This window comes from Rutidosis leptorrhynchoides, chromosome 5 (genome assembly GCF_046630445.1).
Source record: "Rutidosis leptorrhynchoides isolate AG116_Rl617_1_P2 chromosome 5, CSIRO_AGI_Rlap_v1, whole genome shotgun sequence".
Lineage (NCBI taxonomy): Eukaryota > Viridiplantae > Streptophyta > Magnoliopsida > Asterales > Asteraceae > Rutidosis > Rutidosis leptorrhynchoides.
Window position 1 is genome coordinate 365542174 of NC_092337.1, and position 105613 is coordinate 365647786.

General features: G+C 34.7%; 2 protein-coding genes and 1 non-coding gene across 3 annotated transcripts; 2 read left to right on the forward strand and 1 right to left on the reverse strand.

Moving 5' to 3' along the window:
- Window positions 1-11019: 11019 nt before the first annotated feature.
- LOC139850983 (small nucleolar RNA R71) lies at window positions 11020-11126 on the forward strand. Its single transcript, XR_011760351.1, has one exon. It is a non-coding gene; the product is annotated as a small nucleolar RNA R71 (small nucleolar RNA).
- A 15013-nt stretch (window positions 11127-26139) lies between these two features.
- Window positions 26140-26748, reverse strand: LOC139849710 (uncharacterized). The gene has a single exon (XM_071839341.1). It carries the CDS (start codon window positions 26746-26748, stop codon window positions 26140-26142), a length of 609 nt encoding a protein of 202 aa, XP_071695442.1.
- Window positions 26749-48830: 22082 nt separating this feature from the next.
- On the forward strand, window positions 48831-97569 carry LOC139849711 (rust resistance kinase Lr10-like). Its single transcript, XM_071839343.1, is given in 3 exon segments — window positions 48831-48865; window positions 96462-97213; window positions 97216-97569. Coding segments are annotated over 2 exon segments (1074 nt in total). The 5' UTR covers window positions 48831-48865; window positions 96462-96493.
- Window positions 97570-105613: the final 8044 nt, after the last annotated feature.

Here is a 105613-nt window from a genome sequence, read left to right on the forward strand (position 1 = left end):
GGTTTCCACATGTGTTAGGTGACTCACATGGGCTGCTAAGAGCTGATCATTGGAGTGTATATACCAATAGTACATACATCTAAAAGCTGTGTATTGTACGAGTACGAATACGGGTGCATACGAGTAGAATTGTTGATGAAACTGAACGAGGATGTAATTGTAAGCATTTTTGTTACGTAGAAGTATTTTGATAAGTGTCTTGAAGTCTTTCAAAAGTGTATGAATACATATTAAAACACTACATGTATATATACATTTTAACTGAGTCGTTAAGTCATCGTTAGTCGTTACATGTAAATGTTGTTTTGAAACCTTTAGGTTAACGATCTTGTTGAATGTCGTTAACCCATTATTTATTATAACAAATGAGATGTTAAATTGTTATATTATCATGATATTATGATATATATAATATATCTTAGTATGATGTATATACAGTTAAATGACGTTACAACGATAATCGTTACATATATGTCTCGTTTCGAAATCATTAAGTTAGTAGTCTTATTTTTACATATGTGTTTCATTGTTAATACACTTAATAATATATTTACTTATCATTTAACATAATTAACCAAGTGTAACAATATCTTAATATGATTCATATGTACCTAGTAAGACGTAGTTATAACGATAATCGTTATATATATCGTTTTCGAGTTTCTTAAATTAATAGTCTAATTTTTATGTATATAACTCATTGTTAAAATACCTAATGAGATACATACTTATAATAAAATCATGTTAACTATATATATAACCATATATATGTTGTCGTATAGTTTTTACAAGTTTTAACGTTCGTGAATCACCGGTCAACTTGGGTGGTCAATTGTCTATATGAAACCTATTTCAATTAATCAAGTCTTAACAAGTTTGATTGCTTAACATGTTGGAAACACTTAATCATGTAAATAATAATTTTATTTAATATATATATAAACATGGAAAAGTTCGGGTCACTACAGTACCTACCCGTTAAATAAATTTCGTCCCGAAATTTTATGCAGTTGGAGGTGTTGACGTATCTTCTGGAAATAAATGCGGGTATTTCTTCTTCATCTGATCTTCACGCTCCCAGGTGAACTCAGGTCCTCTACGAGCATTCCATCGAACCTTAACAATCGGTATCTTGTTTTGTTTAAGTCTCTTAACCTCACGATCCATTATTTCGACGGGTTCTTCAATGAATTGAAGTTTTTCATTGATTTGGATTTCATCCAACGGAATAGTGAGATCTTCTTTAGCAAAACATTTCTTCAAATTCGAGACGTGGAAAGTGTTATGTACATTCGCAAGTTGTTGAGGTAACTCAATTCGGTAAGCTACTGGTCCGACACGATCAATAATCTTGAATGGTCCAATATACCTTGGATTTAATTTCCCCCGTTTACCAAATCGAACAACACCTTTCCAAGGTGCAACCTTAAGCATGACCATTTCTCCAATTTCAAATTCTATGTCTTTTCTTTTAATGTCGGCGTAGCTCTTTTGTCGACTTTGGGCGGTTTTCAACCGTTGTTGAATTTGGATGATCTTCTCGGTAGTTTCTTGTATTATCTCCCGACCTGTAATCTGTCTATCCCCCACTTCACTCCAACAAATCGGAGACCTGCACTTTCTACCATAAAGTGCTTCAAACGGCGCCATCTCAATGCTTGAATGATAGCTGTTGTTGTAGGAAAATTTTGCTAACGGTAGATGTCGATCCCAACAGTTTCCGAAATCAATAACACAAGCTCGTAGCATGTCTTCAAGCGTTTGTATCGTCCTTTCGCTCTGCCCATTAGTTTATGGATGATAGGAAGTACTCATGTCTAGACGAGTTCCCAATGCTTGCTGTAATGTCTGCCAGAATCTTGAAATAAATCTGCCATCCCTATCAGAGATAATAGAGATTGGTATTCCATGTCTGGAGATGACTTCCTTCAAATACAGTCGTGCTAACTTCTCCATCTTATCATCTTCTCTTATTGGCAGGAAGTGTGCTGACTTGGTGAGACGATCAACTATTACCCAAATAGTATCATAACCACTTGCAGTCCTTGGAAATTTAGTAATGAAATCCATGGTAATGTTTTCCCATTTCCATTCCGGGATTTCGGATTGTTGAAGTAGACCTGATGGTTTCTGATGCACAGCTTTGACTTTAGAACACGTCAAACATTCTCCTACGTATTTAGCAACATCGGCTATCATACCCGGCCACCAAAAATGTTTCTTGAGATCCTTGTACATCTTCCGCGTTCCAGGATGTATTGGTATATGGTTTTATGAACTTCTCTAAGTACCATTTCTCTCATATTTCCAAATTTTGGTACCCAAATTCTTTCAGCCCTATACCGAGTTCCGTCTTCTCGAATATTAAGATGCTTCTCTGATCCTTTGGGTATTTCATCCTTTAAATTTCCCTCTTTTAACACTCCTTGTTGCGCCTCCTTTATTTGAGTAGTAAGGTTAGTGTGAATCATTATATTCATAGATTTTACTCGAATGGGTTCTCTGTCCTTTCTGCTCAAGGCGTCGGCTACCACATTTGCCTTCCCCGGGTGGTAACGAATCTCAAAGTCGTAATCATTCAACAATTCAATCCACCTAAGCTGCCTCATATTCAGTTGTTTCTGATTAAATATGTGTTGAAGACTTTTGTGTTCGGTATATATAATACTTTTGACCCCATATAAGTAGTTCCTCCAAGTCTTTAATGCAAAAACAACCGCGCCTAATTCCAAATCATGCGTCGTATAATTTTGCTCGTGAATCTTCAATTGTCTAGACGCATAAGCAATCACCTTCATCCGTTGCATTAATACACAACCGAGACCTTGCTTTGATGCGTCACAATAAATTACAAAATCATCATTCCCTTCAGGCAATGACAATATAGGTGCCGTAGTTAGCTTTTTCTTCAATAATTGAAACGCCTTTTATTGTTCATCCTTCCATTTAAATTTCTTCCCTTTATGCGTTAATGCAGTCAAGGGTTTTGCTATTTTGGAGAAATCTTGGATGAATCTTCTGTAGTAACCAGCCAATCCTAAAAATTGACGAATATGCTTCGGAGTTTTTGGGGTTTCCCACTTTTCAACGGTTTTGATCTTTACCGGGTCCACCTGGATACCTTCTTTGTTCACTATGTGACCGAGGAATTGAACTTCTTCCAACCAAAATGCACACTTTGAAAACTTAGCGTACAGTTTTTCTTTCCTCAATACTTCTAGCACTTTTCTCAAATGTTCTTCGTGCTCTTGATCATTCTTTGAGTAAATAAGTATGTCATCGATGAAAACAATGACAAACTTGTCAAGATATGGCCCACACACTCGGTTCATAAGGTCCATGAACACAGCTGGTGCGTTAGTCAATCCAAATGGCATAACCATAAACTCGTAATGACCATAACGCGTCCTAAAATCAGTTTTTGGAATATCATCCTCCTTTACTCGCATTTGATGATATCCAGAATGTAAATCGATCTTCGAATAAAACAACGAGCCTTGTAGTTGATCAAATAAGTCGTCAATTCTCGGCAGTGGATAACGGCTTTTGATGGTAAGTTTGTTCAACTCTCTGTAGTCAATACACAACCTAAATGTACCATCCTTCTTCTTGACAAACAAAACAGGAGCTCCCCATGGTGATGTGCTTGGTCGAATGAAACCACATTCTAATAGTTCTTGTAGTTGGCTTTGCAGTTCTTTCATCTTGCTGGGTACGAGTCTATAAGGAGCACAAGCTATTGGTGCAGCTCCTGGTACAAGATCTAGTTGAAATTCAACAGATCGATGTGTAGGTAGTCCCGGTAATTCTTTCGGAAATACATCGGGAAATTCTTTTGTGACGGGAACATCATTGATGCTCTTTTCTTCAGTTTGTACTTTCTCGACGTGTGCTAGAACAGCATAGCAACCTTTTCTTATTAGTTTTTGTGCCTTCAAATTACTAATAAGATGTAGCTTCATGTTGCCCTTTTCTCCGTACACCATTAAGGGTTCTCCTTCTTCTCGTACAATGCGAATTGCATTTTTATAACATACGATCTCTGCTTTCACCATCTTCAGCCAGTCCATGCCAACTATTACATCAAAACTCCCTAACTCTACTGGTATCAAATCAATCTTAAATATTTCGCTACCCAGTTTAATTTCTCGATTCCGGCATATATTATCTGCTGAAATTAATTTACCGTTTGCTAATTCGAGTAAAAATTTACTATCCAATGGTGTCAATGGACAACTTAATTTAGCACAAAAATCTCTACTCATATAGCTTCTATCCGCACCCGAATCAAATAAAACGTAAGCAGATTTATTGTCAATAAGAAACGTACCCGTAACAAGCTCCGGGTCTTCCTGTGCCTCTGCCGCATTAATATTGAAAACTCTTCCGCGTCCTTGTCCATTCGTGTTCTCCTGGTTCGGGCAATTTCTAATAATGTGACCCGATTTTCTACATTTATAACAAACTACATTGGCATAACTTACTCCGACACTACTTGCTCCGCCATTACTCGTTCCGACACCATTTGTTCCTTTCGTTCTGTTAACCCCTGGTCCGTAGACCTCACACTTCGCCGCGCTATCACCATTTCTTTTACACTTGTTTCAAAATTTGGTGCAGAACCCCGAGTGATACTTTTCACACCTTTGGCATAGCTGCTTCTGATTGTTGTTGTTGTTGTGGTTGTTATTGTTGTTGGGATGATTGTTGTAGTTGCTGTTGTTGTTGTTGTTGTTGTTGTTGTTGTTGTTGTTGTTGTTGTTGTTGTTGTTGTTGGGCCGTTTGTTGTAGTTGCAATTGATGTTGCGATTGTTGGGATAATTGTTGCGATTATTATTGTAATTGCTGTTGTTGTTGTATTGGTGATTCTTATCACCATTTTCCTCCCACTTTCTTTTGACTTGCTTCACATTGGCCTCTTCAGCCGTCTGTTCTTTAATTCTTTCCTCAATCTGGTTCACTAGTTTGTGAGCCATTCTACATGCATGTTGTATGGAGGCGGGCTCGTGTGAACTTATATCTTCTTGGATTCTTTCCGGTAATCCTTTCACAAACACGTCGATCTTCTCTTCCTCATCTTCGAACGCTCCCGGACACAATAGGCACAATTCTGTGAATCGTCTTTCGTACGTGGTAATATCAAATCCTTGGGTTCGTAACCCTCTAAGTTCTGTCTTGAGCTCATTGACCTCGGTTCTGGGACGGTACTTCTCGTTCATCAAGTGCTTGAATGCTGACCACGGTAGTGCGTACGCATCATCTTGTCCCACTTGCTCTAGATAGGTATTCGACCATGTTAACGCAGAACCTGTGAAGGTATGCGTAGCGTACTTCACTTTGTCCTCTTCAGTACACTTACTTATGGCAAACACCGATTTGACCTTCTCGATCCACCGTTTCAATCCGATCGGTCCTTCGGTTCCATCAAATTCCAAAGGTTTGCAGGCAGTGAATTCTTTGTAGGTGCATCCTACACGATTTCCTGTACTGCTAGATCCAAGATTATTGTTGGTATGTAGCGCAGCCTGTACCGCGACTATGTTTGAAGCTAGAAAAGTACAGAATTCCTCTTCATTCATATTCACGGTGTGTCGAGTAGTCGGTGCCATTTCCTTCAAAATAGTCAAATGGAACAAGTTAATCATACAGAATATTAAGAGTAGTTAATAGTATTTCGTAGCATAATATGAACTCATTTATAAAAGCTTTTTCTTCATATTAGCGTTTTATAAGTTTAAATTCAGGTAGTACCTACCCGTTAAGTTCATACTTAGTAGCTAATATACAATTCAACTACTACAATTCTATATGAAAAACTGATTATAATAATATTTCGCGTTCCAACTTTTATACAATATTTTACAAACTTACAATACCGCTTATTTTACATAAAGCATGAAATATAGCACACAATAACTTTGATACAAGATAGTTGTGAAGATAATTCTAGCTAGTACACAAGTCGTTCAGCAAAGGCAATAAAGACACGTAATTCATACGTCCAGAAAAAAGTCATGCATTCTGGTTTTACTAGGACTACTTCCCATCCTTGGTCTTGTGGAACATAACCGTTATGGCCGTTGATAAGACAGCGTGTTGTAACGTCGTTAAAGGGACGAGGGTTACGTAATGACTAACAGTCTCGTAATAACCTAAAAACCTCATTTCTTACCCCAATTACCAACTCCGTTACTTGTGGGAATGTTTTGTTTACTAGTTGTAGCCCGATGTTCTTTTTCTCACTTTGGTGAGAAGCGAACATTACTAACCCGTAAGCATATCATGCTTCTTTATGTTGCATGTTAGCCGCTTTTTCTAAATCATGAAGTCATATATTCGGATACATTGAGTCAAAATAATTTCTTAACCCGTTGCGTAAAATTGCATTTGGGTTCCCCGCAATATATGCGTCAAAGTAAACACATCGTAACTTATGGGTTTCCCAATGTGATATCCCTCATCTTTCAAACGAAAGTCTCTTATAAACCAAGACATTCTTGGAACGTTCTTCGAATGTCTTACAAACTGATTTCGCCGTAAATAGTTGTGCCGAAGAATTCTGACCGACTCTAGACAAGATTTCATCAATCATGTCTCCGGGTAGGTCTCTTAAAATATTGGGTTGTCTATCCATTTTGTGTTTTTATACTGTAAAATAGACAAGAGTTAAATTCATAAAAAAAAATACTTATTAATACAAGCAATTTTTACATATATCATAAAGCATAAGCACACTATATTACATATATTACACCACACGAATACAACTATCTTATTCCGACTGGCTCGTTTCTTCTTCTTTGGTTTTGGTTCGTTTTGCCAAGTTTCTAAGGATATATGATGTTCCCCTAATACGAGCTGTCGTTTTCCACTACGGTTTAGAAAAACCTGGTGGTTTAGAGGTTCCCGGGTCATTGTTACAACTTAAGGGCTTCGGGGGTTGACGATAAATATAAAGGTCATCGGGGTTGGAATTAGATTTCTCTATTTTTATGCCCTTTCCCTTATTATTTTCTTTTGCCTTTTTAAATTCAGTTGGGGTAATTTCTATAACATCATCGGAATTCTCATCGGAATTCGATTCATCGGAGAATTGGTAATCCTCCCAATATTTTGCTTCCTTGGCGGAAACACCATTGACCATAATTAACCTTGGTCGGTTGGTTGAGGATTTTCTTTTACTTAACCGTTTTATTATTTCCCCCACCGGTTCTATTTCCTCCTCCGGTTCCTCCTCTTCCGGTTCTGATTCTTCTTCCGGTTCTTCTTCGGGAACTTGTGAATCAGTCCAATATATATTCGACTCTTCGTTATTATTAGGTGAGTCAATGGGATTTGTGCTAGAGGTAGACATCTATCACACAATATCAAACATGTTAAGAGATTAATATATCACATAATATATACATGTTAATAATATATAGTTTCCAACAAAAATATTAAGCAATCATTTTTAAAGAAAACACGGTCGAAGTCCAGACTCACTAATGCATCCTAACAAACTCAATAAGACACACTAATGCAAATTTTCTGGTTCTCTAAGACCAACGCTCGAATACCAACTGAAATGTCCCGTTCATATTGATTATAAACGTTCCATATTAATTGATTTCGTTGCGAGGTTTTGACCTCTATATGAGACATTTTTCAAAGACTGCATTCATTTTTAAAACAACCATAACCTTTATTTTATCAATAAAGGTTTCAAAAGCATTACGTAGATTATCAAATAATGATAATCTAAAATATATTGTTTACACACGACCATTACATAATGGTTTACAATAGAAATATATTACATCTACATATGTTTCTTGAATGCAGTTTTTACATAATATCATACAAACATGGACTCCAAATCTTGTCCTTATTTTAGTATGCAACAGCGGAAGCTCTTAATATTCACCTGAGAATAAACATGCTTTAAACGTCAACAAAAAATGTTGGTGAGTTATAGGTTTAACCTATATATATCAAATCGTAACAATAGACCACAAGATTTCATATTTCAATATACATCCCATACATAGAGAGAAAAAAATCATTCATATGGTGAACACCTGGTAACCGACATTAACAAGATGCATATATAAGAATATCCCCATCATTCCGGGACACCCTTCGGATATGATATAAATTTCGAAGTACTAAAGCATCCGGTACTTTGGATGGGGTTTGTTAGGCCCAATAGATCTATCTTTAGGATTCGCGTCAATTAGGGTGTATGTTCCCTAATTCTTAGATTACCAGACTTAATAAAAAGGGGCATATTCGATTTCGATAATTCAACCATAGAATGTAGTTTCACGTACTTGTGTCTATTTTGTAAATCATTTATAAAACCTGCATGTATTCTCATCCCAAAAATATTAGATTTTAAAAGTGGGACTATAACTCACTTTCACAGATTTTTACTTCATCGGGAATTAAGACTTGGCCACTGGTTGATTCACGAACCTATAACAATATATACATATATATCAAAGTATGTTCAAAATATATTTACAATACTTTTAATATATTTTGATGTTTTAAGTTTATTAAGTCAGCTGTCCTCGTTAGGAACCTACAACTAGTTGTCCACAGTTAGATGTACAGAAATAAATCGATAAAAATTATCTTGAATCAATCCACGACCCAGTGTATACGTATCTCAGTATTGATCACATCTCAAACTATATATATTTTGGAATCAACCTCAACCCTGTATAGCTAACTCCAACATTCACATATAGAGTGTCTATGGTTGTTCCGAAATATATATAGATGTGTCGACATGATAGGTCGAAACATTGTATACGTGTCTATGGTATCTCAAGATTACATAATATACAATACTAGTTGATTAATTTATGGTTGAAATAGATTTGTTACCAATTTTCACGTAGCTAAAATGAGAAAAATTATCCAATCTTGTTTTACCCATAACTTCTTCATTTAAAATTCGTTTTGAGTGAATAAAATTGCTATGGTTTCATATTAAACTCTATTTTATGAATCTAAACAGAAAAAGTATAGGTTTATAGTCGGAAAAATAAGTTACAAGTCGTTTTTGTAAAGGTAGTCATTTCAGTCGAAAGAACGACGTCTAGATGACCATTTTAGAAAACATACTTCCACTTTGAGTTTAACCATAATTTTTGCATATAGTTTCATGTTCATAATAAAAATCATTTTCCCAGAATAACAACTTTTAAATCAAAGTTTATCATAGTTTTTAATTAACTAACCCAAAACAGCCCGCGGTGTTACTACGACGGCGTAAATCTGATTTTACGGTGTTTTTCGTGTTTCCAAGTTTTAAATCATTAAGTTAGCATATGATATAGATATAGAACATGTGTTTAGTTGATTTTAAAAGTCAAGTTAGAAGGATTAACTTTTATTTGCGAACAAGTTTAGAATTAACTAAACTATGTTCTAGTGATTACAAGTTTAAACCTTCGAATAAGATAGCTTTATATATATGAATTGAATGATGTTATGAACATCATTACTACCTCAAGTTCCTTGGATAAACCTACTGGAAATGATAAAAATAGATCTAGCTTCAAAGGATCCTTGGATGGCTTGAAAGTTCTTGAACCAGAATCATGACACGAAAACAATTTCAAGTAAGATTTCCACTCGAAATAAGATTGTTATAGTTATAGAAATTGAATTAAAGTTTGAATATGATTATTACCTTGTATTAGAAAGATAACCTACTGTAAGTAACAAAGGTTTCTTGATCTTGGATGATTACTTGGAATGGATTTAGAAAACTTGGAAGTAAACTTGCAATCTTGGAAGTATTCTTGATTTTATGAAACTAGAACTTTTGGAATTTATGAAGAACACTTAGAACTTGAAGATAGACTTGAGAGAGATCAATTAGATGAAGAAAATTGAAGAATGAAAGTGTTTATAGGTGTTTTTGGTCGTTGGTGTATGAATTAGATATAAAGGATATGTAATTTTGTTTTCATGTAAATAAGTCATGAATGATTACTCATATTTTTGTAATTTTATGAGATATTTCATGCTAGTTGCCAAATGATGGTTCCCACATGTGTTAGGTGACTCACATGGGCTGCTAAGATCTGATCATTGGAGTGTATATACCAATAGTACATACATCTAAAAGCTGTGTATTGTACGAGTACGAATACGGGTGCATACGAGTAGAATTGTTGATGAAACTGAACGAGGATGTAATTGTAAGCATTTTTGTTATGTAGAAGTATTTTGATAAGTGTCTTGAAGTCTTTCAAAAGTGTATGAATACATATTAAAACACTACATGTATATACATTTTAACTGAGTCGTTAAGTCATCGTTAGTCGTTACATGTAAATGTTGTTTTGAAACCTTTAGGTTAACGATCTTGTTGAATGTTGTTAACCCATTGTTTATTATAACAAATGAGATGTTAAATTGTTATATTATCATGATATTATGATATATAATATATCTTAGTATGATATATATACAGTTAAATGTCGTTACAACGATAATCGTTACATATATGTCTCGTTTCGAAATCATTAAGTTAGTAGTCTTATTTTTACATATGTATTTCATTGTTAATACACTTAATAATATATTTACTTATCATTTAACATAATTAACTAAGTGTATCAATATCTTAATATGATTCATATGTACCTAGTAAGACGTTGTTATAACGATAATCGTTATATATATCATTTTCGAGTTTCTTAAATTAATAGTCTCATTTTTATGTATATAACTCATTGTTAAAATACCTAATGAGATACATACTTATAATAAAATCATGTTAACTATATATATAACCATATATATGTCATCGTATAGTTTTTACAAGTTTTAACGTTCGTGAATCACCAGTCAACTTGGGTGGTCAATTGTCTATATGAAACCTATTTCAATTAATCAAGTCGTAACAAGTTTGATTGCTTAACATGTTGGAAACACTTAATCATGTAAATAACAATTTCATTTAATATATATATAAACATGGAAAAGTTCGGGTCACTACATATTTGCCCTTTTTGCAATCCGTGTTGCGGACAATTTCGTAACATTCTTTTTAATCTTTCCCATGCATCATAAAGAGTTTCATCTGACTTTTGTTTAAAAGTGGTGATTTCAGTTCTAAGTCTTTCGGCTTTTGCCGGTGGGAAAAATCGGGTAATGAATTTATCTCTTAATTCGTTGAAAGTTGTGATAGAATCAGGTTTTGATGCTTTCAACCATGCTTTTGCGTCTTCGATTAACGAGTATGGAAAAGTTCTTAATTTAAATGCATCTGAAGAAACATCTTTGGTTTTGTACTGTTCACATAAATCTTCAAAAGCTTCTAGATGTTCTATCGGATTATTATTAAGTCTTCCGTCGAATTGGTTCTCACGTACCTTGTGCATAAACTGTCCCTTGACTTCCCAGTTTTCAGCCTCAATTTCAGGTCTTCTTATAGGTGCAAGAGTGAGAGGGGGAGCAGTTTGTCTGGTATTCTAGATTGGTAGATCATTTGGATCAGGTGTTACTTCAGCTATTTCTTCTTTAATGACGATGGTTTCAGGTTCAGTTTTGATTTCTGGTAGACCACTAGTGTTTCCTACTTATTTTTTGATATTTTTCGGTGTTTTCGGTTTACTAGTACTACCTAATTTTTTTAGTTATTCCTATTTTAATCTTTTGATCAAGTCTCTTTCAGGTTCTGGATTAAGTGCAACGAGTTTAGGATTTCCTGAACGGGTCATACAATTACAAAATTGTATGTAGTTTTGAAGGATTTATTCACTAAGTGTATAAACATTGAACTTTCTTGAAAATGAATTTTCACGAAAGGATCGAATAACTAAAAACAATGATAAAAACCTTTAAACAAACAGATTTTTCTTCTGATTTTGGCCACGTTTCGAATAGTCAAAAGATGCAGTAGGGGGCAGGATTCGTTTGGTCCCAATATAATTGGGTACTGTTTGGCTCCAATAACCCAGTCCACGTACAAATCCAACTACTACTACAAATCAGAAAAAATTATCTATTTATTTAACTGCCAACTTCCTCGGCGGCGGCGCCAAAAAGTTGATGTTAGCGATCGTGTCCTTTTATTTTGAACAGATTTGAATTTATTTTATTACACGAATTGGTTGTGATTATATGGTGTTTTTATGATTTCGGATTGATTTCACACATATAGGTAACTAGTCCTATTCGTATAGTAATAGTTCATTGGTAAATCCGGTTCGTTCCACAGGGAGATTGCATTTTCAAGATTTTTAATTGCTAAAAGTTAAACTATTAAAACAGGGGGATTTTAGATTAGGCTTTAATTATTACTAAACGCAATTTAAATTTAACTAAAATTAAATAACTAAATTAAAGAAAATAAAAATAAAATTTATACTAATTTGACAAAATAGAAGAAATAAAGTTTTTCATGGCAATATAGTAAAATAGTAAAAAGTAATACGGTAAAAAGTAACTAAAATTTATCTACGTAGCAAAAAGTGAAATTGGTGAGATTTAAAATAAAGTAAAGTAGTGGCTACTAAAATATGTCCCCTCTAAATTATGGATTGTTTTTAAGTCCGATTACGATGTTTTAATATATATCCTTATATTTTATCTTTTGATTTATAAAGATTTAACTAACTAAAATTAAATCTAACTTTCGCTAGATCTTGTTTTAGCGAATTAAATTATACCCTAACTATTCAAATTGAGATTTAATCTAGTTTTAACTTTCGCTAATACCAAAATTATAACGGTCTTCCCTTTTTATAATTACACGATTATATAAACTATAATATTACCCAAACCACCGAATCACACTTCTAAATTGTTGTCAATAATTTGTCCATATGTCCGTCTAGATCACTGAGGTGTTGAAGCGCAATTTATGTAAATTTAATTAACTTTCGCTTATTAATTTAATAAATTATGTGATATGGGTGAAAATATTAAATTATATAACAATGGGTCGGTGACTAAACTCAATGTTAAAAATAGTCAAAGTTACATCGTAGTATTATAAATGATTCAGTCCATTTGTACAGAGGTTCTACATTTTAGTCACAACTATGGGTATTTAGTTGGACATTATAACGGTATAAAAATATAAATTATATAAAGTGGACATGGGTACAATAATAATAATAATAATAATAAAAAACGGTAACAATAATAATAATAAATAACGATAATAACGACGATAATAATAAATATTATGATAACAATAAAAATAACAACAACAATAATAATAATAACAATAACAATAGTAATAATAGCGATAATAACGATACGTGAAAATAAAGTTGGGACATGGAGACTTACAGCGAGTTGGAACGGTAAAAAGCGATATTATTAGCGTAGTGTTACACGGACAGAGCTCCGACTTAAACCCGTAAATTAAACGTTACAATAACCAAACTAAACTTAATTTAAACTTAAAATAATAAATATAAATATAAATATATTATAGAGAGACAGAGATTGAGAATGGATATGTAAAAATGGTGTAATTTCCTTCTCTGTGCTCTCGCTATATATAGCCCAAAAATTGCACACAAATGTTCACTTTGTTACCATTGATTATTGAATGTTAGCTGGCTCCCATTCTCAATTTAACTTGCTACATGTCGACATATAATATATATAAATATAATTTATATAATTTATATTAATTATACATATATTATATTATCTTCTTGTGCATAGTTGACTTGTAATTTTAGCTCCATTGACTTGTACGTTGATGCTCGGTTTATGTCTCGATTCCAATTTTTAGAATGCCTTTTCATACGCTTTAAAATCTTGTACTTTGCGTTTCACGGCTTGTACTCTTGTCAAAATTTAGACGTTGTTTATCGATAAATAGTACCACTTGGAGTTTAACTTGTACGTTTGAGTGCTTTGGACGTTTTCGTCTTTCAAATCTTTGTTTTCGTCTTTAACTACTTCATTTTCGAGCGATCTTCGTCTTTCATCTTCGCACTTATTTATTTAACTATTACAACTAAAAATAAGGAAATTACAATTAAAAACTTTACATTTTAGAATGATATTGCGTCTAAATGTATGATCATTTTAGGCAATATCAATAAGCGACCACTTATCTTCACTTAAATTTTTCCACTTTCGATATTCTTCATTTTTCATAATACATGGAAATATTTTGCTTATCTTCTTTGATTATAATCTTTCTTTATCTTCTTCTTCATTCATCATGCCTCCTAGACCTGCCAATCCCCTTCATGATGTATTGCTTGCATCTAGTAACGTTGATCAAGCGTATCTCGATAGGGTGTTTCTATCTAAGCCCTCGATTATGAGATTTGGAGCTGGTAATACCCATGTCACAACAGCGTGCATGTGCGCCCCCCACCAAGTAATTGTGCTATTTATTTGAGACCTTTCGAGGTTTCAAATCTTAGGTACCCATTCACACGTTTCTTCATGAAGGTTCTCAATTTCTATGGTCTTAGCGTTGAATGCCTGCATACTAATGGCGTTCATTCATTTTTTACCGACAACCAAGACAGCTATCGGAACTGGGTATAGAGATGGTTGACCAGTTGAGGGGCCTGCAGATCCCTCAATGGTCTTATAATGAGCACGTGTTGGTGATGACCAATGTTAGCAACAAATGGAGTCACTCTGACAGGATTCATGTTGCTCAGAGAGGTGGAAGAGGTATTTATCTGTGTAGTTTTCCTTACTCTTTTATGTAATTGTGATTTTTAGAGTGACTTTTATGAGTTGTGCAGAGTTGACTGTGTCGGAGGTTCTGCGAGCGACGAGTCTAGACGACATGGTCTTCACCGACAAAGTGGTGGGGGGTGCAGCACCAGCATCTACCACACGTCGTCGGGCGCTGTCTCCTGATGACTTGGTGGCTTCAAATAGCGGTTCCTCAGATGGCAGATTGATTCGTCGCATTGGGCATCGGATTAGGTCGTCTACTGCAACTGAAGGTATGCCTTTGACATGTGTTCACTTTTGTTTGTCTAAAAAATATCGCGTGCTAATTACACTTTTGTCTTGTTTGTTGTGTGTAGGTCATGTCGGTGTGGCACCCGCAGGGATACAGGCGCCCGTTTCTGCGGTACCTTTGCTTGAAGGAGCTGCATCCCGAGAGAGGGTGGAACCGGCTGTTGGGGAGAGTCGGGTACTCGAGGAAGAACCAACTGAGAGAGAGACGGTTCAAGGGCACCGTCTCGGGAAGGAGCCTGCTATGGAGGTGTAGCGACCCAGACAAATCGTCAAGTGACGGCGTCGGCTACGTGGGTCCCATTACCTGATTATAAGTCTTTAAGATAACGTTGACCAAAATATGTCGCCTTCATTTCAAAATAAAGATTGTTTCAAAGTTTACAAGAATTGTTCAACCAAAAGTTAAGTTACAACGTTATAAGTACGATTGAAATCTAGGCGACACGGTTTAAAGTAAAGTCAAAAGACGCTCCATGAAATGCATGTATACTCGACATCGGATGCAAGTATCAAATAGTGAGCGGAAGCATGTATCACATATCGTGCAAGACCTGAGAAAAACATAGAAGAATCTGTCAACGAAAACGTTGGTGAAATCATAGGTTTAGTAAGTATTAAACGTTGTCTTTGAACCACAAGATTTTGTATATCCATAACGTAGATTATCCAAATCATTTGCATTCCAAAAGTGTTGTTATACGCGAGCACTCAATTATCAAAACTTAACCAACGTTACCCCATCACACAGTGCTAGAACCCGCACTAAAACACAAAAATATATTTCATCCGCATAACGGTAGCGAACCGTCCGAATGAGGGTTTGTTAAACCCGTATGGCCACACAATATAAGTTCTCGCTTACACCCTGCAAGTGTAACTAATGATAATCGAATTGAGGCATTTTTGTTCTAACTCGCACGTGGAATGTTTGTTTTCACACTTGTGTTCAAAACATAAAAGTAAGTAGTACAAGATGTAACAAAGTAGATGTTTTCTCAGCCCACGATTTAAAGTATGAAAGTTGTTGAAAAAGGTGGGACTATGATCTCACCTTGAGCGCGAGAGTTAAATAAGTACTTCAACAAGTAAACGCGTGCAAAGACAAAGCTAGTCTTGACCTAAACAATAGGTTTGTATCAATAACGGTAAACACGATAGGTCAAAGATGTTCAATTAGTCCTATGGCTCGTTACGACTCAATAATGTAGCATGTGAATCAAGTTGTCAGGTTTCATGCAAGATACAAGTATAAAAGCATGTTAGAACGATTGCACAACCATTTGGTTAAGTTTGATTAAAAGTCAAACTTGGTCAAAGTCAAAGTCAACGGGGTCGGGTCGGGTATCCGACAATTTTTCTAAGTTATATAATCTTATATGAGCATGTTGGCCAAGTTTCATGTTAATCGGAGGTCTAGAACATGCCAAACATTTTTCGTCAAAAGGTCAAGCAAACAGCCAGTTTTAGGCAAACGGGACGGCGTCCCTGAGAGCTAGACGGCGTCCCTCTTTTAATGTTGGGACGGCGTCCCCGAGAGCTAGACGGCGTCCCGCTTTAAATGTTGGGACGGCGTCCCCTAGAGCTAGACGGCGTCCCTCTTTTAATGTTGGGACGGCGTCCTGCTTTTCTGGACGGCGTCCTGGTTTGTTTCCAGACCCTGTTTGCTGCAACTCTAAGTGCACGAACCAACAATCAAACCAACCCAAATTACAAACCGCAAACAATTAGAACATGTATTTTATATCACCGGAAAGGTAATTTGACGAGGAAAACACCTAGACACATTTCATCAAGCAATTCAACACTTACACATCCCAAAACCGCATTTAAACGTCCATAATCAAAGTTCAAGTTCCAAATATGCATTTCATGATTCGGGAATCCAATTTATACATATGATATGCCGTTTTGAAGGTAATGAAATGTGTAATACAACTAAACACTTATCAATAACATTAACAAGCATTCAACGCATCAAAAGTTCGTTTTTAAGAGTTGTCAAACCCTAACCAAACCTCAAAATCACTAATCATGTTAATGTAAGGTTTTCATGTCAATCAACACACCAAAACGAAGCTATTGAAGTAACTAACACTTTGAACACACAAACATTAACATCTAAACACATTTCATCATCCAAAATCAAAGATTAAGCATACACTTTTCATTATCAAGCTAGTTACACCTAAACATCAAGATCGAGCATACAAATCATATATTCATGTTATACACGAGCCATAGACACTAACTAACAACATATCAAGTCAAAAACACGAATTTGAGAAATCTAGAGTTTTAGAAATGTTACCCAAAATCGAAGTGGTTAGCATCAAATCGGAGAGGATGATGAGAGGATCAAGAATATGTAGTCGGATTTGTTGTGAGCTTCCAAGATCAAAATTAGATGATGAATTTGTGTTTGTGTTCTTGAGAGAAAAGGAAGAAAGAAAAAGAGGAAGAAGATGGTGAAATGAAGTGTGTGGTGGTGAGGAGTCACTAGTTAGCCAAGTTTACCCGAGTGGCGAGATTAGTCCCTCAAGTTTGTTGTCGGGTGCGGGAAATAACCAAACGAATATTTTTAAAACGCAAGTTAACGAGAGATGTCATAATTAAATGACGGAATTATTATGAACGTTAGTCAACGGAAACTACGAATTTAAATAACGAAAGGTATTATTTAAAAGAAAAAGACGGTGTTAAAAATAAATTTAACGGAAAAAAACGCGGGATGTTACATTATCCACAACTCAAAAGAAATTTCGTCCCGAAATTTAGTTGGAAGTAGTAGTCGATATCTCTTACTCGAGACTTTACGTTGTCAATGCTATGAATAAGTGAAAGTACGTTCTTGAGGGTTCTCATGAATTTGGATAGTCAGGGTTTTACGTTGCATTAAGGTTCGGTTTTTACGATCCCCAGTTTCAACTGGTTTTCCTATGAAGAGAAGTTTGTCATCGATAGTTGATGTATCCAGCAGGATTGCACGTTCCTGTTCCGCAGGACACGTTTCTAAGTTTGTTACACGAAATGTAGGGTAAACGGAAACTTAATTGAGTCGGCCATTCTAAATGGTAGGAAGCGGCTCTAATACGCCCCAAGGTTTCAAAAAGGTTCAATATTGCGGATATAACCTTTCTCGATTTCCCAAAATGGATTACACCTTTCCAAGGTGCGGTTTCTCAATATTACGCGGTTACACACTGGGATTTGTGAGGTTTTCATCTAAGTTTAGTATAACTCTTCTGGCGACTACGGATCGTCTCGAGCCCTCCTCGGATTTGAACGATTTCAATTGTTGTTTCTTGATGGAGTTCAGATTTCGGTGGTTGATGCTTTGGTTAAATGAACAGGGGTATGACATTAGCGGTCATATAGGGTTTCGGAAAGTGCGCGTGAACACACGAGTGGTAACTACTGTCGTAAGAGTGATCTACTAAAAGTGACAATACGAGTTTGTGACATGTCTTTCCAAGACGTAAATCGTTCGTTTGTTCGGTTCGTCGGTTTGTGGGTGGTACGCGGTACTCATGTCTAAACGGGTCTCCAAGGTTTCTTGTAAAACTAGAAGTGAAACGAGTATTTCGATACGGAATAATTGACAAAGATACGCCGTGTTGGAATAGAATCTCTTAAGATACGTTTGAATAAGTTAGTTATGGTTCGAAAAATGTTCGTTAGAACTATTCACCCTCGTGGCGAATACTAATGTAATATGATGAATTTCTCCATCCATGGAGAAATGTTACAAGGAGTTTCTCTAAACGGAATGCGAACGGTAGAGATAGTAGTGAAATGAGGACTTAGAATAGTATGAGCTTGCATCTCGAGGTTGCCATAACGTGCCTCTAGTTGTCAAAAGTTGAAGTCCGAAAGAGAAACGAGGTAGTACACATAGTTGTATAGTTCGGGGTTGAATAATAGTTGACCGATTATCAGAAACACAAGGGCGTTAAGTCAAAGAAGAGTGAAGTATCGTTGGATTGTGTGTTATCTTAAATTCCAGTAATATCAGACGGTGACGGTGAAATAATAGAGGTATGTAGTGTGGTACGTGATGATGAGAAGTTTGATCGGATCCACAATTTAGTATTCGAATTCTTCGTGTAAAATAATGAATTTTAGTTATGTTGATTTTTGAGTCGAGAGAGTATGCCTTTCGGCGTTCAAGTAGAAATATTTCCATGTTTGAGTTCCATCTGTTGCTATACGATTTTAACTAGAAATGTTGGTGTGAAGAATCACGCTCAAGGTTCGAACACGGAGAGGTTTAGAGTTTTCCTTAGTGAGTTAACGAGTTTAAAAGTCGTGTAACACGAGAAAAGTCAGAAATGAATCTTCGGTAAAAATAGACGAGATCCAAGATTTTACGAATACAAGTCTGAGTCGAGAGAGTTTAATGATTACGTGTGGCTTGATTTCGAGATTGATTGTAATGCCTTGACCATTAACATCATGGTCTAGAAAAAATTTGACTTCGTTTAACAGAAATTCTCACTCGGAGAATTTGGTATAAAGTTGCTCTTTTCTCAAATGTTCGAGCTTAAGGTGGTGGTGTTGTTCGTTTTCCTTCTTTACTTGAATAAGTTAAGATGTCATCTATGAATACAGATTAGTCTATATGAATTTGCATACGCGGTTTAAGAGGTTTAAGGATACGGGCGAGCCCTAAATAAATCAAACGGTACTAAGAGAGATTTACAACTAACGTGGCGAGTTCGGAAAGTGGCTTAGGAGACATCGTCTCCCTTAACCCCCAATTGGTGATAACCGGAACGGAGGTCGATTTGGAACATACGGGATTCGTGCAAAAATCATGAGGTCATGGATGCGAGGGAGAGGGTATCGGTTTCCAACCGAAAATTTCTTAGTTCACAATAATCTATACATAAATGTAGGGCAACAATTTCTCCTTAATGAATAGGTTTTGAGTTCCTTAGTTCTATTGGTGTCGAGTTCAATTTCTTAACGTATATCCTCCGAAAATATTTATAGGCACACAAATTTTTTTTTTTTTTTTTTTTTTTTTTTTTTTTTTTCGTTGGTCGCTTAAATCGCCTAAATAGTATCTAGGGGAAAGAGGTGGAATATAAAGAGCACGAGTCAAATCCTTGGTTATAAAACGTCTAACGGTACTCGAATCGAATAAGTATGAAATATACGGTTTGTTGTGAAAAAAACGTACCCGTGACTAGTCCATCATCGTCTCGGGCATCCTAGGTGTCGATGTTGTAAGTTCAACGGCGCGCGTTGGTTTTTGCTTTATTCTTTGGCCATTTATTCCTAAAATGACCCGATTGGCCACATTTGTAGCAAATACTCGGCTTTGGTGCGTCGGGCCCCTTTTGAGTGACGGGAGCAGTACTTCCACAATACTTGGCAATATGACCACTACCTTGGCACCGATGGCAAATTAGCTTGCCACATTCACTAAAATGATGCTTGTGGCATTTGTTGCAAAAAGGTCGTGTCCCGGCATAACTTTTCTTGCCGACGGGGGTGAGAGGTTCCTTGGAAAAGTTGTTGTTGTAGTTACTCGATTGGGGGGCTTCCCATTTTCTTTTGTTGTCACCCGACTCATCCTCGGCTCTAGGTGCCTGCACTTCAATCTCGTCCACTGTTTCAATCAATTGGCGGGCCATATTCAAAGCCTCTTGGTGGTTAGCGGGTTTGGATGACATTACTCCTTGTTTGATGCTCTTGGGAAGACCATCCATGTAAAGTTCAACCCTTAGAGGTTCGGGGGTCACGAGGTTTGGGCACATCAAGGATAGCTCAGAAAATCGTTGATTATATGCCTTTAGGTCATTCCCGACCGTTTTTAAAGTTCTTAGTTCGTGTTCGAGCTTACGGGTCTCTTCGCGCGGGAAGTATTCGGTGATCATCTTTTTCTTTAAGTCGGCCCATGAGAGAGTGTGAGCTTCATCGATACCCACCGACAGCACATACGTATTCCACCATGTGAGGGCGATACCGGCGAAAGTGTGGGTGGAATATTTGACTTTGTCTTGGTCCCGACAACCGCTTATGCTAAAAACGGCTTCTGTTTGCTCAAACCATCGGGTGAGCACAACCGGTCCTCCGGTCCCATCGAAGGTGTGAGGTTTGCACCCCATGAAAGTTTTGTAGGAGCAACCCTCGTTTGAATTACCGGCTCCATGGTTGTTGTGGTTGTGGTTGTTATTGATGTCGGAGGAGATACTAGCCATAGCCGCACCTATGGCGGTGGCTATCATGCGTTGAAAAGTTTGTTCGGAAGTTTCATTACGTGGTCCGCGACGGGGAAGCATTGTTCCTTCAAGACACAAGAATATCGTTGATTAGTATTCTCAATAATACTAATCATGATAGGGAAGGATGATGTAGAGAAAATTTTCCTTGACTCGCCTTAAATTCTTTATGTCATAATGTCGGAACGTCCATGTGAATCACCGTAATATAATCCCGGAAATTATATTACCCTGATTCTCATGTGCATTTAACATTACTTCATAAAGTCAAAGTGGCGCATCAACAAAATTTATCAACTTAAGATTAAGATCGAATACGAGTTAGATATGATATAAGAGTTCGAGTATAAATGCACAATTAGTCAAGTAATCCCTACTTCAGTCTATATGCCGGTTGTAGTCTAGATTCACCTATGTACCCTATGACTCGGGGTGGACACAAATGAACTCTAAATCCCTACAACCAAGGCTCTGATACCAACTGTAGCGACCCAGACAAATCGTCAAGTGACGGCGTCGGCTACGTGGGTCCCATTACCTGATTATAAGTCTTTAAGATAACGTTGACCAAAATATGTCGCCTTCATTTCAAAATAAAGATTGTTTCAAAGTTTACAAGAATTGTTCAACCAAAAGTTAAGTTACAACGTTATAAGTACGATTGAAATCTAGGCGACACGGTTTAAAGTAAAGTCAAAAGACGCTCCATGAAATGCATGTATACTCGACATCGGATGCAAGTATCAAATAGTGAGCGGAAGCATGTATCACATATCGTGCAAGACCTGAGAAAAACATAGAAGAATCTGTCAACGAAAACGTTGGTGAAATCATAGGTTTAGTAAGTATTAAACGTTGTCTTTGAACCACAAGATTTTGTATATCCATAACGTAGATTATCCAAATCATTTGCATTCCAAAAGTGTTGTTATACGCGAGCACTCAATTATCAAAACTTAACCAACGTTACCCCATCACACAGTGCTAGAACCCGCACTAAAACACAAAAATATATTTCATCCGCATAACGGTAGCGAACCGTCCGAATGAGGGTTTGTTAAACCCGTATGGCCACACAATATAAGTTCTCGCTTACACCCTGCAAGTGTAACTAATGATAATCGAATTGAGGCATTTTTGTTCTAACTCGCACGTGGAATGTTTGTTTTCACACTTGTGTTCAAAACATAAAAGTAAGTAGTACAAGATGTAACAAAGTAGATGTTTTCTCAGCCCACGATTTAAAGTATGAAAGTTGTTGAAAAAGGTGGGACTATGATCTCACCTTGAGCGCGAGAGTTAAATAAGTACTTCAACAAGTAAACGCGTGCAAAGACAAAGCTAGTCTTGACCTAAACAATAGGTTTGTATCAATAACGGTAAACACGATAGGTCAAAGATGTTCAATTAGTCCTATGGCTCGTTACGACTCAATAATGTAGCATGTGAATCAAGTTGTCAGGTTTCATGCAAGATACAAGTATAAAAGCATGTTAGAACGATTGCACAACCATTTGGTTAAGTTTGATTAAAAGTCAAACTTGGTCAAAGTCAAAGTCAACGGGGTCGGGTCGGGTATCCGACAATTTTTCTAAGTTATATAATCTTATATGAGCATGTTGGCCAAGTTTCATGTTAATCGGAGGTCTAGAACATGCCAAACATTTTTCGTCAAAAGGTCAAGCAAACAGCCAGTTTTAGGCAAACGGGACGGCGTCCCTCTTTTAATGTTGGGACGGCGTCCCCGAGAGCTAGACGGCGTCCCGCTTTAAATGTTGGGACGGCGTCCCCTAGAGCTAGACGGCGTCCCTCTTTTAATGTTGGGACGGCGTCCTGCTTTTCTGGACGGCGTCCTGGTTTGTTTCCAGACCCTGTTTGCTGCAACTCTAAGTGCACGAACCAACAATCAAACCAACCCAAATTACAAACCGCAAACAATTAGAACATGTATTTTATATCACCGGAAAGGTAATTTGACGAGGAAAACACCTAGACACATTTCATCAAGCAATTCAACACTTACACATCCCAAAACCGCATTTAAACGTCCATAATCAAAGTTCAAGTTCCAAATATGCATTTCATGATTCGGGAATCCAATTTATACATATGATATGCCGTTTTGAAGGTAATGAAATGTGTAATACAACTAAACACTTATCAATAACATTAACAAGCATTCAACGCATCAAAAGTTCGTTTTTAAGAGTTGTCAAACCCTAACCAAACCTCAAAATCACTAATCATGTTAATGTAAGGTTTTCATGTCAATCAACACACCAAAACGAAGCTATTGAAGTAACTAACACTTTGAACACACAAACATTAACATCTAAACACATTTCATCATCCAAAATCAAAGATTAAGCATACACTTTTCATTATCAAGCTAGTTACACCTAAACATCAAGATCGAGCATACAAATCATATATTCATGTTATACACGAGCCATAGACACTAACTAACAACATATCAAGTCAAAAACACGAATTTGAGAAATCTAGAGTTTTAGAAATGTTACCCAAAATCGAAGTGGTTAGCATCAAATCGAAGAGGATGATGAGAGGATCAAGAATATGTAGTCGGATTTGTTGTGAGCTTCCAAGATCAAAATTAGATGATGAATTTGTGTTTGTGTTCTTGAGAGAAAAGGAAGAAAGAAAAAGAGGAAGAAGATGGTGAAATGAAGTGTGTGGTGGTGAGGAGTCACTAGTTAGCCAAGTTTACCCGAGTGGCGAGATTAGTCCCTCAAGTTTGTTGTCGGGTGCGGGAAATAACCAAACGAATATTTTTAAAACGCAAGTTAACGAGAGATGTCATAATTAAATGACGGAATTATTATGAACGTTAGTCAACGGAAACTACGAATTTAAATAACGAAAGGTATTATTTAAAAGAAAAAGACGGTGTTAAAAATAAATTTAACGGAAAAAAACGCGGGATGTTACAGGAGGCATCATATTCTCGCCCCAGGCTAACAACAAATGCCGGGCAGAATGTTTACGTCCTGCCCGACTATAATATTGGGCCATTCCGTGATCTTCTTCAATGTGACTCTTCAAACTACCCAGTTTATAGGGAGTATATGGAGTTTATTACTTTTCTAGCTCTGAAAGAGGCGTTAGCTGCTCTTTCCACCACACAGGCACGACAGTTGCGTTCTCAGTTTGCCGTATTCGCTCGGCCTCTTGCGGAGGATGAATTAGATCGGAGCGAGGCTGATGCTCGTCGTATTCAAGAACATTATGTGATATTTTAAAATGACAATCGACATGTGGCGGAGTTGTCGGGGACTAATACTCGTCTCGAGAGGGAGCTGGTGTCGGCAAAGGAAGCCTTGGACTCCTCCCGGGATGAGTTACGGGTTTCCTGGGAGGCCTTGGAAGCTTCGAAGGCAGCACTGGCCCAGGAGCAGGAAACGGTCGCCCTTCTCTTGGATGATAATAAGAAACTATCAGAGAAGGTATCGGCAACGTTGGGTGAACTTACCCGTCAGCAACATGGTATACCCATACTTTTGTCCCGCCTACTGAAGTCCTCCATTGTTCATCGACCGTTCAATGCCTTCATCGAGGAGATCAAAAAGTTAACCACTTTTGAGGTGCCTAGGCGAGTGCAGTGTTTCTTGCTGGCTGGTAGTGCTGCACAAAAGAAGAAGAATGACTTAAGCACTACTTTTGTTCAAGATTGCCAAAGGGCGCACGAGGATCTTGGCCAGATTAGCTTTGAAGAATTGGATAGGATTTGTAGGGATGAGAACACATCCGTGTAGGATATTGTAAACTACCAACTGTAAAGATATGCACTCGGCTGTGTTTTTCATTAGTTATTAATGTAACTCCTTTACATTTTGTTATGTCTTGTGTGTAAACTAGTTAATTTATGTGTGATTTGTTTGTTGTGTCATGACAATAACGTAGATATCTAGACTACGCGTGAGTATGGTCGAGATGTTTATACGGTAAAATCGGACCATCAATAATGTGGCCGGATACCCTCATTATTCGAGAAGGTTCTTCAAGGGGTATCCTCCTACCAACGAAAGCTAGAAGGTATTTCTTCTAGAGGTAGGTCTGAAATATGCTAAAATACTTTTGATTGTTTGTCTCAAATCTAGAGTTGCTACAGAATACAAGTATATAAAATGTAACTTTATTGATGACTCATACTTAGAAATAATTTTGATACATAAGTGTGTTATTCTTCTGCAGCCCGGGTGGGTGATCAGTCCTCCCGGTCATAGGTAGACTACACATGATATTTCTTTAAATGGAAAGCGTGCCAAGGTCGTTGTACTGGGATTCCGTCTGGTGTCTCCAGGTGGTATTCGCCATAGTCAGTTATGCCGACAACCCTGTAAGGTCCTTCCCATTGTGGGCCTAATTTTTCGACGTCCTGTTGTCGGCTGGCTTCATTACTTTGTAACACTAGGTTGTGTAGCTGAAAGTCTAATGGTTTGACTTTTTTGTCATAATGGTTTGCAATTTTTTACTTCTTTTCAGCCTGCCGAATGTGTGCTATTGTCCGACGCTCTTCTAGGGCGTCTAGATTTTCTCGCAATGTTTCGTCATTTTGTTGTTCATCGAACGTTGTTATTCGTTTGGTCGGGACATGGATTTCATCCGGGATGACTGCTTCAGTGCCGTATACCAGGCTGAATGGGGGTTCGTTTGTACTGTCTTTCGGTGTTGTCCGATGTGCCCAAAGTACATGTTAAAGTTCGTCCACCCATCCTTGTCTGTGTTTTCCTAGTTTGGCCTTTATTCCTGCTACTATATCCCTGTTAGTGACCTCTACCTATCCGTTGTCCTGTAGATATGCCACGGAAGTGAACGATTGTTTAATGTCCATGTCTGCGCACCAGTCTTTAAAAGGGTTGTGTACAAATTGTGTTCCGTTGTCGCTGACAATTTCACGTGGTAAGCCGAAACAACAAACGATATCCTCTCATACGAAGGTTAAGATTTTCCTTTCGGTAATCGTGCTTAATGGCCTTGCTTCGACCCATTTTGTAAAGTAATCAATTGCGACGACTAAGAACTTAACATTTCCGACACCTCTTGAGAATGGACCGACGATGTCGATACCCCACTTGCAAAATGGCCAAGCGGCGTGTATTGGGATCATAATACACCGAGGGGATCTGTTGACGGGGGCGTGTATTTGACACGCCTCGCAGTTTACGATCAGATCGTATGTGTCGCGGTACATGTGTTGCCAGAAATAACCCATTTTCTTGATCCTGCTGACTATCGTTCTGTAGCTGGAGTGTGTCAAGCAGGCTCTTTCGTGCATTTCTTGTATGATTTCTTTGGCCTGCGTCGGTCCAACACACCTCAAATATGGCTTGGTGAATGATTTTCTATACAGGATGCCATCTTTGAAGTGATACATTGGTGCACGCATCCGGATCCTACGAGCTTGTAGTTTGTCTTCCGGGAGGGTGACGTAGGTGAGGTAACTTATGAAGAGTGTCATCCAACAGTCTTCGTCTTCTGTGATTGTTGCCATGATGGTATCTTTGTCGGTTAACTTTCGTTCCAGTACTTCCACCATGACCTTTTTGCTGAAGTGATCGTATAGCAGGGAGGCAAGTTTGCTTAAAGCATCTGTTTTTTGTTACTGTAATTTCAAATGCCACAAAGTTTTGAACCAGCGATTTTGCAAGCTCTAGGTATTTTTACATCGATGCGTCTCTTGCTTCGAAACTACCATTCAACTGGCTTGCTACTAGTTGTGAGTCAATGTAAGCTATGAGCCATTGTACGTCGATACTTTTTGCTAGGCGTAGGCCTGCTAATAGTGCTTCTTACTCATCTTCATTTTTATGAGGCGGCAAATTTCAGACGGATGGCGTAAGTTATTTCTTCCCCGTTTGGAGATACTAGGAGTAAACTTGTGCCGGCTCCTTCTTCACTTGACGCCCCATCTGCATAAAGTTCCCAAACTTCGTCCTCGTCCCTTCTTGTAATTGTAGTTTCACCCTTTTTAATCATGTCAGAGGGGAGCTCTACCAGGAAGTTTGCTATAACTTGGCCTTTGACTGAATTTCTTGGGAGAAAATCGATTTCATGTTCGCCGAGCTCAATCGTCCACTTGGCCATTCTCCCGGATATCTCGGGTCGGTTCAAGACGTGCTTGATTGGTTGGTCTGTTAGGACCCGTATCGGGTGAGCTTGGAAGTATCTTCATAATCGCCTTGCCGTATGCACAAGGGCATAAATTAGCTTTTCCATTGCCAGGTAATTTACTTCTTCGTTTTTTAATACTTTGCTTACAAAGTGTACCGGCATTTGGACTCTACCCATGTTAGCGACTAATACTGAGCTAATTGCCTTGGAGGAAGTGGCAAGGTATACCGTGAGAGTTTCTCCCTGGATTGGTGCCGTTAGGGTAGGTAACTCTTTTAGAAATGCTTTCATGTCTTGGAAGGCCTTCTTGGCGTCGTTCGTCCAAACGAAATCTTTTTTGTTCAAACACCCCTTTAGTTTATGGAATCGGGCTAAAGATCTATCCGCAGCCCGTGATAAGAATCTCGTTAGTGCCGCTAACTTCCCGTTTAGACTCTACACGTCTTTTTTAGTTCTAGGCGATTGCATGTCTTCAATTGCTTGAATTTTCTTTGGGTTCACCGTGATTCCTCTCGGAGTGACTATAAACCCTAAGAATCGGCCTTCTTCCATCCCGAAGGAACATTTTGATGGGTTTAGCTTCGTATTGATTTTTCGTAGTGACTAGAACGTTTCGATTATGTCCAAAATTGTAGAGACCCGTCCTAATCCATCCGGACGAAGTCCATATCGATTATAAACGATTCACAATAGTTGATTACATTGCGAGGTACTTGACCTCTATATGATACATTTTACAAACATTACATTCGTTTTTGAAAAGACAATCTTTCATTACATCGAAAGTTGATAGGCATGCATACCATTTCATAATATATCCAACTATAATTGACTTAATAATAAGCTTGATGAACTCGACGACTCGAATGCAACGTCTTTTGAAATATGCCATGAATGACTCCAAGTAATATCTATAAAATGAGCAAATGCACAGCGGAGGATTTCTTTCGTACCTGAGAATAAACATGCTTTAAAGTATCAACCAAAAGGTTGGTGAGTTCATTAGTTTATCATAAACATTCATTTCCATTATTTTAATAGACCACAAGATTTTCGTTTCTCATAAATATACGTCCCATGCATAGAGACAAAAATATCATTCATATGGATTGAACACCTGGTAACCGACATTCACAATATGCATATAAGAATATCCCCATCATTCCGGGATCCTCCTTCGGACATGATATAAATTTCGAAGTACTAAATCATCTGGTACTTTGGATGGGGCTTGTTGGGCCCGATAGATCTATCTTTAGGATTCGCGTCAATTAGGGTGTCTGTTCCCTAATTTTTAGATTACCAGACTAAAAAGGGGCATATTCAGTTTAATAATCCAGCCATAGAATGTAGTTTGATTTACTCGTGTATATTTCGTAAAACAGTTAAAAAAGCAGCGCATGTATTCTCCGCCCAAAAATATAAAGGTAAAAAGGCAAATGAAACTTACCTAATGTATTTTGTAGTAAAATACATATGGTTATATTGAACAATGCAGGGTTGGCCTCGAATTCACGAACCTATATCATTTGTATATACATTAACACATATTCTTGTAATCGAATAAATATGTATATTATTATTAATGATATAATTATTTATATTAATAACTTATATTCAAAATGTTTAATATCTATATTTTTAGTTCTATTAATATATCTAAATATATATGGTTAATATTATATAAAAGATATCATTAGTTTGTTATATATAAGTATTTATATAAATAATGTCATTATGTAGGTATATAAGCTATTAATATAATTACAATTTATGTATTAAGTATATTTTAGGTATAAAATTTTTATTTGTAACAAAATGATAGTTTCGATAATAATGATTTACCAATAATAATAGCTTTCTTAATATCGATAATACTATTAATAATAACGATATTTGTTAAAATTTGATACTTATGTTAATAATAATAATAATAATAATAATAATAAAACTAATAATTAAAAAATGATATTAATACTAGTATTAGTGAAAATAATAATAACTTGTATTGATTTTATAATAACAATAATTTTACAATTTTTAGAAAGATAATAATATTCCTAATATCAATAACCTTAATCTTGATAATAATAATAATACTTGTTCTAATACTTGTTTTGATATTAATATAATAGTTGATATAGTATTACAATAACAATAATAATAACAATAAGTAATATTAATGTTAATGGTAGTAATAATTATAATAACTAATGATAATACTAATACTTAATAATAATAATAATAATAATTATAATTATGATACAAGTATTAATAACAATAATAATGACAATAATATTAATACTAGTAATAATAACATCAATTGATAATAACAATAATAACAATAATAATATTAATAGTATTAATAATAAAAATAATAAATGATAATTAAGCTACCTTATAAGCTCATCTTAAAAAAATTGCACCCAGCAGGGATTGAACCCGAGACCTCTCGAAACCCGACACCATCACTTAACCATCCATCCAGTACGTATTTTCTAATTATAAAGCTACCCGTATATATATATATATATATATATATATATATATATATATATATATATATATATATATATATATATATATATATATATATAACTGGTATCTGTTTATCTCTCTTTTACATCTTTGCAAAAACAGAACGACCAGATAATCTTATTCAAATCAAAACCATTGATTACTAGTATAATTTAGACTTGGTGATGAAATAGAGAAACAACCACGATGTGCTGAATTAAATTACGTAACAGAAAAATAAAAATAAAACGAAATAAAATATAAAAAAAATAAAACTGAAGCAGGAAGAACACGATAAGAACCCATTGTTTGATTTTGAGATTTACAATGTTTTAGACAAAGATTCCTAAATAACATAAGTTCTAAATCATTGTTTGAAACTATCTGGGTTATCCATTGAACTTAAAACATTAAAAACTAAGTCGAATTTTATCAAGAACACGTTTGGTTGACTTTTTGAAACAAGACTTTGACTCCAAAATTAATAATTAATAGAACGATTTAGGAGTTGAAACTCTACAGATAGTTTGAACAAAAGGTTCCTAACAAGACCTCATTAACACATTTTTAAATAAAATTCAAATTCGAACATTAACAAAATTAGTATACGTACAGAGCAATTTGACCGGGTATGCTTCTGTTTTTGTTTAAATTCAGCAAATTAAAGGTTGTAAAAGATAGTTGTAATTGGTAATAGCAGTGGACGATTAATAGCAATATGGGAATTGATTTACTTGTATTCAATTATGAATTATCAATCGTTAATTTAAAGAAGAAGTGGGTCGACAGAAGGTACTAATTATAAACAGAAGGAGAATTAAAATATAAAAAGCTGATAGGGAGTTTCAACTGAATTTGGAATTTTGTATCTGTTTTATCCCCTAGCTGGTACGATTTGATGACACAAAGAATCAATTCACAGCAACCTGATAATAATATGGAACAGAATATGTATTCCTGTGTTTGTTATACAATTTATATATGTAATTAACTGTATTTATCCATAAACAGATATATATACCTGCATAAATATCATTATATCTAAATATAACTGTATTATATATTTATATGTATATTTATATAATTGTGTATATATATATATATATATATATATATATATATATATATATATATATATATATATATATATATATATATATATATATATATATATATATATATATATATATATTAGTATTCTCATACCTGTTTTTATATTATATTTGTATTACTCTTATATTTATATATTTTTATTTATAGATTATAATTAATCTTTTAATAAATATAATTTCATTAATAATACTCTCAATATTATTAATAACAATATTACAAATAATTCTATAACAATTTATATATATCAGCTCTTATATCTATATATTATCTATTGATAATAATAATATTTCTAACACTGATTTTAGCAAAGATCCTAATAAAAAAAAGTATTAATTATTATTAGTACCACTAATATTATTAGTTATAAATTTATTAATGATAATAATAATAATATTAACTCTATTAATAATATAACAACTTATACTTATTGAATTTCATATATTATATTAAATATATGTACTTTATATAATAATATTAATGATACAAATATGGTAATAAGATAATGATGATAATATTGATATAGCAAATTATATAATATATTACTTTTTATTATATCCTATCTATCTATTATATAATTTATTGAATTTCTTGATATTTAAATAACACAGTATATATAGTACTACCTATATATGGGATTCACATATATTTACATTTTTATTTACACACAAATGTTCGTGAATCGTTGGGAATAGTCAAGGGTAAAATGATTTCATGAAAGTAGTTCAAAAATTCTTGAGACTCAACTTTATAAATTTTGCTTATCGTATCGAAATCATATAAAGATTAAGTTTAAATTTAGTCGAAATTTTCCGGGTCACTACAGTACCTACCCGTTAAAGAAATTTCGTCCCGAAATTTGAGTGTGGTCATCATGGCTAACACTACAAATGTTTTCATGACGAATATGAGTTGATAAATAGAGTTTTATCATCATTAAGTAAATGGATAAAACGATTCGATTACTTGAAGAGTATAGGTAAACTATCACAAAAGAGTGAAATGATTAAATGAAGATTCGACTTAACCGGTGACGTAGTCACGATTGAATTTAGAAAATAAATTGCATCCTAATTTTTGACGTTGTCTTGATTGAATTCCTGAATTCAAGGGATTTAAAGAAAATCTTCGAAATCCAAAAGATTCGATTCTTCGGCGAATACGGAAATTAGGATCTCTATAATTAAATACGGTGATCTACTTCGATAACTCTATCTGATATTCCCATTATAAATTAAGTTCTTCCTTTCCATTATCCTCACCATTCCTATACTCAATTTCCAAATTCAAAAGATTGTGAAAATGCTTAATCCAGTTCTAATCCTTGTCCTTATCATGACTATCGCCACAATCATTCTCTTTTCCAACTTCCACCGGGGGAATCTGTTTTCTTCTACTTCGCCCTTGGGGTTATAGTGTTTTTAATTCTCCCGTGTCTTTATGTTGCGATAAACATTGATATACACGGTTTGTAATTCCTATGTTTGTGATCGGCTTTAAATTTTCCTTTATTTTTCGGAGCTCCATGCTCTTGTTTTCTCTTCCCGACTCCAAGTCAAGCGAATAATGGTCCAGTATTCGTAGATATAGAGTTTCGAATGATTATAATGTTCTAAGCAGGGTGGAACGTGATAGCACGATTTGATTTTCAAATTTATCAAAAATATAGACGATAGAACTATCAAGAATATATTCTTCTTGATATGTTCAGAGGTTAACATGACACATGATAATGGTATAATCTACCGTGAACCATCATCACGTTCCATTAGAAACTCAGCATGACTTACTGTAATATAATTACGTTGATCAAGTGTCATTATATTATACTAACTCATGCATCAGTTCCCAACACTACTTCAAAACATTCGTATTTTAAACTCGAAAGTTTACAGAATATATAACTAACAGTTTCAATATGATGTAACACTGATAGCACGAAGAGATTAATGATTTCAGATAAGTATAGTTATGAAAATATCTTCAGGAATATGGAGGATATTTATAATGAAAGATACGATGATATCTTGGAATTTCAAACATCGAAGGTTGATGAAGAAAATTTGTCCGCAAGAGTTTGGAGTAAGGAGCAAGATATTCGCTAAAGACATCAGCAGGCATTGAATTATTTGGATTCTTTGAAGTCAAACTTATTCTTTGAGATTTGTCACGGCTTCCTTCATAGTTTCGCATAATCCGCTTTTCGGTACTAAATTTTCTATTGAGTGTTTCCAATACTCCATTCTTTGTCATCAAACTTTTGACGGTTAAGGTCGTTTATGGTTGTCTACAGTTTCTGCTGCTTCATTCAGCTTTTTCAACATTCAGAGTATTGATTTGTAGACTGAGTGCTGTTCAGAATTTCAGAATGATAGACCATAATTCTAAGAGATAAATGTTATAGATATAACTGTTGATGTATATATGCTGTGAGTTTTCATAGTACTAATTGCTGATTCCCGGTAATTGGTATGGCAGTTCTTGTTACAAGATGCGGATGAGTATATGATAGGGTTTCAATGAATAAATATAATGATTTATCGGAGAGATTTAAACCAAGAAACAACGAGGTTGCCGGTATGTATGCTGGTAATATGGTAGAATATGAAACGTTCCCTGGTAACAATAAAAGAGCACACATATATATCAAAGTGTTAATAAGGCTGTTTAGAACGAAAAGTCGAAGTTGACTTGCTGGAGTTGTGACAAAATTTGCTACTTTGAAAGGAATTACTAAGTTATTTTGGGTAATAATAACACTAAAGGAATTAGCACAGATACGTGTTAAACGTTTACTCAGGTTCTGAGTGTTTTCAGGTGCATATCTATATGCATCAATCTTTTCTCCTGTAGATGAAGTGCGATTGGTTCATCCTCTCGATTGAGGTGTTTTCAAGAATCATGAAAGTTTGAACACAGATTGTAATCGTCAAGATACAATTGAGGTTTAAGTTGAAATCAAGTGGCAACTTGAAGAATTGTTTAGTTTCATATGTTATAATCGATATTTTAATTCATTATAATTGTCCAATGTTATTAGTCCTCAGTCGCTAGTCCACAGTTGACAGTCCAATAATTCATTTATAGTTTAATATATAATATTCGAATTAATTAATACATATCATGACCCGTGTACATGTCTCAGACTCGATCACAACTCAAAGAATATATATTATTGTAGAATCAACCTCAACCCTGTATAGAGACCTCGATCATTACTGCATATAGAGTGTCTATGGTGATTCCAAATAATATATATAGATGCGTCGATATGATATGTCAAAACCTTGTATACGTGTCCCGGTATTTAAAGTGCGTAAAAATAAATAACAGAAATTAAATGACAATAAATAAAGTGCGTAAAGTAAATAACAGAAATTAAATGACGATAAATAAAATTGCGAGAATGTGAATTGCGATAATTAAATTGCGATAAATAAAATGTAATCAGTTAGCTAGGAACAATTAGCTAGGAAGAGTTAGCGTGGATTCTTAACAAAAATTTTCGTAGTTAAATTTGTTTGTTTCTGTCAAATTTTTATTTCGTCAAATGTTTTCTTCATTATGCCACTTGTTGGATTCTGATAAATCAAAATCTAAATATGAAATTGGATGAAAATGGTTATTCTGTGGTGAACGGATTTGTATAACGGTGGATGTAAGTAGAATAGTAAATTATCATTGAATCAGATTCAAAGAATGTACAGTGTAACTTATTAATGTGAAATATAAATATTTCCTCGGGTATCACCTACCCGTTAAAATATTTTCACCATTAACAGTTTGTACGCAAGAGTTTTTAATTACAATCTTTATGAAACAATATATATACATATATATTTTCTTCAGACGTAATCATGGATTTAATGAGTCAATGTGATATTAAACTCATCAGATTTGCGGCTAAAACTAGAGTACATAATCTCTAAAACATTAGAGATTACCTAATCGTCATGTAGAACGAAGATAGTTTATGTAGAACGATTCGTAGAACGATGATTATGCTTGAGGTATAGATTGCGAGGTTGAGACGTGTGATGATGTTGTTGTTGTTGGTACTGGTTATGCTGCTGGTGATATTGTTGTTGTTGCTGCTACAAGTGTTGTTGGTGTTGAGGTTGGTGATGATGTTGGTGTAGTAAGTATAGCTTGTAGATCACGCACCATTCTTGTCAGGTTTTCTATTCTACCCTCTATCATTTCTATCCATCCACTCATCTGATTCGATAGATCTTGATTATCAATTCGAAGTTCCCTAACTTCTTCTAATATTTCCCTTCTATTGGTATTCGGAAGTAGAGGTTGAATATTTTCTGAGATTGCAGTAATGCGACCTTCGAGGTGGAAAACTTTAGCAAGAAGGGTGAATACAGTGTTGTGCATAGGTTCACCGGTGAGTACATCATTTTCTCCGATGTTAGGAGGTAAGTTTGGTTCACGGTAGGGTTCTCCTTCTTCGTTTCTCCATCGAGTGAGTAAGTCTCGGACCCACCCCTATCTCCTCCAGAAAGAAAAATAACTAAATGGTTGAGGCACTTCTGGTTCATTGACTTCGGAGTCTGCTTCAATATACATCTCGAAATCGCTTCTGGAACTAATGGAATCCAAGCTAGGTGTAGGATCCATCTCTCACGATCAGTTAAAGGGTTTTGATATGAAATGATTTTCGAATATCGAATAATATTCTAATTATATATAGAATATCTATACATACTTCCAAAGATCCCATGAATTACGGAGAAAATTAAGGAAACGTGTCAGATAAAGTCTACAGTGACAGATATGCTAAGATATAGATTAATAGATATACTAAGATATGAATTTTTGTCTATACACTATCCATGCAATCATTGCAGTAAGATGTGTCTAGAATAAGAATGATAAGCAGATGATTTCCGACTAGAAATGATAAGCAAAACTTTTGACATGCAGACACGGTCAAAGTCCAGACTTACAAATGCATCCTAACGATTATCAGTTAGACACACTAATGCAAGACCTGGTTCACTAAGACCACCGCTCTGATACCAACTATAGAGACCCGTCCTAATCTATCCAGACGAAGTCCATATCGATTATAAACGATTCACAACAGTTGATTACATCGCGAGGTACTTGACCTCTATATGATACATTTTACAAACATTGCATTCGTTTTTAAAAAGACAATCTTTCATTACATCGAAAGTTGACAGGCATGCATACCATTTCATAATATATCCAACTATAATTGACTTAATAATAAGCTTGATGAACTCGACGACTCGAATGCCACGTCTTTTGAAATATGCCATGAATGACTCCAAGTAATATCTATAAAATGAGCAAATGCACAGCGGAGGATTTCTTTCGTACCTGAGAATAAACATGCTTTAAAGTGTCAACCAAAAGGTTGGTGAGTTCATTAGTTTATCATAAATATTCATTTCCATTATTTTAATAGACCACAAGATTTTCGTTTCTCATAAATATACGTCCCATGCATAGAGACAAAAATATCATTCATATGGATTGAACACCTGGTAACCGACATTCACAATATGCATATAAGAATATCCCCATCATTCCGGGATCCTCCTTCGGACATGATATAAATATCGAAGTACTAAAGCATCCGGTACTTTGGATGGGGCTTGTTGGGCCCGATAGATCTATCTTTAGGATTCGCGTCAATTAAGGTGTCTGTTCTCTAATTCTTAGATTACCAGACTAAAAAGGGGCATATTCGGTTTAATAATACAGCCATAGAATGTAGTTTCATTTACTCGTGTCTATTTCATAAAACAGTTATAAAAGCAGCGCATGTATTCTCAGCCCAAAAATATAAAGGGTAAAAAGGCAAATGAAACACACCTAATGTATTTTGTAGTAAAATACATATGGCTATATTGAACAATGCAGGGTTGGCCTCGAATTCACGAACCTATATCATTTGTATATACATTAACACATATTCTTGTAATCGAATAAATATGTATATTATTATTAATGATATAATTATTTATATTAATAACTTATATTCAAAATGTTTAATATCTATATTTTTAGTTCTATTAATATATCTAAATATATATGGTTAATATTATATAAAAGATATCATTAGTTTGTTATATATAAGTATTTATATAAATAATGTCATTATGTAGGTATATAAGCTATTAATATAATTACAATTTATGTATTAAGTATATTTTAGGTATAAAATTTTTATTTGTAACAAAATGATAGTTTCGATAATAATGATTTACCAATAATAATAGCTTTCTTAATATCGATAATACTATTAATAATAACAATATTTGTTAAAATTTGATACTTATGTTAATAATAATAATAATAATAATAATAATAATAAAACTAATAATTAAAAAATGATATTAATACTAGTATTAGTGAAAATAATAATAACTTGTATTGATTTTATAATAACAATAATTTTACAATTTTTAGAAAGATAATAATATTCCTAATATCAATAACCTTAATCTTGATAATAATAATAATAATACTTGTTCTAATACTTGTTTTGATATTAATATAATAGTTGATATAGTATTACAATAACAATATTAATAACAATAAGTAATATTAGTGTTAATGGTAGTAATAATTATATTAACTAATGATAATACTAATACTTAATAATAATAATAATAATTATAATTATGATACAAGTATTAATAACAATAATAATGACAATAATATTAATACTAGTAATAATAACATCAATTAATAATAACAATAATAATATTAATAGTATTAATAATAAAAATAATAAATGATAATTACGCTACCTTATAAGCTCATCTTAAAAAAATTGCACCCAGCAGGGATTGAACCCGAGACCTCTCGAAACCCGACACCATCACTTAACCATCCATCCAGTACGTATTTTCTAATTATAAAGCTATCCGTGTATATATATATATATATATATATATATATATATATATATATATATATACATATATATATATAACTGGTATCTGTTTATCTCTCTTTTACATCTTTGTAAAAACAGAACGACCAGATAATCTTATTCAAATCCAAACCATTGATTACTAGTATAATTTAGACTTGGTGATGAAACAGAGAAACAAACACGATGTGCTGAATTAAATTACATAACAGAAAAATAAAAATAAAACGAAATAAAATATAAAAAAATAAAACTGAAGCAGGAAGAACACGATAAGAACCCATCGTTTGATTTTGAGATTTACAATGTTTTAGACAAAGATTCCTAAATAACATAAGTTCTAAATCATTGTTTGAAACTATCTGGGTTATCCATTGAACTTAAAACATCAAAAACTAAGTCGAATTTTATCAAGAACACGTTTGGTTGACTTTTTGAAACAAGACTTTGACTCCAAAATTAATAATTAATAGAACGATTTAGGAGTTGAAACTCTACAGATAGTTTGAACAAAAGGTTCCTAACAAGAACTCATTAACACATTTTTAAATAAAATTCAAATTCGAACATTAACAAAATTAGTATACGTACAGAGCAGTTTGACCGGGTATGCTTCTGTTTTTGTTTAAATTCAGCAAATTAAAGGTTGTAAAAGATAGTTGTAATTGGTAATAGCAGTGGACGATTAATAGCAATATGGGAATTGATTTACTTGTATTCAATTATGAATTATCAATCGTTAATTTAAAGAAGAAGTGGGTCGACAGAAGGTACTAATTATAAACAGAAGGAGAATTAAAATATAAAAAGCTGATAGGGAGTTTCAACTGAATTTGGAATTTTGTATCTATTTTATCCCCTAGGTGGTACGATTTGATGACACAAAGAATCAATTCACAGCAACCTGACAATAATATGGAACAGAATATGTATTCCTGTGTTTGTTATACAATTTATATATGTAATTAACTGTATTTATCCATAAACAGATATATATACCTGCATAAATATCATTATATCTAAATATAACTGTATTATATATGTATATGTATATGTATATATATATATATATATATATATATATATATATATATATATATATATATATATATATATATATATATATATATATATATATATATATTATATTAGTATTCTCATACCTGTTTTTATATTATATTTGTATTACTCTTATATTTATATATTTTTATTTATATATTATAATTAATCTTTTAATAAATATAATTTCATTAATAATACTCTCAATATTATTAATAACAATATTACAAATAATTCTATAACAATTTATATATATCAGCTCTTATATCTATATATTATCTATTGATAATAATAATATTTCTAACACTGATTTTAGCAAAGATCCTAATAAAAAAAAGTATTAATATTATTATTAATACCACTAATATTATTAGTTATAAATTTATTAATGATAATAATAATAATAATATTAACTCTATTAATAATATAACAACTTATACTTATTGAATTTCATATATTATATTAAATATATGTACTTTATATAATAATATTAATGATACAAATATGGTAATAAGATAATGATGATAATATTGATATAGCAAATTATATAATATATTACTTTTTATTATATCCTATCTATCTATTATATAATTTATTGAATTTCTTGATATTTAAATAACACAGTATATATAGTACTACCTATATATGGGATTCACATATATTTACATTTTTATTTACACACAAATATTCGTGAATCGTTGGGAATAGTCAAGGGTAAAATGATTTCATGAAAGTAGTTCAAACTTGAGACTCAACTTTATAAATTTTGCTTATCGTATCGAAATCATATAAAGATTAAGTTTAAATTTAGTCGAAATTTTCCGGGTCACTACAAAATCATCTGTTCCTCCGAGTTACTTTTAATGACAATGTCGTCCACGTATGCTTCAATGTTTCTTCCGATCTGATTCTGGAATGCCTTGTCGATCACTTTTTGGTACGTTACACATGCATTTTTTAAACCAAATGGCATTTTGGTATAGCAAAAGATGCCCTTATTTGTGAAGAACGCGGTTTTTTCTTCGTCAATTTCTGCCATTGGTATTTGTTGGTAACCTCTGTACGCATCTAAGAAGCTTTTAAATTTGTGACCCGCGAGGGACACGACTTTCCAGTCGATCTCCGACAATGGATAGTTATCCTTTAAGAAAGCTTTGTTGATGTCCTTGTAGTTGATAATGCTAAAAACGAACATATATTACATAGCATTATCCTTCAAGAAAGACAAGCTTTTGGTTGCAATTGTTCTATTTACAAGTGATATTCGTTTAAATAATAAAAGGTGAAGACAAAAGACAGATTCGACGATTTGAAGATGTAAACGACCAAAACGCTAAAAAGTACAAAGTACAATCTAAGTGGTTCAATTTATTGATAAGAAACGTCTAAAAGTTACAAGAGTACGAGTCGCAAAACGCAAAGTACAAGATATTAAATTGTACGCGAGGATGTTCGAAAATCCGAAACCGGGACATTAACCAACTATCAACGCGCGACGCAACGGAGCTAAAATTACAAGTCAATGGAGTACAAGAATATAATATAATATATATAAAATTATATATATTATATTATATATTAAATAAATACGAGCAGCCCACGTTTAAAATTCAATGTGACCAGAAAATGACGGCCATGCGATCGCATGGCCTGGAGGAAGAAAATCCATGCGATCGCATGGCACCCAGCCACTTGCCATATCTATAAATTGAAGCGTTTTTCGGACGAATTTTACATCTTGTTCTATCTTTTCTCTATCTCTCAATATATATATATATATATATATATATATATATATATATATATTGATAAGAAACGTCTAAAAGTTACAAGAGTACGAGTCGCAAAACGCAAAGTACAAGATATTAAATTGTACGCGAGGATGTTCGAAAATCCGAAACCGGGACATTAACCAACTATCAACGCGCGACGCAACGGAGCTAAAATTACAAGTCAATGGAGTACAAGAATATAATATAATATATATAAAATTATATATATTATATTATATATTAAATAAATACGAGCAGCCCACGTTTAAAATTCAATGTGACCAGAAAATGACGGCCATGCGATCGCATGGCCTGGAGGAAGAAAATCCATGCGATCGCATGGCACCCAGCCACTTGCCATATCTATAAATTGAAGCGTTTTTCGGACGAATTTTACATCTTGTTCTATCTTTTCTCTATCTCTCAATATATATATATATATATATATATATATATATATATATATATATATATATATATATATATATATATATATATATATATATATATATATATATATATATATATATATATATATATATTTATAATTTTAATTTTAATTTTAATTTTAAGTTAATAATAAGGTTATAGTGGCGAATGCTGTAAGTGTGTAAGTCAAAATTCTGTCCGTGTAACGCTACGCTATTATTAATCATTGTAAGTTATGTTCAATCTTTTTAAATTAATGTCTCGTAGCTAAGTTATTATTATGCTTATTTAAATCGAAGTAATCATGATGTTAGACTAAATAGTAAAGACGGGGTAATTGGACTTTGTACCATAATTGGGGTTTGAACAAAAGACCGACACTTGTAGAAATTGGACTATGGACTATTAATGGGCTTTATATTTGTTTAACTGAATGATAGTTCGTTAATTTAATATAGAGATTTACAATTTGACGTATCTATAAATAACCATTTACACTCGATCGGACACGATTAGTGGGATATTTATAAATACTAATAATCGTTCATTTAACCGGACACGGGGATGGATTAATAGTCAATGGACTCATTAAAACAGGGGTGGATTATGTACAAGGACACTTGGTGTAATTGATAATAAAGTATTAAAACCTTGGATTGCACACAGTCGATAACTTGGTGTAATCATTAACAATGTATTAAAACCTTATTATAGTTTAAGTCCTCAATTAGTTGAAATATTTGACTTCGGGTATAAGGATAATTTGACGAGGACACTCGCACTTTATATTTATGACTGATTGACTATTATGGACAAAAACCAGATGGACATATCGAATAATCTAGGACAAAGGACAATTAACCCATGGTAATAAACTTAAATCAACACGTCGAACATCATGATTACGGAAGTTTAAATAAGCATAATTCCTTTATTTTATATCTCATCGCACTTTTATTTACTGTCATTTTATTTATCGCACTTTTAATTATCATACTTTATAATTATCGCAATTTTATTTATCGTCATTTTATTTATCGCACTTTTAATTATCGCAATTTTATTATAGTCATTTACTTTACACTTTAAATTAAGTTATATTTATTTTTAATATTTTTACATTAGGTTTTAATTGAGACTTAAGACATATATATATATAGTTTTAAAAAAAATATAGCGTTAAACTTGGCTAGCTCCCTGTGGAACGAACCGGACTTACTAAAAACTACACTACTGTACGATTAGGTACACTGCCATAGTGTTGTAGCAAGGTTTAGGTATATCCACTCTATAAATAAATAAATAACTTGTGTAAAATTGTATCGTATTTAATAGTATTTCGCAATAAAAATATAACTATTTCGTATACACCTCGCATAACATCAGTAGTCGACACACATGCGCTAAGAGTCCTCTGCCTTTTTTTACCATGATGGGGTTGGCTACCCATGTTTGGTATTTTACTTCCTTCATTATCCCGGCATCGACAAGCCGTTGCACCTCGTCATCCAGGAATTTGCTTTGTTCTAACGCCATAGCTCGTTTCTTTTGGACGACGGGCGTGATGTTTGGGTTCACATTTAGCCGGTGTTGTGCTATTTCTCGTGGGACACCATTCATGTCCGATGGCTCCCAGGCGAAAACATCGATATTTGCTACTAGGAGTTTACACAATGTGTCCTTTGCATTAGTGTTCAAAGTAGCTCCAACCTGGATCCGTTGTTCCGGATATTTAGGGTTCGGGGACACATAGTCATCATCGTAAATTATAATGTCATTGGTGCCTTTGAATATCTACAAACACTCAATCGGCTCCAACTCTTGTGTCCGGATTGTTGCTATTCCGGCTGGGGTTGGAAATTTCAACATGCCATGTACCGTTGACGTAATTGCACCAATTTTTTGCATAGCATTCCACCCTAGGATGATGTTGTATTGTGAGTCTGTTTTGACAATAGAGAATTCGATGTCTGCAGTGCTTTGGAAAGGTAATATTCCTAGAATGACTTCCAACGTGATGGAACCTACTGGCCAAGTTGCAGCACTGTTGAATCCTGCTAATGGTGAAGTTACGACTTTCTTTTGCCTTCAGATGCTTTCTGGTAGCTGCAAAAAGCAGTGTTCGAACATGACCTCTGCTCCTGGGCCAGTGTCAGTGTATATTAGTCCAATTTGGCAATTGGAAATGTGCGCCCGAATGATAACCGGTTCAGAAGAAGGGTTAATATTAGATAATGATGGGAAGATGATGGGTTCATGCTTCCAGTTATCTAATACTCCAGCTTTGCGTCGTTGCCCAGCATCCCATGAGTGGATCATGTATATGTCAGCCTTCATTGTGTTGCCTGGGCGTGTGTCTTCATTGACTAGCTCGTGAGGTTGAGGAGTGATTAATTTCGTACCTTTAGATAGCGCCATTTGATCAAACCAAAATCTTAATTAGGTTATAGATTTTGGGCTTGAGTGCTTGATTTGAGAAAAAAGAGTGAATCGGATGTTTTAACTCCAATAATTTTTTAACCCCAATTTGAAATTTGGATTTCAAGGGTGTAAAACAATCGATGGGATTAACCTCACTCGATTGGAATCGGGTAAGTTAATATCTTAGAGTGAAGATTAACTCCGATAGCGACTGGAATATTAATCGGAGTTGTATTATCAGCTGGAGAAATGTTACCGTAATTAATTTGGGCAGAGTAACATTAATGCATCCAGTGTTGTTAAATGAATGATCTTGTTCGTGTATTTATAGGTGTTATGAGGGAATGGGACGTGACACATGTCCCTTTCATGGTTGTAATAAACTTTGCTAATCCCAAGGACTGACGTGGCACCTGTCCCTTTCATGGGAATAACGAGCAGATCCTAACAAACTTTCCTAGATTCGTGGGCTGACGTGGCGTGCAGCTTGTTTGTATGTTTGTTCTGGGATCAAGTACTCGTTCTGGGACAGTGCACTTATTCCGGGATGAAGTGCCTGTTCCGGGACAATGCATTTATTTCCGGACAGCGTGCTTGTTCCGGGATGGTATCTTTGTGCCGGGCCTGGATACCTAAACCTTGAAGTCGTGGTAGTCCCGAGAGTGTGGTAGGTCCTTCCAGGTCATGACGGATGAATGTCTTATTCAGTTAAGAAGGTTTTGCCTGGTGTTTATTCCAAGTGTTTCTTCACGGTAGTGTTACAGTCGGGAAAGATCATAGTCGGCTTATAGGTTACCTTATAAAGGTTATCGGGTGCCCGGTGTTCACGGTCCAGCAGGCCTTTTTATCTGACGACATGGATCCCGGTTCCTTAATGCCTTTGTACCCGACTAGCTGGTGCCGGTAGCCTGCGCACTTGTCTAAGTAAGGTAAGTCTTAAGTAATCGCCTCGGCCAGCCTTCGTCCGGTACGATTCTTCCCGGATTCATACGTAAGTAACCTTCTGGTTGGGTTACTAAAGTAGAGCCGGGAAGATGTTGCTCGCCCGTGATGACTTATGCCGAAAACATTCTAGCCGTAATGCTGTTAATAGTGTTTCTTTATTGAGATGGATCATTATGTGTATCATCATACCACACATAATAAGACCATTCCCAACGGTATACGCCCTCAAGCTTCCTCAACTCCGCCCTCGAGGACTCCATTGGCATTCACTCCGCCCTCAAGCTTCCTCAAGCTTCCTCATTCACTCCGCCCTCACTCATTTCTTCCCCAGGAAATTTTCAGGACGTGATTTTTTTTCTCTCTCATATTTTTGTGCTTTATTTACTTACCAATACCACTAACAACTTGTACATTAATTAATTAATTAATTTTGTGGGTATGTGATGGGGAGGAAGTATATAGTGGTGTGTGATGGGAAGGAAGTGAAAAATAAATGGAGAAAGAAAGCTGATGTGGCGCTGATGTGGCGGTGTGTCATGGAGAGGAAGTGCGTCATGGTTGGGAGTGGTCTAAATGAGTTGGTGATACTTCAAATTGAGATCCAATTAGTATAATATCATGCAAAAAAATTAACAACTTTGTAATGAAATTAAAAGCTTTAATCTCTAAGTTATCACTGACTAGATAATCAATTTTATTGAATTTGAATCGACGAATTCGATTCTTTAAATACGTCTCTGTTTCGTATTTGAAGACCTCGAGCAAGCACCACTAATGAACGGATGGTGAAGTAGCTTCTACAGAATTACTTGATCTTTGTTATAAACTAACTAACAACCAACAACGACGCCAAACAAAAACAGTAAAATCAATGTATGCACAACACACAAATGAGAAGTAAGCGACCAAAAAATCAGACTAAAAATCCAACATATCCTAAAACCAAAGCCTAATTATCAAATAAAAAACATACTTATAATACAGATAATAAAGTGAACACGCAATGCACCATATATAACAAAAAAAAAAAATAAGTTCTGAAAACTACAGAAAAACAAAAGTAAAATACATGTCGTTGGAATAGAAACGGGGAATCTGCGAAAGTTCAAACCTTAATTTTTTGTGAAGGTATCGCAAACCGCAGAAACAATCCCACCAGATTATAGATTGAAACCCAAAAAGGTAGAAATCAGTGAGACAAAAGCCACGAACGCTGGAAACCCTAAACCCTAATTTTTGTTGCTGCGACATTAGGGAACAGACCCTAATTTTACCTTTTTTCGTTCGGCAGTGAATCAGGAAAAAGTTTAAGTTGACATAATAACAGCTTAGAGACCCTAATTTTCCCTTGTTTCATCCAGCTGTGAATCAGGAAGAAGCTTAAGTGAAGTTACTCGCAGCTCGTCGCCATGTTCGCCGGACAGTAACCCTAATTTTGTTATCTGCGTTGGAAGGAGTAGGGAGTGTATATAAGCAAAATCAGGTGGTGAAAAAGCAAGGTGCTGCTGTGTTGGCGGTGGTGGCGCTGCCGGCAGGAAGTGGCGATGGAGGTGTTACGGAGGTCATATCATGGAAGAAGGGTGTATGGGTGATGAGTTTGGGTGTAAAAAAGTGAGGAGCTGATTGTTGTTTTAGGGTTATTAACGACCAAAAACCGCATCATTATATTATTATCTATATATACTATTAGACAAACTTGGGATACTATTCACCAACCTATCCACCATTGGTGAACAGTACCCCGTTCAAAGCTTTAAACACTTATACATTAACCTTCGAAAGTTGTACTCACAAGAGGTACTACTTTGCTACAGTTTTTTTTTTTAACATCCCCTTACTTTCCCTACAACTTTTCCTAAAGGCCCGCACAAGGTACTATTCACCAACCTATCCACCATTGGTGAATAGTACCCCGTTCAAAGCTTTAAACACTTATACATTAACCTTCGAAAGTTGTACTCACAAGAGGTACTACTTTGCTACGGTTTTTTTTTTTTAACATCCCCCTTACTTTCCCTACAACTTTTCCTAAAGGCCCGCACAACAACGCTCTCTCTATTTTTTTTATTTTTTTTAACACCCCCCCCCCCCCTCTCACTTCCCCTAGAACTTTTCTTAAAGGCCCGCACAACAACGCCCTCTCTATTTTTTTTACCTTATTTTTCCCCACAAAAAATGTTATCTATATATACTATTAGACAAACTTGGGGTACTATTCACCAACCTATTCACCATTGGTGAATAGTACCCCGTTCAAAGCTTTAAACACTTATACATTAACCTTCGAAAGTTGTACTCACAAGAGATACTACTTTGCTACAGTTTTTTTTTTTAACATCCCCCTTACTTTCCCTACAACTTTTCCTAAAGGCCCGCACAACAACGCTCTCTCTATTTTTTTTAACACCCCCCCCCCCCCCCCCCTCTCTCACTTCCCCTAGAACTTTTCTTAAAGGCCCGCACAACAACGCCCTCTCTATTTTTTTTACCTTATTTTTCCCCACAAAAAATGTGATCCATATTACTTTCTTTTTTTATTACTCCTAAACATTCTAAGATGTGTCATTTCATGTCGCTATCACATTGGCTCACATTCGACCTTCTCATTGTTAAAACCGAATACCATAAACGGGATAACTAAATCGTGACTAATTTATAAAAAAACGTTTGTAGTCGCTCAAAACCCGCAGCAAATCGCGGGAGCACACAACTAGTTAATAATAATAAGGGTGATCTGTTTGGTCCCAAACACATTCCGGAATATTAAAACTCTTTAGATATTTTGATTTTACAAGTATATACAGTTGTTTAGGTGTTTCAGAGGAGAAATGCAAGGGTGACAAATGAAGTATTAAGCAAAGACCATGGGGAGTCAATGAGTGGAGTCTTGACGCTTTGTCTTTATCAATCAAGTCCAAATTAACCAAAATATATCCTTTCAAGCTTTTATAGATTTTCCACTCTAACTTGTACGGAGTATATAGAAACTTCAAGTCAAATGCTAGACCCGAGTCTCTTTATGCAAAAATATATAGTTTTATAATTGAAGCTTATATTAACGTTTAACAAAAGTAATGACGGCATTACCGGTTGGCCCAAGGCTCGTCTGTCATGGTCAAATAATCCGTATGTTGGTGTGAACGTATATAGTAACCTACTAGTACACAGTACGGTTCTTATGTCTATATTCATTTCTAGAGTGATGATATTGGAAATTAAAACAAGTTGTGTTCATGTTCTATAAAATTGGATGATGCCAATTAAGTTGAGACGTATTAAACGGGTAAGAATGGGAACCACATGAAACTTTCAAAGTTTGCCTTTTTGGCGTTTGATATGGGTTAAGTGAGTGGGTTAGTCAGAAGTCTCGATGGTGTTAGTCAACGTGGAAAATTTACAAAAACTTTTTAGCATAAAAGTTGGTGCAAGACTTGAGTTTAAGCATAAAAGACTTGGTGTTGAAAACATATTGATATAGAAAATACTTGAAAATGATGACCAGTATCTTCTTTTTCACTCTCTCTTGTCTGCCTATCCTTCACTCAGCTATGCATACCTGCCCCAAAAGTTTCAGATGCCCAAATTTATCCCCTTTTAACTACCCATTTTACACAGTGTCTGATGATACGTCATGTGGCTTGATCAAGGTCAACTGCAGTACGAGGGTTCCGACTTTTCAATTTGGTACACAGCAGTATGAAATTTATGTAAAGATAGATTCTAGTTCTTCCTTCAGGATCAGAAACGAAACATTTGAGAAACTTTTGCAAAATGAAAGCTGTAATGCGCTCATGTACAATTTTACTTCTCCAAGCCCACTTCTGTTTTCATATTCAATACATTCCGTCATCACTGTCTTCAAATGCACAAAAAACCTCAGTTATTTTGACAACGCTTATATTGGCAAACCTATATACAATAGCTACAAAGGATGCCGAGATCACAATTTCTACTTTAACAATCCATTCAATAATACAATTATTCCAAATGATCTCCCGCATGAATGTCAAATAATACAGTTGCCGCTCAAAGACGAATGGCAACGCAAAGGATTATCATTTAATGATACCAACATTTTCTCACTTCTCTCTTATGTATTCCGTGTTTCATTTCCTTTGTCAAATTCCTGCGACCAGTGTCACAAGTACGGAAACCGCTGTAATACAACTGACAATGGAGATTTTGAGTGTTTATACACCAAAAAAGGTATTCATGGCTTTTTTCGTCCTCTTGCTTTATGTTCTTCGTTTAGTCCTAAATCTGGGCGGACCTGATTTCATGCCTAATCTAATCTAATTAATCTTTCTTGATTGTTTGCTTGCTAGTTGCAGAAATACCCCATAGAAAAGAAAAACTGACACTGATTCTAGGTAATATCCCTTCTCAATCCTATTCCATTATTAGGCTACTTGTATCGGTGTAAAGTGACACCGTCACTTTGAACATGTGGCAAAAGTGACACCACCCTCCTCCCGTAATGGTGTGTCACTTGGTGTGTCACTTTGGCGTTTGTCACAAAGAGACGGGTTAAGTGACCCGTTTCTTGTTTTTTATTTTTTTATTAATTTAAAAATATTATTTATATCCCCATTTAATACTTAACCCAATTATATTTTAACACATCATCACAATACTCATAACTAACACTAAAAAGTAACACCACCAATACTCCACTAAAAAAAGAAACACGTCTTACTCATTCAAAAAGTGCAAAAAGACAAGTGACACCGCATGTGACCGGTAACCATTACAAATGGTCTTAGATATATAAATATATTAGTAGTAGTATAGTAAAAATCATAATAAGAAAAAATTTCATCTGTTTTGTACTAAATTATTAGTATGGTCCCTGTAATCTATTTTCAACGTGGATGGTTAGTGTGGTTTTCACTTGTAACTTGCGTAAAAAAATTCCTTAAGTCTTGATGTCGAATGAAGCTAAATTCCAGCCGTCACCCTAATCAGATGTAGGTGTTTGAGTTTTTGAAATCCACCTCTCAATTCGCAGCCCAATATTATATCAGGCTACTTGCTGTCCTGTTTCAATAGCCAACTTTTTGCTTGTTTATACGACTGCTCCTTTAGAATCCCAGAAAGTCATCAAGACGAAAGTTGTAAGCTCATCGAGTTGTGGGCATTTGAATCACTTTATTTGAACCTCATATGAGTGAGAATGATCAAAAATGGTAGGCGCGCAAAATATTATAAATATGTCAAATTTCGCGTAACTTAATCATTATTCAACAATATCATGTGAACCCAATTTCATACTAAAATAAGTATCAAAAGTTCATGAAATCGATTCAAATGAAATGCAGATGAGCTCGATATTGCCGTTAAAATATATAAAACATGTACTGTTAGACGGTAGTCAATTTAGTTGGCTCACATTTATTAACTTGACTAATGTTATAGATATGATATTTGCATGGCCTATTTTCATACACTGTTGGATAGTAGTGTCTTGCCTATTATTGAAGAAATGGTGAAATGTTTTCACATTTCAGACGATGTGAAGTCAAAGAAGGAATAGTTTGGCCATAATTGTAAGATTGTTTTCATATATTGTTTTCACATGGGAAGAAAACACTATATATAAATGGCCATGCACCGAAGAGAAAAGCATCCATAGAGGATCACATATCACAAATGAGAGAACATTGTTATCGATAATATCAACGGAGAGTATTTATTTGTGAGGGTATACTTACAAAGTAGATAGGGAGTTGATCGGTAATATCAACAGGAACCTTTCTTTGTGAGGGTGAGAGTTTTATTCTTGTAAGGAGTGTAAAAAAATGTACTAGAAACTTAAATTTTATCCTAATATCTAACGGGCTTGGGTTTGGGTTTAACTCATAGTGTACTTTTTCATGTACCGGGTTCTTTTATATTATAAGAATAAAGGAGACTCTTGGGGTCGACGTAGGCATGATTTTACCAAACCACGTTAAATCACTGTGTTATCAGTTACTTAATTTTGCATTCTATTATTTCTCGCAACTTTGTCTCCAACAATAATATCCTCACTTCCGCTCGTGTGGGTGCGATAGGCAAGTTGTCATAACAAGTGGTATCAGAGCATCCAGGTGTTTAGGATAGTTTTTGTTTGGAGATGGCGGGAAAAAGACGGTATGCAATTTAAGGTGGAGCCATTTTAGATGGCGGATGACGATTGGAATATTATCGAACACTTAAATGTGTTAATGGTCTGGTTGATCAACTTGCAAAAGTTGAGGATTGTATTGAGGAAGAAGATAAGACCCTTATTCTTCTTACCTCGCTTCCCAGTTCGTATGGTATTTTGGTCACTACTGTTTTTTACCGTAAGGCTACTGTAAAGATGGAGGAGGTAGTACTGGCAATTTTATCACAGGATAGGAGACGATGATCCAGTGACTGTTTTGAGCATGGTTTTGCTATGGTTGGTCATGGAAGGGGAAGGTTTGCCGAGAGGATATCTAGTGATAACAGTAGGTCTATATCAGGAGATGGCGTGAAGGGTATCCAGTGCTTCAAATGCCATGAGTGGAGTCACTACAGGAAGGTTTGTCCACTCTGGAAGAATGGTGAAGATAAATCTGTGGGTTCATAAGCTTAGTTAATGAACCGGTTAATTCCGGAGACGTTCTCACAGTCTCCAAAAGTTCTACTTCTGCTCAAGATGAATGGATTTTAGATTCTGGTTGTACGATGCATGTGTGTTCCAAGAAAGCTTATTTTGATAAACTAATATTAAAGAAGGTGGGGGTGCTGACTTTAGGTGATGGTTCAACATGTGATGTTAAGGGTGTTTGCATGGTGAAAATAAAATTGTTTCACGGAGCTGCTTACGCTCTTGGTGGTGTGGTGTACACACAAAGGATGTGCGAAAATCTAATTTCCTTATGCGTGTTGGATTCTCAAGGATACGCCTATTTGGCCGTAGGTGGAGTTATAAAAATCACACGTGGCGTGAAGGTCCTGATGAAGGGAGAGAAGTATGAGGGTTTTATATCGTCTGGTGACGAGTACAAAATGTACTCGTGTCTAGAAGGTTTTTAAAGGGTGCAAGCGGGAAACAGTTTGGGAACATGTTAGGACATGTTTGACCGATGTAGATGATGGTGAGAAGCAAAATCCTACTATGGTGGACGAGATGATTTGTGACGCCCCGTACAAAACCATCGTGTACGGATCATCAACAACAGGATCATCACAAGGTCAAACACTATATGCTGTTTGAAAATCAGTTTGCATTCATAAAAAGATAACGTTTTACAAAAGATAGCGGGCATCCTATGAATAGGAGCATAAACATAACTATTTGACCCTAAGGTCGTTACAAAACCATTGTTTGAAATTAACATAAACTACGAATGCAAAAGAAAAGTTCCATGATTGAGACATCTCTAGTAATGCAGCGGATATCTAATACAGCAGGTCCTTAACAGCAATTCAGTAACAGCATGACAGCAAGTATAACAGCGGAAGCAATAAACCTCTAAGCACCTGAGAAATACACGCTTAAAAAGTCAACACGAATATTGGTGAGCTATAGTTTAAGTTGTAACAGTAATGTAAGATAGGCCACGAGATTTCAGTGCTGCAAACAGCGTATCAAAACAGTATGAAAAATATATGTAAAATCGTGGGCACATGGTAACTAGACTTAACGTATGTATATCACCCCCTAAAAGTACACCTGGCGAGTGCGAATGTCCTCGAAATATTAAACACCCGTTAAATGCTAGCGCGACTAGCCCGAGTGGGGATGTCAAGCCCTATGGATCCATACCTTAATATTCGCGTCTACGGGTTCAAAAACCAATAGTTAAACGTTACCGTGCTAAGGGGAATATTTATGCCGTTGTATAACCCACACACATATAAAGTTTAAGTACTCGTGCCTAGCATGTAAAACGTATAAAAAGCGCATGTATTCTCATTCCCAAAAATAGAAAAAAAGTTGTAAAAAGGGATGCTATAACTCACAGTGAATAAGCAATACAAGTTGATACGAAAGTGTGCAAGTAGTAAGTCGGTCCGAAAGTTCGTCAACCTAAATCAAAGGTTACTAGGTCAGTAGGTTGTCTTTATAAGTTCTAATAGTGCATAAAATAGTTTAAGTGTCATCATCATCATCATCATTCATCATCATAAAAGCTAAGTAAGTTAATCAAGTATAGTGGTCAAAACAATAGGCTGAATTGGATCAGCTGCTACGACCTCTACATAAATCGAAAAGACACAAAATCAGTGGCCATGGCTCCGTATGGGAGTCCTCTAGTTTCGGACCAATTTTTAGACTCAAACTCGTCTTAGTTTGACCGGGGTGAGGGTCTAAGTGCGAGTAGGTCCGAATTTTCAGCACAACGTTACAAAGGAGTATTGACTTTCGGAAGGCCATAGATCCTAAACCGTAACTCGGATTAAGACGAGGTCTAAATGGAAAATCATCTACTCGAAACGAACTAACTGAAAATCAACTTTCCAGTAGCCCTGGTTGTAGTGACCCGAACTTTTCCATGTTTATATATATATTAAATGAAATTGTTATTTACATGATTAAGTGTTTCCAACATGTTAAGCAATCAAACTTGTTAAGACTTGATTAATTGAAATAGGTTTCATATAGACAATTGACCACCCAAGTTGACCGGTGATTCACGAACATTAAAACTTGTAAAAACTATACGATGACATATATATGGTTATATATATAGTTAACATGATTTTATTATAAGTATGTATCTCATTAGGTATTTTAACAATGAGTTATATACATAAAAATGAGACTATTAATTTAAGAAACTCAAAAACGATATATATAACGATTATCGTTATAACAACGTCTTACTACGTACATATGAATCATATTAAGATATTGATACACTTGGTTAATTATGTTAAATGATAAGTAAATATATTATTAAGTGTATTAACAATGAAATACATATGTAAAAATAAGACTACTAACTTAATGATTTCGAAACGAGACATATATGTAACGATTATCGTTGTAACGACATTTAATGTATATATATCATATTAAGAGATATTTATACATCATAATATCATGATAATATAATAATTTAAAATCTCATTTGATATTATAAACATTGAGTTAACAACACTTAACAAGATCGTTAACCTAAAGGTTTCAAAACAACATTTACATGTAACGACTAACGATGACTTAACGACTCAGTTAAAATGTATATACATGTAGTGTTTTAATATGTATTCATACACTTTTGAAAGACTTCAAGACACTTATCAAAATACTTCTACTTAACAAAAATGCTTACAATTACATCCTCGTTCAGTTTTATCAACAATTCTACTCGTATGCACCCGTATTCGTACTCGTACAATACACAGCTTTTAGATGTATGTACTATTGGTATATACACTCCAATGATCAGCTCTTAGCAGCCCATGTGAGTCACCTAACACATGTGGGAACCATCATTTGGCAACTAGCATGAAATATCTCATAAAATTACAAAAATATGAGTAATCATTCATGACTTATTTACATAAAAACAAAATTACATATCCTTTATATCTAATCCATACACCAATGACCAAAAACACCTACAAACACTTTCATTCTTCAATTTTATTCATCTAATTGATCTCTCTCAAGTTCTATCTTCAAGTTCTAAGTGTTCTTCATAAATTCCAAAAGTTCTAGTTTCATAAAATCAAGAATACTTCCAAGATTGCAAGTTTACTTCCAAGTTTTCTAAATCCATTCCAAGTAATCATCCAAGATCAAGAAACCTTTGTTACTTATAGTAGGTTATCTTTCTAATACAAGGTAATAATCATATTCAAACTTTAATTCAATTTCTATAACTATAACAATCTTATTTCGAGTGGAAATCTTACTTGAAATTGTTTTCGTGTCATGATTCTGCTTCAAGAACTTTCAAGCCATCCAAGGATCCTTTGAAGCTAGATCTATTTTTCTCATTTCCAGTAGGTTTATCCAAGGAACTTGAGGTAGTAATAATGTTCATAACATCATTCGATTCATACATATAAAGCTATCTTATTCGAAGGTTTAAACTTTTAATCACTAGAACATAGTTTAGTTAATTCTAAACTTGTTCGCAAATAAAAGTTAATCCTTCTAACTTGACTTTTAAAATCAACTAAACACATTTTCTATATCTATATGATATGCTAACTTAATGATTTAAAACCTGAAAACACGAAAAACACCGTAAAACCGGATTTACGCCGTCGTAGTAACACCGCGGGCTGTTTTGGGTTAGTTAATTAAAAACTATGATAAACTTTGATTTAAAAGTTGTTATTCTGAGAAAATGATTTTTATTATGAACATGAAACTATATCCAAAAATTATGGTTAAACTCAAAGTGAAAGTATGTTTTCTAAAATGGTCATCTAGACGTCGTTCTTTCGACTGAAATGACTACCTTTACAAAAACGACTTGTAACTTATTTTTCCGACTATAAACCTATACTTTTTCTGTTTAGATTCATAAAATATAGTTCAATATGAAACCATAGCAATTTGATTCACTCAAAACGGATTTAAAATGAAGAAGTTATGGGTAAAACAAGATTGGATAATTTTTCTCATTTTAGCTACGTGAAAATTGGTAACAAATCTATTCCAACCATAACTTAATCAATTTGTATTGTATATTATGTAATCTTAAGATACCATAGACACGTATACAATGTTTCGACCTATCATGTCGACACATCTATATATATTTCGGAACAACCATAGACACTCTATATGTGAATGTTGGAGTTAGCTATACAGGGTTGAGGTTGATTCCAAAATATATATAGTTTGAGTTGTGATCAATACTGAGATACGTATACACTGGGTCGCGGATTGATTCAAGATAATATTTATCAATTTATTTCTATACATCTAACTGTTGACAACTAGTTGTAGGTTACTAACGAGGACAGCTGACTTAATAAACTTAAAACATCAAAATATATTAAAAGTGTTGTAAATATATTTTGAACATACTTTGATATATATGTATATATTGTTATAGGTTCGTGAATCAACCAGTGGCCAAGTCTTACTTCCCGATGAAGTAAAAATCTGTGAAAGTGAGTTATAGTCCCACTTTTAAAATCTAATATTTTTGGGATGAGAATACATGCAGGTTTTATAAATGATTTACAAAATAGACACAAGTACGTGAAACTACATTCTATGGTTGAATTATCGAAATCGAATATGCCCCTTTTTATTAAGTCTGGTAATCTAAGAATTAGGGAACAGACACCCTAATTGACGCGAATCCTAAAGATAGATCTATTGGGCCTAACAAACCCCATCCAAAGTACCAGATGCTTTAGTACTTCGAAATTTATATCATATCCGAAGGGTGTCCCGGAATGATGGGGATATTCTTATATATGCATCTTGTTAATGTCGGTTACCAGGTGTTCACCATATGAATGATTTTTATCTCTATGTATGGGATGTGTATTGAAATATGAAATCTTGTGGTCTATTGTTACGATTTGATATATATAGGTTAAACCTATAACTCACCAACATTTTTGTTGACGTTTAAAGCATGTTTATTCTCAGGTGAATACTAAGAGCTTCCGCTATTGCATACTAAAATAAGGACAAGATTTGGAGTCCATGTTTGTATGATATTGTGTAAAAACTGCATTCAAGAAACTGATTTCGATGTAACATATTTGTATTGTAAACCATTATGTAATGGTCGTGTGTAAACAGGATATTTTAGATTATCATTATTTGATAATCTACGTAAAGCTTTTTAAACCTTTATTTATGAAATAAAGGTTATGGTTTGTTTTAAAAATGAATGCAGTCTTTGAAAAACGTCTCATATAGAGGTCAAAACCTCGCAACGAAATCAATTAATATGGAACGTTTTTAATCAATAAGAACGGGACATTTCAGTTGGTATCCGAGCGTTGGTCTTAGAGAACCAGAAAATTTGCATTAGTGTGTCTTATCGAGTTTGTTAGGATGCATTAGTGAGTCTGGACGTCGACCGTGTTTTCTTTAAAAATGATTGCTTAACATTTTTGTTGGAAACTATATATTATTAACATGTATATATTATGTGATATATTAATCTCTTAACATGTTTGATATTGTGTGATAGATGTCTACCTCTAGCACAAATCCCATTGACTCACCTAATAATAACGAAGAGTCGAATATATATTGGACTGATTCACAAGTTCCCGAAGAGGAACCGGAAGAAGAATCAGAACCGGCAGAGGAGGAACTGGAGGAGGAAATAGAACCGGTGGGGGAAATAATAAAACGGTTAAGTAAAAGAAAATCCTCAACCAACCAACCAAGGTTAATTATGGTCAATGGTGTTTCCGCCAAGGAAGCAAAATATTGGGAGGATTACCAATTCTCCGATGAATCGGATTCCGACGAGAATTCCGATGATGTTATAGAAATTACCCCAACTGAATTTAAAAGCAAAAGAAAATAATAAGGGAAAGGGCATAAAAATAGTGAAATCTAATTCCAACCCCGATGAACTTTATATGTATCGTCAACCCCCGAAGTCCTTAAGTTGTAACAATGACCCGGGAACCTCTAAACCACCAGGTTTTTCTAAACCGTTGTGGAAAATGACAGCTAGTATTAGGGGAACATCATATATCCCTAGAAACTTGGCAAAACGAACCAAAACCGAAGAAGAAGAAACGAGCGAGTCGGAATAAGATAGTTGTATTCGTGTGGTGTAATATATGTAATATAGTGTGCTTATGCTTTATGATATATGTAAAAATTACTTGTATTAATAAGTATTTTTTTTATGAATCTAACTCTTGTCTATTTTACAGTTTAAAAACACAAAATGGATAGACAACCCAATATTTTAAGAGACCTACCCGGAGACATGATTGATGAAATCTTGTCTAGAGTCGGTCAGAATTCCTCGGCACAACTATTTAAGGCGAGATTAGTTTGTAAGACATTCGAAGAACGTTCCAAGAATGTCTTGGTTTATAAGAGACTTTCGTTTGAAAGATGGGGGATATCACATTGGGAAACCCATAAGTTACGATGTGTTTACTTTGACGCATATATTGCGGGGAACCCAAATGCTATTTTACGCAACGGGTTAAGAAATTATTTTGAATCAATGTATCCGAACATAGGACTTCATGATTTAGAAAAAGCGGCTAACATGCAACATAAAGAAGCATGCTATGCTTACGGGTTAGTAATGTTCGCTTCTCACCAAAGTGAGAAAAAGAACATCGGGCTACAGCTATTAAAAAAAACGTTCCCACAAGTGACGGAGTCGGTAATTGGGGTAAGAAATGAGGTTTTTAGGTTATTACGAGACTGTTGGTCATTACGTAACCATCGTCCCTTTGACGACGTTACAACACGCTGTCTTATCAACGAACATAACGGTTGTGTTCCACAAGACCAAGGATGGGAAGTAGTCCTAGTAAAACCAGAATGCATGACTTGTTTCTGGATGTATGAATTACGTGTCTTTATTGCCTTTGCTGAACGACTTGTGTACTAGCTAGAATTATCTTCACAACTATCTTGTATCAAAGTTATTGTGTGCTATATTTCATGCTTTATGTAAAACAAGCGGTATTGTAAGTTTGTAAAATATTGTATAAAAGTTTGAACGCGAAATATTATTATAATCAGTTTTTCATATAGAATTGTAGTAGTTGAATTGTATATTAGCTACTAAGTATGAACTTAACGGGTAGGTACTACCCGAATTTAAACTTATAAAACGCTAATATGAAGAAAAAACTTTTATAAATGAGTTCATATTATGCTACGAAATACTATTAACTACTCTTAATATTCTGTATGATTAACTTGTTCCATTTGACTATTTAGAAGGAAATGGCGCCGACTACTCGACACACCGTGAATATGAATGAAGAGGAATTCCGTACTTTTCTAGCTTCAAACATAGCCGCAATACAGGCTGCGCTACATACCAACAATAACCTTGGATCTAGCAGTACAGGAAATCGTGTAGGATGCACCTACAAAGAATTCACTGCCTGTAAACCTTTGGAATTTGATGGAACCGAAGGACCGATCGGATTGAAACGGTGGACCGAGAAGTTCGAATTGGTGTTTGCCATAAGTAAGTGTACTGAAGAGGACAAAGTGAAGTACGCTACGCATACCTTCACAGGTTCTGCGTTAACATGGTGGAATACCTATCTAGAGCAAGTGGGACAAGATGATGCTTACGCACTACCGTGGTCAGCATTCAAGCACTTGATGAACGAGAAGTACTGTCCCAGAACCGAGGTCAATAAGCTCAAGACAGAACTTAGAGGGTTACGAACCCAAGGATTTGATATTACCACGTACGAAAGACGATTCACAGAATTGTGCCTATTGTGTCCGGGAGCGTTCGAAGATGAGGAAGAGAAGATCGACGCGTTTGTGAAAGGATTACCGGAAAGAATCCAAGAAGATATAAGTTCACACGAGCCCGCCTCCATACAACAGGCATGTAGAATGGCTCACAAACTAGTGAACCAGATTGAGGAAAGAATTAAAGAACAGATGGCTGAAGAGGCCAATGTGAAGCAAGTCAAAAGAAAGTGGGAGGAAAACGGTGATAGGAATCACCAATACAACAACAACATCAATTACAATAATAATCGCAACAATTATCCCAACAATCGTAACATCAATCGCAACTACAACAAATGGCCCAACAACAACAACAACAACAACAACAACAACAACAACAACAACAACAACAACAACAACAACAACAACAACAACAACAACAGCAACTACAACAATCGTCCCAACAACAATAACAATCGCAACAACAAAAACAATCAGAAGTAGCTATGCCAAAGGTGTGAAAAGTATCACTCGGGGTTCTGCACCAAATTTTGCAACAAGTGTAAAAGAAATGGTCATAGCGCGGTGAAGTGTGAGGTCTACGGACCAGGGGTTAACAGAACGAAAGGAACAAATAGTGTCGGAACGAGTAATGGCGGAGCAAGTAGTGTCGGAGCAAGTTATGCCAATGTAGTTTGTTATAAATGTGGAAAATCGGGCCACATTATTAGAAATTGCCCGAACCAGGAGAACACGAATGGATAAGGCCGCGGAAGAGTTTTCAATATTAATGCGGCAGAGGCACAGGAAGACCCGGAGCTTGTTACGGGTACGTTTCTTATTGACAATAAATCTGCTTACGTTTTATTTGATTCGGGTGCGGATAGAAGCTATATGAGTAGAGATTTTTGTGCTAAATTAAGTTGTCCATTGACGCCATTGGATAGTAAATTTTTACTCGAATTAGCAAATGGTAAATTAATTTCAGCAGATAATATATGTCGGAATCGAGAAATTAAACTGGTTAGCGAAACATTTAAGATTGACTTGATACCAGTAGTGTTAGGGAGTTTTGATGTGATAATCGGTATGGACTGGTTGAAAGAAGTGAAAGCAGAGATTGTTTGTTACAAAAATGCAATTTGCATTATACGAGAAAAAGGAAAACCCTTAATGGTGTACGGAGAAAAGGGCAACACGAAGCTACATCTTATTAGTAATTTGAAGGCACAAAAACTAATAAGAAAAGGTTGCTATGCTATTCTAGCATACGTCGAGAAAGTACAAACTGAAGAAAAGAGCATCAATGATGTTCCCGTTGCAAAAGAATTTCCCGATGTATTTCCGAAAGAATTACTGGGATTACCCCCACATCGATCCGTTGAATTTCAAATAGATCTTGTACCAGGAGCTGCACCAATAGCTCGTGCTCCTTACAGACTCGCACCCAGCGAGATGAAAGAACTGCAAAGCCAATTACAAGAACTTTTAGAGCGTGGTTTCATTCGACCAAGCACATCACCGTGGGGAGCTCCTGTTTTGTTTGTCAAGAAGAAAGATGGTACATTCAGGTTGTGTATCGGCTACCGAGAGTTGAACAAACTTACCATCAAGAACCGCTACCCACTACTGAGAATCGACGACTTATTTGATCAACTACAAGGCTCGTCTGTTTATTCAAAGATTGACTTATGTTCCGGGTATCATCAAATGCGGGTGAAAGAAGATGATATTCCAAAGACTGCTTTCAGAACACGTTACGGTCATTACGAGTATATGGTCATGCCATTTGGTTTAACTAATGCACCAGCTGTGTTCATGGACCTTATGAACAGAGTGTGTGGACCATACCTTGACAAGTTTGTCATTGTTTTCATTGATGACATACTTATTTACTCAAAGAATGACCAAGAACACGGTGTATATTTGAGAAAGGTGTTAGAAGTATTGAGGAAGTAAGAATTGTACGCTAAATTTTCAAAGTGTGCATTTTGGTTGGAAGAAGTTCAATTCCTCAGTCACATAGTGAACAAAAAAGGTATTAAGGTGGATCCGGCAAAGATAGAAACTGTTGAAAAGTGGGAAACCCCAAAAACTCTGAAACACATACGCCAGTTTTTAGGACTAGCTAGTTACTACAGAAGGTTCATCCAAGACTTTTCCAGAATAGCAAAACCCTTGACTGCATTAACGCATAAAGGGAAGAAATTTGAATGGAAGGATGAACAAGAGAAAGCGTTTCAGTTATTGAAGAAAAAGCTAACTACGGCACCTATATTGTCATTGCCTGAAGGGAATGATGATTTTGTGATTTATTGTGACGCATCAAAGCAAGGTCTCAGTTGTGTATTAATGCAACGAACGAAGGTGATTGCTTATGCGTCTAGACAATTGAAGATTCACGAGCAAAATTATACGACGCATGATTTGGAATTAGGCGCGGTTGTTTTTGCATTAAAGACTTGGAGGCACTACTTATATGGGGTCAAAAGTATTATATATACTGACCACAAAAGTCTTCAACACATATTTAATCAGAAACAACTGAATATGAGGCAGCGTAGGTGGATTGAATTGTTGAATGATTACGACTTTGAGATTCGTTACCACCCGGGGAAGGCAAATGTGGTAGCCGACGCCTTGAATAGGAAGGACAGAGAACCCATTCGAGTAAAATCTATGAATATAATGATTCACAATAACCTTACTACTCAAATAAAGGAGGCGCAACAAGGAGTTTTAAAAGAGGGAAATTTAAAGGATGAAATACCCAAAGGATCGGAGAAGCATCTTAATATTCGAGAAGACGGAACCCGGTATAGGGCTGAAAGGATTTGGGTACCAAAATTTGGAGATATGAGAGAAATGGTACTTAGAGAATCTCATAAAACCAGATACTCAATACATCCTGGAACGGGGAAGATGTACAAGGATCTCAAGAAACATTTTTGGTGGCCGGGTATGAAAGCCGATGTTGGTAAATACGTAGGAGAATGTTTGACGTGTTCTAAGGTCAAAGCTGAGCATCAGAAACCATCAGGTCTAATTCAACAACCCGAAATCCCGGAATGGAAATGGGAAAACATTACCATGGATTTCATCACTAAATTGCCAAGGACTGCAAGTGGTTTTGATACTATTTGGGTAATAGTTGATCGTCTCACCAAATCAGCACACTTCCTGCCAATAAGAGAAGATGACAAGATGGAGAAGTTAGCACGACTGTATTTGAAGGAAGTCGTCTCCAGACATGGAATACCAATCTCTATTATCTCTGATAGGGATGGCAGATTTATTTCAAGATTCTGGCAGACATTATAGCAAGCATTAGGAACTCGTCTAGACATGAGTACTGCCTATCATCCACAAACTGATGGGCAGAGCGAAAGGACGATACAAACGCTTGAAGACATGCTACGAGCATGTGTTATTGATTTCAGAAACAGTTGGGATCGACATCTACCATTAGCAGAATTTTCCTACAACAACAGCTACCACTCAAGCATTGAGATGGCGCCGTTTGAAGCACTTTATGGTAGAAAGTGCAGGTCTCTGATTTGTTGGAGTGAAGTGGGGGATAGGCAGATTACTGGTCCGGAGATAATACAAGAAACTACCGAGAAGATCATCCAAATTCAACAACGGTTGAAAACCGCCCAAAGTCGACAAAAGAGCTACACTGACATTAAAAGAAAAGATATAGAATTTGAAATTGGAGAGATGGTCATGCTTAAAGTTGCACCTTGGAAAGGCGTTGTTCGATTTGGTAAACGAGGGAAATTAAATCCAAGGTATATAGGACCATTCAAGATTATTGATCGTGTCGGACCAGTAGCTTACCGACTTGAGTTACCTCAACAACTCGCAGCTGTACATAACACTTTCCACGTCTCGAATTTGAAGAAATGTTTTGCTAAAGAAGATCTCACTATTCCGTTAGATGAAATCCAAATCAACGAAAAACTTCAATTCATCGAAGAACCCGTCGAAATAATGGATCGTGAGGTTAAAAGACTTAAGCAAAACAAGATACCAATTGTTAAGGTTCGATGGAATGCTCGTAGAGGACCCGAGTTCATCTGGGAACGAGAAGATCAGATGAAGAAGAAATACCCGCATTTATTTCCAGAAGATACGTCAACACCTCCAACTGCTTAAAATTTCGGGACGAAATTTATTTAACGGGTAGGTACTGTAGTGACCCGAACTTCTCCATGTTTATATATATATTAAATGAAATTGTTATTTACATGATTAAGTGTTTCCAACATGTTAAGTAATCAAACTTGGTAAGACTTGATTAATTGAAATAGGTTTCATATAGACAATTGACCACCCAAGTTGACCGGTGATTCACGAACGTTAAAACTTGTAAAAACTATACGATGACATATATATGGTTATATATATAGTTAACATGATTTTATTATAATTATGTATCTCATTAGGTATTTTAACAATGAGTTATTTACATAAAAATGAGACTATTAATTTAAGAAACTCGAAAACGATATATATAACGATTATCGTTATAACGTCTTACTAGGTACATATGAATCATATTAAGATATTGATACACTTGGTTAATTATGTTAAATGATAAGTAAATATATTATTAAGTGTATTAACAATGAAATACATATGTAAAAATAAGACTACTAACTTAATGATTTCGAAACGAGACATATATGTAACGATTATCGTTGTAACGACATTTAATGTATATATATCATATTAAGAGATATTTATACATCATAATATCATGATAATATAATAATTTAAAATCTCATTTGATATTATAAACATTGGGTTAACAACACTTAACAAGTTTGTTAACCTAAAGGTTTCAAAACAACATTTACATGTAACGACTAACGATGACTTAACGACTCAGTTAAAATGTATATACATGTAGTGTTTTAATATGTATTCATACACTTTTGAAAGACTTCAAGACACTTATCAAAATACTTCTACTTAACAAAAATGCTTACAGTTACATCCTCGTTCAGTTTCATCAACAATTCTACTCGTATGCACCCGTATTCGTACTCGTACAATACACAGCTTTTAGATGTATGTATTATTGGTATATACACTCCAATGATCAGCTATTAGCAGCCCATGTGAGTCACCTAACACATTTGGGAACAATCATTTGGCAACTAGCATGAAATATCTCATAAAATTACAAAAATATGAGTAATCATTCATGACTTATTTACATGAAAACAAAATTACATATCCTTTATATCTAATCCATACACCAACGACCAAAAACACCTACAAACACTTTCATTCTTCAATTTTCTTCATCTAATTGATCTCTCTCAAGTTCTATCTTCAAGTTCTAAGTGTTCTTCATAAATTCCAAAAGTTCTAGTTTCATAAAATCAAAAATACTTCCAAGATTGCAAGTTTACTTCCAAGTTTTCTAAATCCATTCCAAGTAATCATCCAAGATCAAGAAACCTTTGTTACTTACAGTAGGTTATATTTCTAATACAAGGTAATAATCATATTCAAACTTTAATTCAATTTCTATAACTATAACAATCTTATTTCGAGTGGAAATCTTACTTGAAATTGTTTTCGTGTCATGATTCTGCTTCAAGAACTTTCAAGCCATCCAAGGATCCTTTGAAGCTAGATCTATTTTTCTCATTTCCAGTAGGTTTATCCAAGGAACTTGAGGTAGTAATGATGTTCATAACATCATTCGATTCATACATATAAAGCTATCTTATTCGAAGGTTTAAACTTTTAATCACTAGAACATAGTTTAGTTAATTCTAAACTTGTTCGCAAATAAAAGTTAATCCTTATAACTTGACTTTTAAAATCAACTAAACACATGTTCTATATCTATATGATATGCTAACTTAATGATTTAAAACATGGAAACACGAAAAACACCGTAAAACCGGATTTACGCCGTCGTAGTAACACCGCGGGCTGTTTTGGGTTAGTTAATTAAAAACTATGATAAACTTTGATTTAAAAGTTGTTATTCTGAGAAAATTATTTTTATTATGAACATGAAACTATATCCAAAAATTATGGTTAAACTCAAAGTGGAAGTATGTTTTCTAAAATGGTCATCTAGACGTCGTTCTTTCGACTGAAATGACTACCTTTACAAAAACGACTTGTAACTTATTTTTCTGACTATAAACCTATACTTTTTCTGTTTAGATTCATAAAATAGAGTTCAATATTAAACCATATCAATTTGATTCACTCAAAACGGATTTAAAATGAAGAAGTTATGGGTAAAACAAGATTGGATAATTTTTCTCATTTTAGCTACGTAAAAATTGGTAACAAATCTATTCCAACCATAACTTAATCAACTTGTATTGTATATTATGTAATCTTGAGATATCATAGACACGTATACAATGTTTCAACCTATCATGTCGACACATCTATATATATTTCGGAACTATATGTGAATGTTGGAGTTAGCTATACAGGGTTGAGGTTGATTCCAAAATATATATAGTTTGAGTTGTGATCAATACTGAGATATGTATACACTGGGTCGTGGATTGATTCAAGATAATATTTATCAATTTATTTCTATACATCTAACTGTGGACAACTAGTTGTAGGTTACTAACGAGGACAGCTGACTTAATAAACTTAAAACATCAAAATATATTAAAAGTGTTGTAAATATATTTTGAACATACTTTGATATATATGTATATATTGTTATAGGTTCGTCAATCAACCAGTGGCCAAGTCTTACTTCCCGACGAAGTAAAAATCTGTGAAAGTGAGTTATAGTCCCACTTTTAAAATCTAATATTTTTGGGATGAGAATACATGCAGGTTTTATAAATGATTTACAAAATAGACACAAGTACGTGAAACTACATTCTATGGTTGAATTATCGAAATCGAATATGCCCCTTTTTATTAAGTCTGGTAATCTAAGAATTAGGGAACAGACACCCTAATTGACGCGAATCCTAAAGATAGATCTATTGGGCCTAACAAACCCCATCCAAAGTACCAGATGCTTTAGTACTTCGAAATTTATATCATATCCGAAGGGTGTCCCGGAATGATGGGGATATTCTTATATATGCATCTTGTTAATGTCGGTTACCAGGTGTTCACCATATGAATGATTTTTATCTCTATGTATGGGATGTGTATTGAAATATGAAATCTTGTGGTCTATTGTTACGATTTGATATATATAGGTTAAACCTATAACTCACCAACATTTTTGTTGACGTTTAAAGCATGTTTATTCTCAGGTGAATACTAAGAGCTTCCGCTGTTGCATACTAAAATAAGGACAAGATTTGGAGTCCATGTTTGTATGATATTGTGTAAAAACTGCATTCAAGAAACTGATTTCGATGTAACATATTTGTATTGTAAACCATTATGTAATGGTCGTGTGTAAACAGGATATTTTAGATTATCATTATTTGATAATCTACGTAAAGCTTTTTAAACCTTTATTTATGAAATAAAGGTTATGGTTTGTTTTAAAAATGAATGCAGTCTTTGAAAAACGTCTCATATAGAGGTCAAAACCTCGCAACGAAATCAATTAATATGGAACGTTTTTAATCAATAAGAATGGGACATTTCACTGGTGGTCTGATCAGATACGAAAAACAGTAGGTTATGTGCTCCGGTGGGGTTCTTAGTACTTGATGCTCATCACGGTTCTTATCCTTGATGCTTGTAGCTTCAAGTGTACAACTCGTTAATGGTTTAGCATCACCTTGACTAAGATTCCACCATCAATACACAATATGTTAAGACCAAGTAAGAATACAACTCATTCATGAGTCTTAGATGGATGATGAACCAAGGTTACATCATATCCTTAGTCTTAACACAATTACAAGTCACAATTACAACTAAAGCTACAAACTTTACATCAATCAACCAAGTATAAACACAATCTAAGTCAAATGAGGTGATGGAACCCTAAGCTAGAGAGCTTGGATCCATTTCACACAAGTTACAAGGTTACAAAGCTAGAAAACTTGAACCTTTGAGTGTTCTTGAAGATCTTGAAGCATAAAGCTTGGATCTTGAAGATACATGAAGATTACAAACAAAAGTTTGAATCTTTATCACAAAATAATAAGATCAAAGCAAAAAGAACTTAGATCTAACAAAAAGATATGAAGATTCAAGCTAGAAAGCTTGCATCTTAATTGTTTTGAAGATCTTGAAGCATAAAGCTTGGATCTTGAAGATACATGAAGATTACAAACAAAAGTTTGAATCTTTTCAACAAAACAACATGAATAAAGCATAAAAGAAATAGATCTACAAAGTTGGTGAAGATTCAAAGTTAGAAAGCTTGAATCTTCCATGTTCTTGAAGGATTCATGCTTGAATCAACAAGATATAACCAAGATCAAAGTTAAAGGAACTTGATCTCCATATAATGATGATGATGAGCCATGAATTTGAAAAGAAAAAGAGGAAGAAAAGAAAGCTTACAAGAATACTAGAAAGGAAGGAAAGAAGAGAGCAAGTGTGTGTGAAAATCAAAATGAGAGCAAGTGTAAAATGAGAGGTAAATGGCTAGTATTTATAGGAAAAATAAATGACAAGGATTGGTGACTTGGCATGGCCTCTTGGCCGTGATTTTCATGGAGGGGAGGGGGAGACACCATTTTACTTTTTGGTTAGTGGTTGTCTAAAGCATGTACTTATGCTAGAATCCCATGTAACCATATGGATAATCCTTATCCAAATGCTTGTATGACTCATTAATTAATTTATTTTGTTAACATTATTTATTATGGGTCACTAGTAATAATACTTGGGCTAATTAATTGGGCCACTAGTTAGTGTAGGGTGGGCTTAAGTCCAACAAGGTAGAAAGTCCAACAAGACTAACTATTGTGTATAATTAAATTACTACGCGTAATTAAGCATCCAAAAACCCAGGTAATTATTATTATAAAATAATAATTAATATTTCACAGTAATAATGTTCCGATTACGACAAAAGTTAAACGTGCGCGCAGTTCGCGGTTTATTCGTAACGTCAAATAACACTAACGGTTATAAAGGCTTTCAATGATCAAGTTATGTATTCTACGTACTCTAAGGCACGTTTTAACATATAAATGGAAGTAAACCATGTATATCAAGTTTCCAGAGTATAAAGTAACACAGTACGCACAAATACGCAGTTTCGCTAAAATACAAAGAATAAAAGCTAGTCGAAAAAGTCGTGTCGTTACATTACCCACCTGTTAATGGAAATTTAGTCCCGAAATTTAAGCTGAAGGTGATGGAGGAGCTGGGAAAAGGTGAGGATACTTCTGCTTCATTTGATCCTCTCGCTCCCAGGTAAACTCAGGTCCTCGTTTGGCATTCCATCGGACTCGGACGATCGGAATCCTATTGTGTTTCAAAACTTTGACCTCACGGTCCATAATTTCGACAGGCTCTTCCAGAAAGTGGAGTTGGTCATTAATTGTAAGTTCTTCCAATGGTATGACAAGTTCTGGTGGAGCAAGACACTTCTTCAAATTTGATACATGGAAGGTAGGATGAACGGCACTCAACTGAGTCGGAAGATCCAAACGGTAAGCGACGGGTCCAACACGTTCCAAAATTTTGAAAGGACCAATGTGAAAGGACCCGTCCTAATCCATCCGGACAAAGTCCATATCGATTACAACCGATTCCCAATAGTTGGTTACATCGCGATGTACTTGACCTCTATATGATACATTTTACAAACATTGCATTCATTTTTAAAAAACAAACTTGCTTTATATCAAAAATTCATGACATGCAAATCATTTAATAATATATTCAACTATAATTGACTAAATAATAATCTTAATGTACTCGACGACTTGAATGCAACGTCTTTTGAAATATGTCATGAATGACCCCAAGTAATATCTTTTAAATGAGCAATTGTACAGCGGAAGACTTCTTTCATACCTGAGAATAAACATGCTTTCAAGTGTCAACCAAAAGGTTGGTGAGTTCATTAGTTATCGTAAACAATCATTTCATAATTTTAATAGACCACAAGATTTCATATTTCCATTTCTCATAAACATACGTCCCATGCATAGAGACAAAAATATCATTCATATGGATTGAACACCTGGTAACCGACATTCACAATATGCATATAAGAATATCCCCATCATTCCGGGATCCTCCTTCGGACATGATATAAATTTCGAAGTACTAAAGCATCCGGTACTTTGGATGGGGCTTGTTGGGCCCGATAGATCTATCTTTAGGATTCGCGTCAATTAGGGTGTCTGTTCCCTAATTCTTAGATTACCAGACTTAATAAAAAGGGGCATATTCGGTTTAATAATCCAACCATAGAATGTAGTTTCGATTACTTGTGTCTATTTCGTAAAACAGTTATAAAAGCAGCGCATGTATTCTCAGTCCCAAAAATATATATTGCAAAAGCATTTAAAAAGGGAGCAAATGAAACTCACGCATATAAATATTGTAAAACAGTTAATAAAGCATTTGCATGTATTCTCAGCTCAAAAATGTAATGAGTAAAAAGGGAATCAAATGAAACTCACTGTATTGTATTTTGTAGCAAAAATACATATGACGACATTGAACAAGAGTAGGGTTGCCCTCGGATTCACGAACCTATATCAATTGTATATCTATTAAAATTATATTCATAATCGAGCAAATTTATTATTATATCATAATTTATATATTATATAATTAATTTGTGTTTATATTCGAAATGGTTTAGTATTTACATAGTGTATTAATACATCCATATTTATTTATATACGTTATTGTTTAGTGTTAATTTAAAATCAATAGTTTTGTTATTTGTACTTATTTAAATAAATAATCTTTGTAGGTTGATTTATATGGTTATAAGAAATATTAATATAATTATAATATATGTAATAAGTATCTATTTAAAAAATAGTTTTTGGTAAATAAAATGCTGCACTAATAGTTATAATGATAACTTTATTAATAATAATATTAATAATTAGTAATTTACTTAAATTATAATTTATCCATAGTTTTTAAATCCATACATTTATATATATATATATATATATATATATATATATATATATATATATATATATATATATATATATATATATATATATATATATATATATATATATATATATATATATATATATATATATATATATATATATATATATATTGGTATAATCTAAATGTTAATGCTAATAATAATAATGACATTGTTAAGAATGATATTTACGTTAATAATGATAATACTAATAATTTTAAGTTTACTACTAATAATATTATTAATACTTATAATGATAATAATAATGATTATATTACATATACATATATTAATATTAATAATTTTTAACACTAATAATAACAATAATAATATTAATAATAATAATAATACATCGATCATAATAATAATAATAATAATAATAATAATAATAATCTAATAATAATATTAATTATAATAATTATAATTACAATAATTATACATAATAAGTACGCGTATTCTGCTGGTTTTTCCCCAATTCAGATCGAGATCAAGATTCATTTGTAGAGAGAAGGAGAGAAAGAAAAAAAAAATTTCATCATCACATAATCGATCAATAACTATCTTCATCATCAACAGATTAATACAGTAACATCCGTCGATGAATCGCAAGTTATTGATTTGTCATTAACCTCGTTCAACATCATCATCAGTCTTCATTATCCTCGTTGAACATCAACCTTCAATAGTCGATCGATTCGTTACTTGGTGATTTAGGTAATTTGTTTCTTTAATATTATTTTAATTTCTTCATTTTACTAATAATTTCCTGTATTTTCTTAATTGAATCTAAAACTAACAGTAGCTGTAGGAGGGTTTTAAATGATGATGATGAATTGTGATATTTTAAAATAGGTGATGATGATGATGATTGGTTGAAAGGTTTGATTGAACAGAACCCTAAATAAAAGTAACAAACGTGCAGCAGTAATATAGGATTTGCAGGTCTGAAAATGGTTATTTTACAGGGTGTTGTTTGAGTCGTGATATGTTCACAAGAATCTCCTTCGTATGCACAGGTATGGTCGGTATTGATTCATCAGGAGGATTAACCAATTTCTGATCAGTCAAAACAGGTATATAGCTTTATATGATAAGTTTTGATTTCTCTCACAATACAGTTTAATTTGATGTATGTTTAACAGTTAAAGTCTATTTGATTTTGGAGTTGCTCACTGTTTTCACATGTTAAAAGGTTATGGGATTAGCTTGTAGACTAACTCATATTGATTTGATTGTGGTTTCATTGTATTGAGAATATGTGTAAAATCTCCTTTGTAGTCGATCTTTGGATCATAGATGAAGGTAATATATCATGTATTTGTATCCATTCATTTTAATTAGTTTACATGAAACCTTATATATCTATAAATCTTACTTTTACTCTTTTATATCTATATATATGTGTGTGTGTTTTGTTATATGCTTAAATCAAAGGTTTTGTTGGGTCTTACCAGAGTTGCAGCAAAAGTTGTAGTAGTAACCGATAATGGTTATGATGAGGATTCGATTGCAAGCAGAAACATCATATGGCCTGCATAGCAGCAGCAGCTGGTGTAGCAGTTGTAGTGAGACATGAGATATAGTAGCCGCAGCAGCTGAAACGAGTATGTGCATTAACAGTAAGTTTCGTGGGTTTCAAAGTGGTGGTAATTAAACGGGTTTGTATTAGGTGGTGGTGGTTTGTGGCTGCTCATAGCAGCAGTTTATCACAATGGGTTTTAGAGCTAAAAGAAATCGTGCGGCAGGTATGATATAAGATTGTAACGAGCAGCAGCGAACAAGATGAGTTGAAGGTGGTTTACGAAGCAAATGGGTGGCGGTTTTGTTGAGGTTCTGATGGAAATCTAACAAAGACAAAAGTTGCGCCAGGTTGCAAGTGGAGTTTCTTGGTTGGTTTGAAAATAAAGGAAGTAGAAGTTATCGTATGGATTTGGTGATGGTGTTTGATTTAGTATATATATAACTATATAAAAAAAATGGATGATGGATTTTATTGATTTATTTATATGTATGTGTTGTCAAAAGTATCACAGGTCAAACAGGAGATCAAGGGAAAAAAAATAAAGTTGAAATGTATGTCTAACAGAATTTGTGAATTCATGATTGTCTTAGAGTAAGTAAAAGTTTGATTCCAGACAAGAAAACAAAAATGGATACAGTATGATAGTGAACTTAAATGGATCTATAATATTAACTAAGTTCATATTTTTATATATAATATTAGTCATTAATAATTATAAATATAATAATCAAATACTTACTAATAATAATAATAAATAGAATTAATGATAATAATAATATTAAAATATTAATAATAATAAGAATAATGATAAAATTAATAAAAACAGTGATAATATGATTTTAAAATAAAATTGACAATTTTTAGTAATAATAAGAATAATAATCATAATAATAACTAAAATTAAAATTTTACTACTAGCTATAATAATGGTGATATTAACAATGATAGCAATATTATTAGAAATATTAATAATAATATAACAAATTAAATGATTCAAATTCTTTTATCTATAAATACATCTATTTATAATTAGTTGTTCGTGAATCGTCGAAGATAGTCGAAGGTCAAATACATTTATGAATAATAACTCCTAACAATTTGAGATTCGGTTTAATAGACTTTGCTTATCGTGTCGAAATCATATAAAGATTAAGTTTAAATTTGGTCGAAAATTCCCGGGTCATCACAGTACCTACCCGTTAAAGAAATTTCGTCCCGAAATTTGAGTGAGGTGGTCATGGCTAACAATAAAAAATATTTTCATGACCAATATGAGTTGATAAATAGAGTTTTCATCATTACAGAATAATACAGATAGAATAATTCGATTATTCGAAGAGCACGAATGAAGCTATCATAAGAGAGGTCCCAACGGGCATCGTCCACCTTCGCCCAACAACTTGCCCAAATTTTTAGCCGTTAGTTAAAATAAAAAAAAAATTCCAATGGCTATCCCAACGGTCACCTTTACACTATAAAAACACCAACCATATACTTCATTTTATACACTCAAACACATTTTTCTTCTATATTTCCACCTTTCTCAAAATCAAAATCAAACACTCCCAAACTGCAAAATGTTAACACTTCCTCCAATGATTGTTTCATTCGATGTTCATTACGGAGGTGATTTCCGTAATCAAATGAAGGAATATAAGTGGGGCGACAGTATTTCGTTTGAAGATATCGACATTCGCGATGTTGGTTTACAAGACTTGTTATCCTTTCTGAAGGAAAAAGTTCCGTGTGAATTCACGTCTGTGTTCTTTTATAAAGACGATTATGATGCGGATTGTAGGGCAAGTTTCCTGTGTACCGATGATCAATGGTACTTTATAAAAGATACCATTGAAGATCGAGGTAAACGCATTTCTTTGTATGCGGTTCTTGAAGATGAAGAGACGTTGGGTTATCGTTACCTCGATGAATCAGCTGAAGCAGCAGTTGAAGCATCAAGAGAATTACCGATGTCTCCAGAGTACCTCATGGATGGTGAAATGACTGGTGAACGCTACTTTGCAGATGACAATTGACGATGACGAGTAGTTTGATTGTAATCTTTTAATTTTTAATTGTCGTGATGTTTTAATTTTTAATTATTGTAATTTCAGTGTTGTTGTCGAGTTTTATATCTCCTTTTATGTTTCGGAGCTCTTCGTCTTTTTAATCTCCTCTCGATCTCTAGTAAAACGAGTAATGGTCTAACATTTGTAAATATGGAGTTTCGAATGAATTTAATGTTATAATCAAGAAAGAATGTAATAGCACAATTTGATTCATCAAATTACCAGAATCATTGAGAATAACGTTATCAAGAATATACTTTCTTGATATGTTCAGAAGTTAATTAGAATGAAAAAATTATGTAACATGACACATGATGGTGGTATGATCTACTGTGAACCATCATGTCCCATTAGAACTCAGCATGACTTACTGTAATATAATCACGTTGATCAAGTGTCATTATATTATACTAACTCATGCATCAGTTCCCAACATTACTTCAATAACATTCATATTTTAAGCTCGCAAGTTTACAGAATATAGAAACTAATAGTTTCTATATGATGTAACACTGATAGCACTAATAGATTAATGATTTAGATAAGAATAGTTATGAAAATATCTTCAGAAATATGGAGGATATTTATAATGAAAGATACAATGATATCTTGGAATTTCTAAGATTAGAGGATGATGAAGAGTATTGTCCGCAAGAGTCTAGAGTAAGGAGCAAGATATTCTCTAAAGACTTCAGCAGGTATTGAATCATTTGGATTCTTTGAAGTCAAACTTATTCTTTGTGATTTGTCCACGACTTTCTTCATAGTTTCGCATAATCTGCGTTTCGGTACTAAATTTTCTATTGAATGTTTCCATTATAATGATACATAGGAAGCACGAAGAGGTATATAATTTCGGACGAGAATATTTATGAAAATATCCTCAGAAATATCGAAGATATTAATGATGATATTTTGGAATTTCTAAGTTCAACGGTTGATGGAGAAAGATTTTTTCGTAAGATTTTAACAATGACTACGGAGCAAGATATTCGTTGAAGGTTTCATCGGATCTAGAATTACCTGGATTCTTTGAATATTTTGTATGGTACTTGTATTTGTCCTTGGTCTCCTTCGTGGTTAGCTCAATCCGTTTTCCAGTTCTAATTTTTTTTGAGCTTTTCCAACATACTATTGTTTATCATCAAACTTTCGATGATTAAGGTCGTTTATGGCTGTCTATGGTTTCTGCTGCTTCATTCAGCTTTTTCAACATTCAGAGTATTGATTTGTAGACTGAGTGCTTTTCAGAATTTCATAATGAAAGATCATAATTCCAAGAGATGAATGTTATACATATAACTGTTGATGTAGATATGCTGTGAGTTTTTAAAGTACTGATTGCTGGTTCCCGGTAATCGATATGGCAATTATTGTTACAGGGTATAGATGAATACAAGATGGGGTTTCAATGAATATAATGATTTTTCGGAAAGTCCAAATTCATTGAAGTTGCTGGTAATTTTACTGCTAATGTGGTGAAATATAAACGGTTCTCCGATAACGATGATGACAGGCAAACTTATATATCGAGGTTATAATAAGGCTAATTCGAATGAAAATTGAAGTTGATTTGTTGGAGCTATGACAAAATTGGCTAATTTGGAGAGGTGTTGTAAAGTTATTTTCGATAATGACACGCCAAAGAAGTTAGCACATATACGTGTTAAACGTTTACACAAGTTCCGAATGTTTTCAAGTGCATAATTATATACATCAATCTTTTCTTCTGTAGATGAAGTGCAGTTGATTCATCCTCTCGATTGAGGTGTTTTCAAGAATCATGAAAGGTTTGAACGTAAATTAGAATTATCAAAATGCAAATGGCGTTTAAGATGAAATCAAGTGGCAAACTTGAGGAAATATTTAACTGTAGTAGATGTAATTTATTTACAATCTTTTTAAGTCGAAATGTGTTGTATTTAATATTTCCTACTCTTTTAATACTTTTTAATTGTCCATGATAGTAGTCCAATAATCTAATAGTTCAATAGTTCTACCAAAACTAGTATATTTTAAGGAAGCAGTTAGCTAGGAACAGTTAGCTAGGATTTGGTTAATATAGTTTTAAAGTTTTACGTAGTTAATTAATTGATTACTAATAAATTTTATTTTCTTCATTATGCCACTTGTCAAATCTTGACTTGGATTCTGATCGGTCAAAATCCGAATATAAAATTGGACTTGGATGAAAATAGTTGTTCTTTGGTGAACGGATACGTATATGTGTGAATTTGAGCAGTGTTGTTAATAACTGCTAAATCTGATTTGAAGAATGTACAGCGTAACTTATTAATGTGAAATATAAATATTCCACGGGTATTACCTACCCGTTAAAATATTTTCACCATTAACAGTTTGTACGAAGGAATTTTTAATCACAATCTTTATGAAAATATATATACATATATATTTTCTTCAGATGTAATTATGGATTTAATGAGTCAATGTGATATTAAACTCATTTGGTTTACCATTAGAACTAGAATACATAATCTCTAAAACATTTAGAGATTACTTAATCGTCATGAAGAAAGAAGATAATCGATGTGGAACGTTACGTAGAACGATGATTATACTCGAGGTACATAATGAGATGTTGAGGCATAGATTGTTGATGGTAATGGTGCTGTTACTGATGGTACTGTTGGTGCCGATGATGTTGCTGAAGCTGGTACATTTTGTACCATATTCTCCAGATTGATTACTCGAGCGCGAAGTTCGTTGACTTCTCCTATTATTCCAAGATGATTGTCGGTCGGAACAAGCAGATGAATAAGGTTCAGAATTGTGGATAGAATATAATCTTGTCGAGTTACTCTGGAAATAAGACTGAAAATGGTGTCTCAAACAAGTTCGCCGGTAAACGCTTCAGGTTCAGTGTCAAGAGGTGAATTCGGTTGGTGGGAGGGATTGCCTTCTGCGCGTTTCCATTAATTAAGTCGACTACGAATGCATCAGATGAATTAGAGATGGCTGATTGATTGATTCATTCTGGTGACATTGCTTCCGGAGCTTAGGTGAATATCCATGTCGGAATAGCTGTCGGAATAACTATCGGAATAGTTATCGAAATCTGAGGGACTCGAACTGGTTGAGGGATTCATCTTGTACAATCTGATGAAGGATTTTCGATAAGAAGTGGATTATAAGATGTAAATTAGTACCCTGCAATACATAATTTACATTTACATATACATATATAATACTAAAATCCCATAAGTTACGGTGGAATTTACGGAATATGTCACACAAAGTTACAGTAACAGATACGCTAAGATATGAAGTAGCAGATACGCTAAGATATGAATTTTATCTTTACACTATTCATGCAATCAATGCAGTAAAACGTGTCTAGACTAAGAATGATAAGCAAGTGATTCTCTAAGAATGATAAGCAGGTAATTTTTCGACACGAAATGATAAACAAAACTTTTGACATGCAGACCAGATTCAAGTCCAGACTCTTTAAAGTAACCTAACAACTATTAAGTCGAAGTCCAGACTCACTTATGTATCCTAACAACTCCTAGTTAGACACACTAATGCAAGACCTAGTTCGCTACGACCACGGCTCTGATACCAACTGAAAGGACCCGTCCTAATCCATCCGGACAAAGTCCATATCGATTACAACTGATTCCCAATAGTTGGTTACATCGCGAGGTACTTGACCTCTATATGATACATTTTACAAACATTGCATTCATTTTTAAAAGACAAACTTGCTTTATATCGAAAATTCATGACATGCAAATCATTTAATAATATATTCAACTATAATTGACTAAATAATAATCTTGATGAACTCGACGACTTGAATGCAACGTCTTTTGAAATATGTCATGAATGACCCCAAGTAATATCTTTTAAATGAGCAATTGTACAGCGGAAGACTTCTTTCGTACCTGAGAATAAACATGCTTTCAAGTGTCAACCAAAAGGTTTGTGAGTTCATTAGTTATCGTAAACAATCATTTCATAATTTTAATAGACCACAAGATTTCATATTTCCATTTCTCATAAACATAAGTCCCATGCATAGAGACAAAAATATCATTCATATGGATTGAACACCTGGTAACCGACATTCACAATATGCATATAAGAATATCCCCATCATTCCAGGATCCTCCTTCGGACATGATATAAATTTCGAAGTACTAAAGCATCCGGTACTTTGGATGGGGCTTGTTGGGCCCGATAGATCTATCTTTAGGATTCGCGTCAATTAGGGTGTCTGTTCCCTAATTCTTAGATTACCAGACTTAATAAAAAGGGGCATATTCGGTTTAATAATCCAACCATAGAATGTAGTTTCGATTACTTGTGTCTATTTTGTAAAACAGTTATAAAAGCAGCGCATGTATTCTCAGTCCCAAAAATATATATTGCAAAAGCATTTAAAAAGGGAGCAAATGAAACTCACGCATATAAATATTGTAAAACAGTTAATAAAGCATTTGCATGTATTCTCAGCTCAAAAATGTAATGAGTAAAAAGGGAATCAAATGAAACTCACTGTATTGTATTTTGTAGCAAAAATACATATGACAACATTGAACAAGAGTAGGGTTGCCCTAGGATTCACGAACCTATATCAATTGTATATCTATTAAAACTTATATTCATAATCGAGCAAATTTATTATTATATCATAATTTATATATTATATAATTAATTTGTGTTTATATTCGAAATGGTTTAGTATTTACATAGTGTATTAATACATCCATATTTATTTATATACGTTATTGTTTAGTGTTAATTTAAAATCAATAGTTTTGTTATTTGTACTTATTCAAATAAATAATCTTTGTAGGTTTGATTTATATGGTTATAAGAAATATTAATATAATTATAATATATGTAATAAGTATCTATTTAAAAAATAGTTTTTGGTAAATAAAATGCTGCACTAATAGTTATAATGATAACTTTATTAATAATAATATTAATAATTAGTAATTTACTTAAATTATAATTTATCCATAGTTTTTAAATCCATACATTTATATATATATATATATATATATATATATATATATATATATATATATATATATATATATATATATATATATATATATATATATATATTGTTATAATCTAAATGTTAATGCTAATAATAATAATGCTAATAATAATAATGACATTGTTAAGAATGATATTTACGTTAATAATAATAATACTAAAAATTTTAAGTTTACTACTAATAATATTATTAATACTTATAATGATAATAATAATGATTATATTACATATACATATATTAATATTAATAATTTTTAACACTAATAATAACAATAATAATATTAATAATAATAATACATCGATCATAATAATAATAATAATAATAATAATAATAATAATAATAATAATAATAATAATAATAATAAAAATAATCTAATAATAATATTAATTATAATAATTATAATTACAATAATTATACATAATAAGTACGCGTATTCTGCTGGTTTTTCCCCAATTCAGATCGAGATCAAGATTCATTTGTAGAGAGAAGGAGAGAAAGAAAAAAAAATTTCATCATCACATAATCGATCAATAACTATCTTCATCATCAACAGATTAATACAGTAACATCCGTCGATGAATCGCAAGTTATTGATTTGTCATTAACCTCGTTCAACATCGTCATCAGTCTTCGTTATCCTCGTTGAACATCAACCTTCAATAGTCGATCGATTCGTTACTTGGTGATTTAGGTAATTTGTTTCTTTAATATTGTTTTAATTTCTTCATTTTACTAATAATTTCCTGTATTTTCTTAATTGAATCTAAAACTAACAGTAGCTGTAGGAGAGTTTTAAATGATGATGATGAATTGTGATATTTTAAAATAGGTGATGATGATGATGATTGGTTGAAAGGTTTGATTGAACAGAACCCTAAATAAAAGTAACAAACGTGCAGCAGTAATATAGGATTTGCAGGTCTGAAAATGGTTATTTTACAGGGTGTTGTTTGAGTCGTGATATGTTCACAAGAATCTCCTCCGTATGCATAGGTATGGTCGATATTGATTCATCAGGAGGATTAACCAATTTCTGATCAGTCAAAACAGGTATATAGCTTTATATGATAAGTTTTGATTTCTCTCACAATACAGTTTAATTTGATGTATATTTAACAGTTAAAGTCTATTTGATTTTGGAGTTGCTCACTGTTTTCACATGTTAAAAGGTTATGGGATTAGCTTGTAGACTAACTCATATTGATTTGATTGTGGTTTCATTGTATTGAGAATATGTGTAAAATCTCCTTTGTAGTCGATCTTTGTATCATAGATGAAGGTAATATATCATGTATTTGTATCCATTCATTTTAATTAGTTTACATGAAACCTTATATATCTATAAATCTTACTTTTACTCTTTTATATCTATATATATATGTGTGTGTTTTGTTATATGCTTAAATCAAAGGTTTTGTTGGGTCTTACCAGAGTTGCAGCAAAAGTTGTAGTAGTAACCGATAATGGTTATGATGAGGATTCGATTGCAAGCAGAAACATCATATGGCCTGCATAGCAGCAGCAGCTGGTGTAGCAGTTGTAGTGAGACATGAGATATAGTAGCCGCAGCAGCTGAAACGAGTATGTGCATTAACAGTAGGTTTCGTGGGTTTCAAAGTGGTGGTAATTAAACGGGTTTGTATTAGGTGGTGGTGGTTTGTGGCTGCTCATAGCAGCAGTTTATCACAATGGGTTTTAGAGCTAAAAGAAATCGTGCGGCAGGTATGATATAAGATTGTAACGAGCAGCAGCGAACAAGATGAGTTGCAGGTGGTTTACAAAGCAAATGGGTGGCGGTTTTGTTGAGGTTCTGATGGAAATCTAACAAAGACAAAAGTTGCGCCAGGTTGCAAGTGGAGTTTCTTGGTTGGTTTGAAAAAAAAGGAAGTAGAAGTTATCGTATGGATTTGGTGATGATGTTTGATTTAGTATATATATAATTATATAAAAAAAATGGATGATGGATTTTATTGATTTATTTATATGTATGTGTTGTCAAAAGTATCACAGGTCAAATAGGAGATCAATGGAAAAAAAATAAAGTTGAAATGTATGTCTAACAGAATTTGTGAATTCATGATTGTCTTAGAGTAAGTAAAAGTTTGATTCCAGACAAGAAAACAAAAATGGATACAGTATGATAGTGAACTTAAATGGATCTATAATATTAACTAAGTTCATATTTTTATATATAATATTAGTCATTAATAATTATAAATATAATAATCAAATACTTACTAATAATAATAATAAATAGAATTAATGATAATAATAATATTAAAATATTAATAATGATAAAATTAATAAAAACAGTGATAATATGATTTTAAAATAAAATTGACAATTTTTAGTAATAATAAGAATAATAATCATAATAATAACTAAAATTAAAATTTTACTACTAGCTATAATAATGGTGATATTAACAATGATAGCAATATTATTAGAAATATTAATAATAATATAACAAATTAAATGATTCAAATTCTTTTATCTATAAATACATCTATTTATAATTAGTTGTTCGTGAATCGTCGAAGATAGTCGAAGGTCAAATACATTTATGAATAATAACTCCTAACAATTTGAGATTCGGTTTAATAGACTTTGCTTATCGTGTCGAAATCATATAAAGATTAAGTTTAAATTTGGTCGGAAATTCCCGGGTCATCACACAATGTATCGTGGGTTTAACTTTCCGCGCTTTTCAAAGCGAATTACACCCTTCCAAGGTGCGACCTTCAACATCACACGGTCACCTACGTTAAATTCGAAGTCATTACATTTAAGATCAGCATAACTCTTTTGGCGATCACGGGCCGTCTTAAGTCTCGCTTGAATCTGAGAAATCTTCTCCATCGTTTCATGGACTATCTCGAGTCCGGTGATTTGCACTTCGCCTAACTCGGCCCAACAAATAGGAGAACGGCACTTTCGGCCATACAATGCTTCAAAAGGTGCGGCATTAATACTCGAATGATAACTGTTGTTGTAAGAGAATTCGGCTAACGGCAAATGTCTTTCCCAAGACTTTTCGAAGTCAATAACGCAGGCACACAACATGTCCTCCAAAGTTTGAATCGTTCGTTCGATCTTACCGTCGGTTTGTGGGTGATATGCAGTGCTCATGTTGAGGCGGGTTCCCAAGGCTTCTTGCAAAGAACGCCAGAATCTTGAAGCAAAACGGGGATCGCGATCTGAGATGATTGATAAAGGTACACCATAATGAGATACAATTTCTTTAATGTACAGTTGAGCAAGTCTCTCCATTGTATCAGTTTGTTTCATCGCTAGGAAATGATCAGATTTGGTAAGACGGTCAACGATAACCCAGTTTGTATCGTATCCGCCTACCGTCTTTGGTAGCTTCGTGATGAAATCCATCGTAATCCCTTCCCTCTTCCATTGCGGGATTTCCGGTTGTTGAAGTAATCCAGATAGCCTCTGATGTTCAGCCTTAACCTTAGAACAGGTCAAACACCTCCCAACATAAGTTGCAACATCCTTCTTAAGGTTTGGCCACCAATACTGTTCTTTAAGGTCGTGGTACATTTTTCTGGCTCCTGGATGAATCGAATATCTCAACTTGTGGGCTTCATCAAGTATAAGGCTTCGTAAATCTCCATAACGAGGTACCCAAATTCTTCCGGCATAGCATCGGAGTCCAGACTCCTTAACCACGAATTTAGAGAAGAGAATGTTCAGGTATTCACTAGATATGTTCTCCTCTTTGAGAGCCTCTTCTTGGGCTACTCGAATCTGACTGTAGAGGTTCGAATGAATGGTGATGTTCAGAGCCCGAACACGAAGAGGTACCGTTCTCCCCTTTCGGCTCAGAGCATCTGCTATAACATTGGCCTTGCCAGGATGGTAACGGAGTTCACAATTATAGTCGTTCATTGTCTCAATCCATCGTCGTTGCCTCATATTCAGGTGTTTCTGGTCGAATATGTGCTGGAGGCTTTTGTGATCGGTGAAGATAGTACTCTTGGTTCCATAAAGATAGTGTCTCCACAACTTCAATGCGAAGACAACAGCTCCAAGTTCAAGATCATGAGTAATGTAGTTTTGCTCGTGGATCTTAAGTTGACGAGAAGCATAAGCAATGACCTTCGTTCTTTGCATCAATACGCAACCAAAACCATTCTTCGAAGCATCGCAGTATACAACAAAGTCGTCATTGCCTTCAGGAAGCGATAAGATAGGTGCAGTGGATAGTTTTTGTTTCAGGGTTTGGAATGCTGCTTCTTGTTCTTTTTCCCAAACAAACTTCTTCCCTTTGTGAGTCAATACGGTCAAAGGACGCGAAATCAACGAAAAACCTTCGATGAATCTTCGGTAATAACTGGAAAGACCTAGAAATTGATGGATGTGAGTCGGAGTAGTGGGGGTTTCCCACTTGCTGATAGCCTCGATCTTTGTGGGATCAACTTTGATACCCTGGTCGCTCACAACATGACCCAGAAATTGGACTTCCTTCAGCCAAAATTCACACTTGGAGAATTTTGCATAAAGTTGCTCTTGTCTATAGAGTTCAAGCACTAGTCGGAGATGATGCTCATGTTCTTCTTCGCTATTGGAGTAGATGAGGATATCATCTATGAAGACGATAATGAACTTATCCAGGTATGGCTTGCAGACACGATTCATGAGATCCATGAACATAGCGGGTGCGTTTGTTAGTCCGAAGTAATGACCATAGCGGGTTCTAAACGCAGTCTTCATCATGTCACTCTCCTTCACCCTCAACTGGTGATAACTGGATCGCAAATCGATCTTAGAGTAAACACGTAATCCTTATAACTGATCAAAAAGATCGTCAATTCGGGGAAGAGGATATCGATTCTTGATCGTCAATTTGTTGAGTTCGCGGTAGTCGATACACATACGGAAAGATTCGTCCTTCTTCTTCACAAATAAAACAGGCGCGCCCCAAGGCGACGAGCTCGGTTGGATAAACCCTCGGTCGAGCAATTCCTGCAGTTGACTCTGTAATTCTTGCAGTTCTGAAGGTGCTAGTCGATAAGGTGGGCGAGCTACGGGAGCAGCTCCTGGCACTAGATCGATTTGAAACTCCACAGCTCTCGGTGGCGGTAATCCAGGTAGTTCTTCCGGAAAGACGTCGGGGAATTCATTCACGATTCACACTCTTCTCCTCTGATTCTAAAGCCTTTACGTGTGCTAAAACAGCAAGTCGTCCTTTCTTCATGATCTTCTGCGCTTTCATACAACTAATGAGGTTCAGCTTCGAGTTACATCTCTCTCCGTAAATAATCAGTGGCTCACCATCTCCTTGTGGTATACGAAGAGCTTTATCTCCACAGATAATGTCGGCCTTTACTTTGGTCAACCAATCCATACCGACAATTACGTCAAAACTCCCCAACTTAATAGGTATTAAGTCAATTTCAAAGTCCACGCCAGCTATGTTGATAATAGCTCCTCGGCCAATCTGGTCAACTTTTTCAAGTCTCCCATTGGCTACTTCTACTAGCATATTCTCCTCTAAAGGCACTAATGACCAATCTATCTTAGAGCAAAAGTGTCTACAAATATAGCCTCTATCAGTACCAGTATCAAATAGGACAGACGCTAATAGATTGTTGATAGTGAATATACCTGTAACTAAGTCGGGGTTCTCGCGGGCATCCCTTGTGTTCACATTGAAAGCTCTTCCACGCGGTGGTCCGCCATCCTTTCGCTTGTTGGGGCACTCATTCCTGAAATGACCCTGTTGTCCACACTCATAACATTTCCTTGGCCCATTTTAGTTTGTCCTTGCAGCTGGGATGGGAATCTTGCAATTCTTACCAACATGTCCGATCCTGTTGCACTTTTCACACACCGCATTACAGTACCCGGTATGGTGCTTGAAGCACCTCTTGCACTGCGGTAGAGTGCCCTTGTAGTTGGGATTCGAGCTAGTGTTTGGGTTGGGGTTCCTTCCATCGTTAGGCCTCTTAGCGGGGGTTTGATCATATGTTCTCCTCTTGTTGTTGTAGTCCCACTTACGCTTCTCTCCACTGGCTCCCGATTCGGATCTAGCCTTTTCCGGTTCTTTGCTGACAATTTGGTTCATAAGGGTATGCGCCATGCGCATAGCTTCCGGGACGTTGGGTAGCTTAGAAGAGGTGACATTCCCTTGAATGGACTTGGGGAGTCCCCACAAGTATCGCTCCATTCTCTTAAATTGCGGTGTCACCATCGTGGGACACATCAGCGCTAATTCCAGATACCTACGGTTGTAACTGTCAAGGTCGTTTCCCACAACCTTCAACTCCCAGAACTCAGCCTATTTCTACCCTGGGGCAGTACTCTTCGATCAAGGCTCCCTTGAATTCTTCCCACATGATGGCGTAAGCCTCATCAATACCCTTTACTTGAGCCAAATTGTTCCACCAGGTCAGGGCGCCGTCGGCTAGCGTACATGAAGCATACTTGGTCTTGTTCGCCTCTGAGCAGTTGCTGACGCGGAAAACAGCTTCTAGTTTCTCAAACCACCTAGTCAGACCTACCGGTCCCTCAGTACCACTAAAGTTGTGGGGCTTGCAGCTTTGAAACTCTTTGTAAGTGCAACTGTTCTGGATGTTCTGGTTAACCGGTAGGGCTGGGGGTATAGCATTTGCTAAGGCTGCGGCACTTATTCCGCAATCATTTCTTCGATTTGGGCTGCTGTGGGTGCTACTCGTACGTTTACCATTGTCCTTTGCCACAAAAGTTTTGACTTAAGTCAAAATTCAGCATTCAATATATAATAATATAGTATATAACCACCAGCACATAGCATGTTAATTAAGTAACGCAACTAGATATAAATACCGCAAAACCAACATACAGTAGAATAGAATGCTGTGCAAGAATTAAACGATACAAAGTTCCATTTCATTAATAAAGAGTTGCATACATTAGCATAAGTTCGTACATTACATAAGGAAAACATGAAACTACAATGAGATTGCATAATGAAATCTACTACAAATGCCCTATGGTGACGGTGGGTAAAGGATGTCCATTACGTGGGACATCTGGTCCTCGAGCTCAGTTACCCGAGCATGGAGGATCTCCACTTCCCTCGTCAGTTCCTCGTTAGAGGGAGGGGCTGGCGGGGCTGGCGGTGCTGCTGGTGCAGGTGGTGCAGATGGTCCAGCACCAGAAGTAGATGCTGCATAGCGGTATGGCTTACGCACGAAAGGATCAGCAGGGTAAAGCACGACCCGCTTACGGGCAGTAACCCTACGATGCTGACCATGTGCGTCAGTGAACGCTCGACCTCCGTTGATCCCCGGAATAACGGTGCCATCGAAACGGTACCGCTTCTTCGGCGGGGTGGAGGGTGGCTGTACAGGTGCATCATCAGGGTCCTCCTCGTCGGAGTCATCGTCACTAGAGTCGTCTGTGGATGAGTCGTCGGATGACGAATCAGCTGGGGGTGGCTGAACGGGTGGCTGTACTGGCTCTCCTCGGGCGGCCATCATCTATCGGTATCTGCCGGGCAGAATCGGCACGAGACGTCCATCAGGAGCGCGTCAGCACCAATGGCGGTACCGGTTATGGAACGGACCTTCCCCAAATTCCGCGGGAATCACAACCTCGCTGGGGCGGGGCTATGGCTCCTGAGGTCCTGGGGCAAGTGGAGCTGGAATCTCCGGAGGGTCCTGGGCTCCGTCTAAGGTAACCACTGGCTGCTGGTTCCGGAGGATGAAGTGCCAAGGTCAATGGAGGGTGTCGCCGACGGGATCAGAGGATCGGCAACAGTGGCAGGAGGGGTGGCTGATGAGTCTGAATCGCTGCCCAAAATGATGACAGGTGGAACATCCGACATCTGAACAAGGAAAAATAACTTTTTCATGTCAGTAAGTCATAAAGCAAGCACGTATTAGGCACTACAGCAACATAGCATGGAAATAACAACAGTGCTAAATAGAAATAACATGCGAAAGCAGATAGTAATCATGCAATAGCGGAAATAAGCATACAGCAAGTTCGCATGGCAGTAAGGATAAGCAATAGCATGCAGTAAGATCAGTAAAAGTAGACAAAAGCATGCAGTAAGTTCGCAGAAACAAGTAAACTAGCAAGTTGTAGATTAGTCCTATTAGTGACTCCTACTCAGGTCGGTCTTAGACTCACTAATGCAACCTAATTCCCTACAACCAATGCTCTGATACCAACTGTGACGCCCCGTACAAAACCATCGTGTACGGATCATCAACAACAGGATCATCACAAGGTCAAACACTATATGCTGTTTGAAAATCAGTTTGCATTCATAAAAAGATAACGTTTTACAAAAGATAGCGTGCATCCTATGAATAGGAGCATAAACATAATTATTTGACCCTAAGGTCATTACAAAACCATTGTTTGAAATTAACATAAACTACGAATGCAAAAGAAAAGTTCCATGATTGAGACATCTCTAGTAATGCAGCGGATATCTAATACAGCAGGTCCTTAATAGCAATTCAGTAACAGCATGACAGCAAGTCTAACAGCGGAAGCAATAAACCTCTAAGCACCTGAGAAATACACGCTTAAAAAGTCAACACGAATGTTGGTGAGCTATAGTTTAAGTTGTAACAGTAATGTAAGATAGGCCACGAGATTTTAGTGCTGCAAACAGCATATCAAAACAGTATGAAAAGTATATGTAAAACCGTGGGCACATGGTAACTAGACTTAACGTATATATATCACCCCCTAAAAGTACACCTGGCGAGTGCAAATGTCCTCGAAATATTAAACACCCGTTAAATGCTAGCGCGACTAGCCCGAGTGGGGATGTCAAGCCCTATGGATCCATACCTTAATATTCGCGTCTACGGGTTCAAAAATCAATAGTTAAATGTTACCGTGCTAAGGGGAATATTTATGCCGTTGTATAACCCACACACATATAAATTTTAAGTACTCGTGCCTAGCATGTAAAACGTATAAATAGAAAAAAAGTTATAAAAAGGGATGCTATAACTCACAGTGAATAAGCAATACAAGTTGATACGAAAGTGTGCAAGTAATAAGTCGGTCCGAAAGGTCGTCAACCTAAATCAAAGGTTACTAGGTCAGTAGGTTGTCTTTATAAGTTCTAATAGTGCATAAAATAGTTTAAGTGTCATCATCATCATCATTCATCATCATAAAAGCTAAGTAAGTTAATCAAGTATAGTGGTCAAAACAATAGGCTGAATTGGATCAGCTGCTACGACCTCTACGTCAATCAAAAAGACACAAAATCAGTGGTCATGGCTCCGTATGGGAGTCCTCTAGTTGTTGACCAATTTCTAGACTCAAACTCATCTTAGTTTGACCGTGGTGACGGTCTAAGTGCGAGTAGGTCCGAATTTTCAGCACAACGTTACAAAGGAGTATTGACTTTCGGAAGGCCATAGATCCTAAACCGTAACTCGGATTAAGACGAGGTCTAAATGGAAAATCATCTACTCGAAACGAACTAACTGAAAATCAACTTTCCAGTAGCCCAGGTGGTCTGATCAGATACGAAAAACAGTAGGTTATGTGCTCCGGTGGGGTTCTTAGTACTTGATGCTCATCACGGTTCTCATCCTTGATGCTTGTAGCTTCAAGTGTACAACTCGTTGATGGTTTAGCATCACCTTGACTAAGATTCCACCATCAATACACAATATGTTAAGACCAAGTAAGAATACAACTCATTCATGAGTCTTAGATGGATGATGAACCAAGGTTACGTCATATCCTTAGTCTTAACACAATTACAAGTCACAATTACAACTAAAGCTACAAACTTTACATCAATCAACCAAGTATAAACACAATCTAAGTCAAATGAGGTGATGGAACCCTAAGCTAGAGAGCTTGGATCCATTTCACATAAGTTACAAGGTTACAAAGCTAGAAAGCTTGAACCTTTGAGTGTTCTTGAAGATCTTGAAGCATAAAGCTTGGATCTTGAAGATACATGAAGATTACGAACGAAAGTTTGAATCTTTATCACAAAATAACAAGATCAAAGCAAAAAGAACTTAGATCTAACAAAAACATATGAAGATTCAAGCTAGAAAGCTTGCATCTTAATTGTTCTTGAAGATCTTGAAGCATAAAGCTTGGATCTTGAAGATACGTGAAGATTACAAACAAAAGTTTGAATCTTTTCAACAAAACAACATGAATAAAGCATAAAAGAAATAGATCTACAAAGTTGGTGAAGATTCAAAGCTAAAAAGCTTGAATCTTCCATGTTCTTGAAGGATTCATGTTTGACTCAACAAGATATAACCAAGATCAAAGTTAAAGGAACTTGATCTCCATATAATGATGATGATGAGCCACGAATTTGAAAAGAAAAAGAGGAAGAAAAGAAAGCTTACAAGAATACTAGAAAGGAAGGAAAGAAGAGAGCAAGTGTGTGTGAAAATCAAAATGAGAGCAAGTGTAAAATGAGAGGTAAATGGCTAGTATTTATAGGCAAAATAAATGACAAGGATTGGTGACTTGGCATGGCCTCTTGGCCGTGATTTACATGGAGGGGGGGGGACACCATTTTGCTTTTTGGTTAGTGGTTGTCTAAAGCATGTACTTATGCTAGAATCCCATGTAACTATATGGATAATCCTTATCCAAATGCTTGTATGACTCATTAATTAATTTATTTTATTTATTATGGGTCACTAGTAATAATATTTGGGCTAATTAATTGGGCCACTAGTTAGTGTATGGTGGGCTTAAGTCCAACAAGGTAGAAAGTCCAACAATACTAACTATTGTGTATAATTAAATTACCACGGGTAATTAAGCATCCAAAAACCCAGGTAATTATTATTATAAAATAATAATTAATATTTCACAGTCATAATATTCCGATTACGACAAAAGTTAAACGTGCGCGCAGTTCGCGGTTTATTCGAAACGTCAAATAACACTAACGGTTATAAAGGCTTCCAATGATCAAGTTATGTATCCTACGTACTCTAAGGCACGTTTTAACATATAAATGGAAGTAAACCATGTATATCAAGTTTCCAGAGTATAAAGTAACACAGTACGCACAAATACGCAGTTTCGCTAAAATACAAAGCATAAAAGCTAGTAGAAAAAGTCGGGTCGTTACATGATTCGAGACTCCTCTCCGGTGTCAATTAGGTAAGTTGACAGGGTTAGTTGCACATGATTATTCACCAATTTATTTGAATCAGGGTTCAAGACCAAGGTGAGTCAAGGTGTGTGTAGCGGGGAGTAACCAATCGGGGGGAAGCGGGGGGAAGCAAATTTTTTTTTCGTTTTTGGAAAAAACTTTGTTCACGAACATTATAGATGAGACGAAAATATGAACATTTAATAAAGACACTTTGTGATAACTGTTTTTATATTGGCGGAAACACGCTCGAAGAAGTAATATATAACAATTAGCGTGTTTTTCGAGCGTATGTTGAGGTTTTAGCTATTGGGGTTTAGATATTAGGGTTTAGATATTAGGGTTTATAGGGTTTATATATTAGGGTTTAGAAATTTAGGGTTTAGGGTTTAGATTTAGGATTTAGATTGAGTTTTTAACACGAACGGTTTAGAGTTTAGGGTTTAGGGTTTGGTGTTTTGGGTTTATGGAATAAATCCAAAACACCAAACCCTAAACCCTAAATCCTAAACCCTAAACTCTAAATCGGGCTAAATTTTACTTCACAAAACATGAAAAAAAACGTTCATATTCTTCACGAACAATATTATCTTGAATCTTATTTTTGTCGATCGTTTTCCCACCTAAATAATAACATTCATCACGAAGTGTCTTTTCTAAATGTTCATATTTTCGTGTGATCTTGATGCCGGAAAAAAAATTCCAAAAACAAAAATGAAAAAAAAAATTTGCTTCCCCCCGTTTGGTTACTTTCCCATTGATCCTGCCCATATATATATATATATATATATATATATATATATATATATATATATATATATATATATATATATATATATATATATATATATATAAACAATTAAATAAATCTTGCCAAATGATTGCAATCGATAACTAAACATCGACTGGCTATGGGAGATCGAGCATGATTTCCCCCAACAGTTTTCCTGGCAGCCGTACCAACCAACGACAGACTCTTTAAATCAACGGCTGAACATCGGTTGGCCAGGGGAGATCGAGAGTGATCTCCCTAACGGTTTCCCTTGCAGCTGTAGCAATCAGAGTGAGGCTCTCTCTCTCTCTCTCTAAACACTATTGCTATAGTAAAACACTATTTGCTACAGTAAACACTATTTGCTACAGTAAACAATATTTGCTACAGTGAAACACTATTTGATGTCGACGAGCTAGCAAACAAAAACGGATAAGGCAGCCATGCGATCGCATGGCAAAAACACTGAAAACTCATGCGATCGCATGAGGTACTGTAGCAGGCCACATACTATAAAAGATCGGTTCATTCCTCCGAATTATTATTTATTATTATTATTATTATTATTATTATTATTATTATTATTATTATTATTATTATTAAGATTAATATTATTATTATTAATCTTATTATAATATTATTATTAGTAGTATATATACCTAAAATACTACGACGAGGTTATGAGCGTGTCACCTTCAAAATGGGTTTTTGAGCGGGATAGAGCTAAGGAAATTATGGGTTATTGCCAAGGAGGTTATGGGTAATGTTCGGGGGTATATTTGTGAATCAAATCTAGTGTTTATCATCTCCGTTACGTCTACGTACTTTCCTACAATATTGAATCTCAATATTTATACGTAAGCACTCATATTTTATCTTTTATATATTAATTGTGTATCCATGTCTAGTGCTCGAGTATATATATATATATATATATATATATATATATATATATATATATATATATATATATATATATATATATATATATATATATATATATATATATATATATATATATATATATATATATATGCTTGTATGCTAAATTTCGTCGTTAAACAGTTATAATGAATCACGAATTAAATACATATATTACTGGTAAAAAGTATATGATATACATGTTTTTGGAAAGCTGGCGAAAAATCAATAACTTTTCATTTAGATATCGAATAATTTTGATGAACGGATTAAAAGATATGATCAACTGAATTATGATTGACGTTAATTGAAATTGCTTTTGAATCTACAATTAAGATTTACACAACTCGTTTACGAGATTGATAATTCAGATTTTTGAATATTACCAACCGAGTAAATGAATCCTTATATAAGGTACGTCTCGTTTTGTTAAACAACTGTCAAAATTGACTTTTTGAAACGACATTGGATAACTTTGGTATGTCGATCTCGAGCATTAGGATTGTGATACACTATGACCTGACCTAGATTGATAGACATTTATTGACCAACATATGTTCTCTAGGTTGAGATCTACGATTATTTGGTAATCCGAGTTTCGATCACATTTTGGTGAACGACTTTATATGCTGCTAAGGTGAGTTTCATTTGCTCCCTTTTTAAATGCTTTTGCAATATATATTTTTGGGCTGAGAATACATGCAATTTATTTTAAACAATGGATACAAGTACATACTAAATTCTATACTGAGTTTGAACCGAAAATCCCTTAGCTTTGGTAACTAGTAACTGCCGGTTATAAGAAATGGTGGGCGCGAGTAGTAGTATATGGATCCATAGGGCTTGATATCCCCGTCCGAGCTAGAGCACTAGCCTTTTAACGGACTTATGCTATTTGAGAAGCGTACACGTTGGTTTGCGTGTATTATTAAGATGATTATACAAAGGGTATAAATTATATATACGTTAAAGTTTAGTTACCAGGGTGCTCAATTTCGTAGAATATTTTGATAAACGTTTCTGGATGAAACAACTGAAATCTTGTGATCCACCTTTATATACAGATTATACGAAACATTAAAACTATAAACTCACCAACCTTTGTGTTGACACTTGTTAGCATGTTTATTCTCAGGTTCCCCAGAAGTCTTCCGCTGTTTGATTATATGTTAGACAAGCTATGTGCATGGAGTCTTACATGGCATATTTTTTCAAGGAAACGTTGCATTCACCAAATCATCATCATGTATCTTATTTTGACTGCATTGTCAACGGAAGTACTATTGTAAACTATTATTTATGGTGATTGTCTATATGTAGAAATCATCAGATGTCGAAAACCTTTGATTTAAATATTCATTTATGGTGTGCCTTTTCAAAAGAATGCAATGTTTACAAAACGTATCATATAGAGGTCAAATACCTCGCAATGAAATCAATGAATGACGTGTTCGTCCATATGGATTTGGAGCGATCGTCACATAAGGACTTCTAATTGATCACCCTCGAAGAAAAAACCGCTCCCTTTGTTGAAACATCAACCAATACCCGAGAAACCGTCAAATGTGTTCTATCCGATACCCTTCGACAATCAATTTCCTTAGTGACTAGGAACTCTAATCCGCCCGCATATTCCATAAACCCTGGAATATTGACCAAACATCATTGGTCATCCCGTTTACAAACCGCAAGCATCAAACTTTCCTGATACTCCCACTATCGATTTCGATGCATCTTGTTCGTTATTCAAACGCTCTAACCCGGGAGAAAAAATCAACCTCCTGAGCTCCCATAACAAAACCACATCTATGAAAAAAGGCTCGTATCGCTTAAAGTTTCCGAAACAAAACCATATCGCGCTCGCGTCATCAAACCCAAAAAGTTCTCCCTAAAAACTATTCAGATTCGAAAAATCATATCTCATGATCTAATAGTAAGATCATCCCTAACTCTTTACCACATGTAGAGCCATGTGTCTTCTACATACAGACCAAAATGCAAGTCGATCAAACGGTTAACGAACCCGATACAAATTTTCTTCCCTAGCTGCGCATGAAGATCCGAATTTAGCTCAATCGTTCCTTTGCACGGGATAGCGAGGAACGAGAAGTCAGATTCGTTACCCAGGTCTCCCAAAAAATCTCTCCGCAACGAACCGGTTGACCCGACATCTGACTCCGTAACCCTTCGCGAAAAAAGAACCACCATCATCATACCAACGATGCATACGATTGCATGATAACTTTTATAACAGTTACCCGAATTCCAATGTGATCAACTCTTCCGGATACATATACATACCAATGAGTTCATCGCTGCCAACTGAGTCATCTGGTCTCGATACATGTTGCAAGATAAATCCCTAGCCCGTCGTTTGAAACAACTGAAAAAATTCTGGCAGGAGCACATCTCGCGATTGCGACCATAGGTCTCGCGGTCACGAGCCCACCACCTTCAGCAACATCGTTTTTCTTGCTTTCAATTCACCATCGAACCTAACCTTCAAACCTTGAAGCTCTAATACCACTTGTTAGGAATTCGGAAGGTCTCAACAAGACAAGTGATTTAAACTAATCACTCACCCACGAACGATAAACGAATAATAAGGCATAAAGCGATAAATAAAGATAAACAATGTTGGATTTAACGTGGTTATATCTCAACTCCAAGACACAGAGAAGGTTTACTCCACGAACGCAAACCAAAGATTTTTTCTTATAAATTTCGTGCACATTGTTATGGGTTACATAGGGTTGTATTTATAGCGCAAAACGATAAAAGGAAACAACTTTTCTTTTCGCGTGTTGATCAAATTGCTCAAGTTTAGCTTTGCCTTCAAGTAAACACCTTTCCTTATGTTTAAATTTTACATACTCAACAGTGGACATAACCATCAAGGCACCCGTGAGACAACACCAACACATCCTTGATCTTTCACCTTTCTCCGTTGGAACACTGATCACATACGTGCGCACGAATTTTGACGAACTCAATTCTTTAACCCGAGTCAAATTCCACTGTACGGATGTAACCATTGACTCGTACAAGAATATCTTGTTCATCTTATCTTGTTCAAGTTTTGCAGTAAGTAAATGCCGGTGTGCTAATATTCTTTATGGACATTAATTATAGACACGAAGATGAAAATAAAAGTGTTTGAATTTATTTACCTGAAGTTCTAGAGGTGGTGATATAATAATAAAGTGGCCAAAGCAACGGAAGATAGCGGAAGATATATGAAGTGTTCAGTTGAAAAATTTAAAAAAAAAAAAAAAAAAAAATCATTTCCCGCCCAGTTGTTATTGAAGAACTATTCTAAAATTCTTGGAGAAATGAGACCGGATTTTTAAAATAACGGGTCTCGAAACATGGGAACCGATCTTTAGGAAAACATGTTCCTATACGGTTTTTTATAGAACAAATAAGGTTCCTCACTTGCACCTTTTTAAAATCGGTTCCTAAATACTTTGAAAACATGTTTTATCAACCTTTCTTGAAACCGGTTTCTAGAATGAGTTTCTTTTCCTATTTTTGTAGTAGTGAAGGTAAACATCAATCCAACAACACTCTAACTTTCCTCCATATGTCAAGCGCCACCACACACTCGAATAGCAAGTGCCTATACGGTGCTCAATGTCATGTTGACAGATCGAAAACTATGTTGTTAATCTCGAGACCTTTAGAAGATAAATTCCAATGTAAAGGAAGCGCATCCAGTTTAGAATGCCACAAATAAACGTTTACTTTCAAGGGCATACATTTGTATCATACATTGGGTAACAAATCAGTCGATAATAATTTCCCATCAATGTGTTTTCTTACCGATTCCAACGTAAATACACCAGTCGAGTTCAGCGTGACCATCCAACGATTGTTATGATCCGGTTTTTTGATGATTATTATTATTATTAATTAATTGCATTCATTCCTTTAAAATTGTTTTTAGCTTTCTGATTAGCATCCCCTGAAACTCTAACTCTCAGTTTCATTTTTCCTTGCTCTTAGAATTTGTTAGCTCTCTAATACATTTGTGGGATGATACATCATAGTTATCTAAAATACTAATTATCCGCACTTGGCTCGCTTTTTATTTTATGATAATTAATGCAGTAACATACGCTGTCCCGCTCCTTCTTTTCAGGTAGTAACATATTTACAGATACTCAGTAGGTACTTTTCTAGATGTAGGAACAAAAAACACCATATTTACTGTTGCTCTTATAACTGGAAACAATAAATTGTTAAAATATCGCTTACCATTATGATTATAATTATATAGTTGTAATCCCTTGAATCCAATAATTTGCTTGAAATCCAACGGACTAATCAGAGCGCGACATGTGGCGCGACAATCACATGTGATTGAAAAAAAATTAAATTTTTTTTTTAAATTTTTATAAATTTGTTTTTTTAGAAAAAAAAATTTAGCATGTCAAATCTAATCACATGTGATTGTAAAACCCAATCACATGTGATTGTAAACCTCAATCACATGTGATTCTGCAAATCAAATCCAATCACATGTGATTGAAAAAAAGAATTTCAAATTTTTTTTAATCTTTTTTTCAAATTTCAATCGGAAACAGACTTTAATTCGATGATTTGATCAAGTTTGTTAGCGTTTTGTGATCATATCTTCAAAATTTCAGACTTTAATTCGGTTATTTGATCAAGTTTTGATCAAAAACTTGGTGTTTGAAGGTTTTAGCACAAATTTATTGAAATTCATCATTATTTGTCATTTTATAGAATTTTTTTTTCAATCACATGTGATTAGATTTAATATACAGAATCACATGTGATTGAGTTTTACAATCACATGTGATTGGCATGCAGAATCACATGTGAATTACTGCATGTCAAATCCAATCACATGTGATTGAAAAAAAATAGAAAAAAAAAATTTCGTAAAAAAATTTTGAAAATTTTTTTTTTTTGAAAAATTTTTTTTTTTTGAAATTTTTTTTTTTTTAATTTTTTTCAATCACATATGATTATTGCGGCACGTGTCGCACTCTGATTGGTCCCTTGAATCTCAACTTAAAAATTAGTTTCATTTGAATATTCTTCTATAATTATAATTTATAATAAATATTATAGCTTAAAATTGTCAATTTAATTTTTAATGCAGTTTTGGGGGTTCTGATTGTCGTAGGAGTTGTGATGATAATGATTGTAATAACCTTACGTTATATAATAAGGAAATTCAAATCAAGAAGGAAGACAATAAATCATGTCAATATAGAAATTTTTCTAAAGAATCATGAATTCTTGGCTCCCAAAAGGTACAAATATTCTCAAGTTAAAAAGATGACAAACTCCTTTAAAGTCAAACTAGGACAAGGGGGCTTTGGTTCTGTGTACAGAGGAGAATTAAGCAACGGAATCCTTGTGGCTGTGAAGGTTTTAAATGAATTAAAAGGCAATGGTGAAGATTTTATTAACGAAGTAGCAAGTGTTGGCAGGACTAGCCATGTTAATATTGTAACTCTTGTGGGATTTTGTTGTGATCGACATCAAAGAGCTTTGATCTATGAGTTCATGCCTAATGGATCCCTTGAAAAATTCATATATGATTCTTCAAGTGATACCCAACTTGGGTGGGAAAAGGTGCACCACATAGCAATTGGAATTGCCCGTGGCTTAGAGTACTTGCATAGTGGCTGTAACACGCGTATCTTGCATTTCGACATAAAGCCTCACAACATTCTTTTAGACAGAGATATGTGTCCGAAGATATCTGACTTCGGACTTGCTAAGCTATCACATGCGAATAGAAGCATGGTATCAGTGTCCCATTTGAGAGGAACACCAGGGTATATTGCACCTGAACTTTTTTCAAGAAGTTTTGGACAAGTCTCTCATAAGGCGGATGTCTATAGCTATATGGAATGATGGTTCTGGAAATGATCGGAGGAAGAAAGAATATTGAGGTTGAAGTTGATCATACAAGTGAAATATATTTTCCTCACTGGATATACAAAAAGATTGAAGTAGATGAAGAACATCTTGGACTACATGGAATTATTGGTGGCGAAGAAAATGAGATGGTAAGGAAGATGATTATCGTTGGCTTGTGGTGTATACAAACAAATCCATTAAATCGCCCGACAATAACTAAGGTTTTAGAAATGTTAGATGGGGACCTTGCATCATTGGAAATTCCCCCAAAACCATATCTTACTTCTCCATCAAAATCTGGTGATTTTCTATCTCCGATTTCCTCGTCTACTGATTAATTACATCATTAATGTTCATAATTAGCATTTTGAAATGTATTTTGTATTTACATCTATTATGAAAAAATTTAATGTTATTATACTTATACGTTTCATGATGTTAAATTTTATTGTGATGGTGTAACTTAAGTTGGTGGAATTATTAATTAGTTTAAGAGTAATTTGCCAATTCCAAATAATATAAAACCATATTTAAGACAGTATGAAGATTTAACATAAAAACCGTTTAATCTGTATATGTAAATAGGCAAATAGCTTTTGGATGCTTGATCTTACTTCTTACATGCTAACAAGCTATTATAACACTAAATACCAGACATGTTTGTTATAATAATAATAATAATATAGATATGGATAGTCAATTTTGGTGTATACATATAGTCAATTTTGGTACACAAAGTATGTATTTTTATATTGAGATTTTAGGCTATAAATACTCATGAATGCAAGCATTAAACTTGCACCATTTCACACACTTACAAAGTGTTTCTTTCTTTCTCCATTATCATCTTTGTTCTTACACTTCATTATTAGTATTCTTAATCAAGAATCAAATCACTAAAGGTAGTTATAAGCCTACTGAATTATAACATCAAGAATCAAACCACTAAAGGTAGTTATAAGCCTACTGAATTATAACACGTTATCAGCACGATAATCTTAATACTAAATATGGTTGGCTCTGCCACCAAAATGATATATGGTCGGTTATACCACCAAAATGATATATGGTCGGTTATACCACCAAAATGATATATGGTCGGTTATACCACCAAAATGATATATGGTCGGTTATACCACCAGAATGATATAGGTCGGTTATACCACCTGAAAAAATATATGGTCGACACTGTCGCCAAATTTTCATTTATGTTTACTAATATTTATATTTTTGTTATATAACATTTATTTATGATTGCTTACACATGGTCGACACTGTCACCTACTTATCATTTATGTTATATTAAATTTATGTTTAATGTTTATATACTTATGAATATAAATTGACTCTAATTTATCATGATGTTTGTTTTAATTTTTGATAATAGAAAATGTCGAATCTGGAAAAGCTTAAATTTACTCCTTTAGAATCAACTGGAAACAACTACATGCCATGGGTTATAAAAGTAAAAATGCATCTTAAATCAATGGGCATTCTTGAAACCATAAATGAAAACAACACTTGTTCTGAAAAAGAACAAGCTACGGCATGTTGCTTTATTCATCAACATATTGATGAATGCTTACAAAATAATTATGTGACTGTAGAAGATCCCCATGTTTTATGGGAAGGTCTCAAAAGCAGATTCAATAATCAAAGAGAAATTTTACTTCCAGCTGCAATGGAACAATGGAGAACATTAAGGTTCCAAGACTTTAAGAAAGTAAATGAATACAGCTCAGCTCTGTATAATACATGTTCACAACTTAAATTCTGTGGACATGAAATTAGTGATGCAGACATGATGGAGAAAACTTTCTCCACAATGAATGCTGCAAACATCACAGTGCAAAGAAATTTGAGAATGCTAAAGTTCAAAACATATCCTGAACTTAATTCATATCTCTTAGTTGCAGAGCAAAATGATGAGCTATTAATGAAAAATCAGCAATCCCGTCCTACTGGTACACTTGCAATCCCTGAAGCAAATACTGCAAATAATTATAAACAGGGACAAGGACGCGGGCAAGGTCGTGGTTATAATAACCATCACCATCATCATGCCAAAAGCCATAACTATGGTAGAAACCATCCTTATGGTAATGGTAATGGGCGTGGACGTGGTCGTGGTCGTGGCCGTGGTGGTCAAAGAAATAGTAATCCACGAAAATATAAATATCAACCACAAAACAAGCCCATTAAACAAGATGTTGAAGAAAATTCTTCTAAAAATTCTGAAGAATCTTGCTACAGATGTGGTAGAATGGGCCACTGGGCTAATACTTGCCGAACATCTAAACATCTTGTTAAGATGTATCAGGATTCGCTGAAAGGTAAAGAAAAGGAAGTAAATTTTGTGGATAATATTGATCCAACAGTCACTGAGAAACCATCTGATTTATATGAAGATTTCTTGAATGTTTAAGTTGTGTGTCTTTTGAAAAATAAACGATTTAATATCGTCTGTCTTTGTCATTATGTTTGCTAAATGTTTCAGTACTATCTATTTGCGTTTAAAATATTGTGTAATATTAATGTACTCACTATTTATTTCTTATATATGAAGTTCAATATGAATTTTGCTGGAATACAACATCAATCAAGTGGTGGAGATCTCTGTATAGCAGACAGTGGAACTACACACACTATACTTAAATCCGAGAAATATTTTATTGATCTAAAACCAACGGAAGGAACTATACATACAATATCAGGACCTGCTAACTTGATAAAAGGGATAGGAAAGGCAAATTTCATACTACCAAATGGTACAAAATTTTTAATAAATGATGCCTTATTTTCTCCCAAGTCAAGCAGAAATTTATTGAGTTTCTCCGACATATACCTTAACGGGTATGATTATCAGTCAGTGACAACAGAAAATGAGAAATATTTAAGTATCACTGACAAGAGTCATGTGGTTGAAAAACTGCCAAGACTTAGTTCTGGATTACATTATACACATATAAATGTACCAGAAATACATATGGTAGTTAACGAAAAATATATTGATCCTGGTGTATTCAGTTTATGGCATAACAGATTAGGCCATCCAGGATCAACAATGATGAAAAGGATTATTGAATGTACTCATGGACATCCACTAAAGGATAGAAAAATCCATCATGATACAATGGTTCCATGTACATCTTGCTCTCTTGGAAAATTGATAACTAGACCCTCACCACTTAAGGTTGAGAAAGAATCACCAATGTTTCTTGAAAGAATTCAAGGTGATATATGTGGACCAATTCATCCACCATGTGGACCATTTAGATATTTCATGGTTCTAATAGACGCATCTAGCAGATGGTCTCATGTTTGTCTGTTATCAAGCCGTAATGTGGCATTTGCAAAATTTCTTGCCCAAATTATTAAATTGAGAGCTCATTTTCCTGATTACACCATTAAAAGGGTGAGACTTGATAATGCTGGTGAATTTACATCTCAAGCATTTAATGACTATTGCATGTCTATAGGAATTGTTGTTGAACATTCTGTTGCTCATGTGCATACACAAAATGGTTTAGCCGAGTCATTGATTAAACGTTTACAGTTAATCGCTAGACCATTGATAATGAGAACAAAACTCCCTGTATCTATATGGGGTCATGCAATTTTACATGCTGCTGCATTGATTCGCATCAGACCAAGTGCAAGTCATAAATATTCCCCCCTACAACTTGCTTTTGGTCAAGAGCCAAATATTTCCCATCTTAGAATATTTGGTTGTGCAGTGTATGTTCCAATTGCGACACCACAACGTACAAAAATGGGTCCTCAAAGGAGGTTGGGAATATATGTTGGATATGAAACATCTTCAATATTAAGGTATATTGAACCTATGACAGGTGACGTTTTTACAGCACGTTTTGCTGATTGTCATTTTAATGAAACATTGTTCCCTAGATTAGGGGGAGAAATGAAAAATAAAGAAAATGATGTTTCATGGTGTGAACCTCAATTAAAGTATCTTGATCCTCGCACAAAAGAATGCGAGACAGAAGTTCAAAAGATAATGCATATACAAGAACTTGCAAATCAATTGCCTGATGCATTTACAGATACAAAAACGGTGACAAAATCATATATACCAGCAGTAAATACTCCAGCTCGAATTGAAATTCCAAAAGCTGGCAATAACGTCACTCATGAATCTTTGCCACGTCAGAAACGTGGAAGACCAATCGGTTCAAAGGATAAAAATCCTCGAAAAAGAAAATCAGCTGATAATGAAGTAAAAGAAAGTGTTCAAGAAGAACCACAAATCAGTACTCCTACTGCAGAGGAGATTGATGATGTCAATACAGAAATTGCAATCAATTATGCATATTCAAAAATATTATGGAACCGAAATGAAATGAAAAATCTTGATGATAAATTTTCATTTAATGTTGCATATGACATCATGAATAATGATGATGATCCAGAACCAACATCTATGGTTGAATGTCAAAATAGACATGATTGGGCTCAATGGAAAGAAGCAATACGAGCTGAATTAGAATCACTCAATAAAAGAAAAGTTTTCGGATCCATCATTCTCACTCCTAAAGATGTGAAACCTGTAGGATACAGATGGATTTTTGTCCGAAAAAGAAATGAAAAAAATGAAGTTACAAGGTATAAAGCTAGACTTGTAGCTCAAGGTTTTTCTCAAAGACCGGGAATTGATTATGAAGAAACTTATTCTCCTGTTATGGATGCAATTACTTTTAGGTACTTAATCAGTCTGGCAGTTTCTAAAAATTTAGAAATGCATCTCATGGATGTTGTGACTGCTTATCTATATGGATCACTTGATAGTGATATATATATGAAGATACCTGAAGGATTTAAGGTACCAGAAGCATCAAATGCAAAACCCAAAGAAATGTATTCGATTAAATTACAAAGATCTTTATATGGGTTAAAACAATCGGGACGTATGTGGTATAACCGATTAAGTGATTACTTGATAAGCAAAGGGTATACAAATAATCTTACTTGCCCTTGTGTTTTCATTAAGAAAACAACATCCGGATATGTGATCATAGCTGTTTATGTTGATGATCTTAACATCATAGGTACAAATAAAGAGATCCATGAAGCCATTCAACTTCTAAAGAAAGAATTTGAAATGAAAGATCTCGGAAAAACCAAGTATTGCCTTGGTTTACAAATTGAGCATATGCCTAATGGTTTACTTGTACATCAAACAACATATACTGAAAAGATTTTGAAACGTTTCAATATGGACAAGGCAAAACCATTAAGTACTCCTATGGTTGTTAGATCACTCAATGTTGAAGCTGATCCATTTCGTCCATGTGAAGATCAAGAAGACATTCTTGGACCAGAAGTACCATATCTTAGTGCAATTGGAGCTCTTATGTATCTTACAAATTGTACAAGACCTGACATTTCTTTTGCAGTTAATTTGTTGGCAAGGTTCAGCTCTGCTCCTACCAAAAGACACTGGAATGGGATCAAACACATATTTCGATACCTTCAAGGAACTACTGATTTAGGATTATTTTATTCTAACGAATCAAAACAAGATTTGGTTGGTTATGCAGATGCAGGTTATTTATCTGATCCACATAAAGCTAAATCTCAAACTGGATATGTATTCCTAAATGGAGGTACTGCAATATCATGGCGTTCTCAAAAACAAACACTTGTTGCTACATCGTCAAATCATGCCGAAGTGATTGCATTACATGAAGCTACTCGGGAATGTTTTTGGTTGAGATCAATGACACAAATCATTACTGATTCTTGTGGACTAGAACGCGATAAAAGTCCAACAATTATCTATGAAGATAATGCAGCTTGCATAGCACAGATGAAAGAAGGGTATATCAAAAGTGACCGAACCAAACACATACCTCCTAGATTCTTCTCATACACTCAAAATCTCATTAAGGACAACGAGATTGAAATGAGATATGTTCAATCCAGCAAAAACTCTGCTGATCTTTTCACGAAAGCACTTCCAACTGCTATTTTCAGAACACACGTTCATAACATTGGCATGAGACATGTTCAAAAGATGTAACAGCTGAAGCGATGTCTACTTGAGGGGGAGTCAACTCCATGCTGCACTCTTTTTCCCTTAGCTAAAGTTTTTTCCCACTGGGTTTTCTTTAGCAAGGTTTTTAACGAGGCAGTAATTTATAGTTGATCTTCAACAAAATAAAATTGCTATCCAAGGGGGAGTGTTATAATAATAATAATAATATAGATATGGATAGTCAATTTTGGTGTATACATATAGTCAATTTTGGTACACAAAGTATGTATTTTTATATTGAGATTTTAGGCTATAAATACTCATGAATGCAAGCATTAAACTTGCACCATTTCACACACTTACAAAGTGTTTCTTTCTTTCTCCATTATCATCTTTGTTCTTACACTTCATTATTAGTATTCTTAATCAAGAATCAAATCACTAAAGGTAGTTATAAGCCTACTGAATTATAACATCAAGAATCAAACCACTAAAGGTAGTTATAAGCCTACTGAATTATAACAATGTTCAATATTTAGTGTTAACCGATATTATCCAAGCCCAACAGTGTTTTTTAGCACAACAATTATCCAACAACAAGTTCAAGCTCAACATACATCTTTTAATACATAATGGGTCAGCAACAATTACATTGGGCCTTAACAGTTTTCCTTTGAGCCGCTAGCTGCAGTTTTCACAACCCAGAAATTTTAACAATTTTGGGCAAAGCAAACTTCACAACCCAACATTCATATGAATACTATTTGACTCTTCGAGCTCCTCTAATGTGATACCTCGCACGGGTGGCTTGTATCCTATCAATAATCTAACAAAAAGTACTCCCTCCACCCTAAAAGAATGTCGTGCAAAATTTTTTGTTGAATATTAAGATAGTTATAGTAAAAATCAGTTTTGACCTATAAGATAAGTTTGATTAAATTTGTTATAGATATGAGTGACTAAGAGTAACAAATACGGGTAAATTAGGGAGTCTAATAATATTTAATAATTATAATTATTTTTTAAAATTGAACAATTATTTTAGGACATATATAAAATGTAAGTTGGACACTTATTTTATTTTAAGACGGATGGTCACATGCATGTAAAATTAATGAGATATGATCATTGTAAGATTTTATTTAAAATTTGAAGATTTAAGGGGAAAATGTTCTAGACCCGACCCGGCCCATTTCACAAGTTAACTTTCTTGGCGTGTTTGGATCTGAACCCGTTTGATCCCAAACCCTTGCCGGAATATTATAACTCTTTAGATATTTTTATTTTTTAAGTTTTTTTCTTTTTTTTTGAACGGAAATTTTTGCATCAACGGATCATTTATTTCAACGACCCTCATCATTTGCACGTAACACACACGTTCGGGCGGAACCCGAACCCGATCGATAGTTCCCGGGAACACATCCATACGGGCAGTGTCCAGGTAGAGGTCTGTGAACGGATCCGGTAAAACCTCCCAGGCAGGCTTATTTTAATGAGACACCTTCTCTCACGAAAAGATTTTAATTAGTGACCTCGACCCAGGCATCCCATGTAATGTGGGTGGTGAACTTGAGAATTAATTGTGTGTACAAAGATTCGAACCTACATCTCCTTTTGTGAGAAGAAAACGGCGATCCACTACACCACAACCACAAGTTCGATTTTTCAAGTATATACAGTTGTTTAGGTGTTTCAAAGAAGAAACGCAAGGGTGACAATTGATGACCTAAGCAAAGACCATCGGTAGTCAACGTGTGGAGTCTTGATACTTTGTCTTTACCAATTATGTCGAAATTAAGCAAAATATTTCCTTTCAGGCATTTGGCGTATTGATTTTGCACTCAACTTGCTTTAATTTTATGATTTTTCTATTTATATATAGAAAAATTTCAAGTCAACAGCTTGGTCTGGATCTGCTTGGTCTGGATCTCTTTATGCAAACATATCTAGTTTTATAAGACATGTAGCAACGGGCCTCACCCTCATTCGTGATTAGCCTCGCCCTCGAGGGCATTGTAGTCACCGGTGTGCCCTCAGCCTCGCCCTTACTACCTCGCCATGGATTTTGTCTTTGGATAGCATAATGCATAACTAAGCTAAATGACATTTTGGGGTAGTACTTATTTGTATTTTTGGCTTGAACATTTGTACACTGGTTTATTTAGTCAATTTGGAGGGTCATGTGTTGATGAGGAATTATGTCATTAACATTAGTGTTCATGTCCTGGGGAGGAAATAGAGAGAAAGAGCTCATGTGGCACTGATGTAACGGTTTGTCCTAGTGATGAAGGATGTCATTGTTATGAGTTATCTAACTGAAGCTTATATTAACATTTGACATATAATAATTACGGCCTTACCTGTTGGCACAAGGCTCTCCGTCATGG

Bases quoted from the DNA above. Each gene is read 5' to 3' on its own strand.
- LOC139849710 (XM_071839341.1), bottom strand. From the start codon at position 26,748: ATGGTGGAAGTACTGGAACGAAAGTTAACCGACAAAGATACCATCATG.